Raw genomic sequence first — 144,179 nt, 5'->3', positions numbered from 1 at the left:
TCCTTTATAGCACACACAATTACTCACCAATCCACTCCTGTGCAGAGCAGCTGTGCTTGAAAAAGCACTTTACTCCACTGGAGCTGGTTTTGAAAATTGCCCACATTGTTGTTGGTGAAACCGAATTTGTTTGTTTGTGTAGAACACATCGCCGTAGGTGCGTGTGCTCCCACCGCTTCTGCTTGGTGTTGTTTTTCTCAATCCAATGCATTCTGTCCGAGATTGTGTAGGACCTAAAACTAGGTTTGCTGGTAACAGTCATAAAAAAGCAGCACCAAAAGCCATAGGCTGGGTGAACTTAACACTGGTCCAGCCTACACAGAGATCAATCCAGTGGCCAGATGATGGAGAACTAACCCTATCCCTCTGAAACCTACTGGCTAAAGAGGTCCTGTCCTTCATTCAATCTTCAGTAGAACACATGGGATTATGTCTCAACACATGTTCACAGGCTGGAGTATGACCCAGTATGTGCATGATGAGAACCTGTTATTGTAAACACCCTGGAGAGCAAGAACAACACCACAAGCAAAGCTTAAAGAGATGACTGTTATCTTGGGTGGTGAGGGTTATGTTCAGTTATCACCAATCTTGACATTTTTGGTCCAAAGGAATTGTTATAAACTGAGGTATTCAGCATGTAGAAAGTGAAAAAAGAGCAGAAGCAAGAAAAACTTCTGTTATATGTAAGCTATCAAGTTACCCCAGTTTGTGTTAAATTGTGATTGGTTGTTTGGTTTGTGATTCACATTGACCCTTAGCTTTTGAACGTTTTGTGCTTCTTCTTGTGTCAAACCCTGCTGTCCCAACTGAAGCTTCATTGCGTTCTGTGCCTCTCACTGACTTGTAGACATCATCCCAGTCCATATGAGTGTAGATTGACAGATGACTCTGGACATAAGGTCAATATCTGATCAGATAATCACAGCTGTTCATTGATTGGGGTCATCTACTTCCCTCCATTTTCTATTTTCTACATGCTGATGATGTTACCTGTAGGTGTGAAAAAACTTTTGCGCTAAAACTTCCAGGCTTGGCGCTTGGCTGAGAGCCCCCATTAGGACTACAGGAGCTCATGGTGGAGGTCTGACACTTTGACCACCTCCAGGAGTGGGAACATGTGATAGGTAAAAGGAAGAGCATAGAGAGTGAGGGAGGCATGATGAAGGCTTTGCTTTAGTGTGTCTACAGTGAGAGGTACAGGTCTTTTGCTGACTTTAATTCTTTCTGAGGATGCAATTACTTAAGCACACTTACTTAATGAGGCTCTGCTCTTTTAATTAGAGCTCACTTGTTGAGATATCAGTGAGATGGAGAGAGGTCAGCGAAGGAGAGCAGGGCATGGTGGGGAGATGGCTCAGGGACAGGATGGAGTGACTGGAGCAGAGCTGGTTTTCAGCTGTGTCACATCCACGACCACAGCCCAAACATAATCACCTGGCCATAATCAGCAGGGCAGGGTATAAAAGATGCCACTTTACCGCTCCCAGGTTGTGGAATCTCTTAGAGACAACCATCCCACCTCTCCACCAGTTTTTCTAAACCTTTGCCTCGCCTCATTTACCACGACCTCAGATCATCCCTTGGAACAACGTTTACTCCTCGATTCTGTGTCCACTCCTCTCCCTGACCACGAGTATTGCTTTGCAGCATCAAGCTTCAGGATAAAAGATCCTGCACTTGGGTCCTACCTCTGGTGTCTGGCTCCTGTGTGTGCCAAGCTGGAGCACATAGAACCTGAAACACACTTTTCTGCCGTATTGTGTTCACAAACTGTCATCATGACGCAACTTTCCTGTATCATCCTGTCACGTCCACTTGACTGTGGACAACACACAGACAGACTCGTGTACACACACACACACACACACACACACACACACACACACACACATACATACACACACACACACACACACACTGCAGCATGGTGGAGTGTGTGTGGTGGGGGGATGGTTATTCAGTTCCTATTTATAACTTGCTTTTATGCGCTCTCAGAGAATAATACCTCCGAAGAGGTTTCAAACAATGCCGTCAACAGTACTGTGTGCGGACTGGTGCAAAATAACCCAACTGCCAGCTTTTCACGCTTCCCAAAATTGTTTTGATTCATTATTCAAAACAGAGTTTTGCTGTGCAAAAACTCGGCGGAAAAACCTGGGCTGTCACAGAACGCGACGCTCTAAATCACCTCTGCTAAGTACTGTTGTCTCCCTTTATGACCTATTTAAAATGCTAATACCCATCTAGCTGAGTGTGTAATTATTTGATCATTCGCTAACAATGACTTAGCGTGTAAATGGCTCTGTCCATGTCACACTGCATGGCAGCTTCATTGCTATTCGGAACAATGTTGCATCAGACTTGGGACAAAAAGAGGATCGTTGAGCAAAACCAGACTGTTTATGGTCACTGTTGTAGCCATGGTAGCTGGCGTAGTTGTGCAATCATTGAAAGTTAAAATCAGGATCGTGATTGAAGATCAAGTGGTGACTGATGTCACCTTGACTGCTGATGAAACATTTGCAGTCCAAATGCCGAACTCGGCAAACACTTGATCATCTGAATCAACAATCTGAGCTACGAACACCCAATCTTCTCTATCATTGCTACATCAGGTTACGTTATGATATTTCACAGTGAATCAAACTTGTCATGCAGTCCAAGTATATTCACAAAGGTCAAGGCCAGCATTCTGAGAAGTGCTTGTTCTTCAGGCCTGTGACTGGAAGATGGCAGCAGCGACGAGCATAACCATAGTTTCTCATGATGTGACGTTTTCCCAAAGGATGTGAAAAATAATTGCAAGCAATGTATCGTTTCGAGTGTTTGGAGCTTGAATACGGTCTAACACGCATATTGAAAAGGCTGAAGATAGCCTACCTCGGTAGTGTTACAGCTTCTTGCTCCGGGGGTAGTAATATGAAGGGAGAGAGGCAGTGATAACGGGTCTGAATACTGAGGAGGCCAAGCATACTGAATAGGTACGCGGCACTGGTGAAACAGACATACTACGCTGTGCTCAAGTCAGGGGGCACGTGCAACAATTAATAAAACATTTGTGCTATGAGAAATGTTGCCGCACCTTTGGCCTTCATTGATGCAGGTAGAAGGTGTTGCTCTTCCTTTAAAGCTCTTCTACCGAAGCGAGTCTCGATGGTGTGATTCCACCTTCCAGATCATCCTGGAGCTGTGCAATGGGGTTGCTGCTGGGAATCTGCGAAACTTGATGTTGTTCTCTACAAACAGCCATGCCAGCAGCCCTCACGGTGTGACCCATTTTCCAGCAACCACAAGGGTGCCCTGCGATTGTCATCAGGACGGCGGGTACGCTGCCTGTTCAAAGCAGACAGGGAAGAGATGCACTGCCACACTGGCACTGCAGTGATGAAATGGGCAGCGAGATGCTTTTTTGGACGTGGAGCGGTTCGGCATGGTGGTTTTTTGTGTTCCGAGACGTCTTTTGATGGTGCATGTGAACTCCCTCTTGCTCCACTGCAGGACATCTGTCGGCACGGCAACAGCATGGCGTGTGCGGCGAATCGTGCAAACACATGTCCTGGATCTGAGATCGGCAGAGTCCCTGCAGATGAAGCGCTCTTATTGTCTAGTCCTCCTCGATAGTGACTGTTATATGACCTTGGGTGCCTTTTTGGCAGGAGGGGATTGGGCCTCATCAGAATACGGGCTTGGAACTCAAACCCTTCTGCCGAGGATGTTGAGTTGAGCCCATCTGTTACTCTCCCTCCACAAGAGCTGAAACAACATTTATTCTGGATCCAAACCTCCATCATGGCTGGAACCCTGTTTTGCCACACATCCTGCTTTTCATCTATGCCAGAGAAAATTTTCAAACCCTAACACTGACGGTAGAACTATGGTAATGTGTGGATTGGCTCTGTTCTGCACGGTGCAGTAGGAATCGATGGCACACCTAAAGGCAGCTATTTGTGGCTCATTAACTGAGATAGGGAGGAAATGCAGCATCATCTTCATCCCCTTCCATTTGATTCTGGAATAGTGACCATCGTCTGGTTGAGATAACTCATCTGTAATTTGCAAGACTCTACTTTTCAGCAGAAAAAAAAAACACTTCAGAAGTTTGGCTTTTAAAAAGACTGCTTATAAATCCAGGATTCAAAACAGTCGGTATATCAGGTCAGATGGCTTTTCATGGCCAGAGGTTTGTCTGTTTGTCTTTTTAGGAAGCACAACCATGTCCTGCTGTGAGTAATGAAACCCTGGAACTGCATTTGTTGCCATAATGAAAGACGGCTTTATGGAGCTTATCAATGAAGACCTCGGAGGCGTAATGGAGCAACTACAGAAATATAGATGCCTTGGCGTTGGCTTCTAGGAAAGATTTTTATTTAGATATTAAATTCAATCGTATGTATAGCTCCAGAAGGCTGTTTGTCAACTTACAAACACTTGGGGCTAGAAGATTTGCATAAACCCTTACAAATACTGTATATACAAGTAAGGTTCTCTAAAAACACTGGGTAATTTATTGCAGCAATAATCAATGTCTTTATATACAATAATATAATACATTACATTAAAACGAAATTAAAATGACTGAAACCAAAATATGGTGTCCCTGCAGACTCCTATTTAGTGTCAGTTTTTGACAGTTCATCCCTAAAGCCTTCTTATCTTGTTATTGATTACTGACACTCAGGAATACCACATATGATCTGTAAACACTGGGGATGTGAGTTGAATTAAGGTGGTCCCACAATCTTGTTCTGTTTCAGCACTCTTATTGGCTAGTGAGCCTCACACTGCGACAGACGGAACTGTTAGGATGTAGAAAAGTGAAGAAAGTGCAATTAAAAACAAAAAAGACACGCGCACACACACACACACACACACACACACACACACACACACACACACACACACTGAAACTGCTTGTCCCAAGCAGGGTTGCAGCAAGCTGGAGCCTAACCTGGCAACACAGGGCGTAAGGCTGGAGGGGCAGGGAGCACGTCCAGGACGGGACACCAGTCTGTCACAAAGCACCCCCTGTGGGACTCAAACCCCAGACCCACCAGAGAGCAGGCACAGGCCAAACCCACTGCGCCAGCATGCCCCCCAACAAAAAAGACAGAAAATGTTAATTCATATCTTGAAAAATTTGTAATTTTGACTGTTCATCATATGAGCAGCTGGTATGTTTGTATTCCATAAATCAAATCCATGCTAAATGCAGGAATAAAGCAGATACAGTCTTGTAAGTGATACTCTTTAAATTTCCAAGTAGCTTTTGAGCTCGTGTTTGATTTACACCTGAAATACCAGCTGAAATGAACTTATTGTCCAAGTAATGGCTGTAATTACACCGACGTGCAGTGAGATTAAACCAGCGTACCCTGCGGCCCTCAAACTCTGCAATTAGTTATGTACTGCACAAAGCCCCGGGAATCAATAATGGACACAGGCCTGTTTTAAGAGATCATTATCGCAGCCAACACTGACATTAAAGTGTTGGGCAATCATGGCCTTATCCACTTCACTGAGGAAAGTGGAAATCAGAAAAGTGGGAAAACTTGAGCAGAAAGCACAGGAAGTCACGTATGGGAGGCAGATCAAGCGTCAAAATGAGCCCATCTGGATGTTTTACGAGAAAGTGTGGACATGGACCTAGAAAAAGTACATGAGTGCTTGAGCTTGGGAACAGGTGACCTTTGTCACGGAGCTAAACGGGAAACAGCAGGTGGGCCAGTGTGAGTTTTGTTTATTATAACGCTCTAATAGCCTGACTGTGTTATTACTCTGTGGCTACAGGAAGGACTCTGTCAAATTAAGAGCATCAAGGTTAACACCAGTGACTAATTTCCCTCACAAAAGACGACTCTGAGGTGAGCAACCTCGTGTTGAAGAACCCTGTTTTTAAAAGGCCTTTGATTTGGCAGCATGTATTATTATATTGCAGCCTGTTTTTATCAGGCTGTTTTGTAGCAGAGTCTTAGATATTTCCTTTCACTTGATTCAAGTAACCGACACAATTGGCGCAAGGTGGCAATTAGAGGCAGGATCTGTGATGGCTCCCCGAGCCGGCACTCATCAACATCAGACCGTGTGTTTGCAGGCGTCCGTCATCCTTCCAATTTAGTCTACATACCAGGATTCGAGGCAGGAGAAGAAAACCTCTAGAGCATAGACATAATTGGTGTTTTCTTGCAAGACAGGACCCTCCCTCTGCAGTCGAGAAGGTGTTTTAGTTATCTGTGAGGCCTAGGCCATTTAATGCAAACCAGCCTGTGACATGATGCTGCTGAGGAGTCTTGGAGAAGAACTACGCAGAGCTGAGTTGGACTGTGTTGCTTGGCAGCTCATCGGAATAATGGAAATGCGAAGAATTTCTTACAGTTTCCGTTAAATGCCATTAGTGGCAGCAAGACTGATGGTTCTGCTTCCACATCGGACTGGTGCTCTGGGACGTGGAGGACTCCTGCACCAGTTGACGATGATGCTTCGCTTTCACCATGTGGAGCACAGGCATTGGAGATAAGGATGAGCTGAGGTGACACAGTGACACTGCTGTGGTAAATGAAAAAGAGACAGTGGGGTAAGTGAGCAGTGTTACAGCCCTAATCACCTGCCCTGAGTGGACTTTTTACTGGCCGTCACCCAGTGGGGTGGAAACCTTGTGGAATTCATCAGTGTTTCACAAAGATTATTATACAGTTCTCTTGAATGACCATATCTGGGGGTTCTGGGTTCTGGTTGTTGAACTGTCATTTGTATGTATGGTACACATGATTTTTAAAAACATTTTTTAAGTTCAAGTTGTTTTTATTGTCATTCCTCCGTACAGCTTGTGTACGGTGGAACGAAATGTCGTTTCTTCCGAGACCATGGTGCAAGACAGAACATAACACAAGACTATGAATAAATAAATAAATACACAGGATAGGATGCAGGTATGGCTGTGAGCTGTAGGCAGTTGTGGAGTAGTGTAGTGCTGAGTTAATTAGTCAACGAAGCCAGTTGATCGTTGGGAGGTAGCTGGGTGTTGAGAAGCCTAACTGCCTCAGGGAAGAAACTGTTGAGGAGTCTGCTGGTGGTGGCGCAGATGCTCCTGTACCTACTGCCAGATGGCAACAGAGCGAAGAGACCAGGAGAGGGGTCGTCCACAACGCTTTTGGCCTTGCGGATGCAGCTGTTTTTGTATGTGGAGTCGATGGCGGGAAGAGTAACTGACGATTTTTTCAGTTGTTCTTACCACTCGCTGTAGTCTTGCGGTCAGAGACTGTGCAGTTCCCGTACCACATGGTGAGACAGCTGGTCAAGACGCTCTCTATCGTCCCCCCGGTAGGACGTAGTGAGGATGGGAGGGGGGAGTTTGGCTCTCTTCAGCATCCGTAAGAAATGAAGATGCTGCTGGGCCTTCTTGGCTAGGCAGGTGGTGTTAAGGGTCCAGGAGAGGTCCTCTGTCATGTGCACACCAAGAAACTTGGAGCTTTTGACTCTCTCCACAGCTGTTCCATTGATATGCAGAGGTGAGTGGTCTACTTGGGTCCGCCTGAAATCAATAATTATGTCTTTAGTCTTGTCAACATTTAGAGATAGATTGTTGTCTTTACACCATTCTGCGAGCTGGGTCACCTCCTCTCTGTATGCTGACTCATCATTGTTGCTGATGAGGCCCACAACTGTAGTGTCGTCAGCAAATTTGATGCTATGATTTGAACTGAACTTTGCAGTACAGTCATGAGTAAGTAGAGTAAACAACAGTGGACTGAGCACACAGCCCTGGGGAGTGCTGGTGGTGGTGCTGGAGGTGATGTTGTTGATCCTGACAGACTGAGGTCTCCCAGTCAAGAAGTCCAGGATCCAGTTGCAGAGGGAGGTAGTCGGGCCCAGCAGGCTCAGCTTTGTAATCAATTTCTGAGGGATGAATGTGTTGAATGCTGAACTGAAGTCAATGAACAGCATCCTTACACAGTTGTCCTTTTTTGTCCAGATGGGTCAGGGAATGGTGGATGACAGCGGATATGGCATCTTCTGTTGAATGGTTGGGACGGTAGGCATACTGGAATGGGTCCAGTGTGGTTGGAAGACTGCTCTTTATGTGTTTCATGACTAGCTGCTCGAAGCACTTCATGATGATAGGCATGAGTGCAACCAGTCGGTAGTCATTCAGACAGGACACCCATGATTTCTTTGGCACAGGGATGATTGTGGTCATCTTGAAGCACGCAGGGATAACAGCCTGGCTCAGGGAGATGTTGAAGATGTCCATGAAGACATCTGCAAGCTGAACAGCACATTCCCTGAGTACCCAGCCAGGAATGTTATCAGGACCGGCAGCTTGTAATCTTGCTATACTTAAATTGATTTTGATTTATATTTTAATTTAAAATTCATTCAGTTATTTTAACGAAATACAGCATATGACAAAATAAAATAGATATTGCTATAGTAACTCACACACACATTTTCAGAACCGCCTGTCCCTATGATACGGGGTCACAGGGAACCGGAGCCTACCTGGTGACGCAGGGCGTAAGGCCGGAGGGGGAGGGGACACACCCCAGAGGGGATGCCAGTCTGTTGCAAGGCACCCCAAGCGGGACTCGAACCCTAGACCCACCGGAGAGCAGGACTGTGGTCCAACCCACTGTGCCACCGCACCGCCCCTGCTATAGTAACTGAATAACAAAATTAATGAACACCATACTGTAATAATGCAAGGCAAGTAAATCACGCCCAGTTTTGGAAATAAAGTGATTTGTGTTACGTTGAAAAATTTATTTTCCAGTTTTTTCTTTCAACGTAAAGCAATACTGACTATCTGTCTTATTACCACAGAGTACTTGATAAAAGTGGCCACTAAGGAGCCACTGATTAATTACAAAAACATGTTTGTCAACATTCGGTCACTTTCACTTTCCAGTCAAATAATAATAGACATGTGACTGTTTATTTCCTGTGTTGTTTCTGTAAAAGTATTGGATATAGCTATAGCAAATTAAAAAAAAAAAAAAAAAAGGAGCTGTGCCCTCCTCCCTCCTCCCTCCTCCCCCCACCATTTCCCTTCCACCGTCTCCCTTCCACCTCTGAATGCATTTTGCTGCCACTTAATGGCAGAAAGTGAAAATGCAGGTAATTTTTGCTCTGTAGAAGGGATACTTTAGAAAATATAATAGTGAAGAGAGTGGCATGGTGGCATCTTGGGTTTGGCCTGTGCCTGCTGTGTGGTGGGTCTGGGGTTTGAGCCCTGCTTGGGGTGCCTTGCTGCAGACTGGCATCCCATCCAGTGTGTGTCCCCTCTCCCTTCGGCCTCTCGCCTTGGGACGGGTGGTTGTAGGCAATGCAATGGTGAAGAAAAAACTGTTAAATGAATGAATAAGCTAGGATATGTATGTGTTTTCAGGGGGTGCAGTGGCGCAGTGGGTTGGATCACAGTCCTGCTCTCCGGTGAATCTGGGGTTCGAGTCCTGCTTGGGGTGCCTTGCGATGGGCTGGTGTCCTGTCCTCGGTGTGTCCCCTCCCCCTCCGGCCTTACGCCCTGTGTTACCGGGTAGGCTCCGGTTCCCTGCGACCCCGTTTGGGACAAGCGGTTCTGAAAATGGGTGTGTGTGTTTTCAAAAATGCGTTACAAACATCTGAGCTGCACAAGGTCCAACTGTATCACTGAACTTTCTGGTAATTCCAATATCTGGTCACTCAAGGTCTGGTCATGTTCTGATGAGCTGTATTCATTTTTTTAAAAAATGTTTTAATACGGGGGGAGCGTGGTGGTGCAGTGGGTTGGACCGGGTCTTGCTCTCTGGTGGGTCTGGGGTTCGAGTCCCGCTTGGGGTGCCTTGCGACGGACTGGCATCCCGTCCTGGGTGTTTCCCCTCCCCCTCCAGCCTTACGCCCTGTGTTGCCAGGTTAGGCTCTGGCTCCCCGTGACCCCGTTTGGGACAAGCGGTTTGGAAAGTGTGTGTGTGTTTTAATACAGAGAAACATAATACGTGGTACATTCAGTAAGTTCTAAGGATGATCGCCATGTCCCACTGCTGTTCAGTATGTGCTGATTACTTGCAGTCACAGCAGTGCCACACAGTGGCCAGTCTTACAACTTATTGGCTACCCTGAGTATTGCATGCTGGGGCTGCTAAAGGGTGTATCCATCTCTCTTCAAACCCCAAACCCATCATAGTATCTTCTCATCCACCCTTCACTGGCACTGGGCTGAAGAAGTAATGGGCCCCATAATTACTTTGGTTCTTTCTGTTTAGTTTGTGGAGGGTTGCAATGTTAGGTTCATGATTCTGGTGACACCTACCTCTCCTTTATCTAGACATGATGTTTAATTGCTCCTGCACCTGTGTCTGCTACCCTTGAACTTGTAAACTTTTCAACAGTAGGTGGTGCAGTGGTGAAGGAAGCCACATTGCTCGCTCACAGTTATCAAAAAAAAAAAAAAGCCCCAGCTATAAATCATTTGTTTTATATGCAACGCACAGTTGTTCATTAAAACATTTTGCTGCGTCCAAAGTGAAGCTGTCACTTATGTACCAATCCAAATATTTCTCATTAAAGCTCTGATTAAGCAATAAAAATATTATATTAAAATTAAATATATTAAATAAAAATCTATAATAGCCCTCACAAACGTTCTTGATACATGTCCCTATTAATTCAACAGCTCTTCTGGGAGAACTTAATTTTATATTAGTTACCTGGCATTTGCTGTATGGAGAGAGCAATTGGTAAGAATTAATGCTCACTCACTTTAATTGCATGTAATTACCTTTACCTAATTATTATGCTTTAATTAGAAGTGGTTTGCCTTCACCCTTAAGGCATTTGCCATTTAACGATGGAATGAAAACGTTTTCACATGTGCGTATATGTTCATGTGGGCTGGAAAAGTTAAACCTGAGATGAGCAGTTCAGACAGGTGAGCACGATTTGGTGGCCCACTAAACCTTGGGAACACCATGCTGCTGTGCTGTAAAAGGAGCGTTCTACAACCGGCTGTGGTGTAACGGCCTGAGAAATAACACTGTGGTTCCTATAGGACTGGGACAAGGTTCACTTTGCACAGTGGCACATTGCCATAATGCTGTTTCCTTTGGCCAAAGTGTTTCATTAGCGACTCTGATCGGTTCAACGCGGCAATCAATTCCCTCTAATTATTCTCCTTGACGTACTCTCCGTTTGGGTCCAGCGCTGGAGGAGGGGTCACGTAGCTGATCCCCCCCCCGACTTGAACCGTAGGCCTTCTCCAGCAGGCAGACCTTGATGCCTGAAGTCACTAGGCTTTCTTAAACTCACCGTGCTGCCATGACGACGGTTACTGGCGTGACGACTGCCTCCACTCACGACAATGTCTTTACCAAGCCAGGCTCTTTCACCCTCTCCTCCTGAGTTCTGCTGGCTAAAAATACAAAAGCTGAAGAGAAATGGCACGCATGTTACATATAAAAAGAAAAACACACACAGAAATATCAACTGTAAAAGGAGTGATGATACAAACATTGGTAATTGGTATGGAAATGTTATTAGTGCAGCAAAGCAGGGATTACATAGAAACAGGACACTGGGAACATTATAATAACTTTGGCAGACATCGTGCTACGCTCCATCACAGGGGGGCGAAAATATAACAGAACTCACTGTGTGGATGGGGAAACCCTACCCCCACCCCCTACTCAGACAGACCCTGGACAGGCGTGGATGTCATTTAATCCTTTGCAGCCGCTGCCCCACACTAAGCTGCCTAATGCCACAGCGGACTGGAGAATTACAAGTGACTGTAAGCAGTGGGACTGAAAGCGCAGTGAAATGGGGGCCAGGCTCAGATTCCCCTCGGTGGGATTTCTGAGAAATTAGCATTCACACTATCTATTACTGCATTATTATATTTACTTCCGCAAAAATCACAACATGCAGTTCATTTCACCCTTTGAAAATAGTTTAAAATATCAAAAACATATGTATAATTATCTGGTAATATTTTAACACAATCAGAGACAGTAATGCTGCAGTGCTCTATTTTGTCTAATACTGCGTTGTCTAATATTTAACAACTATGATTTCTCTTTGCATAATGAACAGCTAAGTTGTGAATTTTTCAAAGATACATTTAACATTTTTTTTCATATATTTCACTTTTTTTTTCTTATATTTCTATTCACTCTGTTAATTTTCTTCTGTTACAAAATGTTTGTCAATAGATGAGAACACAACCTGCATTTCCATGACAAGTTGACAGATGGCAGTAAAGAGCACCTTAAAGAATGTAATTTTGGGCTACGTCACTTCAACTCACTTCCACAGTGTTTACAGCTGGTGTCTGGTGTTCCCGAGTGCTGATGGTTAGTAACAAGATGAGTAACATTTCATGTTTATGAACATACTATGTACATCCTTATGACCATCGGCAACAATCAGCACTGAATAGATGTTTGACTGCAGATTTTTATTTTCATTGTTTTAAATAATTTTGTTGATATTGTTAACATTAGCTTAATGTTAACAATGTCAAAATAAAAAATGATTTGTACTTTAATGAGTGTATGAGATTTTACAGAGATTTATGTGAGATTTTAACAAAACCAAAACAATGTGTGGATTGAGGGACGCCTATATTAAATCTTACTGGTTGTGACTTAATGGTAAAGTGACTTAGGAGTTATGAACAAAAAGAATTATACACGAATTCCCCCACTTACAGTTGTTTGTAAGATGAGAAGTCAGTGTATAAAGCAACTTGAAACTTGAAATGCACTGAAATAATATTACAGAACGCAGCATGTTCGGGCTGATTACTCCCCCGGTGCCTGATTGAAACACAGAGGTGCCTTTTCCTCGACGTTGTGCAGTGAATTTAAAACAGCCAGATCAGTCACACCTTTTCCTGAGAATAGGCAGAACGCTGGTGCTACAGCCGGTTTAATCAATACGCGCCGTATGGCGGTGAGCATAATGAAAAGCGTGACACAACCTGTGCTGAGCGACGTGGCACAAGCGCAGCAGTGTCGACGCAGTGACAGCCCTGTCACCGCACAGTTTAAGCGCCCGCGTCAGGGTTCTGTGAGCCCCGCGTCCCAGAATCTGTGGCCTAGATTGTGCGATTAGTGCTGCGTCTACTCTCGGACGAGACCGAACTGAGACATCAACATGCTCGTGTTTGAGTTAAGCAGCAGTGTCACATAACAGGTGCTGCACCTGGGTGGGAGAGACAGCGAGTATCGTTGGAGGGACAGATCTGAAAGAACACAGGCACCTTGACGTTCAGACTGTTTAGATGTGGGAAATTAGTAGCCCACTGCTCAGCTGCTCTCAGGCCTCTAGTTAGATTTTCATGTGCCATTTCCGTGATGATGATGATGAAGGTGATGACTAAGATGATCCATCGGAGATGTGGCTGTAGAAATGTGTGCTGTGTGCACTGCAACAGTTCTATAGTGAACCCCTGAGCCAAACCTAAACCAATACCCCTAACTGCTTATCCTAACTTCAGCCACTAATCCTAACTGATAACCCCTAACCACTAATTGTTAACCCTAACCACCAAGCCCTAGCCACTATCCCCAACCACTAACCACTAGCCACTATTCCTTAGCTACTAATCATTAACCTTAACCACTAACCAATAGCACCCAGCTAGTAACCCTAACCCACAACCCTAATCACGAGCCTGAACCTCTAAACCAGGGTTTGAAAGATAGAAAAAATAATGACATAATGTCATAGAGTGAAGTCAGGAGATCCCTTTGACCCCTTACAGATGGAGAGGGATGAAGACCACTGTCTGGTAGGTGACTGTGCATGGTAAGGCATGCTCAAGGATGGCATGGAGGTGGAGCTGTCAGAGCAGCAGCCCCACGGCGGCTATCTCTTCCAGGGTGCAGCAATCCCTGCCCCGTCGCTAGGGCTAATCCGGGAAGGAAGCCACTCTGAGCCGGATTAAAGGGATCTAACGGGATTGCGGGGGCTCTGGGAAGGGGGCATTACATTAATTGCAGAGTCTGAAATAATCAGGACAGCTGCCTTGGGGGGACATTGGCTCATAACTCAGCCATGACAAAGCAGGTTTGTGCTGAAGCTCCACCCCATTCCTCTTTGCTCTTCCCCTGTATGGCTGCTGTGAGGTCTGGCTCCTCCCACTGCAATGGGACCCCTTCTACAGCCTACCCCTGGTTACCTGAGGACAGTTGTGGGAATCCACTCTGCATGGCTTTCCTCAGATGTGCAAGACATTAAAGGGCACCTCCTGACATGCAGGCCCCCACCCCCAGACAATTTCGACCATGACGTGGCTCACAGCGAGCCAGCTGGGTCCGTGGTGATCCGTTCAGAATTAGCGATCGACAGACAGGATGTATAACAGCTGTCCAGCACTCTGTCTTTCAAGGGACTGCCCAGATGTTGCCTCATTCCTCCGAGGGAAAACCCAACCTCTCTGATCCTGAATTGTAAAAAGAAATGTTGGAGAGAGAGGAAATGAGAAGAAAATCTGGAATGTAAATTATTTAAGAAGTTAAAGCTGGTGAGAAGGCAGGGAACTGGGAGGTTAATCTATGGGCCACACTGGATAGAGTGGACAATCTGGTCGCCATGTAGCACCTATGAGTTTACCTGAAGGACACACAGGATTGGCGGGTTACTTTAGCAGCAGCACATGATTGGCAAATTAGTAGTCGTGCAGGATTGTTGAATTAGTGTACAGGCTGCACAGGATTGGAGAATTCATCAAGCGGCCAAACAGGATTGGTGGATTAATGAAGGGGCAAAACAGGATTGGCTGTGTAGTGAGATGTCTGTACAGGACTGGCAGATTAAAAGTAGACATACAAGATTGGTTGAATTAGTGGGTTAATTTGGTGACTATACATGATTTTTGAATTAATCTGGGGATTGCACAGGATTGGTGGGTTAATACAGGTACTTCATTGGACTGGTTGGTTAATTTAGTAACCCCGCAGCTGCATCAGTTTAATCCTGGATCTTCCCAGGGTTGGCACGTTGATCTAGGCGTTTTGCAAGACTGATGGGTTAATCCAGCCATGTTGCAGAATTGGCAGGTTAATCCGGTGATCGTGCAGGTAAAGAGTCAACTGGGATTGCTGAGTAAACAATACGCTTGTAAACAGGCCCAGAGGCGGAAGAGCTCAGAGACCTGGAACCGTGGGCATTTGGAAGGAGAGTGGAGTTAAATGGGGAACGCGTGGGAGAGGAGGTTGCCACGGGCACCGCACTTCACTGCAGCGCACACAACTGAAGCTTGTGTTTCTAGATGGAACTGAGGCTAAAACAATGAGACGTGGCATTACTGTTTGCCTGACAGCAGCATGTTTGTGTGTATGTGGGTGTGTGTGCGCATGTGCAGGAGGGCAACAGTGTGAGATTTAGTTTCATGAAACATACCATATAAACAAATAGCTATGAACGGTAAGGACAAAAACCCGTCAAGGTTGAACCACACCTACTGTATGTTTGCACTATCTCTGCCCCCTCCCTGTGGGTGTGTCCATGTGCTTCAGCCTCCATGAGACAGTGGATAACAGAAGAATATGAAATACTGAATATAGGAGGCAGAGAGGGGTAACACAGGAATTAATCACTGATCACAAGAGGTGGAGTGGGGTAATAACAGAGTATTACTGTAACAGTTGGAGATGGCAACAGAACAAGTGAGGTTTAATTCAGACACTCTGGCTACAAAAGACACCTTTAGAAATGTAGAGAGGAAACTTTCAAGGAATTTCCCGAGGCAGGTGTCTGCAGCATTCATCATGTCTGGCATGTCAGGGTGCAGCGAATCAAAAGCCCGAGAGCAAGTCTGAGGGGCTGTGAGGAAATTTCGGCATCGTCCAGATGGCAGCACTGCGCTGACGTCGAGGAACCCACCAAGGGAGAGGTACTGCGTGTTTCAAAGGGTGAATGCGGATGGCCTGCGCTACTTGTCCGTGCCGCAGAAGGGATTGATGTACACGAGCCCCAGGAGGCAGATAAGACCCAGTTACATTTAGTTGTGTGCCCATCGTCAAGGAGATACGACTCGCATTAGCGGCGGAAAATGATGGATTGCCTTCGCTGTGCTAATGTGATTGATTCACACGACTAGTGCTGCATAAGCAATTTCAGCCACAGCCCCCCTTGCCCGCCGCCTACCCCTTCTCACTCTGGCCTGGTGCAGGGGCTGTGGTGAGGGAGTGTTAATCGCACTTGGGGACCGAACACCTGGTCTCGGTGCACCAGGGGAGCCAGCTCTGACGATGCCTCGTTAACCCGAGCCCATTAGCTTAATAACGGGAGCTAATTAGAGGGAAGGCCTGCCGGTGACCTCACTCGTGGGCAGTCCCAGATCTCAGAGGCTGCACTGCCAGAGGGCCATGGGTCATTCCTGCAGAAAGGCATTTTATACACTGTTGAAATTTATAATAAGTATCGAAGAAAACAGCTGTGCAGCAGTAAAAAGGAAGGAAAATCATTGGGCAGACATGCGTCAAGAGTGGCACCCTTGTCAATTGGCTTTGATCTGGTGGGCGAGTCTGACAAATTGCAGAGACGATCAAATTGGCGGGCACAGCGTGATCCCACTCCTGGCACCAAGTGCTTCATTATTTAATTGCCCAATATGCATATTTCTTTCATCCCAAGTGAGCGGTGCACTAACTACCTTGCAATTATGCACTTTACTCATTTGCACAGCTGGTTACTTACCGAAGCAACCCACGTTAGATAGTTTGCTCAAGGGCGCAGTGCCTCCACAGGAAAGTCTGTTGACTTCTCAGCGCGGTGGATAAAGCGTCCTGCTGAAGCGCTCGCCTCCTGCCTGGCTCGAGAGAGAAAGTTGCATTGGGCCGGATTGTTTTCAAAACTGATCCGTGTGCGTTTCAGCACTCCTGCAGCTTGGCACGGACAAACGGGAGCGCTATTGATTTTGCCGTCGCTTGCAAGGAGTCGCTGAGAGTGGAATTTAAAGCGGGTAGTTCCCATGCAGCAGTGAAGCTTCTGCAGGGCACCCAAAATGGCGGCCCCATAACTTGGATATTTGTCCCCCAGTCAAAAAATCCTTGAAAAAGCAGTTATTTCACAGAAGTGCCTTTTGAGTAGTATGATTTTCGTGAGGAGGTGCAGACAGTTCAACAGTCACTTTTTCACAAGTCCTAACTAACACACAAAATGTGTGTATTTCTCTCTCTCTCACACACATTTAATTTATGTGTGGTTCTTTCTGTAACAAACATTCAAGTTACCAATTTCAGAAGCCATATTCCCTTTTTAATTAATGAATTATTTTATTTCCAGGGGGTGCAGTGGGTTAGACCATGTCCTGCTCTCCAGTGGGTCTGGGGTTTGAGTCCCGCTTGGGGTGCCTTGCGACGGACTGGCGTCCCGTCCTGGGTGTGTCCCCTCCCCCTCCAGCCTTACGCCCTGAGTTGCCGGGTTAGGCTCCGGTTCCCCGCGACCCCGTATGGGACAAGCGGTTCAGAAAGTGTGTGTGTGTGTGTATGTATGTATTTATTTTTTTTCCTTCATTCTACAAGGGTGAGTCAACTCTTTAAAAGTAAATTTTTGTGGAAAAATTTTGACTTACCCTTGTATTTCCTAAAGATTCTGTTGACGAGTGAAATCCTCCTGCATTCAATGCATTTCTCGTCTTTAATTAGCAGTAAAACACACAGAGAGGCAATGGAAACAAAATATGAGTGTAGAAACACTGTAATTCAACTCACTTGCACACTATTTGCAGCAAGTATCTGCTGCTTCCGGGAGTGGGTGATCATTGACAATGTGACTAACATTTATAAGACAAATCGATCAGCACTGAACAGGAGTTTGTGAAGATAATGTATTTTTAGTTGCAGTCATTTAAAAATGTTTTACATTTTAACTTACTTCAAAGATGGAAAAAATATTACACTAAAAACCTTACAATGTATTTTTTATTTATTGCAGTTGTGTCTGAGATTTTAGTAATACTCAACATTTGTGACTTAAAACCGCATGGAGGTACGACAGCCATCATCCTAACCTTACATTATTTTTGAGACCTGACATTTGGGCTTAATGTCTAAAGGCAAGATAACATCAGCTGGCTGTGCTGCTTCCATATTTGTTATTGACTCAGTCAGTGTGTCTATCAGTGAATATTTTATATACATACAAACGTATGCACCGATCAGCCACAACATTAAAACCACTGGCAAGTGAAGTGAATTACATTGATAATCTCATTACAACGGCACCCGTTAAAGGGTAGGATATATTAGGCAGCAAATTTACAGTCAGTTCTTGAATTTGATGTGTTGGAAGTAGGAAAAATGGGCAAGCATAAGGATCTGAGTAACTTTGACAAGGGACAAACTATGATGACTAGAGGACTGGGTCAGAGCATCTCAAAAATGGCAGGTCTTGTGGGGTGTTCCCAGAATGCAGTGGTTAGTATCTACCAAAAGTGGTCCAAGGAAGGACAACTGGTGAACCAGCAATGGGATCATAGGCGCATAAGGCTCACTGATGCGTGTTGGGAGCGAACGCTAGCCCATCTGGTCCAATCCCATGGAATAGTTACTGTAGCACAATTGCTGAAAACCTTAATGCTGACTATGATAGAAAGGTGTCAGAACACAGAGTGCATCACAGTTTACTGCGTATGGGGCAGCGTAGCGGCAGACTGGTTAGAGTGCCCATGCTGACCCTTGTCCACCGCCGAAAGCGCCTACAATGAGCAAGTGAGCATCAGAACTGGAAAAACAAGTCCAATCCATGGAGGCCCCATGGAGGCTCCACATCGCCTTTTAAGGACTTAAAGGATCTGCTACTCATGTCTTAGTGTCAGATAACACAGGCCACCTTCAGAGGTCTTGTGGAATCAATGCCTTGATGAGCCACAGCTGTTTTGGTGGCATGAGGTAGACATACGCAATATTTGGCAGGTGGTTTTAATGTTGTGGCTGATCGATGTATATGTTTTATGTATTTTTTATATACAAAATTTTTTTTTGCAATTTCATTCAAGTTTGTATTTACAGTGGCTAGCAGGCAAAAGTCTGAGTATTCAGGTGGTGGAGAAAAGAAATAGTTAAAAATTAACACATAAAATCAAAGTGAAAATATTGCAGCATGAAAATACACATACTGACTGAAACCACTTGTCCCAAGCAGGGTCACAGCAAACCAGAGCCTAACCTGGCAACACAGGGCACAAGGCTGGAGGGGGAGAGGACACACCCAGGATGGGACACCAATCCATCACAAGCCACCCCAAGCAAGACTTGAACCCCAGGCACACCAGAGAGCAGGACCCAGCCAAACCTGTTGTGCCACCGTGTCCCCCAGAATGAAAATAGTATCAGTAATTAAACTTTATATTATTATTCTGTATTAGTATTATGACATATAGTCAGAAATTTAGTTTTAGATTAACATGAATAATCTGTGAAATTAGTGAAAAAAGGAAGAAAACCCTATTATGCATCACAACATTCACACATCTCGTTTATATTTCCTTATGGTTTATGTAATACAGTAGAAGGGTGTTTGTGATTTATAATGTATTTGCAAGAAGGCTCTTGGACCCTAATCTCAGAGCAAATGGAGCACTGCCTATATCAGCTCTGTGTGAATGTGTACCAGTGTCCCGTATTGTATTGGATCACCCTCAGTGTAGCTGTCTAAATAACATGCTCTAATTGATGTGATCTAAGGCCAAAGAGAGCGCAGTCCTGCTCCTGTACTGGCTGCCACCCTGCCTTCCTGGAGCACTGGAGGGATTATTGGAAATCAATACAACACTTTGAGGTCTTCCTTTGGAATGTTTTTTTTTTTTGTATTCTTAGTGCTGTATCTGGGTGCAATTTTTGTTATTGTTTTTTGTTTTTATAAATGCGTTAAAAACAAAAAATGCCCTAAGGAAGTGATAGCTGAATATTTTCAGACGTGTGCCTGCAAACATGATGGACTGTGCAACAATCAATGCCGCTTTGGTTGCAGAATCTGAACACATGTCATTCGACAGCTACCTTGGAGTTCGGAGGAGAGCGGTCGTGATTTTCAGAGGAAGAGCGGCAATTCACACCCATGTGCTGTTTTGATTTTTTTTTTTATCCTGGTGGAACTTTGTGGTGTCACATTTGGCCTTTACCACTGGAAAGGGATGGAGCACATGGCAAGGCTCAGCCCAGAACAACCGCTACCTCTGAGGATGGGCTTGAACCTACTTGACCAGATACAGCTATTATGTATCATAGATGTTAGTCATATCCTTGCAGTTCACAGATTATGGGTTTGAATGCCACTCCTGCTGTACTGCACTTGATGAATGTGCTTACCCTGAATTTACAGAATACAAATTACACAACTGTAAATCAGTGTAAAGGTGTTTAACAGTGAAATTCACCGTGGACAAAAGATCTAGCTAACAGACATCTAACAATGGGAGATGTGTTTGATCAAAGTACTCTGATACTTTTTCTCCAAACCACCTTACAATAATTTACCTATTTTTACAGCTGGGCAATTTTTATTGAAGCAATTCAGGATATGTACCTTGCTCCAGGGTGTTATATTAGTTGGTGTAATTTGAACCTACAACCAGGGGATCCGAAAGCAGCGGCTTTAAACAGAACGCTCTCCAGCAGACTGAGTGGCTGTTAAACATAAAACTCTGCAAACATCTCAACAGACAGTGACTGTGGCCCTTAGCTGTGCAGTAGCTACTTCTGTTATGTCTTTTAGCGAGGTATGAATGCTTCAATGGTGGCTTTTGGGGTCTGTGTGACCGTGCCACATCATGGCATCTTTGTTTATTGAATTTCACCTATGGCACAGTGTTAAAAATCTACTGTAGTTACTGAACCCATCAGCAGCATCTCTGCAAACTGACTTCCACCTCTGTCTCATTTCATATGTAGCAACATTCTATCATCTGTCTGCAGATAATCACTGCTGCCCTGCATAGTTTTGATGTAGAAGGGTAGTTTATTCATTCATCTGCACATTTTATACAGTCATGGAGATCCCAAGAAAAGTCTTGAAGAACAGGATATGAGAGAGAACTACCAAACCCCTGAAAATGGATAATATTTTGTATAATTAAGGAATTATACAAGTTTATTAATATTGCAGTATATTCCATTAATACCAAAGCATCAGTCTTTTCCCCTTAATTTAATAATTTGCTTCCTGTGAGATATGTTCATCCATATTAAAACTTAATTTTGAAAAATCCCCTTCTAATCATTGCATGGAATTGGAGTTGCCTTTAGAGGAAACCCTTCTCACGAACATCGATAAAAAGATGGAAATGCAGCCAGTGAATCTGCCAGGAATTCATTCCTTGTGCATTGTGGCCTTGGAAGGAAGCAAACAGTTTCTTTTGATCTAGTTCTGTCAGTTTAATATGGGTTCTTTGTCTGGGATAAAAGGTAGCTGTATATCGAAGGGCAGCTGTGGTAGTGTCAAAGTTCCCCAAGGTTCAACGGCAGCTCCCTGCACTCCCTACCCATCTGCAATATTCCAATCCCGCTATGCTATCCGCTGCTCTAGGGCCTTGCTCATATTCCATGAGGACAACCTACGAAGTGTTAGACCCCCCTACTCGTAGACTAGTATTAAAGACACCAAATACACTTCAAACATAAGACAGTGATCAGAAAAACAACTCAAATGTGAAAAAATGCATAAAAAATTCTAACAAACATAAAAGCTCAGATTCTGATTAAAGTAACAGCATCCTTATGCTTTTAAGAGCTTATATGAAATTACATAAAGCATAATAAGCTGTCATTACTATTGTCATTGAAACACTATACACATCTGAAACAAACTATCTTTACGTAAAGCATTAAATTGTATCTAACTCCAAAAGACAACAAAATTCTAACACAGCCAAATTAGAAACACAAAGAAAAACACACAGTGAAAACACAAACACAGCTGGAAAAACTGACAATATCTATGCACATGCTTTTAAGTGGACTCGTTTAAAATCAGCTTACGCAAAGTGAAATAAAACCGCCCTCAGTGTTGTCATTGAAAATAACTCCTTTAACTGTTCCATTGTACCACTACCGCCCCCTTCCACCCTGAAGGCAGAAAATAGGGAAACAGCAACTGTGACAAAGATGGCAACACACTGGAGTCTAGAGCAAGCGAGAGTGAGAGAGCGATGGGGGAAGGGAGAGCACCCCCATATAACTTCAGCCACATGGTCAGAAGCACATGGGAATTTTGCTAATTGACTCTTACAAAGCTAATTAGTCATATTCTGCTCGAGTGCTGATCTGCCATTCTGACAAAAACTGCTGTGGTCCTGTCTTGCGGTCGATCTTGCCACTGTCAGAAAGCTCCACTTGTCCGTGTTCGGCTCACCCTGTTGCAGCAGGTATTTAGGGGAATTTGTGTGAAGCAATGGGGCTTACAGGAGTAAACGGCCCCGCCAGTTGTGGACTGGCTCGGTTTTTTTCTCCCTGCCCTCGACCTACAGTCCAATGGCTAAGTGGCTGGCTGTTGGCGAGGGAACGTGACTGTGCCGCTGCTTTAATGGGCAGCATGCGGCCGTATCGATTTTTGACTCAGAAGTGCTGATTGCCACAGTAACGGCCCTGGGCCAGCGTCAGCCGTTGGCTGACTAATGTTTTAACTAAAGTCTTGAGTGTGGACCCTGGAGGGAGTTTTCTGCATACACTGCCCTGCGCAATTAGCTATGGCAGGATAAAAAGCTGCTTCACATAACAGTGTAAAGGATCTGACAAGACCCTTTTCTCCGCTACTTGTTTACGTCCATCCTGCCAGATGTGATTAGTGGAACCTGGGTCACGGATGCGGTTGCATCATGTAGCTGCATGTCAGAATCTCCAGCAACTGCATCAGCAATGGTGATATTGAAGTTTTTTTCATAGACTCAGCTCCTATTGTGACTGACGACTGCTGATGTGGCTGATTCTCCGCCCTTGTCATAGAGGAGTGGCACAGCTAGCAACCTGCAGGTACTCGAAGTTCAGCGCTCAAAGAAATTCAGCTGTTTCCATCTTGGAAAGGTGCTGATCACCATTTCCATTCCACACCTGCATTAATCCATCATTCCCATTCCCTGCATCCCACTTTAAAGTGGGAGGATCCACTGTGACTGTTTGTGCGGGTCCCAGGTGGTGAATTTGTATGTCCTAGTCGTTGTCGGATGTGACCTCCTGACTATCCTGTGCAGGTGAGCCATGCTCAGCCAGCGGGCTTCATTTGCCCCGATCTGAGACCAATTCCCTGGCAGAAGGTGCTCTGAACACCTCCTCATGTTGCTCCACTCAGCCTCGTCTGGTGTGTAAATGTGGTTATGTGGGCGTCTGCCGCTTGTTTCAGTTCACTGACTGACCGATTCATTATGGAACCAGCTTTTTTTTATTTTTCAAATGGAGAGGGTGAGGTGGGAAAAACTGAATTATGCTGTTACACAAAGGTTCCAGAGCCCAAACTGAGGTGCATTAGCAGCCACACACATGTTTTATGCCAGGTTTTGCATTCCCTTAAACCACAGATCACGCTTTCCCCTCAGTTTTCTGCACCATGGTATTTTGAGATGAAATACACAGTGCAAAAGTGTTTCTTTGTTGATACCTCCTTTTTGAAGACTCAGGTGTTGACTTGACCAAGTTTGATGAATACTTTGTCAGTCTAAAAATGTGACTATTGACACTGTACAATTAACATCCACAACTTAATACTAAATGCTGAATGGTACAGTTCTCAGGTTGGGAATAGTGTGTTTCTGAATCTTAAAGATTTACTAATGACAGTCATCGGTCTTTAATTTTATTTGCATCAGATTTAAATCACAAGAAGAGAGCAGTATAAAGTGGAAGAAACCTACTTTTCTTGGAAATTGATTTTTGCTACATGTGTGCAGTCTCCAATAGCACTTTCTGACAGTTATTTCCTCCCATGTAAAGTGGTGATTTGGACTATCGATGCAATTGAGGCTTCTACCATTTCACGTGCTTTCTCCTCCTGGTGACTGTCTCCTAGCACTTCTCACGTTAGGAAATATAAGAAAAAAAAATCACATACTATTATAACAAAATGAAAAACAAGGAAAAAAAGCAGCGCTCATAAATTCAAATTATGCAGTTACTAGCTATTATTGACATTTTATATCTCCCTAAAAAGTGTACAAGAGTTCTAGTCAAACTGTTGTACTGTGTCCAAAATACAAGTTGGCAAGAGATGATGAAGCACATAATGCTAATGGTTCCCAGCAAGGTGCCCAGCAAGCAAACACTGCATGTTGTGGCATTAGTGTTAGCGCTGGCTATCAATGATGTCACACAACACAAAGTTCATATATACTGAAGCACCTGTCACGGTCATGAGGAAAATTATGCAAGCATTTCTTTGAAAGTACTACAGGTGCAGCTTCATGCCTGCCTCATTAGCTGGAACCCTGGCGAAGGGCTGTTGGTGTTGAGTGAGTGAGAGGGCACCCTAAAACCATTTCACTGGCATCCTCCTACATAGGGAGGCCTAACAGGAAAGAGATATATGGCAGATCTGCTGGAGAAAACAGCCGCCCTTGTCTCAGCTCAATTGCAGAACCTGTCAGCTTGTACACTGACTCAGGAGGACAGCTGGACAGCTATGTAGGTAAGAGGTTCTAAAGGGTGTTCGTACTGAAACCATGAACTAGCAGCACCCTGCAGTAGGGCAGCTGTGTGTTAACAACAGGATGAATTGGAACGATGTGATCTGTGTTAGTGACTCAGTACATTAGCAACCAGGCACATTAGCTTAGCAGGTGGCTACTTTAGCGACTAGCTGCACTGGCACTGACGCATTACCAGCGGGTTTCCCCACATGTTGGGTCCATTTTGGCTCATGGAGGAGGAGCAGAACACCAGTCAGGCTCATGGAGGTGCCAACAGACAAGGTGTTGTGTGGGGCTAAGAGCACAGTGTTTCTCCACCAAGTGCTAAGGGTCTTGGAACTCCCTGCAGCCGAGCACAAAGAGAATGGCGTGTGGAAACAGCAGTACTGGATTCATAATGACAGGAAAGTGAAATGACCGAGAGGCATGTGGACATGGATATAAACAAAAATAATAATGAGTTGGTAAACGAGAAATTCAACCGGGACATGTTTGGAGAGAGAGTTTGTGACACTATACTTAACCAGTGCTGCCAAGTTCTTCAGTTATAAAAACATACGTAACATACATAAAATCCAATAAAGTAAAACAGTGAACTGGCAAAAGACTGGTTATGTAGGTGTCTATACTGTCTCTTTGATGAGGAGATGACATATTATGACCAATTAATGCAGAAAACAAGTAATTCCAAAGGTTTCACATACTTTTTCTTGTCACTGTATTTGGGTGCGGCCTAAAGTAGACTGGGGGTGGCATGTAGCTGTGTGGATGTGGCCTGTAAGAGGCTTGATACACAGAATGCTTGGACAGAGATACGAAATGATGCTCCTAAACAAAATTCATAACACATGTTCACAAGTGACCTGTGTGATTTTAAATGTGGTGGAGTGTTTGAGTTCTGGAAGAAGTGGCCTAACAAAATTTGTTGAACCCGAAGTCAATCCCAGTCGTTTTTCAGAATCAGCCACTATTAAGTTTGCAGGACAGTTGCAATTGCATCAAACCTCTCTGACCATGTGACAGTCTGCGACTGGCAGGCCACTGTGATCGAACGGGGAGCCTACTAATCACATAACGACTGAGCTGCTTTGATTTAAATAAGATCCTTAGCTGATCCCATCCACTGGGATGAGGGGGGGATCTTCTTAAAGCCACAATGTGCGCATTTCCAGGCCCTGTGAGGTATCCATTCGTTGCCAGCAAACGAAGTGGTCCACCAGGGCATGAATATGGGTTTGCTCATGCAGCCACTGATTGCGGCATTTCGCCGTCCAATTATTGCGATACTCAGGAGCTGTTAAAGTCCAATTTCCTTTGTGCAGTCAAATTCGATTTGAAACCGTGTTAAACCATGTTCTGCTTAAATTGAAATAAGTGAATTTTTGTGCCCCAAAACTAGTAGTAAAGCAATTTACTTCTGGACAACTCCGCCTCTTTGAAGATTAGAAAAAAGGTGTTGAAGGAAAAAATGGCTTTATACAGGTGCACATTTATTGGTGTTAGAACTAATGTACTAACAAACCTTTTTTCATCCATGTAATGAAAATCATTTTCAATATCTATGTTATGTACCGGCCACAGCAGGTTTTGCTGGGGCCTGCTCTGTGGTGGGTCTGTGGTTCGAATCCCACTCGGGGTGCCTTGCGGCGGACTGGTGTCCCGTCCAGGGTGTGTCCTCTCCCCCTTCAACCTTGCGGCTTGTGTTGCCTGGTTAGGCTCTGGCTCGCCGCAACCCTGCTCGGGATGAGTGGTTGTAGACGTGTGTGTGTGTGTGTGTGTGTGTGTGTGTGTGTGTGTGTGTGTGTGTGTGTGTGTGTGTGTGTGTGTGTGTGGTATGTAATGTACAGCTGATTACAATTTCTTTGTCATCGCTTCTATGGTGTAAATTATGTCATTTCAGATTGCATGGAATCTAACCTCCGTTTCCATTAAACAAACATGGTACGAGAGCCTAAAATATTAAATTATATACATATCTAATGCAGGAAGGGGAGTGAGCACACGATTCTATGTTAATGTCTCTGCTGTTATAATTTCAAGTGAGATGTAAAGCATGAGAGATCATGGTATTTTCACTTTGGTAGTGCAGGAGGGATGCAGTGATTACAGTTTCTGCTCTGAACAGGAGGAGGTCTAACAGCAGGCTTCCAGTTTGAGAGCGAGAAATGACCAACTGCGCTGGCTCCTTATGTAGTTACCACTTTTCAAGATACAAACATTTTCTAGTTTATTTATTGTAATTGCACTGACTCCACTTACCTTTTCTCTAAACTTTCTGTCTGTAGCAGAGCAAACATGATAGGTGCTGCTCAATCACCAGTGAGGAGCACGCAAACAGAGCAGGAGTGTTTGACTGCATTAAATCAACTCACTTTCACGGTGTTTACAGTCCCTGTTTGGTGTTCCTGGGTGTCGGTGATCAGCAACAAGATGACAAACGTTGCATGTTTCTGGGTTGACTCAGTCGGCAGTCAGCATTGAAGATGAGTTTAATTATTTTTTATTTATTATAGCTGTATACCCTGTTGGGATAAAAAATAAAACCATTGAATAAACCTTGGTTTAAAATAACTAAATTACTAAGGAGTTAACCAACTCATTTTTCTTTCGAACTAAGAAATAAAAAACATATTGAGTTCTGAACAGACTCTATCTATCTATCTATCTATCTAATCTCGGTTTTTTCAAGTTCTAACTGACCTGCAGCTGTTTTCTTGCTTTCTGGACCACTGTTTAATGATTTATTTAATGATTTATAAACTATTATTCAGTTTCTTCCAGGAATGTGTAAGCTGCTTTCCTTGTTTTTGCTTCCCTAAATTTTTACCATCCTCTTTGGGTTCCCCCACCACCTTATGCAGGATAGCCTATGAACAAGGAGAGAAAAATTATGTCATCACATTTTTATGACTTTAAACTAAACTGGCTATGTTGCTGTGGCATTACAGTGGAGATCAGATTGACTTTGGTTTTCTTTGGTTTTCTGTTCTTGAAGTCCTATAAAATGGGTTAATGGATTGCAAAAGGTATAGTATTGGGCATGTTGTGGAGGTGTGGTTGACAACCAAGTGATCGGGTGTAGTGGAGAACAGGTATAGAAGTGTGGTTCAGACCCAGATGACCAGGATTGATATAGAACTGCCATGAAGGTGTGGTTCAAAACCAGGTGGTCAGGTGAGGTCTAGAATTGGTATTTAACTGTAGTTCAAAGCAGGTATAGCATTTTGCCCTGGAACTGCATAACCAGGTCTAGTGTAAAACTGTTATTGATGTGTTTGATCCAGATCCAGGTGATCAGGTGAGGTGTAGAAAAAATATTGAAGTGTGGCCTAAAACAGGTGTATCATTTTGGTGTGAATCAGGTGTGGTCTAGAACTGTTAAGGAGGTGTAGTGATATGGTTTGGGCCCAGGTATGTTTAACAGTGTTACTGTGCACGCACGCATGCACAATTCTTCCCTTTTGCCTATACTTTAGTGCTCAGCTTGAAGGCCGTACAATGTAGCTCGTCCACTTAAGGGAATAAGCGAAAGGCTGTGATTATCCTACTGCAAAGCTGAAAGTCACAGTGCACAGCATCCTGCCAGCCTCCCCGCCGTCCTGTGTGCCGCCCACATCCCGACCTGCTCCCAATTCCCACAAGAACCGGAACCCCAGACGCGACACAGCGCCCACAGAAGGGGCGACATGTACAAATGGAGCGGCTCCTGATGCTTCACCTGCTGTTCCTCAGAAAGGGAGTACAGGTTTGTTGTTGTTTAATATAACTTTGTACAGTAGCGTAGAAATGTTTGAGAAAAGAAGCACCAACATCCCTTAAACCACCACAGGAGAATGAGGGATAGCTGGGAAACATTGTGTCAGCACAAGTATCAAGTCCAAGACTTTATCTATGACCTCTTTACTCCTTCGACCCCAATCATACTGCTGTTGTCCTCTACTTCTGGGCTCTTGGTGGTCCTAATCACAGGGAGTCTCAATGAGTATAGTTTCTAAAGTTTATTGTTGATGTAATGGACTGAACTCCTGTAAATCAGAGCTGTTTAATCCCTCCTACATTCAAGAAGGGTCTCAAACCAATCTCTTTCAGAGCCATGTATCTCCTGATCTCCTTACACCAACATTTCTGTTTTACACACACACACAGTGACTGAAACCACTCATCCCAAGTGGGGTCACAGAAAACCAGAGCCTAACCCAGCAACACAGGGCCCAACACTGGGACACACACACCCAGGATGGACACCAGTCCATCACAAAGTACCACCAACTGGACTTGAACCCCAGACCCACCAAAGAGGAGGCACAGGCCAAACCTGCTGCACCACCACAACCCCTTTATGGTTTACCTTTACATTTATTCATTTAGTAGATGCTTTTCTCCAATGCACTGTACATCTCATAGAAAACATCATACAACATAAATTTGCTGTGATCATCTATGTATTTGCTATTTGAACATCACTTCTACAGACAGCTACTTGAGTAACTGATCTGGAGAAGAACATCTGCTAATGAAAAAAATATAAATTTATTTCCACCATGGTCTTTCTGAGGTAGGGAGAGCTGCAGGCCTGGAGGTCACTGATAAGGCTTCTGTTGTCTTTTTTCTTTTTCCTTTCCAGGTCTGTGGGAAGAACATGTTTTTTTTCATAAATACACCTATTTTACTTTCTGTTTACCTTACTATCTTTTTTAAAAGAACTGCACTTTGCTGTTTATCCAACACTTTTGGTTAGTACACTATGCTACTTACACTCATTTGCCTGTTTATACAGCAGGGAAATTCTTAATGTATCAATTCTGGGTAAGTATGTTACCTTCACCACTACACCACTTGTAGAACATTGTTAGATGCTGTTTAAATCAATGAAATGAGCACTGACTGAAACAAACCAGATTAAATATTAGCTTAAGGCAATTAAAATTCTTAAGTTCTCCTCTTACAGTGGCCACATCACCTGCAGCATCACCGTCCAGCAAGAATGTGTGGCCTCGGGCTGAGCTCCGCCTGTAGGTATGGTCAAAGGAGGGAGAAGAACCGCTGCAAATACCCAGCAATATTTGGTGGAGAGACGTGCCGCGGGCAGGAAAACAAAGACGCAAACAATGCGACATTTTCATTTCATTCCTGCTCTCTGTTCTGTTGTTTTTTTTCCCCTTTCTCATACAATTTCTCTACTTCCCACGCTCCCCGCAGTAGCCTTGGCAACGCCTCTCTCTATTTCCATCCTTGGCTTTCTCTATTTCTCATGTCCCTCTCTCTCTCTGTCTCTCTCCATTTCTCATCTCTCCTGCTACCTCCCTCATCCCCAGCCATGACAAACAAGGTAAGGAGTAAGTGAAAGACTCTAGGGAGAATGTTGGGCTTTGACATGTGGGCAACAGCACCCGTCCGCCATCTCGACTCTTCATAGAGAATTTGATGCACACATTGATCTCTTTCGGCCACTCTTTCCAAGTCCATCAATCTCCAAATGATACCCCACTTTTAGCCTTATGTCTAAAGGCTGAAGGCACATCCTACACAGGAGAGCTGGATATGCAAACTTATTATTTATTCATTTACCTGACAATTTTCTCCAAAGTGACTTACAATGTCAGGTTTGGACACTGAGCTACCTACCCTGATTTACCCATTCATACAGCTAAGCAGTTTTTACCGTTTCAGCTGAGGGTAAGTACCTTGATCAAGGGTACTGGAGCAGGGCTTTGAATTCAAGGTGTTGAGCTGCAGCATTGACTGCACTCAGTACAATCTACTACAAGCCCAACACCTCCCTGATGCGGTACCACATTACCAGTGATCCTCTCTGAGCCCATGAGCCCCAAGCCACATGCTCACAAACAGCATTTAAACAAACGTTTGCATTTACATGCAAGAGGTATAGAGAACAATCAAAATTTGTGAATTCAGTTTTTTTTTTTTGCATATGAATTCCAAATAGGCATTTCAACTGGTTGCTGTCGCCCTAGAAGAGAAGTCCTCTAATCTGTAGCAATCCTCCTCCTCCTCCTCCGTTCTCTTGCAGTTGTGGGAAGTGAGAATCGAACGGCTCTCCGTCATCTCGGAGACAAACACGGTGCGCAGCACTGTAAATGGCAACACGTCGCACACGACATCACTTATTTGAGCAGAGGAAAATCAGACAAGCACATAATTCTTTTGCTGTCATTTGTTTTTTTTTTTTTTTTGCTCCCCCAATCCTCCCTGTGAAGGCTGCTTTAACAAATCGTGTCATGCAAAAATGGCTAATTTAAGGACCAGAAAAGAAAACTGCTGTTCAGTGTTTAGGCTGATCTCTCTCTCTCTCTCTTTTTTGCATACACACACACACACGCACACACGCACAAATGTGCACACATCACACAAGATAGACAGTGCAAAGTCATTGCATGAGAAACTTAAAAGGCTGTTCATGTGAAAAAAGGCCACTGGAACATTTTACTTACTGTCCTTGTTTATGCATGTTAGCAATGGCACTTTGACTCTAATATTTCTGTGGTACCTGTGCCACCAGGTGACACAGGATTAGAACCACTTTTCAATCAAAGGACTCAGGTTTGAATCCTCCCTCCTGCTGTAATACCAAAGACCAAGGTACTTGCCCTGAATTGCTACAGTAGAAATTCCCAAGCTGCATAAATGGGCAAATCAGTGTGAGTAGCTTAGTGTGTGAACCTTACACTGCAAGTCACATTGCAGAAATAAATAATCATGACAATAATTACAGCGCCCTGCATAATTCAGGTAGTCCTCTGTGCTTTTTGTGTCATTAAAGTGCGGTTATGGTGGCGCCGCTCACGCCTGAAGGCACCAGAGAGGCTATTGGAACATTAAAGGTTTGAGCTCAGTCAAACAAAGCAGTGGATCCAGAAGCAACTTCTTTCGTGCTGTTGCTCGCGTAACAACTTTTTTGTTCATTCAGCAATCACTGAGGCTGGATTGTCGTGTAAGCGACTCTCTCCTTAACTCATTAGTCACGGTTTGGGGCAAACGACATTTCGGTTTCCACTGAGTCGAGGCCTGCGTTTCCTTCGCCGTCCCTGTGGATTTCATTTCCCTTTATAGGTGATGAAAAAGGAGGGGAGAACAAGGCTAAATTATTTTTTAAAAGTTTACTTATCAGGGAGATTCAGCAAGGCTCACGCTGTTAACACAGATAATTGTCATAAAAGTTAACTGCACATGATTGAAAGGTGGTGAGTTGCAGGTGGTGCTCTGCTGTTGTACCTTTGAATGATGTATCTGACTAAAATGTCTTTAAATCGGTACATACTGCTCATTTGGTGTGCAATGGAAAGCTCTGTCAGTTCAGAGTTAGCAACGAGAGGCTGGAACATCTCCAACCTTCTCCCAGATGAAAACCCCTGAGGGTATGGGAAGTGCCTCCATCTCCCCCACTGGCACAGACCAATCAACACCTGCCTGGAGGTGATGGTGGTGGACTGCACTTACAGCATATATTCATCATGGGCCATTAGAAATGTCCCTCAGGGCAGCCAACTAGGGGTGGAAAAGCAGGATTACCAGTCAGACGTGATTCCACCACAGCAACACCAAGCAGAAATGATCATAGTTGCACAGCTCTACAATATATACTCTAATGAACAGTCTGGCTAATTAGAGGTGATCCCATTTACATTTCTGATGACTTCATTCAAAACATTGTCAATCAGAGAGACTCTCACCCACAGGACTGCACATAGAGTTGATGCCACTTTCATCATCACCAATCAGAAATGATCCTGTATACTTCCAGATGCAAGATCATATAGGCAAAGCAGCAGGAACCATGTTCCATTCTCTTAGAGTTCACTCTGATGGAACCCATCTTCTTCCAACTATTTATTTATAATGGGCGGTCTATATTGTCATATTAGCCTGGAAACCACAGATACATTTTCTTCAATCCCGTTGTGATAAAGTATTGATCTTCAGAGGCCACACGCTGCCTTTCCTCACGGACCCACCTCACAGTTGGAGTCTTGATGACAGCTACATCTGACTGCCTTATCTCAGTACAGCCCATGTCATAACAGCAGAAGCCCTTTTGCCAGCTATTTATGTGACTATGAAATACATATGTGGTAGCATCACACTCCAAACGAAGATGTCACACACATTGCACAAACCAAGGGTGTAGCATTAAAGATCGGAGTTCGAAGACTTTCCCAAAATGCCACTGCAACATCCCCACACTGGTGCATTCACAGGAGCTCTGAGTCACCCAGGACAAATGAATCTGGTAAACAAACAAACACACACATTTTCTGAACCGCTTGTCCAATACGGGGTCACGGGGAACCGGAGCCTAACCCGGCAACTCAGAGCATAAGGCTGGAGGGGGAGGGGACACACCCAGGACAGGACGCCAATCTGTCACAAGGCACCCCAAGTGGGACTTGAACCCCAGACCCACCAGAGATCAGGACCCGGTCCAACCCACTGCGCCACCGCACCCCCCTGTTACAAACAAACAAGCAAAAATAAAAATTAATTAATAAACAGCAATAAATAACCTGAAAATTTCAGTAAATCCATTTTTGTCTTTATGCGTAAACTGCACGATTTATGCATTTGCAAGTCTGCAAAAAACATGTAGAGATGACTCATGCCAGTCTTTTTTTCAGTTTATATTTCCATTTTCTTCCTTCTAGGGTCCTCCATGGACCTCTCCTGCTGCGTGCCCACAGAGGACATGTGTGCTGCAGAGGAATGCTGGGATATGCTGTCTGCAGGGGGACACAAGGTACCTGAATGGACATTCAGGTTTGTCTTCCGAAGGCCACCCAATCCATTAAAAGTTTCTCTCAGGCCCATTGGCGATTCTTGTTGCAGTTTTTTTTCTTGGCTCTTGTCCCTTGTTTGTTTTTGTCGTGCGGTTCGCCTATTTGCACTTTGTGCGAGTTTGTCTGAGAGGAGAGAAATTAACTTTGTTTGAAACTTGCCTGCAGCGGCGCGGGTGGCGGAGCACAGCCCGATGGCGGCCCGAATGCGGCGGGCGACGTGGAGGGGTTGATTCTACTGCCTGACTGCAGCCAGTGGTTTGACACAGATCCTGCAGTTAAAGGGAATCCACAATGTGGCACATCCTTTTGTGTGTTTGTGTGTATGTGTGTCATCTGAGGTTTTTCTCTTGTGGCCAGTGTAGTTGGTAAAGGGGGCAAGGTGGCATTCTGGGAGATGGTGATCAACTTCTCAGGGAACCTCCCACTGAACTATTAAGATAAATCTATTGTTATGAAATTCAGTTTTTTGTACAATTCTTCTGTCTATGGCAGCTTACAGTGTCAGATACATATCAGCTTCACAACAGGATAATTTTTCCCTGTGTCAGTGCAGGGCACATACCATGAACAATGGCACTAGTGCTGGAGTCGGATTTAAACCCAGTACCCTCAGACTGCACAGCGACAGTTCTTAACAGCACACAATTAACTTAGAATCCATGACAAGCAAAAAAGGCTGAGAATGTCCTTAGAGAGCAGCATTTTTCTGTCAATATGTATCATCACATTCTCATTACATGCCATAAATAACTCTTTCTTTAGCATTTGTTCCTATAGAAACATCTTAAACTGTCACTATGTGTGTGATTCGATACAAAAGAGTAGAACATGCCAGCAGTTTGGCGGTAACCTTGCCAGCGATGCTCTGTTTAGCAAACAGACATTGCATTAACATTTATTCATGTGGCTGACATTCTTACCGAGAACAGCAGGGAGCATGGCGCCTGACATAGCCTTGATTCTTCAACTGCAGCACTGTTCTCGGAGCGCGGGGTTCTCAGCAAGAGAACTGCAGGTAAACTTGCTGGTATGCACAAAACAGTCAGTCTTCTATTGTTAAGCAGAAAACAAGTAAAATGCAATAAATATTCAATTATTGACATGCAGGTGCAGGAGGAGGCAGAGTGGTTAGAGACTCAAAAGGCAGTGGGTTCAATACCCTGTTACTGCTTTATTACCCTTGAGCAAGGCTGGTAGCATGGAATACACACCTAAGGTTGCAAGTTGACTTGGACACAACACACACAGTCTGAAACCGCTTGTCCTGAGCAGGATCACGGCGAACCAGAGCCTAACCCGGCAGCAGGGGGTGCAAGGCCGAGGGGGAGGGGACACACCCAGGATGGGACGCCAGTCCTCTGCAAGGCACCCCAAACAGGACTCAAACCCCAGACCCGCCACACAGCAGGACCTAGCCAAGCCTGCTGCACCACCACGCCCCCTGAATTAAAAGTAGCTGGATCTTTATATTACGGAAGATAAAGTGATGAGTTTGACAATACATCCATTTTCCAGTTTATTTACTTATTTTTAACAGCATTTTCTTTTCTGTAGCCCAGCAAATGCAACCCATGCTTACCATTCGATCTGATAGGTAGCACTGAAGAGCGCTGCACATCATGGGAGTCTGGGGATATAATTCGACTCACTTCCATGGTGTTTGCAGCTTGCGTCTGGTCTTCCTGAGTGTTAGTGATCAATTATCAGATGAGCAATGAGCAATGTTGCACATATTTATGAGATGCATCTGCTGACAATTGGCTTAGAAGGGATTTTGTGGAAAGAACACTTTTTCAATATCATTTTAGATTAGTTTTAGTTTTAAGGTGGCTCAGAGTTTAAATACCATATGGTATACCAAAAATACCATAACTGAAACTGAGCTAGACTGGTGTTCCATCTCTGGTGTTCCCCGACTAACCTAGTCCTGTGTGCTTATGGGATAGTCTCCAGATCACTGTCACCCTGACTTGGACTTCCAGGTACTGATAGGGAGTGACAGCAAGCGACTAAAATTAAACATTTCACAAAGTATTATATATTAACAATATTTACATTGGAGATGTTTACAGAACATAACACTCCCTATTTTGCTTATGACAAGCCAAGTTATGAATTTTGGAAGTACAGGCTGTCACTGAATTTCCCCAGGGCGGGAGCGCCGGACCCAAGCACAGGAAGAGCTTTCAGGGGGCAATCCAAAAAACATGGTCAAAAAACAGGCAAAGGGTCACTGATGTGCAAACGAAGTTCAAAGGGAGAATCCGAGAGACGTAATCCGGGAACAGGCAAGGAGTCATGGTAAGCCAGGAAGGTCGTGGAGATACAGGAGAGGGTTCAGGGAAACAAGGAGGAGGATGAGGGCGAGGGCGAGGACAAGGACATATACGAGGACGAGGCATCAGGGAAGTCAGGAAAGCAAAGGCAAGGTACGCAGATGAGTAATAACGCTGAACAAGGTTCCGCATCTGTGCATGTTCTGCGCCTCCTTTTTATGTGTCCGTGATCTTGATCCGCCGCAGTTGCTCCTCGTTGTGCCAAGGGGGGCGTAACAGTGCCCCCCCCCCCCGCACGAGCGGCTCCCGCCGCTCTGCGGCAACCAAGTGGACTGCCCCGGCGTCTGGGTGCGGGGCGGTCTGGATGGTCCTGATGGAACACGTTGATCAGGTCCGGGTCCAACACGTCCCGTGCGGCCACCCAGCACTGTTCCTCTGGTCCATAACCCTCCCAGTCCACCAGGTATTGGAGGAATCCACCCTGGCGACGGGAATCCAGCAGCGCTCTGACTGCATAGGCGGGCGCTCCTCCATCCTGTAGGGGAAGTAGAGGTGGTGAATCTAGCTGTGGTTGGTGTAGGGAGACAGCATAGGGCTTGAGGAATGATGCGTGGAACATTGAGTGGATCCTTAGGTGTTGGGGAAGCTGGAGGCGGTAGGAGACCGGTGTGATGCGGTGGATGACCTTGAAGGGACCGATGTATCGGGGGCTGAGCTTCTTAGACGTGTACGCCCACCGGAGACCCCTGGTGGACAGCCAGACTCTCTGACCGGGCAAGAAGGAGAGGCGCTTGCCATTTCATTTGGGCCTGGCTCTGAAGGAGGTGTCGTTGTACAGTTTGAAACATCTTTGCACTAGCCCAGTACCAATCGTCCATGGCTGGAACGTCGCTGGAGCCGGCTTCCCAGGGAAACAACGGGGGTTGGTGGCCCAACATACACTGGAACGGAGAACAGCCTGTTGAAACATGAGTCAAGGAGTTATGTGCATATTCTGCCCAAGGTAAGTATCGCACCTGTTGCTCGGTGCAGTAGCTATGCAGGAACTGGCTTATGTCCTGCTGTAGATGTTCCACCTGTCAGTTCGCTTGCGGATGGTACCCCGAAGTTAAACTAACGGACACCCCCAACTTTTGCCAAAAGGCCTTCCACAGCCGGGATGTGAACTGGGGTCCTCGGTCAGACATGATGTCTTCCGGTAGTCCAAAGAGGCTAAAGATGTGCACAAACAGGAGCTCCGCTGTCTCCAGTGTTGTAGGGAGTTTAGGGAGGGGTATCAACCGGCAGGCCTTGGAGAATCTGTCAACCACAGTCATGATGGTGGTCTTACCGTCCGAGTTGGGCAGATCTAAGAAGAAGTCCAGTGCAACGTGGGACCAGGGGACGATTGGGCACCGGTAGGGGTTCCAGGAGCTCAGTGGGTTGTTTATTTGATGGCTTGACCTGGGCACAGACTCGACATGCGCGAACGTAGTCCTGGGTATCTTCAGCTAGTCAGGGCCACCAGAAATGCTTCTGCAGGAGCGTCTGAGTTTTGCTGAACCCGGGATGCCCGGAGGCGAGATGATCGCGGGCCTATTGCAGGATAGTGGCTCTCATCTATGGGGGCACATATTGTTTTCCGGTGGGTTTACCTGGTGGTTCAGGTTCGGTGGTCTGGGCTTGGATGAGCTCTTGAGAGAAATCCCAATGAATGGGGGCGACGAAGCAGGTCTGGGACAGGATAAAGCCTGGGTCACCTTTTGCAGGTTCTCGCTCGTATATAGGGAATAGCGCATCAGTCTTCGTGTTTTTGCTGCCGGGACAGTAGGATACAATAAAATGAAAACGCTTGAAGAAGAGGGTCCACCTGGCTTGTCGGGGGTTGAGTCGTCTGGCCGTCTACAGATATTCCAGATTCTTATGATCAGTGAGGACGACAAATGGGTGTCAGGCCCCCTCAAGCCAGTGCCTCCATTCTTCCAACGCCAGCTTTACAGCCAAGAGCTCCTGGTTGCCAATATTGTAGTTTCTTTCTGCCTGGAACATCTCCTTAAGAAAAGAAGGCACATGGATACAGTTTAGGTGGATCACCCTGATGTTGAGAAAGTACAGCTCCTTCCCCGGTCTCGGAGGTGTCCACCTCCACCACGAACGGCTTGTCTGGATCTGGTTGGCAGAGGATGGGGGCTCAGGTGAATCTACGTTTCAGAGCCTCAAAGGCCAGTTGTGCCTCCTCGGTCCACGTGAACCGTGCTGTCTTGGTGGAGGTTAAGGCGATCAAAGGGGTGGCTGAAAGCCCTAATAAAATGCTGATAAAAATTGGCAAACCCAAGAAAGCGTTAGAGGGCTTTCATGATGGTGGATCTGGGCTACTGAAGAACCACCCTAACCTTGTCTAGGTCCATGGTGATTCCATCCTTACTCAGCACGAACCCTAAAAACGAAATCTGTGGTTGATGAAAAAAGACACTTTTCTGCCTTAACAAAGAGGCGGTGCTGCAGTAACCTGCGCAGCACCTGACGAACCAATTCAAGATGTTGTTTCTGGGATGGGGAGTAAACAAGGATGTCATCCGGGTAGACCAAAACCCCACTGTGGATGAGATCACCAAGGACGTAGTTAACAGAGGCCTGAAAAACACTGCGAACATTATTGAGACCGAAGGGCATCACTCAGTATTCATAATGACCCAGGTCGGTGCTAAAAGCAGTCATCCCCTTCTCGGATGCGGATAAGGTTATAGGCACTTAGTATATCTAGTTTCGTGAACCATTCAGCCTGATGGATCTGTTCAAGGGCAGCGGTGATCAAAGGTAAGGGGTGAGGGTACTTCACCGTAATACTGTCTAAGCCCCAATAATCTACGCAGGGACGGAGGCCGCCGTCCTTCTTTGCTACAGAAAAGAAGCTGGCTGAGGACGGTGAGGTGGAAGGGCATATTATACCTGCCAAAAGGGCCTCCATGATGTAGCGCTGCATGGCCTACTGCTTGGGTATGGACAGGGGGTATACCCAACCTTGGAGAGGTGTCACCCCAGGGGAGGAGATCGATGGTGCAATCCCACGGTCGATGTGGAGGAAGTACTGCCACTTGTTTCTTGCTGAACACCTCAACAAGGTCCTGATATTCGGGAGAAATGTCAACTTGTGGGGAGAGTTTGCACACTTGACTGAATTGGCTCCACAGGGGAGCCACAAGCAAGTCCCTTGGCACTGTGGTTCCCATGACACCAGTTCACCCATGCTCCATTGAAAGACTGGATCGTGCAGGGAGAGCCACGGGAAACTGAGAATGACCGGTGCCTCAGGAGACAGGAGCAGGTAGAATTGCACTTCCTCCTTGTGGCAAACCCCCATGGTCAGATGTACAGGTTCGGTCTGGGTATCAACAAACCCCTTTCACAATGGTTGTCAGTCTAAGGCACTCACCCTCATCCGGACCTTACATGTGCGTCGATGGACCTGGTGTCTCTTAGCGAACGAGGTGTCTATGAAGCAACCTGCAGCACCAGAGTCCACCAGTGCTTGGGCTTCTGTCGTGGTGGTGCCCCAGGACAGAACAATGGGGACCATGAGACGGATGCATCTAAGGGTTCCACTCACCTGGGGCTCTGGCCAGACTGGGCAGTCGATACAGAGATGTCCTGGGTTTCTGCAGTAGAGACACAAATGGCTACCGAGTCTCCTCTGTCGTTCCTCCAGGGTTAGGCGGCCAGCTGCAGGGGTTCAGATGTCTTCTGTGGTGGAGAACAGGTCACCGGAACGGGTTTCGTGTGAGGTTCGCAGTCCCGGGGGAGGTTGTCTACAATGATGGCAGTCACAATAAACCGATCTAGTGTCCACCTTTCGCCAGGAACACCAGCTCCTTTATCAGCTGGGGATTCAGCCAACACCGGAAACAGGCCAGTAGGGCTTTCTAATGCCAACCACTGCGCTGGGCCAGGATCTGGAAGTCCACCACATACTCTGCTGCAGAATGGTCACCTTGTTTCAGGTCCAAGAGACGCTCCTCGGTGCCCTGGTCAGCGGAGGGGACCCCAAACGCTGCCGTGAAGTGGGCTTTGAAGTCTGTATAAGTACACTGGGAGCGGCTCTCCCAGGTGGCGGTGGCCCAATCCAATGCCTGCTTGGTCAAAAGAGAAATCAGGTAAGAAATCCGGTTCTGATCAGAGCAATGTATATGGGGCAAACTTGCAAAAACGAGTTTGAATTGCATCAAAAAAAAACCGCACACCTGGATGGCGTGCCATCGTACCTTACCGGCGTTGCCAGCTAAGGGTCGTTTTCGGGTGCTGGTGACGAAGCAGCGGCTGTGGGGGTGGGCGTGTTCTGGGCAGGTTTTGCATCCGTGCACAAACCTTTGTCTTGCAACACGCTTACCAAATCGTGAAACGCGTCGGTCAGTTTTTTGAGTGTGTGCTCCTGCGCTCCTGGTAATGCCTCCTGGGCGGAGAGCGTATGATGGAAGCGCCTTTGCTCCGCTGGGTCCAGAGGAGAGGCGGAACCTTCTGTCATGGAATTTCCCTGGTGTTGAAGCACCGGACCCAAGCATGGAGCACAGGAAGAGCTTTCAGGGGGCAATCCAAAAAACTTGGTCAAAAAACAGGCAAAGGGTCACCAATGTGCGAACGAAGTTCAAAGGGAGAATCCGAAAGACGTAATTCGGGGAACAGGCATGGAGTCATGGTAAGCCAGGAAGTCGTGGGGATACAGGAGAGGGTTCAGGGAAACAAGGAGGAGGATGAGGGCGAGGGCGAGGACAAGGACATATACGAGGACGAGGCATCAGGGAAGTCAGGAAAGCAAAGGCAAGGTACACAGATGAGTAATAACGCTGAACAAGGTTCCGCGTCTGTGCATGTTCTGCGCTTCCTTTTTATATGTCCGTCTCTTGATCCACCGCAGGTGCTCCTCGTTGTGTTGAGGGGGTCGTGACACAAGCATTTTTCAATTTATGTATGCTTTTAAAAATATTTTTATCACTTATATATTTTACTAAAAATTGTCTGTAGTTTTAATTTTGAGGCAGCTCAAGGGTGATAAAATTGTACAATGAAAAGTTTTACAAAATATTTAGTATTTATTTTAAATAAACCTAAGCAGCAAATAAAATTATGCATGCCTGTATTTGTACCATTTTATTGATTGCAGCTTGGTGGTGAACATTGTTTTGGAGAAACAAACTTTTGGTCCGTAATGTGTTTGCAACAAAGTAATCAGTGCACACATTCACTCACTCAAAGGGCACAGCAGGGATCTGAACCCAGAACTTTGGGGGGGAGTTGGCTCTAAACATTGTATGGCTTGCATTCCTCCATTCCCCAGTAAACTTTATCAATCTTCATACTAATCTTACCCTTACTGGTACTTTGGACCTCTAAAGGTGTTGAGATGAAGAGTCCCATCTTAGTGTCTGGCCGTGGATCCAACAGTTGAAAGTGGATGGAGGTAGATAGCAGCTAACCTCAAATCAGGGACAGGCCAGTCACGCAATGACTCCGATGCCCTCTGCAGTGCAATGGAGCGAGCACCCTACCTTTGATGGAGGTACTGTCACGTCCCACGGGGTCACTGCCCCTCCTGGTCAGAGGCGGCGCCACTTAGTGCCGCTAGGTAACGCTCATGTATCACCTCACAGTCTCATAGGACACGGAGGTATAAAAGGAGCCAGAGGAGCAGAACTACTTGCAGATTCTTAATCAGCGGTTCTATTGTGCTCTCTTGGCGATTTGTAGTCTCTTGTTCCCTCAGTCTGTTTCCTAGGTGTTCATGTTCCAGTCCCGAGTGCCCGTCCTGTCAGTTCCTGCCTCTTGTTCTCCAGTCCTGGTCCAATGTTCCAGTCCGGTATTTCGTCACGTCTTGGGGTTGCAGTCATACTCACAGAGTAGAGTTTCACTGTTCACCTTAGTGCAAACACCGTGTGTGTTTCCTGGTCTCGTGTTTCCTGTTTCACTTCCACCGAGTGTCTTACAGTACGCACAGTACACTTTTAACATCACACTGCACGTGAGGTCATTTTACGTTTCGTCCGTGTTCGGATGTAACAGCAACCCGCGTCCGGATGCTACAGGTACTTGTTGTGCTAAAGGGTGAACAGCAGCTTAAGAATACCCAGTAAGCTCATGATAGACAAGGAGAAAATCTTAGGTTTTTTTTTGTTTTGTATTACTCATTCAGTATATTTGTGCAGTCTCTCGAAGGACACTCAATATTATAGGGATATAAGAATATATTAATTTATCTGTGGGAGGTTGAGGATATTTCTCTGTAAAGGAGGACCCACTGCAGCTCAACATCTGAGTGACAAAGCAATGGGGCTGCAAGGAGGTGAGGCAACAGGGCAGGGCCCCAAGTTTGAAAGCCACAGATTGGCTGGAGAGACACTTCTCCTTGAGAATGGCACCATGGGTGACCCCCACACTCCTTGGCTTCATTGGACTCCTGCATGACCTTCAAATGCATTATCCCACGCTCTTTCTCTAGCTGCCGGTCTCTTTTGTTACATTGTGGTACGCATATACCCTCTTGTGCTCTCCTCGTCCTTGGGGTCAGATGAACATTGATTTTCACTTGAATAAACCTGAGAACAACAGGCCTCATTCAAACTCTGCTGAGATGCAAACAGAACTGAATTGGTGGAGAAGAAAACATTACTAATCAACTTGAGGTTCAGGTAAGGTTTTCAGGGTTTCGACAGACTGTTGACTCAAAGAGATCTGTAATTATCCAAGTAGTTTATTGTCTCAGTGCTTCATCTATAGTTACCATGGACTGCCAGGAAAATGAAGAGATGAATGTTGGATCAAATCAGGTCAGAAATCTAATTAGAAGCACAAATGATGTGAATGAGGTCATAATTCTTTGACCACATCATCAGAAAACTAAATTCTCTCAAAAGTGTGACGATGATTGGAAAAAGAACAGGGCAGTCAGCAGCCAGAAGAATAAACTCAATAGAAGTGACGATGCACAGACCTCTTTAAACACCAAGGACACAAGTGGAAGACAGAATGTTGCAGAAACTATCTATGGCGTCAACAACTGTCAACATCATCTCAACAGCATTTTAAAATAACAGAGAACATTTCAGATTATCAAAAACCACAACAACCGATATGCACATTGCTTTCGTCCTTTTAATCCTAATGATACCATGTCCCCTGTTGGAACAAGTGCAAGACGGTTGAAAATATAGAATAAAGCCAACTAGCAACTTGTTTTGCCAGACCTTTGATGGTGCTCCAGGATGGAGTTTTATGGAGTATAAAAGAAATTGATCTATTACCCTGCCGAGTGATGTCTTCAGCTTTTCATCTCCATACCCCAATCTGGTAAAATGTTGTGCGGTCCCCATCTAGACAATAGCACACACCCATCACCACATACCTGTTTGTCCTTGACCTGCCAAGAGGGAGTCACCTGGACCAACTCAGGAAAGATGGGACAAATGAAAATAGAGCAACATGGTCTGGAGGAGAGGAAGATCCCATTAAAACCTCTGTAACAGTCATGAAAACATAGAGCAAAGTATGATGAGCAGAGGTCAGAGAGGTGTCATGCTGATGTAATTCCTAATTCCAAATTCCCTCTGGGCTGCCACCTGCAGCAGAAAGTAATTATGTAAACCGCAGCATCATGTTTAGTGTCCATCTCAGAAAGATGGTAAGTTGACCCTAAGAGGAACTGGAGAGCACTGTTTGTACACAGCATTTCAGATATCAAAACAGAATAAAATCATACAATGAGATAGGTGCATTTGGGTTAGGAGAATTCAGCTTTCAAAAGAATTTCATTTAATAACCCCACTGTAGCATGCAAGGCATGTCTTTGCATTTACAAGGACCAGACTTAGGATTTATGTGCCTCTTGGAAGCTGAGTGTCATGAGTCCAGAACCACCACAGGGTCTTCTTCTTCCCTATTATTGACATGGGGACGAAGGCGCGAGACCAATGAGTTGGTATGGACCCAATTGCAGGTTTATTTATCGTGGCACAGACGAGGAGCAAACTGGGATCATAGTCAGGTACAGGCGTGGGTCAGTCGAGGTGCAGACATTGTTCTTGGGACGAGCCAGGAATCTCAGTTTATCAGGGGAGGCAGGAGATCTGAAACTGGGAGGGCAGCAAACAGGGAAAGAAGGACAAAGGGCAAAGAGGGACTGGAAGGTCAAGGCAGTAAGTGGGGTTCTTTACTATCACTGGAGAAGCAATTGGACTCAATGAGCTTCCACAACCAGCTGAGCTGGGATGGCGTCTTTTTCACTCAGTGGCTCTGATTCAGAGCAGGTGCAGTCGTTTGGCTCGAGGGCATGGGCGTGACAGTTATAGTTTGTCTTGTGGTGCGTTAAGTCCTCAACTCCCATTAGACCTTTTTCCCCTCAACCTCCATCAACCACTCTTTTATAGTCTCATGTGTTATAACCTCAGTGATCATGACTGTCCAAACCATGTAATCCAGTTCCAAACTTACTTTGATTTCTTCTGTCTTTACTCTTCAGTTTTTTTCCATTAATGGTTGAACTAATACACAAAGACTGAGTATCATACAACTGTATGTACTGTTTATGAGTATAAGTGTACAGTATGCAATAACTATTAAAGGGCTGAATGAGTGCAGGTAGAGAGTAATATAAGTAATTAAGGAAGAAGTTATGTTGTTTATGATAACTAATGTTAAGTATTGAAAGAACTATGTTCACTTTGATAATATTTGCTGATATTTTAACAAAAATGGTTACCAGTTTTTGGGCAGAACACATAAAAATGTTTCCCATTGAAACTAATGATTATAACATTTTCAGTTTATGAGAATTCACCCAGGAGGGCGCAGTGGGTTGGACCGGGTCCTGCTCTCCAGTGGGTCTGGGGTTCAAGTCCCGCTTAGGGTGCCTTGTGACGGACTGTCCTGGGTGTGTCCCTTACGCCCTGCGTTACTGGGTAGGCTCTGGTTCCCTGTGACCCTGTCTGGGACAAGCAGTTCTGAAAGTGTGTGAGTGTGTGTGTGAGAATTCACCTTATGAAGTGTTTTCAGGAAGGAATTACCATCCTAAGGTGGGGGAACACTGTAAATGCTTTTTACATATCATTGTTTTTGATTAGATGCAGAAGATGGCAGGGCAGCTTTGGCACCATCACTTTGCAAATAAAGGTGCTAGGTTTGAAACCCGTTACTAATGCAATACCTATGAGCAGGATACTTACCCCTCTGTATAAATGGGTAAACCAGTGTAACAAACTCAAGAGTATGAACATTGTCACCTTGGAGGAAAGAGAGAAATAAATGAAGATTATTTAATGTATTCCTTTAATGGGATGAATGTTGGACAGATACATCTCAAGCGGTTGTTATTAGGCTTTTATTCCCTGAATGGCTGGGTGGCCTTGGGGTGATGCAGGTCAGTGGTCCAACAACAAGATTTTTAAAAATGTTTCTCTACACTCCTGGGGACACACTTCCTGTTGCAGCTCCTCTGTGGTGCTTTGTGTGCCTAAAGAAATTTTACTTCTCTAATAGTGCTTAACACCTCAGTCTAGAGTGACACACAAGGGCCTCTATTGTCCATTTCTGTCTACTGAATGGGAAGCTCAGCAACAACAGATCTTAGATCTTTCCAGAAGCAAAGTTTCTATTTCTTTGCCTCCACATGAGTGGTTCCCGGCATGCCACTTCACCCGACTAACCTCCCCTCACTCGTAATCTCACCAAAAACAAGATGTCGCACACAAAGGAGACACGTCACATGACCTTTCCAACTCTTTATTCTTTTATTTCATCATGAAAATTTTACAAAACATTTCTGACAATAACATAGTGAAAAGAAGAGCAACGTTGCGCGCTGGACCAGGGAGACACGATACTGACCTCTTCTGATTACAAAAAAAAAACAAAACAACAAACAAACAAAAAACTGTTCTGAGTATGTACATCCCATCAAAATGAACCTTGTACTGTCTGAAATGCAAGGAAATAAAAGATTAAATGGCGAAAAGAAGCGTCAAACTGCATATTTGAACCAGAATGATGTGTGAAAACGGCACCAGTGAGCATGGAGGGAAAGGAAAGGAAGGCCAGTGAAGATGGGCACAGGCGGACGGATGGACGGATGCTCTGGTTCAGACGACGGTTCGCCCTGTTTTGTCTGGGGTTTGAGTAATGAGGGCGGGCTACAGGCAGACACTCCACACTGGGCCAAGAACTGGGCGTCTGTTCCTCTCTGAGCCAAATGAGATTGGCCAGCTGAGTGGTGTCGCCAAGCGCCAGTGTGGGCCGAGGAGCTTCTGAAGGAGCTTCTGTTGGCCAACAGACGTGTGAGACAGACAAACACTTTCATCTGGTGACTTAATGCTCAGTCACTGTGCTTCTCTGGAGTCATGTGACTGAGGACCCCAGCGTGGACCACCTGACTAATGCTGCTCTGGATCCAATATGACTCCTTCCGCCAACCAGATTTCAGGTGTTTTTAAGATGCTAGCAGCATTTAAACTGACCTGCTAAAAACACATGGTGCCCAAATGGAGGGTTCCAGATGCAACACAGCATGCCATAATCGAAATCTTTTACTTTTTCAGTGTGACATCAGAAAAATGAGGCAAGTAATTGTAACAGCCCACATTTGAAGATACTTGTACACTCACAATGACTGAGGGATGGCTAGCCCAGTGCAGGGGTCAGAGGTCAGAGGTCATCTTTGTTGTGGGACATCGTTTGCAGATGTGGAACTGTCTGTTGAAGACCTCAGAAGTGCTACCTCACATGCAAGCATGAGCCGACCAGCTATTCTGATACATTAACATTCAAAAGAGAGACACGGACTCCACGACAGCCAAAGGTGATGGCTACTCAAAAACCCGACCTGTGGGCAGGAAGATCCATTTCATCCGAGGACAAGCCTCCTGGCATTTCGAGGAACCGGGGCAGCTTTGATGCACCAGCAGGGACTGGAGTGGAGGATTTACCGTGGGACTGTTGGGATTGGAATGACAGGTGGAGGCGATGTTTAGATACAGAGGCCTCAAAGAGAGGATCCTGATGGCAGGAGCTTGAGGTGGGGTTGGATGTGGGGGGGGTGTCACATCCTCCTGCCCTTCTCCTTGTTCACAATTCTGTTTCAAGCTCCTGTGTCTGGAACCGTGGCCCGAAACATACAGAACCATCTAGAAAGCTGTGGCCTTGTGATCATTTGCCCTACAGCTCTTAATCTCTCTTTCCCTTTTCATTTGTTAAAATGAACGAATAAAAACAAGTAGAATGTAGTTGGAAAAAACCCTAAATCAATATTGCATTATAAAACATCTTTAATATGAGTGCTGCTTAAATGTACTAATTAAAAAAGGCTGATAAATTAAAAATGTAATTTTATTCAAGTGGACTGCTCACTCTCTGTCTGCAGTATATAATTTTATTCTGCAACCAAAACGTGACAGTGCATAAAGTGACAATTATTTCAAAGTGCTTGCATTTTTAATGTATGATGATAGATACTATATTTCACTTTGCAATTTGCAGGGTTTTTTTTTTGGGTCTCATCTGAGCACCACTGTAGGGGAGCCGGTCCTTCTCCTCTATCCTGTCTCCTCTCCCTTCCATGGTCAGTGCTGCTGTTGCTTCCTCCTCTGGGAAGAAGAGGCTTCCAGCAAGGAAATACATAAAGGTTGGAAAGAAAACAACCAAATTAAAACAAGTGGAAAAAATATAAAATTAAACAAATAATATTTGACAAAACCCCCCAAAGCAGAAAGATGCTCTGTCTCTGATTAGTGGGATGAACGTTCTGTTTTAAAGAAGCTGGGTTTACTGCTGCCTGCCTCGAACCCGAAGCCTCGTTGCCTCTCTGAGTCATTAAATCCTGGACCTCAAAGCATCTCAGGGCAACCTGAACACCTGGAGGTAATGTACAGTGCATTGAGGAATGAAAATGTGTGGAAAGCATTATCAGTTTCACACACACACACACAAACACACACACACACAGAGGGAACAAAAAGATAAGAGTAAAAAGCAGTGGGACAGTTCAGACAAGGCTTTTCAGTACAGCTTAGCATTAGAAAGTTTCTCCCCCAACCACACAGGGCAGTGAATGTCTGTGTGTGTGTGTGTGTGTGTGTGTGTGTGTGTGTGTGTGTGTGTGTGTGTGTGTGTGTGTGTGTGTGCGTACGGTGGGTCAGTACTGTTTGCTCAGGGGACTAATCTTCGTGTACAGAATGGAAAGCAGATGCCTATGGTCCCACTGTGCTGTGAAACATGGGGCCGAGAAACGGCTGCTTTTTCCACCGCACCACCCCGTGGCTGTTGGGTTGGATAAGGAGCGCCAGGCAAAAACGGCCCGAAAAAAGCTGACACTTGACTCGGCAAAGGGTGACAAGTGGGTGCAAATGAAGACAAAGTATGCAGAATGAGAGAGAGAGACAGAGAGAGCAAGAGAGTGAGAGACCAAGCGATTGCTGGCCGTCACACTCTGAAGCTGAACCTTGTTGGGACGAATATGGAAGCAGCTCATTCCAGTTGCACAGGAACACACTCTCTCCAAGAGCATCCTTAGGCCATGACTCATTCACCCCTTCCTGACACCCTTCACATTTCTACCATGAACCAAAACCTGTGGAGTTGTTCTGGGCATTCTTCAGCCCGGCTGGTGGTAATTAGAGATTGCCCCTACAATGTCTTGTACAAAGTAAAGCTCTTCAAGGCGTCACCGCAATACACCCATCCCTCACATAAATTAGATTAAATCTTTCTGAGAAATCACCCCGGTATCTGAATGCCCACTGTGAGGGGTTCAAACAATTAAATCTTGGAGGGAAAAAAACTGGTTCCCAGAAGATAAAACGTGTCATTTATTAAAAATTCATAAACAAACTATTTTTATGCATGAAAATAACAACACTGACATATTTCATATTTGTAAAAAAAAAATTTCTAGTTTTTCTTGTAATGTTTAGTATATTCTTTCATTCATTCATTATCAATAATTGGTAATTAATAATTACTTATTAATAACTGGAGTCTATCCACAAGCACAGGGTACTCCCTCTAACAGTGTACAGGGACAGGGTACTCCCAGCGGAGACATGTTGATTATTTTCCTCATGGGTGTTTTTGATATAAAGAACAAAAATGCGTTATGGATGTAACATGGCCGTGTATCTGAATAATAAGCCTTTTGTAGGGAGAAAAGGGCACATACTATTTTCATAAGATGTACAAATTCTGCAAGTTATTTGTTTTATGGGATCCCAAAGTATGAGGGCTGAGTGTATGCGATGAGACACAACGATTGATTTAAAAAAAATACATTGAGTGGACACTTCATCATACAGCCATAATCGTATGACCCTTTATCACAAAACACTAAATAAATATTGACACCCTAACATTGATCTCACATCAGATAACACTCATAACTCCATCTTGTTGCCCAGTCAATTTTTTTCAGTGTCATTGTACAGGAATTCAAAAATAATAATATTGATATAAAAAAAACAAAAAAACAAATTTCAAGAAACTCAAATAAACATTGGACAGCTGGACCTTCTCCCCATGTTTTTCATACCATTGCACATTTAGGAGCTCTTGAAATTAAAAAACAAGACAGTTGCAGTTTTCAGAAGTAGGACTCAAACCCATATCAATGCGATGGCAGATGGTTCTGAGTCCGAGAAGCTCCGTTCATCACACATAAGGCTCATATCAGACATCTGTTTGTCTCGTCTTTGACAAAACAAGAACGTTAACTTATTTTCTGCACAAATAAGTGCAAAAAAAAAATATGATCGCCCCCATTTCCCTGACCTGGTTTTCCAGAAAATACACATGTTGTGCAAACAGAACATTAATATAATAATAACAATAGTAATATAGACAAGATAATCAAAAAAAGAATGTGTTTCCAAACCACACTGGAGCCACAATGCAAATGAGACAAATGGCTGACTTGATGGTGTAAATCAGGTGGCAATGCTTGACTTCCCCCAGAGTTATGTAGAAAAAAGGTGATTGCACTTCGACAGGGGCCCACGGTTCGTTTACAGACAAAAATGGCTGTTACAGGCCACAAGAGGCCTGTCGAGTTGCTCCACAGCAAAGAAACAAAATCATCTCCATCAGCTCTCATTAGGTTTAGGGTTGACCTTGATCTTTACTACACCCATGCAGTGGCCACACCCCTTCACAATGCTCCCTGTCGTTGAGAAGGACTCAAAAGTTTGCCAAAAAACAGATATATGACTGAAGAAGACTGACACCCGAGCATGAAAGGAGAAACGCTGGGAATGGTGGCCAGCTCAAAGGCTGAACCTCGAGGGGGCTATGTTCATATAGTTAGAATCTTTGGTTCCCCAGCTGTGTTCCGGTGTATTCTGAGAAGCCTTAGCATGTGGCGGAGGGGGTGTTATTTATCCAAAGCGATGGTCAGACAATAAACGGAGCGAAAGGAACACAAAAGCGTTTACTGCACAGCCAATGCTGCGGACCACGTCCTGTATGACATTGCCCATCCATTTGGGCTCTCCTGGCTTTAAGGCTCTTCTTGGTGCTCACATAGACTGAGCTTCAGAAGATGCTAAGAGCTAAAATGTGATTCTCTACTTACAGGATGAACAAGTCCCAGAATCATACGAGTACCCCCAGCTGAAGCGGTCTCCTTCCATTCAACAAAAAAGAGAACCGCTTCGTGCTTCGTGATGTCACACAAGACCGTGCCCATGAGTCCTGGATGGCTGCTTAGGCCTTGGATCCATTGAGTGCGTGGAGCCAGGGGCCGAGTGTGGGGCGTAGTCTTCAGGGAGAGAGGTTGAACAGAGAGTTCCCACAGCTGTGGGCGGGATTTCACGGCTTTACTGGAACCACGTCACGAACCAGGTCATGGCACTGCCTGTCTGCCAGTTGGTCTGCAGTCCAAATGTCACCAGAACAAGAAGTAAAACAATGTTTGAAAACAACACTCCACAACTGTCGAGCACTGGTGCCGGGGGTGGGGCTTGAATCAGTGGGCAGGGTCTCAGTAGCTAATTGATGGATTATCAGTAGTGATATGTCTCATCCTACAGACCCCTTTGCAAGGTACAGTCCACAGCGGATGGACCGTCAGGTCCTGCTGCATGTTTCATGGTGAGGAATTCATCATTTCTGAGGCTCCCTGGGCATTTTGAGACCTCAGAGCAGCAGCAGCAGCTAACGAAAGCAGCAGACGTGCTGTCGATATTCCTCCGTGTTCGCAGTAGGAATCAAGGGTTTAATTTGCAGGGCTGTGAATTCAGCAAACAGCAAATGTGATCCTCATCTCACAAAAGGGACGCTAACAGCCTTGCCTGTCTTTTGCAGATTTACAGCATATTTCATAAACATGTTCGATTCTTCATCTTCCTGCAGCCACCACAGCACGATATTCCTCAGAACAAGGATTTGTTGAGATCTCTCGAAACCGGCCCTCAGTTGGAATAAGATAGAAAGATAAGGAACCTACGGCGATAAATGACGGCCATAAAAAAATTTCTAAATATTGATCTGTGTGGTGTTTTTATGCGTATGTCCATTGTATGGTGGCTCCAATGGATTAGTCAGGATTGTTGGCACTCCCACGTGTGTTCATCTCACTAATAACCTGTTTCCATTATACAAATTTTCTATTTTAAAAAAGTATATAATCAGATGATTGTGTCTGAATCGACAAAGAGAAAATGAGCTGGATTAATAGTGCTATTGTTAGTATTAATCAAAAGAAAATAATGCACAGTTCTGGGCTGTCATCTTCCTAGGAGATGTTAATGACAGCTTGTGTTATTAGAGTTTTGTTTATTCTTCCAATTCTCCTTTAATCGCTCTGATTTAATATTTTTGTTTTTATCATCTGTAGGTGAAATATATTTAAGCCATTTAATGGGAAATTTGAAACTGTACACAGCATATTAAATATACACTACTAGAGCATAAACATAGAGAGCTTAACCATAGAGTGGTTAAAATCCTAGCAACAATATCCAGGAAACAAATAAAATAAAATAATATAAATAAATAAATAAATCCATAAAACTATTGTGGGAAGTATGAAGAAAGGTGAGAATCTACTGCAAGATTGAGCCAAATTTGGTCTACGTCTGTCTTCAAAAATAATAGAAAATAAGTGGAGTGGTGGTGGGCGAAAAAGGCCACCGTGAAGTTCTTACACTTCCAACGTGAAAATAGAAATATTACACGTCTGAAATTAAAAAGCACTCTTTGGGGATATGGAAATAGCAAGCGGCTGAGGGATCTCTTACATAAACTAATTTGCAGGAAGAGAGAATTAAAACTTTGTGGTGTATAGAACTACTCGGATGGGGTAACTCGAGGTGCGCTGCACTCCTTTGACAGAGGCCCCAAGATGCGCATGCGCACCGTCGGACATTAATTAGCGAGCCCCTCGATCCCCACACGCCAGCATCCCATCTTGTCTCCAGCTCCACTGTCATTGCGAGTCGAGAGTTTCCACGCTTTGGACGCTCTTTGAAGATGCTCTAAAAATACTTGAGGAGGAGAAGCGGAAACATCTGCGTGAGGGAGGCGCCTCATTGTGCAGCCGTGAAAATCGGGGGTCAAGCAACCCATGATGCTGAGCAGTTGTATTTTACAACCAGACTATCATTATCCTGGGTTCGGATGCACTCCGCTTTCTGCGGCCGCCTACGTTATGTTCATCTCATTTGCACCTCACAGGTGAGATATATATGCATATTTGTATGTCTATAGATCACGTGTCCGTTTGCCTCTGTTAGAAGTAACAGCGGCGTGGAGTCAGTAAAGCACTGTAATAAGTGGAGTCAGGGAAGCAGAGTCAATGCAGCACTGTCAGGAGGGAAAGTCAGGAGGTGGAATCAGGAGGCAAAGTCAGCGCAACAGTGTCAGTAGGTGGCGTTATACAGGCGGAGTCAACGCTGAACTCTCAGAAGGCGGAGTCAGCAAGGCCGAATCAGGAGGTGAGGGTGTTATCCCAATGGAATATTTGTGACTGACCAACAGACAGTGCGTCAGGAAACACACACTGCAGTGCCGCCATGCAGGAGTAACTGCTGTCCTTCAGCACACCCACAGTGCTCCTGTTTGGGGTCCTGTGGAGTCCCAGTGGCCCCTTCCTCATAAGCTAACGTCCCAAGCCGAGCGTCGAACGCTCCACGGAGGGAAAGGTGACGCAGGGCCCCTCCCTGGGCAGCCGCAGCGAGGGCGGGGTCCGCGGCACAGGGGTTGTCGAGGTAGGGGCTGCTGCTGGTGTGGTGCTCAGTTCCTCAAGGCCCCCAAGGCCTTGCCGCGAGCCATCGAAGCCCATGTTGACCCGCAGCGTGGGCGGCTGGTGGGCCTGGCAGTAGTCGACGATGGGTTGCTCGTGTCGGTAGAACGTCAGTACGCTTACCTGCTGAGGAATCTGGGGTGAATAGGTTGTGGGGCGACAAGAAACAAAGAACAGAAAGAGCAGAATCAGTTGGATGGTCCTGGGAACACCCTCGTTACCACATTGACTGGTAAAGAATGGGGTTTAAATTAAAGGATGAAAAAACAGATATTCATTTATTTGCACGGCATTAATTACTAATTGAATTTCTTCCTCCAGCAAACTCCACCTCAAGCCCCTGTAATACCGCTCTCCCATACCCACCAACTGAATTAACACCCTTAGTGAGGACAGAGCACCCCTGGGCTTCCAAATGTCCAAACGTCCTTTTTCAGGATGACTGACACCCCTCAAAGTACAGTGGATGTTAATAAAGCTCCAAAGAGACCCCTCCCCTGACATCCTTTTTTGTTTAATGGGAAACATGCAGACAATCATGCACATGTTGTTTACTGAGGCGTCGAGAACCGTCGCTTTAATTGGAGCCAATTAACTTGGGTTTGATGGCAGACGCTTCTAAAATGCAATAATGATGAACTGAGGCCTTTGGTGACAAAATGGTGCACAAAAGCATGATAATTAGGAAAAAGTGGGGGAAAATCAGATTTAATAATTTAGTAAAATCACAGCTTGCAACAGAAACAAATCTGAAGAGCCAAGGGTATGACTGGCAGATGCTGCTACACTTATAGGGTCCATGATATGGCTCTCATTGATCTATCACATTTTTGACCACTGGTCAACAGACAAGGTTTCCACTGAACTCATGGAGCAGATGGGAAAACACACTTATCAGAAATGCCCCTCGTGGCTCTCAGTTCAACTTCTTAACCATTGTTAAAAACAGAGCACGCACACACACACACACACACACACACACACACACACACACACAGTCAATCCACACATACCTATCAGTCCCACTCATACTACCTCTGCAGGTTCTCAGCTCCTGAAGGACAGCGGAAAAAAGGCAGAGGAGGGGACCCGTCGTGATGACCATGCATCGACCGTATAAACGGGGCTGTTGGCTGCTCCAGCAGCTTCTGCTGCTGATCTCATCGATTCCCTCCTCTGTGCAGATTTGCAGGTCGAGCAGGTTGTGAAGCCATCACGGTCAGGGGGTATGGGGGGCTCACGCTCTACTTGCTCAGGTCTCTCACATTCCTGTTCATTTGGCCTTCTGAGTACTTCAGAGTAATTTACTCAAGTAAACTGACTGCAATACGATGTTTTTACACCTTTGATGTGGAAAATTGTGATGACTCTCAGACATCACAGACCCACAGCCAGGAATATAACCACGTGTAAGACAGCAGCAGAGGGATGTGGGAGGACCAGCTCCTTGCACACGTGTGTTACGTGAATGACGCTGAGTTCCCACACACTCGTGCATAAAATCCCTCCCTGTTCATTTGTTAATTGGTGAAAATCCCATTGTGGGCACTTGACTGGATTAAATCCGAGCTCCGCGCCAGTCCCCGCTTTGAGGACTGCATTGCAGTGTCACGGCGTCCCCTACTCTGCTGTGTGTTCCTATGTATAGAATGCACTGGACTTTCGGACACCTGTTATTATGCTGCAACTGGTGAACTGCAGTTATTGCCCTGTGGCTGTCCTCATCAAACACATTTCCTCCACTACCAATGTGTGAAACGACAGTTTTTGTTGGTTAAACTCAGCGATTTTCCATTTATTTCAGATGTGTACACAGAGCGGCGTGGATGGACTTCCTCATGGGGTAGGCTCGTCTGCACAGTCGTTGGGTATGATAACAAACAAGCAAACAAACAGCCGCCCCCCTGGTGTGCTGACCTGAGGGAGGGCACCAAATGTACACAGTGTGACATGCAGCTGCTTGGGTGTGTGGGGGTTCAGGTGGGTCCAAGATCAGAACCAAACAGCTGGGAACATCAACCTTCTGTACTGAAAGCAACATGTCTGGATACTTGTAATCAAAAGATGTTTATGCTTTTATCTTTAATGATTTTTACTTGTTGATACCCTGGCTCCTCACCTCATGAACACGTCTGTTTACATTTTTTTCATCACTCCACAGTCACTACTACCACTAAGTTGCAGCTAATAGTGTCAGGGCACCTGGTAGCATAGTGGTTAGTGCTACTGCCTTTAACTCCAAAGATCAGTTTGAATCTCACTTCTTGCTGTAGTTCCCTTGAGCAAAGTATTTACCCTAAATTGATCCAGTAAAAAATTACTCAAGTGTATAAACGGGTAAGTAGTTGCAGATAGATTAACATTTCAAGTCACTTAAGAGAAACACATCAGGTAAATATAATTGGTTAAAGTCAGATGTCTCTCGATTTTTTCACTTGTTAGTTGCTGTCTTGGATATAGCTACAGTAAAGAATGCTGTAAGACATTAATATTTTTCATAATTGGTAACAATTTTAAAATGTATGCTAATTTAAACTGAAAATGACTGAAAAGAAAGACACACTGTCTCCCCAAACTACCATTCTATGCTGATTCATCCCATAAATGCATGTATCTCTAGTCATAATTTACTCATCACCGACACTCAGGAACATCAGAAATGAGCTGTAAACACTGTGTTTATTGCCATTTGTTGGCTTAAAGGGTAAACACAGATTGTGTTTGCTTCACCTCAAAGGCAACTTTTAGGAAATAGACAAGTGAAGAAAATGTAATTAGTTATAAATAAGTTGGAAAATTGTTTATACCTTTGAAAATTCATAACTTGACCGCTTGTAACATGAGAAGTCAGGTTACAACATAGTGAGCAGCAGTAGTTTACATGATTGTACGAGCATTCTCTACGGTATTCCTCCAGGACTACACTGAACCACAGTGCTGTTTCTAACCAGCGGAAGAATATGTGAATCTCTGTCAGCAGTGCCACAACAAATCGTGGGCTGTTAATAACTCACAGGAGGATAGACTAACGCATCACTAAGGAATCTAATCATCCTTTCATTTTCACATTCATTTACAACACCTACACTAACGCATTGTTTACTTCGACACTGTTTAAGGCTATAATTGCTTCCACAGCATCTCTTACATATGCGCACACACACTGTCACACAAACAAATTGACACACAGAGAAGACTAGTGCTAATTTGCTGTATTGTCAGTAGATATCACATTGCTTTCCGAGCAAGGTGTACCACAGTTGTTATGGAGTGAACTGTGTATTGTTACCCACAATGCAGCCAGATTCTGCTCTTTGACTGTAGTGATTTCAACAGACCTCACTGCAGGTCTCTGCCTTCAGCCACATCTCTGTCCTGCTCTGCCAGCCTGGAACATTTGCAGCCAAAGTAGCTTATAAAGAACACCTTGGAAGTTGGATATCTGACAGAAACAGAGACCCCTGTCAGTGGAACCCAGTCTAGTTAAACCTTTGGAGGACTCAAGCCTGGAAACAGAAGACCTGAACCAAAAGAGCTAATTTTTTTGCAGTCACATGGAATAGGACTGAATGAGGGACAGAATTGTGTGGGAGACAGGGGTGGAATACGGACATGAGAAGGTTGGAAGAGGGATTGATGAATGAGAGAAAAGGGGCAAAAGAAGAATGGAAGATGGACAGAAGCATGGGAAAAATATGGAAGACAGAAATGTGATGGAAGACTGACAGAATAAGGGAAGAAGAGGCATGGAATATTGGTGGAAAAGGGGTAGAAAAGTAATGGAAGACTCACTGAATAAGGGTAGAAGGGTGATGGAAGAAGGATAGCAGAAGAAAGGAAGAAACACAAAAAAGGGGTGGAATAGAGGTGGAAAAGGAATGGAAGTGGGCAGGTCAAGGGTCAGAAGAAGGATGGAAGAGAGATGAAAGAGGAAGAACAGGCCACCTTGTTTTTGTTGTGCCTCTAAGGGTATTTTTAATAAATTATCTTGCTGGGACGCGCTGCTCAAGCACCATCCTGTCAGAAAACAGGATTAGAGACCCGTCCTGGTGGCAAATGCTCGAGAAATAAAAGGGTTTTTGGCCCAGAGGCCACTGGCAGCATTTTAATCAGGGATACTGGGAGTGATTGGGGCTTTCAAGACCGGGACTAATGGGGTGGGGCGGAGCTGCACACCTCCACCCTTCTGCGCCTGCTCTCTGGGAAAAGCCATCTCCAACCAGGTTTTTGTTGTGTTGTGAATGTAAAATACCCCCGCATTTTCAGGGGCTATAGGAGTATTCCCCTTCCCTTACTGCTCATCATTTAATGGCCAACACATAAAGAGAGAGTCAAGACTAGCTGGAGGGACAGGAAGCTCACATAACCTCAGAGCTCATTGTGAAATGACCCTAAGCTGATGTTTCTCCCAAAGTTTGTTTACAGATCAGTCTAACGAGAGTGCTGAGTCATCCTTTCTGAGCCCAGTGCCAACTTTAAATTCATTCACCCACCGCCGGTAAACAGCATTTCACACAGACGTATAGATTTTCTCTTCACGGCTCCTAAACACCACAATGTGTGCATCCATACTTGAGTCAAAAATGATTCTGCCCTGAGACTAAAAATAAGGGAAAAAAAGAACAACATTGTATCACAGATTTTTTTTACTGTTCTGAGGTTTTATTGCTTTACTGCTGTTGAAATCATGGAAATAGACCTGAATTTTTCATAATGGTCCATCTTCATGATTGATGTTTGAACCAGCAGATGGGCACTTCCTGCAGCATGAGATGAAAACTATGGCTGGATGTACAGCACATAACTTTTGAAATCTTAAAATCACAAGATGTCTCACATGGAGTACGTTTCCTGAAATGTTTGGTCCTTTCAGCAGAGACCCTAGTAGATGTGTCCCTGTTGAGAATAATGTATTGTCACTCTTAAAGTCCGACCATCTTAAAGCATTGCAATATTAAAGTTTGACTATCATCCAAACAGACATTCTGTATGAAGTACATATGAACAGCTGAAGCAGTCAGAAATTCAAGTTGTTGTGGATGAACTTATTGTGTGGCAACAGTTCTGTCCAGAAAAGCCAAAGATGAGCCAGAAGTGAATATGAAAGGTAACAGCAATTTCGTACCAGCCCTTTACCTTGTGCTTCATATTGTTTTCCTCTTTTGAGCAAGCAGTCACAATCCTTCTGTGTTAGTACAAGCATTTCATCTATCCCTTAGGTACAAATGACAATCACCTGTTATTCCACTTTGAGCTAAACGTTGAGCTGTTAGAGACTGTAACATCTCTTTGTGATAGACTTTGGGGTGTAGGAAGACTGGAAGACCTGTCTGAGACAGAGTTCAGATGGTAACAAGAATGCAGCTCCTCTTTGAGATAGAATTTGAGCTGTTAGAGACTTTAATTCCTTTTCGAGATAGGCTTTGGGTTGCAACAAGACTGTTAACTCTTCTTTGAGATAGACTTTGAGCTGTTGAGACTGTAAGACCTCTTTCATATGGACTAAGTATTTCTATAAGACTCAAACCACTTAAGCAGTTTCATTCCAAGAGCACATGGATACAGGTCTGGTCGGGTTTAAACAAAGGTTGAATGTCACTCGTGAACAGGGTTTGTAGGCAGGTAGGAGTGTAAATGGTTGACATGCGCTCACCCACTGCTATGTACACACGAGTGGCCTCTCCAGAGGGTGCCTCAGCCACTAATCTCAATTAAAGTGATAACAACAACTTATTTGGCAGTAATTATGATAAATTGTGAAGTGTGAAATTAATGAGGGGGAGCATGCGTTCAGCCACTGAAATAATTAACGAAAGGCTACAGTTTTAAGAAAATAATTACAACCCTCCAGCTGCTGAAGTAGGCCCTTGAAAACCACGTGAGGAGCTCCGAATGCAGGAATCAATCTGAAGGGCAATGGTAATGAGACGGTGTGTCAGGGGAATAAATGCCCATATTAGGACAGGGACACAGTGTTGAGGTCACCTGGAGAGTCACCCTGCATCAGTTTCTCTCTCTTGGGGGTGAAGGGTGCACAAATACAGAGACACGAAAAGTAAGGTGCTGCTATCGCTGGCAGGTCGACAGCAGACTTGATGATGTGTTGTGACTGGCAGCAGAAAACACATGATTATCGTGATTAATACTATTTAGACATGACACTATTCTGTTACTTAGCAGATGCTTTTAACCAAAGCTTACATGGCTCACCTTTTAACACCTGCTCTCCATTTCTACAGCTGCAAATTTTACTTAGGTAATTCAGGTTATGTAACTTGCTCAAGTGGACAGCAGGAACAGCAGAGCTCCGTCTGCACTTGCTGCAGGTTATGACCCATCCACGTAGCTCTAAATGCTTTGCACATATTATCAGAAAATGTGCATCTTTTTCTGAGCCTCTCCACATAACTGCCAGTCCTATAAACAGACTCAACAGAGGCTCCAAGTTCTCTTCTGGGCATTGAACTTTTTGGAACTTTTATGGTCATAGTTCCAGTTATCCCAGTGCCGTGACATCTACTGGTGGTCTGTTATAAGCTGGTGTTAGCATACTGCTTCAATTCAGACTGGTGTTCTCATACTTCAGTACCCCTTTTATGAATGCCAGATAGGAGTGAGACAGAAACAATTGTCCAGCCAGAATAAACCTTATCAGTGATTTGCAAATGAGGGTCCTGTTAGAATGAATCACGTGAGGACAAAATAATCAAACTTAACTGTATGAATGCAATACAGGTCCTCATCCAATTAGAATGAATTGTGTGAGGGTACACACACCCACCCACCCACACACTTTCTGAACCGCTTGTCCCATACAGGGTCACGGGGAACCGGAGCCTACCCAGCAACACAGGGCATAAGGCCAGAGAGGGAGGGGACACACCCAGGACGGGACGTCAGTCCGTCGCAAGGCACCCCAAGCAGAACTCGAACCCCAGACCCGCTAGAGAGCAGGACCCGGTCCAACCCACTGCGCCACCGCACCTCCTTGTGTGAGGGTATTACCTATTAAACCAGGCAAGAGAGATGCAGACGATCATCCAATGAAAATTAACTTAGTGAGTGAGTTATAGGAGATGGTCCAATCAGAATGTGCTGTCTGTTTGAGATACACATTGTCATCCCATCAGAATGATCCCTATGAGTGAGTCGGGGATGATCATTCAGTTAAAACCAGCCATATTAGAGAGACTTGGATAATCATCCAATCAGAATGAACCATGCTAGCGATTCACCAGTAATGGCTCTATCAAAAATAAATGTGTCAGTGAGCGTTGGATCATAGCCCAGTCAGAAAGAACCATGTGAGGGAGATTCAGCTGATGGTCCAGTGAAAGCGAATCCTGCCAGTGAGTCCACCGTAATGGTCCTATCACAAGGAACAGGGGCAGATAAACCTGGTGATTATCCAGTCAGATTAAATCATGATAGGAAGCCATGGATAACAGTCCAATCAGAATGACCTATATGAGGGAGACTCAGAAATGGTCCAATCAGAATGAACCATGAGAGCATGCTGCAGCTGATAGGCTGCTCTTGACTTTCTCTTTTTCTTCCCTGGATGCACGCACAGCTGCACACTTTACTCATCTTTCCAGGAGATGCCACAAAGCAGATGCAACTGTGAATGCAGATCTGATTTGTTGGTGCTGTGATATGCCCAAACATCCACTTGTGGTGCTTTTTAAGTGCTAAAGATCAGCAGGATCGCTGCACTCCTTCAGCTCCACGTGTCGGTAAAATTCAAGGACATTCAGTGCATCAGAATCAAGCCTGAAGAGGCTCACACACATTTTCTTGTTGTGAAATAAGCAGGAACCGCTCATGGGGTGGAAATTGAAGAATGGGGACCGAGAGAATGTCACTGTCACTTGCCAAGCTGGGCCCAGATTCCTCGAAAGAGTGTTATCCACTTCACTGCCTTCTTCAACTAAATTGCAAAATGCTTACGATCAGATCAGGAAGATGATGGCAAATAGCATTGTTCTCTAATTTGGTAGGTATTAGGCAACTCTTCTCCTCAGATAATAATAAGGTTATCTCCCTGTTCCTTCGGCATCCTGCATCTGCCAGAGCGAAGGGTTTACCTTAGATTTGTTTAAGGAGAGGAACAAATTGTCATTAATACCAACTGGGAAGTGCAGCCAGATGTTCAAATGTCAGCCGCTGTGAATTAGCACTGGTACCCAGTGGGCTACACTCGTTTTGACCGCTGGATTGAGCTCAGCCAGGTAATTGTTACTGGACAAGGTGGAGGTGTCAAGGGGTCACCTGCTAATGTCAGGTTTGTGTTAGAGAAACACAGAGATCAGGAAATTATGTGGGAGGAAATTGCTGCTCTCATCTGAGCTTCAAGCATGCATCGAGAAGCAACAGTTACAAGGAGGGAAACAGCCTTTAGCGAAGAAATGGGTCCCAGTTAAACATGCGCACACTGGAAAACCCAGTATTGCCACTCAGTTGGTCAATGGATGCAAGATCATCAAAGCATATAGATTAAAGAGAAAACTGGTATCTTGTGTGATTGAGAATGATGTTCAGTTGATTGTCTCAAGTGTAAATGTTTTATTAGCAGTCAAGATGACATCATTAGTGGGGGAGTAGTTGGAAGAGGACAGCATATAATCTATGAAGTGGCTCTGTTCAACAGACTGCCATGACTGGTTGATCAGTTCATGACCTTCATCCATATTATTCTGGGGTCCTGGTTGTGTTAAACCCACCTACATGCGTCTGATCATAGTCCAGTGATGGCACCCTGGATGGACCCATTGTTCCCATATTGTTATGGTGACATTCTTGCTGAGATTATGATGTGGGTGTTTACACAAGTGCAAGACTAATGAACACATACAGCCTTATGATATAATATAACACACACACACACACTGTCTGAACCACTTGTCCCATACAGGATCACAGGGAGCCGGAGCCTAACCCAGAAACACAGTGCATAAGGCTGGGATACACCCGGGATGGGATGCCAGTCCATTGCAAGGCACTCCAAGCGGGACTCAAACCCTAGACCCACCAGAGAGCAGGACCTGGTCCAACTCACTGCGCCCCCCGCTAATATAATATACACACACACACACACATTTTCAGAACCGCTTGTCCCATATGGGGTCACAGGGAACCGGAGCCTACCCAGCAACACAGGGCATAAGGCCGGAGGGGGAGGGGACACACCCAGGACGGGACGCCAGTCCGTCGCAAGGCACCCCAAGCAGGACTCGAACCCCAGACCTACTGGAGAGCAGGACTGTGGTCCAACCCACTGCGCCACCGCACCCCCTAATATAATATAATATAATATAATATCAGGAACGCAATTAAATATTAAGTAATACTTTGCAGCATGAACTACTGCAGGTATAGTTGATTTCTTTAAAGTGTGAGATGTGGAGGACAGCAGCGGATGACCATGGAAGATCACAACCAGGGCTCTATATGTTGAACCACAGAGCAGAGTCCTCAAGTCAGGAATAAGCTGAGACAGGGCTTGAGTTTACAATTCTCATGCAAATCACAGAGTTAAGGGAAAAGTTCTCTGAACGACCCACCCTGGGAACCTAGTGCACCCATCCATCTACATCCCTGTCTGTCTTGAGAGAAAGTCCACCCCCTCCAGCAAGAGGTGCTCACAGCTTGATCGTCTCCAGAGATGCCTGGAGATGGATAGAAACACATTTAAACCTCAGTCATGGGAGCTTTTGCTCTATGATCCCCCATTGCGTCTCTGACAAGATGGAGGTTTTTATATAGAAGGAAGCAAGGTGACAAACAATTCTGGGCGTGTGTGTGTGTGTTTCGGAGAAAGAATGGTATTACCCTCTACCAGTAATATGCTGGAATACAGCTTTGGGAGACATGTCAAGCCAACAATATGTCAAATGGATGGACGGCAAGAGAAAGAGGTGATGACAATAGTATGGACCTCAGGATCACAGAACAATCAACCCAGGTCCATTTGGCAAAGATTTTGAGGACCTTGAGACTGTAGAGGAACCACGGTTTTTTGGATGCCAACACATATTGGGAGACAGAAGAGTGATGCACCTGCTTAGACTGGATGACAACACAGAGATCAGTGATGCACTATGACATGAATGGTTTGTTTGGACATCAGCATGGACCTCTGGTTTTCAGAATGATGTGACCAGTATTTTTGAATGACAGCTACATGTGAACCTCTGGACTGCAGAAAAACAACACAGCCATGTTACAGATAAATGTAACAGGTTCATTTTGATTTTCTGATGCCTTTCTCCAATGCAGCTTACAATGTAGGATTGTGCACTAGCCTACGTACATTTACTCATTTATACAGCAGGGTAATTTCTGATGTCAATTAGACACAGTGGCAGGTGTATCTTAGTACCTTACCTGATAAACACAGACCAATTTCTTGTTATGTGTCCCAAATAGTTTCCTGAAAGTCTGAAGTCAACAGCTCAGTGAGCTTTTACCCGAAACTTCAGAAAATAGGTTGTTTTTGCTCTTATCGCACGCACACCTCGTATCGATCGGCTGTGTCTTCTTGAGGTAATAGCAGGTCCTTCTCCCGATGGCCCCATCTGATAAATGAGCAGCGACACATCAAATTTCAGCTCAACGGGAGACAAAGAGCCACACGGACAAAAAACAGACAAACAAACAAAGGAAAAAAAGATACAAAACGAGAGGGCCTGTGAAGTGCAGTGGCACAGATCAACTTCCAACATTCTCTTTCATGTCTGATTTCAATATTTCTAACTAGAGAGACTTTAATATCAGATTGTCACTCATCAGAAGAGCTCAAAACCAGAAAGTGAATGCAGCATGACCAAGTCCATTTGGGCTGTATCCTCATTGTGATCCGACTTCACACACTCACACTCTCTTTACCGACGAAACTGGTACCTGTATAGCCCTGAAAGTGCTTATTATATATTGCATCATCTCACACACATACACACACACACACACACACACACACACACACACACACACTCTTTGTTTATTGCCATTTATAAATATGCATATTTGGTACTGCTGAAACTAAGGTAAAATTTTCTCCTCAGGGATAGAAGACCATGCAAGGTCAGGTTCAGGTTGAAAAAGATTTAAGTAAGGTTCTAAGGTAACAACAGTAACCAACACTAGCTTCTGTCTTCTCTGTCATCATCTTTGAAAGGGGTGCCAAGTAAGGAGCAGAAGGAGGTGGTGTAACAGCCCCCTTTTGCTGCTGTCATACCCTTCAACATACTTACTCTGAATTGATGCAATAAGAATACCCTTCTACAGTATGTAAATGGGTAAATCATTGTCAACTACACTCTCTGTGGCTAAGCCCACCACGCTCTGTGTGGGACACTTTAGTTACCATGCTTTTATAGAGTCCAACATGGAGGGAGAAGACCACAAGCTTCTCACTGTGGCCTGGAAACCATTTTCATTAGTAACCCCCCTTTGTCCTCTGTGAGAATATCAAATTCACATCACATCGCTTCCCATTCCAGAGTACCCCATGGCTCCTGAGAAACAGAAAATTGAATAAAAAGCCTGTTTCAGCTCCATCATGCGACATTGGCTCTCTCTCTGACCATTTTTCCTTCATCTGAAACTACAGCAAGGGGCGTATAACTATAAGAAAAATGACCAGAAGCATACTGGGTCCAGTTCTAGTAAGAGGTCTGGTCTAAACCATTGAGAATGAACCATTATGAGACTAGATCATTGAGAGACTGGACCATAGTGAGTCTATGCTATCAGAACACATGATCATTGTAAGACTGGACCATGGTGAGTCTGGATCATCAAAAGATCCATTATGAGACTCAACAAGTGAGACCAGATAATTAGAACTAACCAACTGTGTCTAGACCATTGAGAGACTGGACCACAATGAGATAAGCTCATTGTATTATTGGATCATTGTAAGACCGGATGATTGCGTGTTTGGGCTGTTGAAAGACTGGACCATCAAGTGAATGGACCATCATGAGACTTGATGATGGAAATCGTGGACCAGCACACGACTGGAACTCTTTCTTCATCCTCAAACAAAGACTTTCACTAAAGTTCAGTTCAAGTCCTCAATAGCAGATGAGCTCCTGTATAACTCAATATCGTTGTTGTGAAAGGAATGCAGAGTATACAGGCTTTTCAATTATTCACAATCCATCTATAAATACTCCTGTTTTCCATGCTCCTGACAGAGAGGAAGTGCTCTGCTCAGAACTCTCCTTTTCACATTGAACTTAATCAATCACTTTAATGTATCGTAGTGATGTTGGCATGGCGACCTGCTCTCAGACCCCGCAATGTGTCATCCGAATTTTCCCTCTGGGACTGCCATAGGCACCTGTCTGACAGCACAGAGAGATCGACAGAAGAGCTCTAAGGGACCGTCACTGCTTGCCAAGACGGAGCAATCTGGAGAGGAGATGGCTTTGAGGCATCTACTGGTGGAGTTCGTGAGAATTTTAAATGATGGTGACTATTATCTTCTTCACGGTGATGCAGCGGGTTTGGCTAAGGCCTGTTCTCTGGTGGGTCTGGGGTTTGAATCCTGCTTACGGTGCCTTGCGATAGACTGGCGTCCCATCCTGGGCGTGTCCCCTCCAGCCCTGCGCCCTTTGTTTCTGGGTTAGGCTCCAGCATGTCACGAGCGGTTTCAGACAGCGTGTAGTGTGTGTATTGCCTTCTTTCTTAGTAGTCATGATGTGGCCATGAGAGGGGAATGGGGGCTATCAGGTCATCATTAGTGATGGTGGTGATGGGGGTCGATGTACCACAGCATCAAGGTGCATCATAGCACGTAGGGAGCAGATTCAAGGCACTCTGTTAGACATGGAAGCTTCAGACAGAGAGTGATGGTTCTGAAGTATCTACAAAATTCTGGGGGAAAATGTGGGGCAGTTACAGAATGAGCAATCGGGTCACTTGGAAGGCTTCAGTAGGAGCAGGAAGTGACAATGTTGACCTCAAACCTGCACGGTGTGCGTCCGCCCTCCGGAGAAGGATGCTAAAACACGCACTCCTCCAACAGCTGCCTCATCTGCCTGGTCTCCACCGACAGCACAAGCACAAAAACAAAAGATGTATGACACAGGTTATAAAATTTTGCAAAAATTATTAGTCAGATGCATACTGATTGGGAACTGAAGGAATGAGTGACAGGATTGGCTAAAGAGGACATTAACAGTCCCAGCACAACACATAACCCTGTGTGAAGCACAGCCAGCAACACCTCGAAAGGAAGCCACAACTACAGGTGCTGTGCCTCAGCGAAGTGTGTAATGTGCACCATAGTGGAAGTTCTAACATGGGTGGCCCAGATGAAATGGGAAGAGGGGGTCTTCAATGGGACGTGCTCCACACTTCGGGCCTTCTTTTTTTTGATGCTGTCATTTTTTTTCCCGAGATATGAGCCAGCCTAAATTTAAAAGGTTTAATCCCATGGGTCCGTACGGTTGCTGACAGTGGAGGTCTGAAACACTTTGCACACTGGTCCAAGCGGTACCATAGCTACTCATACACACTCACACAAGGGCAGCAAGTAGCGTACTTAAGAGCCATTGCCTTTGGACTCAAAGGATCCAGGTTCAAATTTCATATCCTGCTGCCATTTCGTTGAACAAGGTCCTTACCCTGAAGTAAAACAGTAAAAATTGCAGTATAAATGAGTGAAAAGCCATAATTTACTTTGGAGAAATGCACCACCTAAATACATAAATATACAAGTACTTCTCAGGTTACGACATTGACCTTATTATATTCACATCCTGACGTTTGGTTGTAACATCTTATGACAACTACTCCACCTGTGTAAAACACTTGTGATTTCCTTAAAGCTACTTTTCATTTAAAACAGCTGGCAAGAGAAAAAGTGAGTATTCTGGTGGAGCTGGAGGAAAAAAGGTCAACTAACTTTGAAATGAAAGCGAAAATAATAGAGCAACATGGAAATGTAATTACAGTACTGTGTTGTATTTCTATTATTATTCTATGTTAGGATTAACATGAATAATGTATGAAATTAAAGAGAAAACATAACAAAGCGCTAGTATACAATGTAGTATTCATGCATGTTGTTTATATGTCCTTATGGTTCACATAACATAAAGTGACAAATTTGATTTTTGAAGGGGTTAGTTGAAATGGAACCTATTCCAAAATTACTTGAGTAAACCAGTTTTATGGGGGGTGGGGTGGACCGGGTCCTGCTCTTCGGTAGGTCTGGGGTTCGAGTCCTGCTTTGGGTGCCTTGTGATGGACTGGCGTCCCGTCCTGGATGTGTCCCCTCCCCCTCCGGCCTTACGCCCTGTGTTGCCGGGTAGGCTCCGGTTCCCCGCGACCCCATGTGGGACAAGCGGTTCCGAAAATGTGTGTGTGTAAACCAGTTTTGTACATTTTGGTCAAATGTGTTTATCAGTAAAAATACAGTAAAAAAACAGAATGACTACACTAATTGAGAGATAATGGAGGGCAATGGACAGGGTTGACTAAAATGAGTAGGCAGATACTGTCCTGAAGAAAAACAGCAGCATCAAAACCTCACTGCAAAAACAGAGCTGCTGTGGGACCCTCTTGATGTTGTCACTGACCCCCTGTGGAGCCTGCCTGCTGCCCCCCCCCCCCCCAGAGGAAATCGGCAAGAGATGAGAAGGAGCCTCGTTGGGGTGGTGGTGTACGGTGGATCAACAACAAGACGGATGGAGGAAGTAGCGCCCTGTTGAAGCCAATGTGTATTACCTTCAGCTGCACTTGCCTGGAGGCAATCAGCAGGCAAAATCATAAATAATAAAAGAGGGTTTTCAAAAAGCAAGACAGAGGACAGACTGTGAACATGGTTCTCTTTAGATGCCTCAACCACAAAGTAGCCCAAAGAGTCAGTCCCAAAACCAGGGATGAAAGGTCACAGCCTTTAAGCTCCCAGCTTGTGGCCAAAGGACCATATTTCAGCCATAAGATGGATCGACTTCAGGACCGAGACCCTTGTGAAGACACCATGCAGCTTGCAGCTCTTACAGCCACTCGGGGTATTTGTCAGATGCAGGAAGCGCCGCAGGTCCCTGTAGATAAAGACGACAGCTCGGCTAATTCGTTATAACAATCCCGGCGCACATCAAAGCGGCTCTGCTCGGGAAAAACGTTCTGAACGTATCGTTTCATTGATTGATTTCACGGGGTGCTATCTGAGCCCTCTTCAGCGCTAGGTGAAAATCCTCGTTTTGAGCAGAGGCCTCCGACTGAACACCACTTCACAACCTCAGCGGGAACTTTACAGGATTAAACTTCTATTTACGATATTTCTCATTTGCAGACTACACCTAAGGCTATATAATTTCTGGCCGATGCCGGCGTCCGTTTCACCGACACATGCTGAAGTTTGATAACGCAAAGTTTCCTTGGCCGAGCGCAACCCTCACGCCACCCCTGCTCGTTCGCATTGTATAACACTGTATTGTTGATGATCCTTGCACCATGTGCCGTTTCCATAGCGATGACAGCCCGCATCAGCAAGGACAGCACAGATGAATCCACAACGACGGCTTCCTCAGAATAATTGCACGAGCAACTACGCCTCTGACTTTTAGTTATGCCTACCCAGATTCCCACTTTATTTTGTATTTTTTCAGTGTTTAGTGCTCATGGATGCCTACAGAAGCTTCCAAAAGCAAGCCCTGTCTCAATTTATATATCTACCTCAAGGGTGCAAAGCAGACACCTAGGCCTACTGGTTCACAAGACAAGTTTCTTAACTACTAAATCATATAACGTAAATGAAGCAGGAGTAAGAATATGTCAAAGCCATTTTTTGATATGCTTCATGATACCCAGTTCATGGCTTATATGAGTTTTGCTATTCTGGTCCATAATCAACCTCGCACAGATGGGAAATTACAATGCATAAATAAATAGAGTTTATTGTGCCTGCGGCGCATTCACGGTCGCGCTCTCTTTGGTACTTTTGCACAGGGTTGGCGTTATTTTCCTGTTGAAATGCAACTGTCGCATTTTGACAATATTTTTCAATCTGTTGTTTTGAGCCACATTAAGTGGATTCAGATGGCAGTGTATCATGATCTCTGCTAGAAGCAGAAACGACTGTTTCAACGTTAGCTGTTTGGAAGGGCCACCATGGCTAACAGAAATTCTGCCATCCACAGAAGTGCTGCATCCCCAGAGAAGCCTGGAGGAGAGAGTGGAATTCGACAACTTAGAGAGCAGAACAGTACCAAATGCTGACGTTATCAGTGTTCTGAGACCATTCCTATGGTCAGTCTCTTTTCATGTACATGTACAAACTGCCAATCCAGAATAGTCCCATGTCCCATGCCTCTCTGGGGTTTTATGCAGTTACTCGTGTGATGAACATTGGTTTATATGGTGGAAAGAAACATACTAAATGCACTTAAGAATCACGCATCTGCATCTAAGTCTCTCTTTCTGCTAATGTAACGCACACATTGTAGTTTCTGAGATGTATGTTGCTTTGGAAAAAAGTGTCTGCTAAATGAATAAGTGTAATGTAAATGTTCCTTATCTGAACACAGGGTCTTTCTGTTGCTGATTCTCTGCATGCTCCCTGTTCACCTTTTTTATACACCAGGACCTTGATATGATCACTGTGTGAGAGACAAAGATGTCTTTACTCTCAAAGATCTCTTCTTTAGAAGCACAATAGGGAGTTCAATGGGTGAAGCTATCAGTTTGCTATTAAAAGATCTGGGTCCAAATCTCTGCTGTAGTACCCTTGTGTCATGGTGTCCTCCCGGCGCAGATGAGTTGGACCCAAGTGCGGAGCACAGGAAGCGAAATCAAGGGGTGATCCAGCAGACACGGTCAGGGAAACAGCCAAAACGGTCACCGATCTGTGAACAGAATCTGAATGGCAAATACGAGAGTCGTTGTCCAGGAAACAGGCGAGAAGTCATGGCAAACCAGGAAGTCGTAAACGAGGAGCAGGTACTGGGAAACTGGGAGGTCAGGAGAACAGAGGCAAGCAGGAGTAGCGCAAGAGAGCAGCAAGTCTGAAAAAGGTTCCACAACCTCCTGTGGTCCGGGCTGTCCTCTTATGTGCCTGGACCCTGCTCAGCTGCAGGTGTTGTTTGTTACCGAGGTGGAGGGAGTGACACTTTGATCAAGGTACTTTCTCTGGATTGATACAGTAAAAATTACCCTGCTGAATAAAAGGGTAAATCACCATAAGCAGATTAGTGCAAAAACCTCATATCACAAGTCACTTTAGACAGAGGTGTCTGATAAATAATTTATAATAACACATGGCCCAGTTGTCTTGATATTACATCTGTGTTATTGAATCATTATATTCAATACCTCAAGATCTTGTATAATAAAAGAGGTGGGAAATTAATACAGCAGAGAATAAAAATTTTATTTCTCATAAACTTGGAGTAATGCACTCACTCAAACTGATTTTTGAAATTGCATTTCAGCTTATCATGTAAGATTTGTTTGCATTTGGCTAAGGATAGTGGTCCATTGCCTCTAAAATACTTGACAGTATCAAAGAGCCAATTGCTCATTTTTCTCAAAGTGTTGGATGACTGTGTTGCCAAAAGGATCCCCATCCGCGCTATCCATGTTGTTTCAGGTCATGTGTGTTGAACCCTGAAAGACCTGTCTCACAATACTATGTTAGTATAGTATATTATAGTAGTATATTATTTTAGTTCTACTCCTACTCTAAACTCAGTTTTTACTGATCTAATCAAATAAATAATGCTGCAGAGCAAATCTTACCAAATATAAGTGTCACGCCCACAACCGCACGACCCGCCTCCACACCTGCAGACCATCAGGGCACACGAGTATAAAGGGGTGCGACCAGACCAGAGCAGATTGTGGAACCTCCATTGAGCAAACCCAACAAGTGCCTCATGCCCTGTGCTATTATTGTCTGCATTTTCCCTTACGTCCTCCTCCTGTTCACCTTGATGACTCCTTTGGCTCCCTGACCTGTGCTCCTGTTCTCGAGTCTGACTCTAGCCTGCCCCTTTTCGGAGGACGATTGCAAGTTGCTTGAACCTAGACCATTCCCGACCATTCATTTGGATTTCCCCTGCACCTGCATCTGAGTCCGCCACGTCCGTCTCCTGATTCTGGAATGATAATAAGAGCTGCAGACCAGTTGGTGAGTTTACAATTGTGTTAAAAATAACTGATGGTGAGGTGAAAAAAATTTAAAACTATGTTATGTTTGATGTGCAAAGGCAGGTTCCATTTATTTGATCATTTGTGTAAGTTAAAATAGAACAAATTAGTACTTGACTTAAAGGGTTGATTCATGTAAATGAAGAAAGTGATCAAAAGCATGGAGCAATGCCAAGCATTTTAATTTCAATCACAGATTCATTTAAACCACACAGTGAAAACCCCAAAAAAGTGGCCCGCTCCCCTTGTCCCACGCGTGTCAGGTGCATCAGAGTCAAAGAGCTGAGTCTTTCTAATAAAGAAAATAAAAGGTTTCACCATTGCTGAGGAATGATCTCGCCGACAACAGCAATTGAGCAAGGCGAACAAGGCGGGAGTTATCGTTACAACTAATTACCGTGTGGTGACACTGGAGAAAGATGACACTGTAAACATTGACATGTGACTCATTCTACTGACTTAACAGCATTTGTTTGCAGGAAAGTGACTAATCCTGCCCACGGCTCCTTCACCACTTTACACGGCAGCAGCGGGACTCCTGGGAGTTTGACCTGTAGCTTGGCAGGTCAAAGGACCCCTTCATTAGTCTTCTATGTGATAGAAATCAGGTGCAGGTACGAGGGGCATGCATGCAAGTGTTGAGCTGAGGCTGAAGAATAGCCCACCTGACCAACGGGTCCACATCTGAACCAGGCTGTGGCATTTTCCACAGGTTCACGGTATTTGCGTTTATCTCTGAGCACATTTAACTCTGTGAAAGTGCAAGTGCTCATCACATAAGCAATAAATGGCCTATAAATACCTTTTGACTGAATATGCAAATATGCTATCCTTTGGCAGCTCAGTTAGGTGTAAAGTTAAATGCCAGATATTGCAAACTCTGATATTAAGAGGAATTTAAACCCCCAGCATAATGCAGGAAGGGTTTGTGTTATAGGAAAGTGGCTATTCGCAGTCCAGCTGGCAGAGGCTGACATCAATATAGATAAGAGCAGACACAGGCATTCTGATGTGTACATACACACATATGGGCCGGCTAAAAAAAAAAAAACCCATAATTCAATGCATTATATGAATTTCTAGTAAGGAAAACAAAGCATGTCATGTACACTACTTGTTGTGGTCTCCTAAGAGTTTTTCAGCAGTGGACCTTCTATCTATCCAAACAGATGGATGTTGGGTTAAATTAGGCCAGAACTTGCACTGGAAGCCCAAATGAGGAGACTGAGGTTATCATACTTTGAACACATCATGAGAAACTGGATCTCAGAACAACAGTGATGCTAGATGAGGTTGGAGGAAGAAGAAAACAAGCAGCAACCAGACGGATTGACTCAATCATAGTGACCATAGACACAGGATATTTCGGAAAATTTAGAACTAGAACTGTGTGAAAGGTGGTCAACAAGCCAACAAGTGCGTTTTGATGTTCCGTATGACTATGGTGAATGCCCACCACGACGATGTCACTCCGTCTTGTTGTTTGATCAACAACAGTTGACATTGACCTGGCAGTAGTTGACAACAATAGTAACAGTATGGCCATTCTTTGAAACAGAAGAATGTTTAGGTGGATACTATTCATGTCTGAGGGATGAAGAAGATGGAAATCTACTTTGCATTCTGAGGTCCAGAACTTGACTTAAACAGAAGTTAAACCATCATTATTCAATGTTTACATGTTCAGATCCGGTGACTGAGGAGACCACAAAAGATTGCTTCATCGTGGTGTTCATGGACACACAGATAAATCCATTTATCTGATTACAGGGAACCACATGATCACCTAAATTGCTTCATTTTTAGTCTTTCAGACAAATAATGGATAAGAACAACGTAGTGTAATCATACGACCCACTAAGTCCCACAAAATGGCTGACCACATCATGTTGTACTGTAAGAAGCTGCATTTAGGTTGACTTTCTTCAAACAGAAACCCATGTGAATGTAAGAAAAGGAATAAAAGTCAACCTATGAGACCCTGCTACTTTTTTATGTTGCTTGCAGGTCCAGCATTTGAGCTCATTGCTCTGCTCTGGAAATGTTTGTGCCCTAGCCTTGGAAAGAAGCTGTTTTGGAACAGCAGCTCCAAGACAAACAGCAGCTTTCTGGAGCTCGTCACATGCGGTTGGTTACGGTTCTGTGGTCCTTTTTGGGGTTGTGGTGTCCTGTTACCTGTCCATCTGTCCCTGTTAATCCCAGTCCATGAGCTTCACTTACATCCTCTTTTCTAGACCAGCTGTGCTTTGTTTGCCTCAAGCAGTCATTATGCCACCATTCACAATATTCGCTTTGTCATCTCATCACATTAAAATCCCATTTTTTGTCTTTATGACTGATGGACTTGCAATTGAACAAGTTGTAGTCCTTACTGATTGGGTGCTTCCAGTATTTTGTTCACCTACAGTATGTGTTTGCACTGTAGTGTGTATGCTGGACTGGATTTATGTAAGAGTATGCTTTTGCAGGCCTGAACTAACACAGACAGACAGACACACACACACGCACATTTTCTCACTGCACTGAAACTCAGCTACATTCCTCTGTAGAATCCTGAAGGATTCCTGTTTCCTGAACCCAGTGCCAGCAGGGCATGCTGGGTAACAGGCCTCACAAGGGGCAGCTGGCTAACTGGCATGAAGGAGCACTGGGCTCATGACCAGAGTCTCCGGGACGCGCTCCCGGGCCGGCTGCTGTTGCACCCCTCCGCAAAGTACTTAAGATCCACTAAGTAAATCTGCACAGTGGTAAGCATCCAGCTGTTTCAATGTGTAGTATAAATTATGTAAATTGCTCTGATTAAGAGCTTCTGCTAAGCAAATAATCAACACAGTTTTATTTTATTTTCTTTGCCAGGTTGCTGCTGCTTGCATTAATCACAGGTGTCGCGCGCCGACACGGGCCACTGGGACTTTGAACTCAGCTATGAAAAGGAAGGGAATGAGTTCCATGTAACATGCTAATGGGCTGGGCACCTATCCCTGTGGCACAGCCGGTGACAGCCCCTGAGAGGAGAGAATGTCACATCAAGAAATGGTGTGCCGGCTGCTCGCAATTTTGAGTCCCGTTGCTGGTGCGATCTGCTGGAATTGGACCGGGTGGCAATTTGGGCCTCTTGGTCTCCTGGGGCGAAACAGCGAGGAAATGGAGGTGTGGTCGATGAGTCCCCCCTCCTTTGCTCTGCCGCTATCCGCAATGCGCATTACCACACATATGGCAGCAGCAAGACCGAGGTTACGCATTCTTAACCCACAATGATACTCTACATTTTTCATTGAATGCTAGGTGCTTTTCTTGAAACTGACCCATAACTTCGACATCTGGAAACAAAACTGTCAGACAGCAAGCCAGTGCAAGGTAAAGCAGGGTTCTTTCTTTTTTCTCCTTCTACCATGCTGTCTCTATATACTGGCTCTTCATTTTTAAAGATACAAGCATTCTCCAGTTTATTTGTTTTCAACTGAATTTCTTCTGCTTATCTGCTTATAGGGATGCATATGCAGCCTGTGTTTACCCTCCGAGCCAACAGATGGCAGTAAAGAGCACCCAAACAGCAGTGGGTTGTGGTTTCACCCTAATTCAGCTCATTTAAAAGATACAGATGAAAAAAATGACGAACTTCCAGTCCCAGCTATATTCATTAGTTAAGGGGTCAGAATATGTATTCTGTTTTTATCATTTAAGTATTCAATCGATGCTTAAAAGGACCCTAATTACACAGGAGTGTCACTGGTGCATAGTTTATTGATTACAGGAGTGTGCTTTTTGAGTTATGCTGTACTCTTCTCGTCTCTGCAGAGAAAAGCAGGGCCATGAATTAAGTCTTTACAAAAGCTTAAGCTTTATTACAGTGCTCTCCCCTGTTTGTACACTCTGTACCTGTTCAGCCTGCGTCTTGGTCAAAGACTTGGCTCATTGGCTCAGGTGTTCCTCTTCCAGGCCTCTCTAGACTCACCCCACCGGATAGTAAGCTGACTCGTGCCAAAGCGTGGAAAAATGTGGCCGAAGTTGAGATGTTAGCGCCGAGATTAGAGGGCGAGAAATGTCACTCTCTAATCCTTTAATCGCCCAAGTGCCCCCCTTCGTCTTGTTGTTAATTAGGGACTGTCAACAAAAGCTCTGTGTGGCATCGCTAGTTTAGAGAGCGTCACAAGAACTGGGAACCCGCACTGTTCCAGCACGTTGGCCTGTGACACCTCCCAGATACTGACTCATCACTAGTTCCGGTTGGGTTACGATTGAGCAAAGACACTTCTCCCGGGACTTTGGAGAGCGCATCTCAAAATACACTTATTAATAATAGATAGGATCAGATGTGTTTAAAAAAAAATCACACAGTGATTTCCAAACAGTCCCACTTACACAGAGAATGTCAACAGACGAACCCATTAAAGTTATTCATAGGAGAACAAACAAACAAACAAACAACCAAACCATTAATTAATGGTAAGCGTATTAAAAAGTGCAGAGAATGAAATACATTTAATTAAAGGGGACTTTCATGTGAATGATGCAGCAGTTTGTTTTGCGCTGCCTGCAGCTCGCATCGCTGCGGAATGTCAAGCGGCCCGGGAGAGCGGCCTATTGATCCGCGGCGTCACCATGGTGACAAGCGAGGCCAAAGCGATGCCCAACATGGCTCTGGAGCGCACGAGACAACAGCACGGCAGCGAAGGTATGATGGTAGGGCACGTGCCAGCAGAAGAAGTAGTGTTTCAACCCTGTGTCCAGTTTTTTAGTGGCTTTGCCACATGCTTTATGAAGTGAAATGGTCCTGCAATTGCGATGTGTGCAACGGCAGGACAGGGACACCTGTGCAAACAGCCCACCATATGTTCGTATGAGAACACAAATCTTCTGAGTGAGCCCATTGCCGTCATCTTTCTGTGGCGAAGCAGGTGGCTCCCGATGTCATGCTGCGTGCAGTGATAAAGCCCCTTTGGAAGTGTTAGTGGTGTTACCAGGACAGCCTGCTCAGGAGGAGCATCCAGCGGACAGGTGTGCTCTTCTCCGAGTGTCAGGTACTGCCAAGGATTCTGGGATGTCTGCTGCGAAGCAGTTAGCCATTGCCATGGCAACATGGGCAGCAGAGCCTCGACAACACTGACCTCAGTAATTCTTCAACATCACGATGTTAATGTCACTCATCACCCTATCTTTGAGGCACATCCCAGGGGGCTCTGTGTGGCCAAAGTCCACAATCGTCCAGCAGCCCCTGTGTACCTGTTGTGCGTCTTGGTGGAACATGTGAAAAACTCTTTTAATACGCTATTCAATGGCATCCTGAGCTCTGAAAGCAGCTCCTAAAGAGGTATTTACTGGTGAGAGGCACTGGATTCTGGGATGCTTGTTGCAGAGCAGCCATCGCCACGGCAACCTTATGTAAGAAGTCCTCTGTTATTATCGCACTACACGGTAGGTGCTGTTACACAACACAATGTTTCCGGCTTATAGTTGCACACGGTGGGATACTGTTACTGGAGTGATTGATGTTACATGCGACACTCAAATGTTCAACAGCAGGACCCCAGCTGAAACTTGAACTGATGGTGGAAGTTTGCAAAACCTGGGGGCGAGCACACGTACTGGAATCCATCAGGCTGGCGTGCCACACAGAGCAAGCTCCCAATTAGGAGGACAAATGATCATTTCCTCATTTCTAATGGAGTCGCGCAGGCAGGTCGCATCTGTCTCCCTACTGCGCTCATCGAGGCACGTCGCCTTCCGTGATGGGCAACATGTCTGTTCTGCAACACTGTAAACAACCCAAATACAACGTGCGATGTAAGTGTGGTCCTAACAGACAGGGACTGGTACTGTAGAGCCCTTGCCATGGGGAACCCAAGTCATGGAAATATGAGACAGTCCACTAGAGAATGCTAACAAAGTGCTTGAAGATAGTGAAAATTACTCTGATATATAAAAAGGTGAAGAGCCCAGCTGCTCAGTTGACACATATAACTGAGACCAGAAGTCTGTTTGAAACACACTCTGCTCATAACTCCAAAGTTGCTAAGTTACAGCTAGTAAAAGCTCAATAATATAGTCATATTTTGATTTATTCATGGGTTAAATTCTGTAAAAAATAAAAAAAACTTGGATATAATCGGATGGGGGGCGCGGTGGCGCAGTGGGTTGGACCATGGTCCTGCTCTCTGGTGGGTCTGGGGTTCGAGTCCCGCTTGGGGTGCCTTGCGATGGACTGGCGTCCCATCCTGGGTGTGTCCCCTCCTCCTCTGGCCTTATACCCTGTGTTGCCGGGTAGGCTCTGGTTCCCCATGACCCTGTATGGGACAAGTGGTTCTGAAAGTGTGTGTGTGTGTGTGTGTGTGTGTGTGTGTGTGTGTGTGTGTGTGTGTGTGTGTGTGTGTGTGTGGATATAATTGTAATTGAACTCTGAGCTACATTAAATGAAATTGCAGTAAAGGTAACTCAAAACAAACAGGGGGTGCGGTGGTGCAGTGGGTTAGAGTGGGTCCTGCTCTCTGCTGGGTCTGGGGTTCGAGTCCTGCTTGGGGTGTCTTGTGACAGACTGGTATCCCGTCCTAGGTGTGTCCCCTCCTGCATTGTGCCCCTGAGTTGCTGGGTTAGGCTCTGGTTCCATCACTACCATCTGTTGGGTGGTAATGTAAGTACAGGTTGCTTCTACTTTTCAGCAAGCATAAATTGTGAAAGGCAGATAAGTGAAGAAGATGCATTCAAAAAAAACAGGGGAATGTTTGTATCTTTGAAAATGTTATAAATTGACCATATGCAACAAGAGCAGACAGTGTAAGTGAAAATAACTTAGTGTATGATCCCAACTGGTGCCACATAAATGAATAATGTAAGTGGTCCATGTTGAGCTCTTGCATCCAGCACTCAGCCATCTCCTTGCCTTGTCTAACTTCACTGAACCTCCTGGCAACATTCATGCAACCGTAAAAGTTGAAAGCAGACTTGATTAATTTTATTTAAGTGCCACCTAAGCAAACAAGGAATAATAAAGGCATAATGAGTGGAAGGCGGCCAGATAAGGGTTCAATTCTGTAGCCAGGTAACCGGTAACAATGGGGCCCATGTTCCCTTTACCCCAAACTTCGCGGAGAACTTCTGCTTTGAAAGCCTGCTGAAGCGTATCTGTGTGCTAAATTGCGTCCAGAAATGAAAGCGCGGGTCTCGGTGAAACGCCGCTGCTTTTGTGGCACTGTGCCTGGGCTGCTCCCTGGGAGGCGCGTCGGACTGGATTTCCGTAGATAGGGCTGTAGATAGGGCCGTAATGCCCTTATCGAAGGCGCTCAGCAGAAATGGCTGACAGTGCTACACGCGTCGCTGCGCTCCACTGTGTTTAAAGCCCATTCATAACTTAAACAACCTGAGCCGCACAACGGAGGCGCGAGATGGAAGCGTGAGATAGGAAATGAGCAATAACACATTAAGAGAGGCAGATAATGCTGCTAAGCTGCCTGTTTATGCTTACACACAGAGGGATTCCCAAGGAAACAGGACTGAAGATAATGAAAAAATAAAATAATTTCACGTGCTAACTGCAACTCAGTCTTTTAAGAAAATCCCATTTGACAGTTTACTTGGTGCAAACAGTTGCAGTAACTGACGGCCCTTTCACATCTTTACTAGAGTCTTAGGAATACTGTTTTGCTACTGTGATCAGTGATGTGTCATTATTTTGTTAGAAATGTATTATAATTATACACACACACATTTTCTGAAACAGCTTGTCCTATGTAGGGTCGCGGAGAGCCGGAGCCTAACGCGGCAACACAGGGCAGAAGGCTGGAGGGGGAGGGGACACACCCAGAACGGGACACCAGTCCGTCACAAGGCACCCCAAGCGGGACTTGAACCCCAGACCCAGTGGAGAGCAGGACCCGGGCAAACCCACTGTGCCACCATGTCCCCCTGTATTATAATTATTTTATTAAAATTTTTGCTATAATTCTTATGATGCTATTTTATTATTTTACATTATGTTTATAGATAGTTTTCGATTAGGCTGAATTAAGTCAACTTTCTAGTAAGTTAAACACCCCCCTTAATATAAACCATAAAGATATATAAACAGTTAACATGCATAAATGCTACGTTGTACACTGATCAGCCACAACATTAAAACCAATGACAGGTGAAGTGAATAACATTGATTATCTCGTTACAATGGCACCTGTCAAGGGGTAGGATATATTAGGCAGCAAGTGAACAGTCAGTTCTTGAATTTGATGTGTTGGAAGCAGGAAAAATGGACAAGCGTAAGGATCTGAGTGACTTTGACAAGGGTCAAATTATGATGGCCAGACAACTGGGTCGGAGCATCTCCAAAACGACGGGTCTCGTGGGGTGTTCCCAGTATGCAGTGGTTAGTACCTACCAAAAGTGGTTCAAGGAAGGACAACCAGTGAACCGGCAACAGGGTCATGGGCACCCAAGGCTCATTGATGCGCATGGGGAGTGAATGCTAGCCCATCTGGGCCGATCTCATGGAAGACCTACTGTAGCACAAATTGCTGAAATCCTTAATGCTGGCCATGATCGAAAGGTGTCAGAACACACAGTTAATCACAGCTTGCTGTGTATGGGGCTGTGTAGCTGCAGACCGGTCAGAGTGCCTGTGCTGACCCCTGTCCATCGCCGAAAGTGCCTACAATGAGCATGTGAGCGTCAGAACTAGAAAAACAACTCTGATCCATGCAGGCCCCGCCTTACAACTTACAGGACTTCAGGATCTGCTGCTAATTTCTTAGTGCCAGATATCACAGGGCACCTTCAGTCCATGCCTTGAAGGATCAGAGCTGTTTTGGCAACACGAGGGAGACCTATGCAGTATTAGGCACGCGGTTTTAATATTGAGGCTGATCAGTGTATTGTGCAGCTTTCTAATTTTTTTTCGCTCATTATTCATGCTAAAATAATACAAATATAGAATTAAAGAAGTATAGCATAGTATAATCATTATATATTCATGCAACACTTTTGTTTTCACTCTCCTTTTTCAACACAACACTCACTTTTTTGCTTGCTAGCTATTGCAAATAAAACATAAGTTGAAAGAATCACAAAAAAGTTTTTGAAGCAAAATGCAATTGTTGTTTGACACACAAACACTAGCTGAGTCCCAGACAGTAACAGTTGACATTATTGTACAACAGATGGAGTAAACATTGTTAGACCTTTCAACAAAATGCTGAGACTCGAACGTAATATAAGGTTGATGGTTCCAGGTGGCTGAATGAATTTATTGATTTACATATATTCATTTAGATTACTCTTTCCTCCAAAGCAACTTACAATGTAAAGCTTCTTACAGTGATGTACTCATTTATACAGCAGGGTAATTTTTTACTGTATCCCACCTCATGCTGTGGTATCCTTGATCAAGGTGCTTGCCCTGAATGGATACAGTAAAAATTATCCAGCTGTATAAATGAGTACAGTAAAGTTGTAAAGCTGACAATCTAACATTGTAAGTTACCTTGGATAAAGGAGTGTCACGCATTGTTGAACTTTTGTCTCTGACTAGAACCTTCTTGAGTGCCTGGGTACAGGTGAAAAATGGCTATGACCTTTTCCTACGGATGTAGGTTCTGTCCCACCCACTCCAGGCTGCAGCAGCTGCTGTTTACCTCTCTGTTGAAACAGCCCCTTGAGTCACTCTCATTGGGCACATCAGTACGTTCCCATTCCTCATTATCCTGCATCTCACACACGTTGTTTCTTTAAAGGGCCAACAGCAGAGCACATCTTCGATTATCAGTCCCTTAACCGCTGTTCAGTTTGCAGTTAGTAAGTTGTATATACATGTATGCACCAGGAAAGTGGGTCTAATAAAAACTGACTGATAAAAGCCAGTATGCACTGCCTGGATTTGTATTCTATAGATATGCAGGATGATTTAAGAAAAAAGCTTTGAATATTCTTTTGGAATATATCTTCAATATTAACCACTCAGAAATTATTCTTCATGTACAAGGCTTTAACAGAACAAGCAGAAATGACTATTTTAGCTTAGCTTTCAATGTTTAAAGTTACACAAATTTTCTGTCTCAATTCTGTCTGTATTTTTCACATCATTAAAAAGGGTATTTTTTATTTTATAGTATTTTCCATTATTTTTCAGCTAGATTTCTTAAAATTGCATTTACTAGAATTCATGCAATTTTATCACATAAGTACTGGTGTCCTATAAATAGGTTGTTGGATCATGAATTATGTTTTTTCCTATTTTTTCATACTTTAGAAAAAGAATTTTAGTTGACAAATACTCAAAACCGGTTGTAGAGTTTAATGAAAAATATTATTCAGGTGGCCAGCATTCTGTATATAGGATAGTTATTTTTCCGAAAAGTTGAGTCTCAACTGAAACATTTTCCCTATACTGTATATCTTATAAAAATACACATCTTGTATATGAATACACTAAGATGAAACAATGGGAAAAATATCACTGGAGGATTAATGGGTTAAACTCATTTCTCAAGGGCTCAATCAATGGCCACTGGGACTCTCTGAATGCAATCCAATGTGTACCGATAAAGTGGCACAAGAGCCAAACCTCCTTGTGAACGTTCAGGTGTTCATCCAGGATGCTCTTCCTTGTCAGTTCCTCTCCCTCCAGCCTCTCCTTAGACATCCTTCCTTTTCAGCCTTATACCTCTTAGCTCTTTTTTTTTTTTAAATAATTTCGCTGTTAGGTCCTCCCCTTTTAGCCCCTTCCTTTTGAGTTCTTCCCTTGTTAATTCCTTCACTTTCATCTTTCAGCCCTTCTTTTGGCATCTCACTTTAACCATCCTCTCTTCTACTTTTAGCCCCTCCCTTCTCAGTCCTAGATTTATTAGCTACACCACTTTCAGTCCTCCCCTTTCTCTTATGTCATTACCTCTTAGCCCCTTCCTTACCAGTCCTTCCCCTGTTAGCTCATCCATTTTCCTCTTTTAGAACCTCCCGTCTTGAGGAATAATTTTGCAAGTTCTCCCTATTTAGTCTCACTTCCCAGTCATTGTCCTGTTAACCACGCCCATTTCAGCTTTTCCCATTCCAGTATGTCATCTCTCAGCTCCAATCCTTTCAGTCCATCTGTGTAGCACCTCCCTCTAGCACTTCAGCCCCACCCCCATCAACTCTGATCATATTGTCTAGAGTCAACCCCTAACTAGATAGATGTATTGTCACTGTATGCAATAGAATGAAATTTTATGTGGCAGCCCTCAGAACAACAGCAGCAGAAACAAATTCTAATTATATAAATAAATAAATAAATAGATAGGTAAATAAATAAATAAGAATTAGATTAAAACTTTGAAGTCCTCAGTCCTTAGCAGCCTTGCGGGGGGTGAATGTGGGGGAGTAATGGAGGCGGCAGCTGGCTTTTGTGATCAGTTCTCTGGTTGGAAAACGGAGGGGGTGATGGAGGCCATAGCTTTAGGAAAGAAGCTGTTCCTCTGTCTATTGGTGTGGGATCTTATTGTCCTGAACTGTTTACCAAATGGCAGCAGTTCAAACAGGGAGTGACTGGGGTGTGAGGTGCCCTCCATGACACCGCCAGCCTTCTTCCTCAGTCGGCTGGCATAGGTAGTGTCCAAGTTGGGGAGCTCCATTCCGACAATCCGCCTTCACTACGCGATGCAGATCCTTTCGCTCGGCAGCTGTACAACTGGCATACCACACAATGGCACAGTTAGTCTGTCGGAGCTGGGCCTGTTTCAGTTTCCTGTTTTCAGTTTTGCTATCTGTCCAGGTGAGATAATTGAATCGATCTGGGACAGAACCTTTGTGTGTGGGCATGGCCTAATCCAAAACAGACAATACACAATACAGCAGTGCAGTCTGTTTTGGCCCCTGCCTCACCTTTTGAACCCGCCAGCAAACACGTGTGAGTGAAACCATAGCCACCGAGCATGTTTTGAATGATCGCTGGGTACTATCACCAGGGCACTCTTTGCATAGAACCAGTGCTGAGCATAAAGTGGGTTTTTCTCCGGGATTACAGACAGCCTCGCCGCCACGGCAGCCCCGCTTCCAGAGAATGAGTATTGATCCCTGGGCCGACAGGTCGCAGGCAAATGTGTCATCACATCTTCGAGGACACAGGGGAGGGGGGTGGGTGTGTATGTGTGTGGGGGGGGGCAGCTGATCAAATGAAAGCAAACAGATTTGTTTGGGGATTAAAAGATTGCCTGACCCGAGTGCAAATCGATCAAATCAAAGTTTCTCTTAATGGAGTGGGATTTTGTGAGAGTTGCCTCCGGATGTCACACGGGGTGCACAAACCTGTGTAGGTGTTCTAGAGAGGCTCCAGCTATTTGCATTGTAAGCCCCTGTTTTGCCAGCCATTTTGGGCCACAACTACCAGGTCTGGTCTATAGGTTGTGTGTTTTAATCCCAGGAAATGTTGTGCCTTTTTTCGCTTAACCAGGACTGGACCTTGAAGAGCTTGTGCAGTGTAAGTATGGAGGGAACCAACTGTAATGAAAAAATAAAAATGTAAATGCAAATGTAAAATGTAATGCACCCCTCTATGGGTATGGATTCCACTGTAATGTAGAAGGGTGGTAGGCTACACACCAACACGAGGAAAGATACTGCTTCGAAACGTTACTGTCATGCCTCCCTGACAACTGTCTTCATAGCTGCGTCTTCTTCTGAAATGCACTGAAAACAATTCGGTGCACTGCCATTAGCACCTGTCTGACACAGCAATACTGCTCAGGTCTGGTAAAAGGCGCTTTGGTTAAGATGTAAATAAGCACATATAACGGCAGTAGCGTTACCGCTTGTGTTTCCCACGTTGATCACGCAGACGACATGGAGCAAACAACTCCTGGCACACACACACCACACTCTCCACCGGGCTCTGACATCTTAAAAGCCATTAGTTCAGCGGCGCTCACGGGCACTCGGCGCAAACGGCTCAGGAAAGAGCCATAATGGCCCTGGAAGGACACACCTGTCAATCAAAATGGGCCCTTGCGCAGAGGCGCACCGCTGAGGGAGCTTGATCGACGGCAATGGAGCAGGCGAGCGAGTAAGAGAGTGAGGACCATGGTCCTGAGTGGATAGCAATTTATGCAAATCAACAATTCACAAAGTGTGATTGGAATAATTATATGCAAATCACACACAGGCTCTCTGGAATCGGTGCTGGCCCACATGGCTGGAGTGGACGACCTTGTTATGCAATAAACAAAGATAACCGAGGAGGAAGGAGAGCGGTCCCTGCTGGCCAGGGAGGGTGGTGTAATTGAAGGGGATGGACGCACAGAGGGTATGTCAACTGAGGAAGGGGATCGCTGTCACTTGGGGCGAGACATTGGGAGCCCTGTGGAATTCATACAGCACAGGATGCAAATGATGAAAAGAGGCAGAGAGAGGGGGGAAAAAAAACCTTTGTTTAATTATTAATACTCCTAGTGCTAATAAAAACAGTAATAGTAATGCTGCTAATAAAATTGGCAATAATAATACTTGGCTCATAAGCCACTGTTTTAATCCAAAGTACACTCCTCCCCGGGTATGGGTCCCACATAGATAGATAGATAGATAGATAGATAGATAGATAGATAGATAGATAGATAGATAGATAGATTTGTGGACTATAGCTCAGCATTTAACACTGTCATCCCAACCAAACTGATCCACAAACTACTAGGACTGGGACTGAGTGCCACATTGTGCAACTGGATCCTGGATTTCCTCACCAACAGACCCCAGCGTGTGCAGATTGGCAGTAATACCTCCTCCCCACTGACCCTCAACACTGGCACTCCACAGGGAAGCGTCCTGAGCCTGGTGCTATATTTCTTGCTCACACATGACTGTGTGGCCAAGCACAGCTGCGACACCATCATAAAGTTTGCTGACGATACCACCATTGTGGGTCTGATCACCAACAACAATGAGACGGCTTACAGAGGAGGTGAGGCTCCTGGGAGAGTGGTGCAAGGACAACAACCTGTCCTTCAGTGTCAGTAAAACTAAGGAATTGGTGATTGACTTCAGGAAACAGGATACAGCTCATGCACCCATATACATAGGAGGGGACATGGTAGAGAGGGTCAGCAACTTCAGATTCCTAGGGGTCACCCTCACTGCCAAACTCACATGGTCTGAGCACACAGCATCAACCATCAAAAAGGCCCATCAGCGTCTCCACTTCCTCAGGCATCTGAAGAAAGCCAGGATGTCCACTACAGTCCTCATCACTTTCTACAGGTGTGCTGTGGAGTCCATCCTTACAGGGTGTATTACATTCTGGTGTGGCAGCCCTACAGAGGGTGATTAGAACAGCTCAGGAAATCATCAGCACACAGCTACCAACAGTCCAGGACACCTACACCACATACTGCCTCAGAAAGATGATGTGCATCATGAAAGATCATAGTCACCCTGCATGGGCACTTTTCTCTTCTCTGCCGTCTGCAAAGCGGCTCAGGTCTATTCGAACCCGCACTGCTAGGTACAGGAACAGCTTTTACCCCAGTGCTGTAAGAGTATACAACAATCACCAATGTGCCACCTTCAGTAACTAGAGTTGGACTGCTCCTTCCAAGCAAACTGGTAGATTACACTGTCACTTTAAGCATCACCATTCTCAGTCTCACATTCGGAGTTCTCTGGCTGTCTACTGGTATTATTGTTATTATTGTTACTGTTATTTATTGTCATTGCTATTAGCTTTACTCACTGTCATTGTCATTGTTTTGTTTGTACAGTATTTGTATTGTCTCTGTCTTGTCCATAGTCTGTGGAGAAGTATTCAAGAAGAATTTCATGATACTTGTACACAGTACTTGTACCTAAGACAATAAACTTGAAACTTGGAAACTTAGATAGATAGATAGATAGATAGATAGATAGATAGATAGATAGATATTCTTTCACACAAAAGGCCTCTAGCTCCGTATAGGAGGAAATTTGTTCTTCAGAGCATTTTTAAAGCAGTACTGATTTGAAATTCAAATAAGCAGGTACTGTGTGATAATTATTGTCACAAATATGATAAAATATTCTGATGTGATGATTTTATTGCTTGCTTTGACTTAATTTAGCTGTTTTAGTGATTTTTAGCTGCAACTCCAAGGGTCCAGGAACAATTTATTTTTTTCACAAACAAATAATGATAATTTGACCCCTGTGAAAGGATCACTCCAGAGACTGTAAAATGAATGAAGCACATTTGAAAGTGTATCCTGTATTGTAACAGGACCCAACCTCTGACTACACCCAACACTCCTTTTTCCCAGCGCATCAACTATGCCATGTTCTTTTCCAACGGTGTTTATCCCACAGTGTCAGAGGTTTCTCTTCACAGCTGGATGCCGGAACACCATTCTGTACCCTACAGGTGTGGGACTAGCTGGAAAATCTGCTGCAGTGCAGCTTTGAATGACTGAAATCTGAACCGGCCCAAATAATAGCGGTGTCACCCAAACAAATCTTCGCCTATGCAATTGTGGTGCTAGTGATATGTTTCAAATGTCTTGAGCCCTTTCAGCGTTCCCACTTTGAGCACGAAGGAGCTCGCAGGGGAGCAGGCATCGTGCTTCCACATTTCTGTACTGGATGCTTGGAGACACGAAGAACCACTTATGCTTCCCGAGCTGCTGGAGCCGAGATGATGGGCTGGATGTCTGGCCTGTGCAAATCAGTAGAATCAATCTCGTTGGACCCGGTCTGCTGGGGCCTAAAAAGGCCACAGTCACTAAGCTACAGAGGCAGCCATATCTCAGCGATACCAAAGCATTCTAAGGTTGACCGCAAGCTTCCGGATAGTTCTGGGTGACTGGAATCTGAACCTCCTTGGTCCAGACCCTCTGTAAATGTTTGCAAATTATAGCATGGTACATACAGAGCAGCAGGTGGCATACTGGTTAGATCCATTGCCTACAGCAGGAAGGGGATTCAAACCCAGTTCTGGGTTTTAATCTCCCACTGGTGCAGTAGCCTTGGTCATGGTTCTTAGATTGGACTGATAGAATGAAAAAAAATCACAGTTGGGTAAATAATTGGAAATGGATGAGTAAACAAACCTACTAGCCTTGGAGAAAGGTGTTGAATAAATAATGTTTAATAATAGTAATGATGGTTAATAATATATGCGCTTGTGTTTCACACACAGTTGTTTAGTTGTGATCAATACACGTAGGATGCGAGACAGCAGAGGCTGATGTGTGACTCATAGTGTGCACAACAAAAGCAGTTTTATTGCACAGTTATCAGCAAGACCACTTTAGATCATATGAATATCATAATGTTCATCTTTATCCAGACTGCCCTCCTTAAAGGTGCAGCCACAATGTTCATTGGGACAAATCACAGCAGGATCTTCAGCAGTGAGACGCGAGACATCTGGAGAGCCACGTCTGTGACTAATATCCATGAGGAAGCCTAGGACCTACAGGAGTTACATGTAAAGGGGTGAAAGTCGTAAACATGGGTGTGAACACTTCTGAGAGGTGTCACACAGCCCTAGCACTATGTTCCACGCCACCGCTGTGTACTTTCGGTTCTTTTACACCTTAGTGGTAGTGCTATGGTTATATTAAACTAGAGCGTCATGCGTAGGGAGGGCGGTGGTTGTGCTCCTTCCTTAGGGAGAACATGCATGAGTCTTCAGAAGACTTTCGAATTAAAGACTTCTCTTTTCCACCTTTTGTTTGCGTTGGCTGACTCTTGAGAAAAAGCACTTCCTCTGCAATAATTGTATTCTTCAGAGGACTTCTGTGGACTGCTTTGAATGTGCCAGTTCAGTCAGTCAAAGCGTCAAAGGAGGGAAACGAACGTTACCAGGATAAGCGCAAGAGCGTTAGGAGAGATAGTGGAAGTGAGCTTTCCCCATGTGCCAGCAAGGTTGACACAATCCTGCCTTTCTCACTCTGCTTACCCAAAGTGTACTTCATAAGCCCCATAAACCTATCTTAACCCTAACCACAAACCCTAATCCTAACCTCAAATTCGTAGTCGCTAATCACTAACTGTTCACTCTCTCCCATAATTCTAACTGTAACCCAAACTCTACAGTCATGAGCTCTTGAAGCTCATGAATGAGTGCAAGAAGTGGGATCACTTGCCTGCCTGTGCAGGAAAGTTGGAGGGAAGGCGTTTACGAGTCTGGCAAGAGCGCCGTGACTTTGAGTTGGTTCATATCATTCATATTTTATGACTCCATTATAAAAGGTATCAATCTAGCCAGCTCTGCTTGCCAGGCTCAGAAGCGTGCTGCATTGCACACTGCTTCCGTCCGGGTCACGCCACCAGCAATGCATTCGCTTTGTCTCTCTTGTACTCTGAATGAAAGCGATTGACCCAGAGAGGGTGGATCAGGAAGGAGCCACTGTCACGTTCACTGGCATTTGGTACGGAAGCCTATTATTTAGAGTGCATTAAACGGTTCGATCCAAAGCGACTTACGCACCTTAGAATGGGACTATTCAACCGCTGTCCTGGAGGGCTAAGTCCAAGAGGTTTTTGTTCCAGTCTCGATCGAAGCCATTAAAGTCCCATTCTGGGCTCAGCTGTGTAAGAAGAGCCGGAAAACCGAGTGGAACGGGCCCTGTGGGACCGCAGTTAAGCAAGCTTACATTCCTGGTTGCACGGCTGCGTATTTTCACAGAAGCTGTTCACGCTAAGTGCCGCTCTCAGGGGCACGTCTGTTGTGGTGCCTGAGTGATTGTGACCCTCACGTCACAATTCCAGTCCCTTAATTACCACGCCTCTTGTTGGCTCTAGTACTGTAACACTCAACAGTGTATGTCCTGAGGTCCCAGCAGCTTGGGTGCAATCTGTCCTGCACGAGCCTCCTCCCTTCGGCCTGTAGCACCACAGAGCCATTAATTACATTGCAAAAACACAAAGCAAATAAACCTCCCACATGAAAATTTCAACCGCTCATTAACCATTTTGAGCATCGCTGTTTGATTAGCAGTTAATGGCACTTAGCAAAACCACTGTGAGGTCCCGCTCAGCCTGTTAAGGCTACAGCAGATGCTTTGAGGGGGTTGTTTTGCACCTCTCATTAGCTACCGGCTATCTGGAAGCACGTGGGACAGCATGTGCCGCAGGCTCACATGTAGTCCTCGGGACAGAGGTTGGAACTGCACCACCGCACCACCCGCTGGCCTCGTCACCTCCATCACGTGTGATGACAGCCGAACAAACAGCCGGAGGTGAGAGTTAACGAGCTGTCCCCCAGTAAACAGGAACATACCACCGGTTTTTTACTGGACATTTTACTGGGAGTTTTACTGTTTACCTCTATTCCTCTTTGAATTGGCTCCTTAACCACAATCCCAGCTGGCTACTCTGGGCTGCAAGGACATGATGTGTGCTTGATCCCCACAGCCCAAATATTTTGTTATGACCAAAACATATGAGCACTTTGTGATTATCAAAGCCCCACCCATCCAGTCCTTCTCTTACAAGTCCTGATTCACTAAGTGGAACCCCTGGTGGGGGTGGGGTGAGGAGGGTGTGGCTAATCTATTAATGATCTTAATTAAACAATTTAAGGTCTCTGCGATGCTGTTGTGATCCTTTGATTGGTCCCTGCACAGATTTCTGTACAGTACCACATGAACAACATTTTGAAAACCGCCAAGAAAGATCAATTCCCTTGCATTGTATATAACATACCTGTACAAACATATAATGTCTAGTGCCTATTTTGTATATTGTGTACTTTATACTCTATATATATATTTTTTTATCTTTTATTAGCCCACTCTACTTTTATTATCTGTGTCTTGTCACTGTCATTCTGTCTGTGCTGTGGAAGCTCCTGTCACCAAGACAAAATCCTTGTATGTGTAAACATACTTGGCAATAAAGCTCATTCATTCATTCATTCATTCAATTCCAGGTTCTTTGGAGGTTCAATAATGAGGAACAAATATGATTAAAAATATTTTTTTAGTTTTGCAGCATCACCCCTGATGTTACCCCATCACAGACAGTCGCCTTCCTGTAGTCTCTCCACTCTGCTTATATACTCCACTTGCCCTTATCTGCTTGTGTCCATAAAACAGACCATCCAAGGCGTTGTGAACAGAGGAGACGGATATTCCAGAAATTTCCATGACAAAGGAAAGGGAAGGCAGCAAAGATAAGAAAAGGCATTCAAGTAGGATATAATGAAGGAAAAACACACACACACACACACACACATATTGGCTGAAGCCGTTTGTCCCAAGCGGGGTCATGGCGAGCCGGAGCCTAACCTGGCAACACAGGGCACCAGTCCATCACAAAGCACCCCAAGTTGGACTCCAACCACAGACCCGCCAGAGAGCTGACCCGGCCAAGACTGAATCCATCTGTCCCCCACAGAACGGGGTCCCACATGACAACTGAGTGCAGTGGTGTATGAAAATGAGTAATAACAGGCCTCTGGGTCCATGTAGCAGATTTTGCCCATTATATTGTTAATTTTTACCAAGACATTAACTAGCAGTCTGAACTCAACCTCCTTTTATAAACTCGAGTCGCACATGTGTGCCTTGGACATCGGCTGTTGAAAATGCAAATAAGTCGTGCTGTGGAATAGTTGCTGTCACAAAAGTGATAAAATATGCTGGTGTGATCGTTTTATTGCGTGCAATGTCTACATTCTGGCATTCTGCTCTTTTTTATAGGCATCACTTTGTGGATCCATGAACACATTATTTTTTTCCATAAGAAATAATCGTAATTTGACCCCTGGGTCCACACTGAATGGAGTCATTTCATGGGCCCGAAAAATTAGACCTGTGTGGGGGAGAAACTTGTCGCACATATAACAAATAAAAGCCCTTTACATCATAGCAGAGACGACAAAACGCTTTGAGCTGGGGATTAAGGCAGGTGTCCGTGTGATGGGTCTTGGTGGTAGGATTAACTGGATTTAACCCCAGCAGTGGGGAAGTGTCTAAACACACAAAGGGGGTGTGACCTGTCCTGGACTCCTGAAAACCATAAAGGCAGAAGCTCGAAACAAAAAAAGAACCTTTTTGATATGTCCTGAAAGTCTACCGCAGACGGTAACCCAACACTGCCTATGCAGCAAATAGAGACAGGTGCTGGTTTCTGAACTGGTGGTTAATGACGCTGTACCCTGGCAGTGGCCTTATTCAAACACGCATGGAATGGGGGTACTTTACTGCAGTAATTCATTTCCTCGGCACACAAACGCCCTGCACTCCACTCTCTGTTTGCCTGTCTGTTACTGTGGCACTGAGGGATTTCCACACCACGAAATGTACCACTCAACCCCCTCGCAGAGAAGAGCCCCAGCAGGCGTGCCTGTCCGTGCCGTCCCGCATCCCACACACTCCCCGTCGCTTACATAACTGTTTGTTTGTTTGTTTCCTTATTTACCGTCTCTGTTTATTCGTGGCAGATCGATTTGAGTCAGAAGCCGAGATCAAAGGTACAACCGATTTCTTCTTGCTGCTGTTCTTATGATTAGGAATATTTATGGTAATTTTCCATGATTATCGCATGCGTTTGGGTACCACACAAAGCTCACTCTGGTTTTATGTGAAAGTTATTGCTGAAGCAGCGCAGACTAAGTGCTTTGCTTCAGGGTCAAACAGTAGCGCCCCCTGTTGGCGTTCACTTGGGGCGGACAGCTGCGCTGCAGGGCGCGGAGGCGGTCTGCAGAATGGGATGTGAAAGCCAAGGAATGAGGTCCAGGAGAAGCCTGATTGTGTGCTGGCCCCCACAGGACCCTGGGAAATGGGGCTGCGCCCGTTCCCCTTGACCGCCCACCTCAGCTCCATATCAAAGGCCTTCATTCTGAGAAAAAGCAGTTTTTTAAGTGTATCAAAATTGGACTTTTTATTAAATAATTCTAAGGACTTTGTTGCTCCAGCAGATGCTTTCATTCAAAGCAATGTGCATGTTATTGGTACATTAATGCTGTATACAGCAAGTGTTTTGCTCTTGTTTTTCAGGGGCCAGTGAGTTTACATGGATGTAAACAGAATTAGAGGGTCAACAGTTTGTGAGAACAACACACACACACACACAGACACACACACACACACACACGAAGGAGAGCCTGACATGAAGAATCATGGTCTTTCATGAAGCCGTTCTGTTCCCAAAGCCATGCTGAGATATATAGCTTTACTATCATAGTGCACATTTTCCATATTACTATTAATTACAAGTGGATTTTTAATTTGTTTTTAATGATTAATTTTTACATATTTGACACCTATTTTGGGGACAGCTTACAATTAGGTTATACATTAAGCTATTTAGTCTGATTTACTCATTTTTACAGCAGGGTAGTTTTTCCCATATTCAGTTCAGGGTAAGTGCCTGGTGAAGAGTACTACAGCACAAGGTGGGATTCGAACCAGGAACAACATCAAGCAAAATTTCCATTAATCTGAGAAATGGCAGCAAGAACAAAAGCAGCAATAATAAAAATAACCTTTGAAACTAACAGCAGCCTGTTCAGCTTCCTGTGGCCTCCTCTGGTGTACATCTGGTACAGTGGGAGGAGGATTCAAACCCAAGACCTTCAAGTCCAGCGGTGGGGTCTCTCACCATTGCGCCACCTGCTGCCCCCATACATGCACGACATGACTCCATTCAGCCAGGACTGCAGCAGTAACTGTGCTATAAGTCATGGGTATCCGGTGGTCCTCGACGCCTTCCCTTGCCTCACTGACACTGCTCCCCAGGTGTGCAGTCACCTGTCTAAGGGCTGCGGCTGTGAGTCAAGCACTAATTGACAGGCAGCCCTGCACCCTGGTGCACAGGGGCATCCTGAGACACCTGTCAATGCTTCACTAATGAGTGATCCTGTCATGAATGTGTCCACCCGCTCCAGGGCCTAGTGGCTTGAAGAGGACTGTGAGACGGTCATACAAACTGGAGAAGGTGGAGTGATGCTCTGAAGGGAGTGGGCAAACAGCTAACACCCACCTTGTGTGGGTGCCCCCCTCTGCCCCCTGATCCTTTGCTGGCGCGATCCAGGAGCCAAGTATCGATCGTGTGAGGCAGCCTTGTCCGCCTCCATCCCTCAATTCATTACCTGAGCTCCATCACTGCCTGCAGGGCAATTCCACCGAAAGGGAGGGAGTCCATGAGGAGACATCTTTCACTCATATATGTATAATATTGTCTGCACCCGTCTTCTCAGCTTACTAACACAAATGGGACTCCAGGTCTGTGACTCGTTTTGTTTGTAACTCCAAACTCTCCTTTGCCCTCTAAATCACAATAAATAAAAAGGTTAACAATATTATGGGTAATCTTCTGGAGAAGTCTTGGATACAACTAAGAACCACCACAACGTCATTGTCAACAATCACTTGTCCCGAGTGGGGTTGTGCAAGCCGGAACCTAACACGGCAACACAGGGCGCAAGGCTGAAGGGGGGAGAGGACACAACCAGGAAAGGATGCCAGCTCATCGCAAGGCACCCCAAGGAGAGCTCAAACCCCAGACCTGCTACACAGCAGGCACCAGCCAAACCCGCTGCGCCACCACACCCACCAGAGAGAGCTCTAATAAATAAAAAATATACCTTGTTGGATTTTAAAAAATGTTATGTTATGATTAATTTTGACCTTTATTAAAATTAAAACTAATTTAAAAAGACAATATAAAGGTAGAAAATCTCCAGGTCTTCTAGATGCCTACTAACTTGTCACATTAGCCTGTCCAGTGTCAGCTTCTGCCCTCTTTCAACTGTATTATCAACACCATCAATAAAAGCTTAATAATAAAAACATTCTTCATTTTATTTGGTGGATATGTTTTGATTAAAAAAGTATAGCTGTAGTTAATTCAAGTAGTTTGTTATACCTTTCATTTTAACATTTTTATTGACTTTGAGCTACATTAAAATCAGAACTAATTTAACGAGACTGGAAATAAAAATGTTTCAAGAAACTTCTATTCAGTGTTGATTGGTGACTGATTTCTTCCATGAAAATGTCCACCGTTCCTCATTTTGTTATCAATAACCAGCACTTGAGAACACAAGGGATGAGCTGTAAACACTGTGGAAATTAAATGAAATTTCATGAACTACAAATGAAATGAAGGCGGCTCCACCTTCCCTTTTTTTTGGTTGCTCCTTACTGCCATCTATCAAGCGAGTATGTAAATACAGGTCATAGTCCTTTTGCTACAGAAAGAAATTTTAACAGATAAACAACAGATTTGTAACATAAGGAGGTAGTGTGTACATTTGTTTGAACATCAATATTATATATCTGACACCATCATTCATGGCAAATTACAATATTAGATTTTGTTTTCTTATAATAATTTACACATTTAAACAGCTGAGTAATTTTTGCTGCACCAATTCTGTGTAAGTACCTTGATCAAGGTTGTTACAGCAGGAAACTGGAACTCATGACCATTGCAGGGGGACCAGTGCTATCGGATATGTGACCCAGATACCTGTGATCCCTCTGTTCCCGGAAGAGATGCAGCTCTTGTTCCTTTTACAAAAGGTGCTTGAGCTCAACAGCTTCAATAAAAATCTACGGCTGATTAAAATGGGTTTTAAAAAAAGTGTAAAACCACGAGCTGTCGGAGCTTCTCCGAAAAACCCTGTGCTAAGCAGATACATCTCAAGCACTAAATCCTCAGGCACCACAGCGTAGCACAAGCACTCCGCTGTATGCCTGCCTTCCATTTTCTACTTCAAAAACACACCTTACCTAAAACGGCAGCTCACCTGGATAGATAATCACTTTTAACCATAGCTTAGCGTACGCCTTTGGGGTGACATTAAATTTTTAGTTGCTAGTAAAGCTCAAAAAATATTGGACAAAAATACTATTTCTTAAAGAGGAATAATCCAGTTGTAGTTCCTTGAGCACTATGCCACCTACTGGCCTAAAATAGTATTCAAAAATGTGCAACAGAACACATGACCCTTTACCCCATTCTTTCTGGGCAGGAAGTTGTTTTGAACTTGAGTGTTTTGTATAGAAATAAGACAAGAACCAACTGGGGAATAAAATGAATAAATACAAAAAATTCATGCATTTTTCTACAATATATTTATTTATCTGATGCCTTTTCTCCAAGGCAGCTTATAGTGTGAGGTTTGTGGACTAAGCGACTCACTCTGAATTAGCCATTTATACAGTCGGATAATTTTACTGTACCAGTTAAGGATAAGTATGTCGATCAAGGTATTATGCGGTGGGATTCGAACCCTGATCCTCAAACTGTAACAGGTATTGCTGCTGCACCCCCTGCTGGCTGGTTTGGTGTTTGATTGGTTGTTGTGTGTTTTATTGCAGATGGAATGATGAGTGAGGCTCCTGATGCTCTTCCTGAATGAACACAGCGGTAATGTTGTGACAAAGAGCACAGCAGTGTGATGTGTTTATTATATCATCTGTCATCTTTCTGCCAGTGTGTTCCTTTTCAGCGGCGGTGCTGTCAAGGAGGAGGAGATCATGAGGACACACAGGACGGAACCAGAGCTTCTCCCTCCCCAGGTAAACATGCACTCAGAAGGCAGTTTCCAGCATCTGGAGACAGTTGAGACTCAGCTAATTTCTGTAGTTTGAAACCCAATAAATATTTCAGACATCAGCTGCCATCATGCCCGCTTCACAGTTTAAGGGCAATTTCCACAAATTGAGTGAAGAGCTGATCGGTAGCTCAGCTGTGTGGCTTCCTGTCTGAGCAGAAGGATGTGTGAGGAATGGAGATGAGGAGATGAAGAGTTTTATCAATCACACGAGCTCTTCTTTCCACACTGACCATCTCACCTCCTATCCTTCTCAAATTGAATGTCACAGCACCTGTTTTTCTCACATTGTCCATCAATCCTCTTGTCCTTCTCACACTGATCATCAAACCCCCCTTTCTTTTCACACTCACCATCACACCTCCTGTTCTTCTCAAGATGACTGTTCCACTTACTGTTCTTCTGACAGTGATCATAAAACCTTCTCTTCTTTTGACAATAACCATCAGACCTTTTCTTCTCATGATGACCATTACATCTATGTAATGAAGTTCACGCACAGACATTAAGAACATTGTCTTTTCACTGAAAGGTTGTTGGTTTAAGTCTTTACAGAAGGTAACGGGAGCTATACTGAGAGCTAAGATAGCCTGCACTCTCAAAGTACAAGTCATGCTCAAAGTGTTCATCCCTCATATCTCAGGAAAGCAAACAAATTATTCATTAAGTTGAAATGAAAACAGACAATGAAAATTGCATTAAATTACTCCTGAGAATATGGGGAGACCATGAAAAAGTACCCAGTGCAGATTAGCAACATCGGCATTTAACCACAGTCCCTCCTGGGGTACAGCGGCAAACCCCAGCACTTTGTGGAGAGTAAATATTTTTAAATTGAAAATCAATATACGGCGACGTGGATTTATGGCTCCGAGTTGGGGCGGCGAGTCAACGGGGGGCCTTCGACCTTGACGAACAGAAGGGGTTCACACCTGGAAAGGCTGGTCGATGAACCAGCCTGGGGAGTCGCTGGGGGAACAACGTTGCCCTGACAGCCAATCGATGGGTGGGTTCCAGGCAGACCCTCCATGGGGCTGGTGACACAAGATCTGTTGACATCAGTGTTTGTACTGACATGCATTTGCATGTTGATTAGTCTTCAAAGGACCACGTTATTACTCCAAAGTTATATCAGAAATAAAAACATGCTGAACCCGTGGAGACAGCAGTCAAGGACTTGGACTTGAGTCCCAGGAGCAGCCTGCTGTTGCACCCTTAAGAAAATAAGCTGACTGCAGTTTCCTTTTCCAATCAAGGTCCGTAAATAAGACAATTGGGTCAATAAGTGAAATGAGTAAATATATAAAAAATGTGTTGCTAAGCAACTTACTGCGTTTGATCCTTTATACAGCTGAGTATTTTTACTGGTGTAATTTAAGGTAAGTACTTTGATCAAGCGTGCTACAGTGGGAGAAGAGTGAGGCTTCAGTCAGCTGCCTTCCGATGAGAAGTTCATGAGCTTGAACCAAAATGCTACCTCCCACAAAACATGAAAAAGTAAGCAAGTGCAAGGCATTTGAAAAATAATAAAACAATGAATGAGTGAATAAATAAAGGAATTAATGCATTAATTAATAACTGAATAACTAAATGAACAAACAGAATAAACGACGCAGCCATTCAGAAATGCTGCATTGCACTCAGAGGACTCAGGTTTGAATGGAACCTCTTGCTGCAGTACTATCAATCAAGTTTCTTACCCTGAATTATAATAAAGAAACAATAAAAAGTACCCTGCTGTGTAAATAGATAAATTATTCTTTTTAACAACAGTATAAGTTGCTCTGGAAAAAAATTGCAGTTTAAAAAAATTAAAGTAAAAATATAAATAAATAATAGGAAGTAGCTGGATTAGCAATTACTGAAAATTGGACAATTATAATAATAAAAATAATGACAGTACAGCACAGAGAGACCCGGGCCATTGCTGAGTGTAATTACCCCAGCGAGTACTCTAACTCTTCACAACCTATACTTGTCCTGGTCAAGTCACTAAATGTGATGCCATGCCTTCATAAACCAGCCATCAGTCCCCAGTCCATATGACATAAACACACACATACACACGCGCACACACACAAAGCTGGAACACTTTGTAGTGCAAGCTTGTCCTTTTCCTATGAACTAGTTGTGCGCATTGCAAAAAAAGGTCCACATTATCGGGATTATTTATTCACTTAGCAAATGCTTTTATCCGGAGTGAACTGCCTGCACTGTTGGACGTTTTTAGTGAAGTGAAGTATGGTCAAGTACATAAATCAAGGGTTTTAAAACAGTGACACTTCTTAGGCTCAGATCTTCTCATCATCAATGCATTTCCTCAACCACTGCCCCACTTGCTGGTCTCACGTGCCGAATCAAACTCAGCGAAACAAAAAAAGAAAAACCTAATGATCGTATCTCTTACCTCTTGTGTCATTACACAGCTGTGCGTTACAAGCTGTGCGTGCGTGTGTGCATTTCCGCGCAGACAATCGCATTACACACTTGTCAGCCTTAAAAGGTCAACACTTTAGTTCATTCTCAGCAAATTCAGGTCTGCCATTTCCTGAACACTGTTCATTTCACGGCTGCTTTTCAGACACTGCTGCACATGCACGGCTCTGGACCTGGCAGGGGAACTACCCTGGGTGGTGGCATTAAAATTTGTGGTACGTGTGGCGTTAACGCAGTATATCTGTGAGCAGGCTGCACGATAGTGGCTAAGGATTTCATGCCCAGATCTCTGGAGGGACTCTACTGATGCTTTCCTTGGATAGAGGATTCATGTGAATATCTGTTGGGCATCACTCCTAGCTGTGTGTGTCTACACACGTGATGGTGCCAAAGAGCACACAGCCGCTGAATGCTAAGCACTGAGGGCTTTTGCCCTGACTGTCCTACTGACAGCCACTGGACAGCACCGGGGTGAGTGGGTACGAGTCTTTCCCATATCCAGGAAGTGACATCGAACCCTGACACTGAACGTCCACACAAATATTCAGAGGTGTGACAGGAAAGCACTCCCGATGAAAGCAGGCGGAACGAGTCGCATTCGTATTAGCCAGTGCCCGGGTGCGGCGTGTGCTGCGTAATGAAGGCTGACAGGTAGCGCGTACCTGCCCAAGGGAGTCCGACCCTCACACGGGATGAGCGCCGTGCTGAATACCTGAACAACGACTGACCTGTAGCGCAAGCGACCAGCCATTATCATGTCTGAGGCCACGCACCAGCAACCCAGGCCGGTCCGCTACAAAGAGTAGCTAATATTAATTATGAACCAATTACACAATAGTGGAGGTTAATTAGAAATGAACTGTTCCACAATTACTATGAGGATAATAGGCCCGGCCTTGTCCCTGTGGCCGTATGGTTGTTAAATGGATGAAAATATGGACCCCCAGAGCCAAATCATACTGTGTATAGTATATCATGCATATTCTTACTATACATGTGCGATAAAATACAACAAATAGATCAAAACAGGATTCATGCACGTGCGTGATGGTACAAGTCTCCAATACAACATAGCTTGGTTTTTGTGCATTGTGTGTGTAGGTGTGTTTGTGCTGTGGCTGAAAACCCTTACACACCCCAAGAGTTGCATTCAATTTCTGTATTCTTCCAGAAACATAAAAAACGTATGGCTGTCCTCACGACTTTTGAACGACCTGTGGCGAGTGCCCCACCTCAATGTCCCCTCATGGTGCTCATCACTGATAGTCAATTCTGACTGGTCAGAATTGAGAGTATTCGTCCAGAGTGTTCCTTCCTGTGTAATCCATCAGCAGTACATTTTGATAGGTCATAATCACACTGAGGGGGCGCAGTGGGTTTGGCTGGTGCCTTGTTGTGTGGCAGGTCTGCGGTTTGAGTCCTGCTTGGGGTGTGGTGGCTCTGTCTTTCTCCCTTTGTTTGCCTCCCCTGCCCTGCAGAGGAAGGACCTGGCAACCCACCTCTGTTTCCTCCCTTGACTTGCCTTGAAACCCACGCGAGTGGTCGCTATGGGTCGGCTTTGACTCGACACTTACCATACCATACCAATCACACTGAGGGGTACTGCTTCCTCTATGATGCATAAACAGTCAATTCCAATTGGTCAGAATTAACTCAGGTGGTACCCCTTAAAGTGCAAACAATTCTGACTGGTCTGAATGACAAAGACAAGAACCACTTCTTTCGTGATCCATCAGCGACCAATTCTGATTGGTCAGAATCTTACCAATGTGTATGCTTTCCTGTCTGAATCAACCACAATTAGTCAGAATGGTATTGATGAGTAACCATTCCTGTGTGACTTCACAGCCATACATTTTGATTGGTCCTCATAACACAGACAGAAAACCCTTACCTGTGTTACTCACACACACACACACACACACACACACACACACACACAGACTGACTGAAAATGCTTATCCCGAGCTGCAGCCTAACCCGGCAACCCAGGGCTCAGGGCTAGAGGGGGAGAGAACACACCTAGGATGGGATGCCATTCGGTCACAAGGCACCCCAAGCGGGAGTCAAACCCCAGACCGACCAGGGAGCAGGCACAGGCCAAACCCGCTGCGCCACCTCACCCTCCCCGTATTATTCAACAGCAGTCAATTATCTTTGGTCGAAATCATGTTGCTGAGAATGCCTTCCTGTCTGATTCATCCACAGTCAATTCTCACCGGTCAGAACCATTACACAGTCATTTTGGATTGGTTAAAATTGCACCAGCGAGTATTCCTTCCTATGAGGGATTATTGGAAGACTCTGATGATGTGTAGGAACTAACTGCATCACTTTATACCCCTACTTCATTGAACCATTGCAGAGGGATGACCAGAGGATTGTAATGATTCACATCTCCAAACTCTTCTTGTGGGCAGCAGCTGTGGGAGCCATTCTGGCAGAGTTTACTGGCATCTTCAGTTGATACAAAGATGTGTGGGATGAGCTGTTGGAACAGGTGATGACAGTTTCATGTTTGTATCCGCCCTGACCCTGTGGGGATTGAGGAATTCTGCCACCCTCCTGTATACTTTAACATTTTCAATAGCTCGGGCTGCTTGCTTTATTAGGGTTAGCCTCCTTCCTGTCATCCGTGTTGAAGCCAGGGGCATACAAAGAAGAACTGTAAGGATGTTATGTGCTGCTGGTGTTTGGAGACCGGCCACCTGGCCAGGGGCTGTGTAGGTGCTGTGTGGAGAGGGTCACCTTTGCTGCAGCTTCCTCCAAGCTAGGCCACCTTGCACTGGTGAGGTGCCAGAAGTGCTATGTCGGTGGATGGTCTGAAGATATCTCCATCATCGCAGGGTGCGGGGAATTAGATGGAAGCAGTGGCGGGTCTGAGGTAAAGGATGGTTTTGCAGTGGTCAGTGTTTGCGGGTCCCATTTGGACAGCATTACTGTTGTGCCTCTGTTCTAAGAGGATTCTTGCTCTCCTAGTAAGGAGGTCATGAACTTGAACTTTCCAAGGATGACTAGAAGGAAGAAGAGGTGCAGGAGGGAGACTGGGCCAACCACAAGCACTACACTGAGCGTTCCTTTTTTCATGGGCACCTGTGAGAAAGGCAGTGAAGATTACCCCCATCCCCAGTTGCACCTGATCATTCAGTTGTGTTAGTGTTTGGTCTTTGTCTTGTGGAGTCCCTTACTAGGTTTGGCTTTTCTGGGTCTAGTGAGGGTTCTCATCTCAGAGCTTGGGAGGTAGGGGATTATTGTTTAAAAAAGTTGTTTAATGTTTGATTGTAATTAGATTTTATTCTGATTTTCACATTTGTTGATATTTAATGCTGTTTAAAAGTGTTGTTATTGTTGTTAAACTAAGTATTTTATGGTTTTTATAGTTTAGTTTCAATGTAACTTATTTTAACATATAATACTGTTGGCAGATACGGAAAGCTATAGTGTGTTTTGTGAATTTGTTTGATTTTGGTTTTAAACTGGAGATGATCTATCATGTAATAAGGAGATTACAACTGGTATCTGTCTTTTTAATGAGTGTATGACAATGTGTTTTTGTTTTTTTATTGTTTTAAAGTTTGTCATTATTGTTTTTGTGGTGTTTAATATTTTTGGAGAGTAATTTGAGTATATTAAGTATTAAATACTTTATTAATTCTTAATAAATCTTTGAAAAAATCCCTTTCTGTGTGACTCATTCACAGTCCATTCTGGTTGGTCCCAATCCAAGAGTCAAGTACCTCTTACCGTGTGACTCATTCACAATCAATTCTAACTGGTAAGAATCATACCAAGAACCCCTTCCTGTGCCACTCTGTGATTGTATACCAGTTAGACCATGTGTGCGCTCAGTCTGGTTTCAGCCGGAACAAGATGATGAGGATGAAATGTAATTTTACCCGAAGAGCGCAGGATTACAGTGACAGCAGCTTTTGTGTAACGTGTTGTTTGATTAAACCAAATAAAAACCCAAATGTGTAGGCGTACTGTAACATTTCCATTCCCTACACGGCTGATGCGACTGTCAGAACAAACCTGCCCCCCCCCCCCCCAACACCCCCAAAAGCCTGCAGGCCGTACTGTTCATAAGCAGTTTACAGCTGACACAGGTCACGATTAAGCTCTGTGTGTTACAAGATTGTATAAATAAATGGAATACATGCTTTGTTGGATGTGTTTGGTAGCTGTGCTTATTCAAAGTATTGAAGTTATCTTTATGGGTGACTTATGTCAGTATTAATGCCACAAAACTAACACAAAGCAATTCATTATCCTCTTTTAAACTTTAACTGAAATGACTGAAAAGCAGTTTTTCTGTTCTCTGTTCCTGCAGTCGAGTAAGATGAATTCTACACAACAGTGATGCACAAAAAAAATTTTTCAAAATAATTATAAAGCCTAATTTTGCTGTGCCATCAGTTTAGAAATCCAATATGACACCAATCAGCGGAAAGATTTGTTGGCTTTGGGTTAAGGAAGAGGTTTTACTGAAGCAAACACAAAATAGGGGTCAAAGTTCAAAGTAAATGGCCTTCTCCCCATCCCCCCAAGGTGCATTTCGATCCAGCACTACTACGTGCCTCGCATGACTGATCAGGTGGAAACGGCTAGTAAGGAGGGAGAACATAAACCAGCAGGTCCATCACCCATCTCTCCAGCCAGGCCTTGGCCTCCGATCCGTTACACACTGCGATTCTGCAAAGATATGCCAAAAATGGAAACGCAAAGCTGAAGCGTTATAAATTAAACCAAAGCAAACAAATGGAAGAGACTTTCTTCAGAGCCCATACAAAACTGATGTGAAAAGAAGAAGGAAATAAAGAATCTGGGAAGAGTGCTTAGCTTTTCATTTCGTACGAGATGTGCAATGAAGCCCAAAAAACTCAGAGAGGCCTCATCTAATTACAAGCTTTGAAAGATTTAATAGATATTAAGAATCCGCTCCAAGAATTTGCTTGCACATTTATTTATTTATTTACTTTCTTACTTGCGCGTTTATTTCCCGTTTATTTTTAGCCAAATTAAGCGATTAAAAACTTAATGGGGGTTTTATCATTCCCAGCATGTGACATCTGTGCTACACTTGCTTAGAATGAGAAATGAAATCGACTGTCTCCCTGAATATATATATATAAAAAAATCACGTATAAAATGTTCATCCTTGACACTGAAAAAGACGTTAGAAGATTAATTTTAAATTTCAGAGGAAACAACATGTCCAACCCAACCTCATATAGATGAAACATGCTTCATGGCTTTACTTGTTCCACATGGTGAGTACATTTACATCACATGTATTTATGTCCCAGGTGGAGAATACATTTAAATTGCCCATATTTGTTTTGCTGACACTTTTCTCTAAAGCAACTTATGTTAACATTAAGCTCCTTACAATCATTTACCAATTTATACAGTTGGATAATTTTTACTGTAGCAGTTCAGGGTAAGTAGATTGCTCAAGGGTACTATGGGGCTGCAGGAGGTGGGATTAGAACGTGGTGCTTCAAGTACACAGCAGCAGCCCTAACCACTACGCCATCTGCTGCCCTGCTGCTACCACAGTGAGATATAAACAAATTCTGAATGACTGTCTGTTGTTCTCCACAGTTTTCAATCTCACAAACTTCATGAACTCAGCTAGAATGACCATAATTATTCCCAACAATGCCCATTTCCTTATTGATTTGTTCAAGTTATTACTGGGGTCTATCAAGTTCATTCTGCTGACTAGAGAAGGACATTATGAGGTAAGAGATTCTGAGAGGGTCTTTAGTTTTGTTATTGCTTGCATTCTCATATTTACTCATATTTTATATAATCCTAATTCTTTAAGCCATATGGAATGTATCTGGTTATACAGCATAGTATTTGGGCATTACAGGTAAGGTATTCATGTGAGACTACAACAAGGACAATGTTAGTTGCAATGTGGTCAACTCATGTGAACTGGGTCTACAAATTCACATTTGTTCATTATCACTGTCTGGCTACACCAAAATCATGGACAAGGTAACATCATTCATCAAATTGGCGAATTAAACAACTCCCTGCACACAATTGCCCATACAGAGAAACCAGGCCCCAGTCAGAATGCACTGTTACAAAACTAGTGAATCAGATCCTTGCTCTACACAACAGGGCCCAATCAAAATAAAGTGTTACAAAACCGGCCATTCACATCTTCTCTGTGTCCAACAGACTCCAGTCAAAACGCAGCTTTATAAAATGGGCAAATGAAATTTTTTCTATGTCCAGTCAGGATTAGCTAGGAGGTGCATTTCAAAACTGGCCATTTAGCCTCTGCCTGTTTAGCTTTGGCTAATCAGAAAGCAGCTGAACAAATCTGACGAATTAGAACACAGCTGTATGGATCTGGCCAATCAGATGCTTCCTGCCCCAGGGAGCTAGTCAAATGGCCATCAGGTGGCTCTTGCAAGGTGAAAAGCTCAACTGACAGCTCGTCTGTGTTGAACTAGTGAATTTGAGTCCATTATCATAATTTGGTTGCCCTGCAGATGCTTTCATCCAAATGCAAATCAGAACTCACAGTTTCCCTCTGCACCAATTTACAGTTTGTACTTTTACACTTTAACATGTTTTTTTTTTTCCCACTTTTACCAAGCTGTAGCCTGAACCATTTCACAGTGCACCAGTTTCGCTTCCAAATGTACAGAGAAGCAGTTCAGAGAGCGGTCGATTTACTGCAGTAACTAGGGTCAAGTACAACAAAAGGCTCCTCCTCGGACCTTTCGTTAACCCCTGCACCACCTACTGCTAAGCCAGCACCCCCTGCGGTACACACACCGCTGTCTGCCTGGTATCCGAGGCCAGGGCCGCTGATTCTCCAGGAAACAAAGGCATGGTCTTCATTACGAGATGTTTCCCAAGAGGTTAACAAACAGATTGGTCTCCTTTGTTCAGGTTTGACATTCTTGTCTTTTCATGGTCAAGGAAAACGATTGATTTTTTATCAGCTCAATATCTGCATGGACGCAAAGAGACAGGAAGAGAAAAGCAGTGTCCCTCCGACAAGTGAGTACTTGAGTTGTGAGTTTTACTCCATTTCATCTTTCTTGACCACATGATGGCATGGTCAAAAAAGAAGAGCACCAAAGCAATGAAAGTTCCTAGTTAAAGTCCCCTGAGTGGTGACTGGTGACAGTGAGCAAGCAAACAAGTGTGCGACTACTGCCCATGGGGGACATGCTATAAATCAGTCGCTCTTTGGAGTAAAGTCTGTAAATTACTCTCTGCAGTTGACAGCTTGTCAATGGTAGGGCTGGGGTCCTTCTAATTAGGACAGTACGCTGAACCCCCCCTCACCCCAGTGTTTATGTTCCCACAACCCACCACCCCTGCCCATACAGATTTACTCCACCCTCACCCAGCACACACGCAGTCCTTCATTGAGTTCTGCTCTCACTACACAATTGAAAGTATTTATAGAATTGCTATAAATAAACTGTCGCTGAACGCGCAGTTGCATTGGGTGCATGCTCACTGTGTGAGTGTGGTACCGAGCAGAAGGGGACACCGCTGAGTGCGGAGACTACGCACCCACACTGACACCAGGGATGAAATTCCGCTGCATTGCGCCCAAAATCGGCCGTTATGATAACTTTACCATTGACCATAAATGGTAAAATAAAGATTGCTTGATTGGTAATTACCTTTTATCTTTATACCCTTAAGACTAAATTGACCCAAAAGAGTAAGGAAACCGCTGAGAGAAAGCAGTCACTCGTACGCCGGTGGATTTTTATTTATTCAGCCACACAGGGATCAAGGACAACGAAACGCTTTCGTGGTAGAGCTCATTATGTGAACAGGTGTGTCCAATTACAGGAGGAGGGAAACAAGACGAGTAGGAAACGTTCTTCTTCGTTAATCAGTTATCAGATCGGAACCGACAGGCCCGACTGACACATCCATTTCAAATAGGGGGTGAAAGAGATTCAACGTCATGATTCTAGTTTGAATTCTACTGGCACATTCACTTATCCACAGACAACGACCACATTTTCTTCTCTTACTGGAAGGTTATGGGCTGAGATTCTGAACTGGAAATATATTTACGCGTAGTCATTTAGCTGATGCTTTTCTTCAAAGTGACTTGTTGCATTGTTATACATCGTCACAGTGCTACTTAGAGTGACTTACCAACTGCAAGCCTGGATGTTATCCACAAGGTTTTGGGATCAAATCCTGAATGGGGATTAATTCAGGTGAATTAACAATTACTGGAAAATATTCATCTCACTGCTGCTACAGAGTAGCTGCTGAATAGGTTGGGAGGATAAAGCGCTCAGTGGAATAGAAGTCAGGGGTTGGCTTGGATCACCCTGACTGCTTGAATGGGGATGCTTTCTTAAAGGGTCACAGCAAGAAACCCACCCAGAGTGATTGACATACAAGCCTCAGAATGAGAGACACACTCACAGGGTCTGGGTCCCAAAGAAGTGTTTTTCTCCTAATACCATTTAATCAGTTGTGTTCAGCTATAGTGGGGGGTGCGGTGGCGCAGTGGGTTGGACCGGGTCCTGCTTTCCGGTGGGTCTGGGGTTCGAGTCCCGCTTGGGGTGCCTTGCGGCGGACTGGCGTCCCGTCCTGGGTGTGTTCCCTCCCCCTCTGGCCTTATGCCCTGTGTTGCCGGGTAGGCTCCGGCTCCCCGCGACCCCGTATGGGACAAGCGGTTCCGAAAATGTGTGTGTGTGTGTTCGTGTTCAGCTATTAACAAACAGCTTGTTTGCCCCCAACTTCAAACACAACTGTGATCAGTGTGGATGGGCAACACGGTGGGGTTGGGGTGCGTTGGGGGCAGCCCTGTTTCAGTGACCGAAGGAATTTTAATTACATTACAATGCATCTGCACATGACTGCACCTTGGGTGGCCAGACAGTCCAGTTTGTCACAATATTATTTCCCTAATATATTTTCCAGATTTTTTCAGATTTTTCCTGTGCCCTGTGCTGCTGGGCTAGGCTCTGGCTCGCCGAAACCCCACTTGGGACAAGTGGCTTCAGCCAGTATGTGTGTTGAATCATTTTATTTGTGTTTATGAGCATTGCTATAATGTCAAAATGATTTTAAAAATCACGTATATGATACATTGGAATGAACGGTGGATTAGATAACTTCAACCCCCTCCCCCCATTGGTGCGGTTATGTTGTGTTTTATTACTCAGTGGACACTTCTAGGGAAATGCAACAGTCAGCGCACAGCAATGTCAAATGCCCCAAAATCTTGGCATAGAGAAATGAGGGAAAAACACAGTGAGTGTCCCTACTTCTATAGTGTCCAGGAGGTGGGGCTTCACAGTGACTGGCAGCACAAGTCCCCAGGTGTTCTGTCTTTCTCTGGTCGGAGGTGAGAATGCACAATCCTGGTCGATCCAAACTGCTGTCCCATCAGTCATCACTGAGCAGAGTGATGGCTTGTCCCGCCTCCAACCCCAAGACAATGAGCGGCCTTGTAGGCTTTCTGACCCCCCAGCCAAAAAAGCACACCTTATCGGCCCCCTGCCACAGCAGTCAGTCAAGTCCGCATAAATTCAGTCATCGACCAGCCGGGGAGGACAACCATCCAGCCTTGTGGATTTGGGGCTCTCGGGAGACCCTTTATTTTACCTGGTAGGAACCATGTCAGTCTGTGGTTACAATCCCTCCACCCAACCCCTCGGCACTGAGACCACATTCAGAGCAAGTTGGAGTCCGGAGACAAGTCCCAAAATCAACATCTCACGATGACTGTAAATGGACCTATCAGCTTACAAAAACCACTGTGGCTGGAAGACTGTAACTCATTCTGTTCGTAATGCTGACACACGTTTACCATAAAATCCTAATAAATCAATAGTAAAGATGTCCTTCAATTTTTTTGCAGGTTAAGTTCTGTAAAAATTTCAGACTTATTGATAAAAGGAACTTCAATTAAAATTTGAAAAAAAATTTTGCTTTTCAAGCAACATGAAGGTTAAAACAATGTTAAATTGAAGAAATTTGATTTCACAAACAGAATCCACCGTCAACAGCCGGTTGCCCTGAACGGGGTTGTGACGAGCCGAAGCCTACCTGACGGCACAGGGCTCAGGGCCGGGAAGGGACCTACCCAGGGCGGGACACTAGTCCATCGCAAGGCACCCCACACAGTGGGCACCGGCTGAACCTGCCCCCCCCCACACACAAACAAAATGCTAATTTCTAATCTAAGTTCTTGTCACTACAAATTGTTGACTGATTAAAAAAATGTTCCTCATCTTGTTACTGATCACCAACACTCAGGAATTCCAGACATGAGCTGTAAACACTGTAGAAGTAAATTAAAGCTGTCCCATGCTCCTGTTCTACTGGACTACTCTTTACTGTCATATATTGGTTGGAGGGTAAACACAGGCAGTAAATTGTAGAATTTGATCAAGTGAGGAAAATGCCATAAAAATAAACAAATGAGGTGGAAAATATTCATTTCCTCAAAAAATGTGTAATTCAGGGGTTTTTCCAGCAGGGCTCAGCAAACAAGGAGACTGCAAAGCCCTGACACGAAACGTGAAGCATTTTTCATCAAAACAATACACACAGTGATCCAGCAGTATTTTTTATTGCTCTGTTTCCAATATCCATAAAAAAGCTTTCTAGAAGCTAATTTAAATATCACAACAGAAAGGGAGGGAACTTGCTAAGCAGAGTGCATTATGGGGTTGAGTTTGATGCTGTTATATCTCTAATGGATTTATTCAAGGCGAAGCACCTTCAGGTTCATGGCCTCCTTGTTCTTGCCCTGATCTGACCACAAAGAGACCACAAGGTAGATGTGGCGACTCTGCACCTATTCTTTCCTGTATGTCTCCATGAAAGTGTGTGTGTGTGTGTGTGTGTGTGCAGCGTGACCCCATCCATAGCACAGGTCAGAACCTTGAAGCCAGACCCACTGTGTTGAGGTCATGGCCTGCTTCATGTTCACTGGGCTAATAGAAGCAGTGAGGCACACAGGCCTCCTGCTTCTCTTAAGTCTGCCACACACGTGCGCACGTGTGTGTGTTCCCAGACTCTCAGATACGCTTGGAATTAAAAACTTTTATAGCAGTGATCCCTGAAACAGGCACAGAAGGTCCTGGGTGGAGCTTCATAGCTGGACAAATCGAACCTGTGAATTTTCCATCCATTATGCATGGTGACACAGCAAAGGCTGCTTGTTTATTACCAATGATGCACCCCGTAAGCACAAAGCATGATGATGCCTGTTCCTCACCATGAGCTTCACCCTCCATTCAGCGGGGCTTGTCCTTGTCGGCTTAGAGTAGAGCGCGATGCCGCACAAAGTAATGAAGTGATTACTGTGATTTGGTGGAGATGAAAGCAGAACATGGAGAGGGCCAGGCTCATTGAGAGCTGATGCAAGGTGGGACAGCGTGCCGGCTAGGGGTTCGACCTACATCTCCAAAGGAGGGATGAGCTGCAAAGAAAAGTGTGATGCTGATGACCATTTTCTCCGCTCCTCCTGCACTTCATAAGCAGGGCAGTAGTTGGAGCAGTGATTGGTGGCTCATTGCAATCTGAGGGTTGCTGATTTAAAGCCCAGTCCACCTTTGGGTCCCTCTCCTGGCTCTTCAAGCAGGTTCTCCTGCATTCATGACTTCCTCACACCCAACATCCAACAGATAGATAGATAGATAGATAGATAAACACTTTATTGATCCTTTATTGGACATGAAGATGTGACAAAGAAGTAAACCTGCAACCCAAATCTATGCTCCTGAATTCTTCCACTGGTTGGAGCTTATGAACTGTTGTACATGTAACTGTTGCTTCATTTCATTCTTTCCATTTGTGCCACAGTCACAACAAAACACCCCGCTGGGTGTAAGATAGCAAAACACCAGTGGTCAGGGGTGGAGGGGCATCAGCATGAGCAATGAGCAACAAGAGAAGGGGATGGAAAGCGATACACGAGAGGACGTGAAGGAAAGGAGTGGGGGGAGATTAATTGTGTCTCTGTACGGGGGTGACAGTAGCTGTAAAACACAGAGGAGTGAATGTCATGGACTGGGGGCTATGGGCAGATGGGACACTGGGATGTGGGGCGGTGGCTCGGGGGAGAGCATAATACGTCAGCGTGGCTGAACGACACACCCGTACAGAGACTCACACAACACATGGGTTGGACACTGATACTGGATGTTATGACTTGAACCTGCGACCTCCCCAAATGTTCCTTGCTGTCCCAAATTCTTTCTCCTGCACTCCTCTGGGGAACACAGCTGCCAATTGGTGGGTCACAAGTTTGAATCCCAAGGGGTGGGAATGCGGCTGTGCCTGACAAAGAAGCGTAGCTAATATCAGTCCACATCTGCCGGGCAGGATGGTGGGTGGAGGATGCAGCGCCCTCTGGAGGTCTCCCCAAAACGGCTGTCTTTCCCTTCACTAGTTTAAGTGCATCAGAAAACGGTGAGCAGCGGTGAGTGCTATTGATGATGGGCCACAAGAAGCACAGTGGGATCGCAAGTGTTGATGTGTTCGATGTGGGTAACTCTTGTGATTTGGGGTTGTTTCTCAGTGCTCCTTGGCTTCTTGCCATGGCAACAGTCACGCGTTTTTGTGAATTTGGTGGATGCCAATCCTGCCCTGACTGCGGTGGCAGCTCTCGTGTTTGACTAGGATTAATCTTCAAACATTAATAACGACAGTATTAAGGGATCATAGAGATACAGCGCACCGCTGATGGACGATTTCCACAACTAGAGGAGCCGAGCCAGCTGCCGGACCAGTGTCCCCGGCTACCGCAGCTCCTTCATTTTCAGAGCCAAATGGGTTCAATTCCACACCGAGAGGTTCAATGCCACAATAATATCCCTCACACACGCACACACATTCACACACACCAGCACTAAACAAAACCTTTTCCCTGTGGGCACTGCGTAACCCCCGGCAACGCTGGCGACTGCCGCAGCAGCCGGTCCGTTTCTCCGGGCAACGGGGGGCGATGACAAGCGGCCGAGGGCTCCTTTCTTTTCTCGAAATCTTTCTGAGAACAGTACTTTTACTTAGCACACCATTTTCATCACCAAAGCCCCCCTTTTGATGGTCCGGTGCCTGACTGAGTCTGTACTGTGCTCATGCAGAGTGGTCAGTTAGCGATCATTCACCGGTGTGGCTAGCTCTTCTCTCAGGACTGTTACTGACTGATAAGGGTGCATCGACCCCTGATCCCTCAGTCGGACTTCTGGGCTGTGTTGCTAATGGAGTCGCTAAGAACTACATTCTTAGTGCGTTTGAACAAAAACGACACGGAGAAGAAATTCCAGATAGAGAGAGAGCGAAAAGTCCAAGCGAGAGAGAGCGGCCAAGTGGAGTGAAGAGGGAAACAGAGGCTAATTAATAAGGGCCGGGTTAATTGGCCTTTCAGCCTGCCTTCCTCTCGCACCCTCTAACCCAGTAGCATTCAAACCCCTCCTCCAAACATCGAGCTCCACTCACTGGACGCATTTCAAACAGGCACAGAGCCAATATCTACCGCCCCCGGAGACCCTGTGTGGGCGCAGGCGTGAGTGTTTAATGGGCTCCCACAGCACCAAACACACACATTGCACTAACACCCACTAGTTTTCGCTCCAACCTGCTGAATGAACTTGCTGTGTCCCTCAGAGCTGCTGAGCCTCTCCAGCATTCAGGAAGGGTCTCAAACTCATCTCTTTCAGAGTCACTTCTCTCTTGATCTTTTGACAGCTACATAAATAAGTCCAACACCATCTGCTGTGATTATCTATGTATTTGCCATTTGAATGTTACTTCTACAGGCAGCTATTGAAAGGATGTGAACCAGCAACATGGTGCTATCAGACAAACAAGATGTGTGTCCATAATCCAGTGTCTTTGTCTATACCTCTTTGTCTGCTGTTGTAGATTACTTGAAAAAAGTGTCTGATAAATACGTAAATTTTCAGTCATGGCACTGTAATGGTCAATGCAAAGCATGACAACAATCAACTTGGAACAAAATTCTGTCCTTTGGAACACAAACAAAAAAAGAAACAAACAGCCTGTTGTGCTCCTTACAGTAAAGGAGTCTGGTGTGGAACTGTGTGTGATCAGGTACTGAGATCAGCAGCCCTAGGAGGAAATACACCACTTAGAGCCTCCTGGGAGATATGTGACACTGAGATTAGAGCTCAGCAACAGGGAAAGGAGGGACACCAGTAAGGTATGAGTTCATGACATATTGTGGACCACACTGCTGTTGTTTAAGCTTGCTAAAGCTGCTTCTGGGAAGATTGTTAACTGTTCTCATTTTCAAAAGCCACCACTTTCAATGAATCTTCATTTTTAACCATTAATTATATGACACAATTGTCCAAAGCAACTTAGAGTGTGAGATAATCCACTTTACTTATTTATGCAGCTGGATATTTTTTAATACTACTACTACATCTACTGCTACTACAAATGATAATAGTAATTTTATTTACATGGCACTTTTCATCCAAATTTTTAAGCTCAAAGAGCGAAGGCTTTTCAAAATTTAGAAAAAATGAATAAGCATATCTAAGTTGGGGGGTGCGGTGGCGCAGTGGGTTGGACCGGGTCCTGCTCTCCAGTAGGTCTGAGGTTTGAGTACTGCTTGGGGTGCCTTGCGATAGACTGGCGCCCTGTTCTTGGTGTGTTCCCTCCCCCCTCCAGTCTTATGCCCTGTGTTGTCGGGTTAGGCTCTGGCTCCCCACGACCCTGCATGGGACAAGTGGTTTTAGATGATGTGTGTGTGTGTGTGTCTGTGTGTGTGTGTGTGTATCTAAGTCATCACAACCTCAGGGGAAAATGCCACAGGAGATGGTCAGATCTTATCCCAAATACATGCCATACACTTGCACCTTATTAACACCCTTTAAAAGAGAGAGAGACCTACCCACAATAATCATGGAATCTCATTGAGAAACCTCAGGTTTCCTCCTTGCTCTTTTCCTTTTGGATCTTGACCATGACTCTTTTGATTATGACCTTCGCATTAAAGCTACGACCCACCCTTCGGATTATCGACCCTTGCTCTTTGAACCATGACCACAGCATTTCGAATCATGCCTTAAACTCAACCCGGCCCCTAGGACCTTGAACCCACGCTTACCTCCCGAGTGTCTTTCTTGGATCAGTCCTCCCAAATCCTGTCTCCATTCGATCTCTGTTTTCCTTTCCCAACAGTTTCAGTTTCCCAGTGCCCACCGATCCCTATTTGCAAAAGATCTCTGTGCTTGTGTTTCAAATATTAACTCACAGGAGACAGAAGATAAGTGGTTTAAAGGAACTAACATTGAGATATTTAAAAATAGCATTTAAGCATTTCTTTATCATTTCAGGGTGAGTACCTTGATTAAAGGTACTACAGCAGTTTAAAACCCACCACCACACCCCTGCCAGACTCCTTTGCTCGTGTGCTTCTGCTCGCTTGGTGGTCCCACGCAGAAAAGGTAAAGCTCGGAGGTTCTTGATTCTGGCGACCTTCCCCTCTCACTCAGAACTGCGGAAACTCTGTCTACATTCAAGAAGGGTCTGAAAACTCACTTCTTCCGGACCCACTTCGTCCAAGATCTCTCCAGCTCATGTACGGTGTAAATGTTCATGCACTGTAACTTCATGAGCATAACCAGATAAAGCCTTTATTCAGCCACTACTCTGGCATTGTATTTGCTTGTTTGTGTATCTTATAATATTATATAAAAAAAAATGGTAGGAGGGTATCAGGATTTATCTATCCTGTGTTTTATGCACCTACTTGCATGATGAACCTCAGTGCAGCAAGTGGTAGGTAACAAACTAGGTTTACTTGAGACTTAGATGTCTGCAGCTATGTGTCTTTCTCTTAATGTAATGCATAAATTGTACTTTTACTGAGATGTATGTTGCTTTGGACAAAAGCATCTGCTAAATGAATAAATGTAAATGTAAATGTGGGCCCTAACCACTAAGCTACCAGCTGCCCTGTGAATTCACCAGTTCTGAATTCACCAGTTGTATACGTGCCACTGAAACCAACAGAAGCTGCAGTTTAATTAATAATTAATAATGATTTTTTGACAACCTATAGTAATAGAAGCACCAAGGCCCAGTGGGTTGCCCTTTCCAGGTCGACCCCTGGACCCCTACAAATGCATTGATGTTATTGGGCTCATTAACCATTCATCCCATGACATGACGAACAAAGTTTCCATGGCTCTCAACCAGATCTGCCGAAACACGGTGGACAAAAGGAAGGGGCTGAGGATGGGTTGAGGGGAACCCCGCAGCCGCATCAAGAACAAGGCAGCTACCGGAGCCCCAGGCTATGCTGTGCCACGTGCAACAAAAACAGAATGGAGAATTTAAAAATGTATGAATTGGGGAAGTGGTCTGCTAGTGATTGATGGGGGGTTGTAACTCATCAGGAGCGCAGGTGAGAGAGACCTCGTGCTGCCACGGCACACAGCTTTATGGCACCTGCAGTAAATTGGGACGCTCCATGCGGACCGTCAAACTGCTATTAGCATGAAATCAAAAAGGCTGCACTGTGTGAGGGTTGGGGGAGGGAACGGTCTGACCAGTCTTCACAGCTCTGTCTCTCTGTGGTCACGTAGCTGCTGACCACTGTTCACACAAACAGAATGCTTCGGAGAGAACACGGTCAGCCCACGGCTCACAAGCCTAATACACAATGAACGTACACAGCTCGGTGGAGCTGGAGTCATAAACAGTGCTGTGTCCGCAACTGTTAGTATTCGACTGGACTGAGATTTTGTGACCACAGCTTTGTGTGAAGTGGTGGACAGACAGACAGACAGAAAGAATCTAGATCGATAACTAGATAGACAGACAACTCTCTGAGTTCTGCCTTGTGTTTTCGACTCTTTAATTCACGCCCGGATTGATTCCTGTTCCACACGTGTGGGACCCAGCAGATTGTGGCCCCGCTGTTAATCCCAGGCCGCACGGCTCTGCCACTGGATTAATCCATTTTCATCAGGCTCCAGGTTAAGGCTCTAACCCTGCTGGAGCTGCCAAATCTGCTCGCTTTCATTTTGATTACTTTCACGGTGAAATATGGTGGAAAACAAACAACACGTGGGCACTCTGGTGTGAGGGGACACCCTTGCCTTGGGAGAACAGCACCCACAGGTGCTGAGACAGATGAGGTGTATATGAAGTGGAAATGAGATTCAGAAGAGGAGCTCGAATTGGCCGCATGTCTTCATATCACCATCTTATACCTTACAATATAAACCAGAACAAAGGTGCACATAGGAAACACATCTACAGTACATCTACTGCTAGTAACGATTACATTTACATTTACATTTATTCATTTAGTAGACACTGTGCTTCAAAGTGACGTATATCTCATAGAAAATACAATTTGTGCATTACATTAGGAGAAAGAGACATAACTGGAGACGTGCGACTCTTAAGTACAGTTAGTTTGTTTCCCTCACCATATGCACCGACGTTCATCACACAAGTAGCTGCACAAATTGTTCAAAACTGATTACAATATCAGTCTAGGAAATACAGAATGTTGTAGAAATCCTAGCGACAGGAGTATCTCCACTAAGGGTTGGGACCACGTCACATTTGGACCATGTGGTTGCATCCCAGGGTGGTGGGAGATGGGGCCTCATTCTTTCCATGTAACTGTATACCAAGCTGCATCTGCCTCGATTTCATACTTAGCTTGCAGAATATGAATAAATAAAACAAAATTCAACTGTAAACGGCCTTTACCACCGCTGTTATGAATTGTTATAACTGCTATAAAAATGAATATTTTGTATAATTACATGACTGAGTTGGCTGCCTACATCGCCCACTTAGAGATAACATTTCTGCATATTTTAAAAAATATAAATTTCTTTTTTCTACATTAGTAGAAGTATTTTACTGTCGTGCCCATGTCATCGCACCAAGCAGACACACCTGGGACAGATCAGGGAAACAGAGGATAAATGGGCTGCCCCAAAACACCCCGAATCGTGGAACCTCGTCTGAGTAGACAACAGCCTCTACGATCACAAACGGCATCCCGAGTTCTCCCTGTTTCCCTGGTTTCCTGATATGTGGCTTTCATTTCTGGACCCTGACTTCTGCTTCTCCCCAGTACGACGTTTGATCATTGGTGACCTCCTGCCTGTTTTTTCGACTACTCTAAGCATGCCCCTTGTCTGCCTACACGCTAAAATAACCGGTGCACCTGCAATTGGGTTCGGTTCTCGGTTCTGGCTCCGTCGTGGTGGACCTACCTCCACCTCTCACTCAGAACTGCTGAAACTCTGTCCACATTTAAGAAGGATCTGAAAACTAACCTCTTCCGTACATACTTCCTTGCCCCTGATCTCTCAAGCTCATGTATGGTGTAAATGTTCATGCACAGTAACCTTATGATGATGCCCAGATAACCCTTTACACAGCCGCTACTCCTGTATTGTATGTAAATGTTTGTGTACACACATACACACTTTCAGAACCGCTTGTCTCATACGGGGTTGCGGGGAACCAGAGCCTAACCCGGCAACTCAGGGCGTAAGGCTGGAGGGGCAGGGGACACACCCAGGATAGGACATCAGTCTGTTGCAAGGCACCCCAAGGAGGACTCGAACCCCAGATCCCCCGGAAAGCAGGAGCCGGTCCAACCCACTGCACCACCGCACGCCCCTAATGTTTGTGTACATTTTTAAAACTTGTAAAAAAGTCATCAGGAATTGTCTATTCTGAGTTTTATGCACCTACTCGTGCGATTAACATCAGTGTGAATAATGGACATACATAAACTAGCTTTACTTAAGAATCACACGTCTGCAACTATGTCTCTTTCTCCTAATATAATTCACAGATTGTATTTCTGAGCAGTACGTCGCTTTGGAGAAAAGGCATCTGCTAAATGAATAAATATAAATGTAAAACCACTCTAAATTTGGTTAGGCTAATTTTCAGTTATTATTCATAAATTTTTTAGTTTGTTTTATGCCCCTGGCACATCAAATATAATAAAATTTGTGTGATTTGTAGCATATGATGTTCTCGGCCAAGAACATATTGGCCCTTGTATAACCATGAAACAAAAATGTCAACAAAAGATGCATATTTTATATTTCTTGTTTCTTCCTTGGCATTTATTAAATATTTAAAGGTATTTTTTTCATTGCCGGTACGTTTTTGTGCTCACCTACAGAGCGAGGAACCTGGGCTCAAGGTCATAGTGAGATGAAGAGCAGGTTGGTTCCGAGAGAGCAGATAATTGCCGAGAGATTACCTGCGAATAAACGGAGCTCAGTGGTATCTGCTCCCAACAACGACTTCCAAGAACTTAATACCTTTTTCTAATTTTCTAACTGTCTGAGATTAAATAATGCCTGCAGAAGCAGGACAAAAAAAATAAATAAATAAAAAATCAAAACACTGTTGTCAAATGAAACAAATATGGGCTTATTTTTTTAATCTAACACAATGTGACCTCTTGTTTAAACCACACTTCCCTGTAAACACGTTCCTTCGTGCAGATTGCCCTCTGGACCAAAAGTTTAATTGGATTTGCAATTTTAATCATAACGTTTCAGAGTCAGGTTAGCCTTTAATTACGGAATTTATTTCAATGAATAAGTAAAAAAAAAGGAAAAATGGAGTGCACATAAGTATTAACCAAAAAGGTCATCCAAAAGGAAACTGACCCTTAATAGGTTCACTGGACCCCCTTTAGAACTATTATTATTATTGTTGTTGTCATTGACCTCCTTTATTTACATTTTCCTGTTCTTCGCACTCAGAATCATCAGGAGACAGGCTCGGTGTCAGGGTATCATCAGTCTCCTGATGTCCTACCCCTATGGAATGGGCATCTATCCCAGTGATGCCACCATGCTTCCCTACAAGCCTTTCTCACACACTCACAAATACTGTATGAAGTGGGTTTGGTCATGTAGCTCACAGCCATTGCGGTCATGACTGAGTGAAGCAGCTAATCATAAATTAGATATCAAGGCCAGAATTAATGTAACCCACCATGAGATACATAACGGATGCAACGTGTTTTCATGATGTGGAGAGGGATGGCGGTGGTGCAAGGGAGGGTGACTTGGAAAGAAATGCTTTTAGAAAATGCCGCTCAAAGTGCAGTGAAGGCATCAGGGCCCTATAGCGCTAGAGAGAGGACGCGCCTCCCAAATGTGACTATCAGGGTGTCACGCTGCCACTAAAAGCACTAAAAGCCAAAGGAGCGTTTTAGGCCATTAAAATCGAACCCTTTCTCAAATGAAACTGATAAGAATGCGGTTAATGCACTGTGTCAGCTGAGCTGTATGGCAGTGAAGTATGGGATTTCCTTAACCATCAGGGCTCCATGAAAAGGATGGAAAATGAAAAAGAAGAAAAAACATAATGACACCGTTCTATATAGTGCAAATTATAGACAGTGTATTTCACCTTTCCATGAAATATCGTCTGAAGGCTTCAGAGATTCACTGCAAAGAACAGGCAACTAGGCAATTAAAGTATACATACTGCATATAATGAACAATTTAAGATTTCTGCTGTATGTATTTCATATATTTTTGAGGAACAAAGAGCTCTTGCTATGAGGGACATGTGGAAGTCTACAGATTATAGGAATGGACTTGTGGATGGTTTAAATTTCAGATAGGCAGGTAGCTGACCTAGGTTCATTTAGTAACATGGCTAAACAACAAAACCTCCCTCTCCCCCAGCAATGCCGAATCCCTCCCTGCATTCAAGCAGGATGACATGTTAGGGTTATCTGACACTCGGGCAAGAAGTGATACCATTTTTGTTATGACGTTCAGCCACTCAGTTTTTATGGCCAAAATGCTTTGTTTCCACAGCAACTTAATGACAATTATTTACATATCTCCTTTATACAAAGCTGCTTACAGTGACTTACCCATTTAAGAATTAATGAAATTAAAAAATGCACTGCTAAGAAGAAATTCCCTATGTAAAAGAGGACAAAAATGAAAGATCTGTATTACATCAGTGGAACTTAAAAACAATAGTGGATGGGAACATGTCTAAAGGCAAACATCAGAGGGGAGATGCTCTCCTTTCTATAGCCCAAGATAGCAATGGAATATCTCATCACATGGTAGAACTTCACTAATGCAGTTATAACTTAGAAGGAGTATCTTCTTCTTTTGTAGGTATAAATGACCTGGTGCCTCTGATGAGTGATCGTTAGTACAGTAAATTATTCACTGTTGTAAAACCAAGGTGATGTGAACTACCCAAATCGTGACATCACAAGGCCTGCGGTGCATGATAGATGCCGTCCTGCACCCTGTGTACGATTCCATTGTTCAACATTTTGTGGAACGTAGGACTCCTTCTTAGCAGACTGTAACAATACCCCACTGGAAGCAGGGGAAAAAAAAAAAGTGAATGTAAAAAAAAACTGAGAAACACAAGTGGGGAAGAAAAACAACATTGCCTTGGCATCTGTGGTGATTCACATCTGAAAATGGATCTCTTTAGGCAACCATAAAGGGGAAAACATAAGGTTTTATAATCAAAAATGAAATATTCATTCACACCTTCATTCACAGATATGCAAATGAATTAAAAAAAGACATGGGATTTTTTTTCCACATTTGAAACGCTGTCGTTTACAGACAAAGCTGTAGACCAACCAGTGGAGTGTCAAATCTGTGGTGCACATGACAGCAGGATCTGCTCCGGTCTTCTCTGCTTTACACCATCCACACGAATCTTCCTGACTAACCACAACTGAACGTACCAGCCAGATTCTCCTACATGTCAAAAAGCCAGTACAGGAAGCAAGGGTCAAACAGCGGTTCCCGTTCACCACAGAGCAAGTAAAGAAGAGTACTATGCCATACCTCGCATTCCCTGGAGCCCGAGATGGTATACGTGCATGGTCCCGATCCGTTGACGAGGACATCCATGGTTTCCGAGTTTGAGGGTTTGTAGTCCACATAGTATTCCTGCAGGGGGGAGCTGAGTGTGCGCTCTGTCTCCCGCGCCTTTTTCCGCCGCTTGCGGGCCACCGAGTGCTCTTGCAGCTGCTTCACACTGCCTGGATAGCGCTTCCATGACACGTAGATCACCAGAAGGATCATGGCCACTGACAGGAAGAGGGCCACTCCACCTGCAATAATCTTGTGGAAGGATACATGCTCAAACTCGGGCTCTTGTGGGGGTGGGGAGGCCCGTGAGGGTGTGGGGGTGGGTGGGGCACCCTGCGGCAGCTCTTCCACCACTCCGGACAGCGAGGGAGCTGGCACGTGCTCAGGCTGCAAAGGGGTGCCAGAGGGGCTGGTCGTCACGGCAACTGGGGGCATCGGTGTGGCCCTGCAGATGCCGTGCATCTCGATGGCATCCATCACTTTCTCCCCCTGAGCTTCCTTGGGAGAAGCACAGATCATAGTTGTCTCCTTGTTGCCCTTGAAGTTCCTCAGCCAGGCCACCAGAGGGCAGACCCCAGGTCCGCAGTCCCACACGTTGCCTGCCAGGCTGATGGTGGTCAATGAAATCCACGCGGCTACAGTCTCCCGCGAGACGTTGCTCAGCTTGTTGGAGTCCAGGTTGAGGGTCTGCAAGTTGGGCAGACGCTGGTAAATGTCAGCTTCCAGCACCTGCAGATCATTCCCAGACAGGTCCAGCTTCTGCAGCGAGGTCCAAGTCCATGTCAGGCCCTGGCTCATGGACCGGATGCGGTTCCACTGCAGGTAGAGAGCCCGCAGGTTATAGAGGCGCGGGAAGTGCGAGAAGTTGATCTTGGAGAACTGGTTGTGCTCCAGGTGCAGCTCGGCCAGTTTCAGCAGACCTGAGAAGGCATTGCGACTGATGCTGCGCAGCCGGTTGTAGCCCAGGTCCAGGAACTCCAGGTTGCGGCAATCCTGGAAGAGTCGCATGGGGATGGTCTTGAGTGAGTTGGAGCGCATGTGCAGACTCAGCAGCTTCCGCAGGCCCTGAAATTGCCCTGGTTGCAGCTCCTGCAGTTTGTTGTAGGACAAGTCCAGGTTGCGCAGGTTGGGTACTGGGTGGAACGTGTCGTTGTGGAGCTGTGTGATTTTGTTGGAGCTCAGGATGAGCTCCTTGAGGCGCCGCACACCCTGGAAGGCACGGCTATCCACGGTGCTGATGTAGTTGTGGTCCAGGTAGAGCCAGATGAGCTGGTTCAGGCCGGCGAACTGGGTGGCTCGAAGACTCGCCAGGCTGTTGTAGCGCAGTGACAGGCCCTGGCAGCCACCTGACAGCCCACGGGGGATGTCACGGAATGCGCTGGACTCGCAGTACACGATCTTGCCGTCGCAGCGGCAGCTCCGTGGACATGGGCGCTCCGCCCTGCTTGGGATCGCCGCCAACCAGGCCTGGACCAGAAGGGAGACGAGCAGCCAGCAGCCTTGCCTCAGAGAGCCTGCGGGGACACAGAGCCGAGACGGTGGCAAGGGTGATCAGTTGTAGAGAAAACCTGGACAAAATGGGTGTGGCTTGATGCCAATCTGGAGGTAAATTCTGTCTGAGACAGAACTAACTAGTCCATTTCCAGTTCCCTTTCTCAGTGTTTCTGTTTTAGTCATCTTATCTCTTTCTTTTTCTCATGCCGGTTCTTATTCTTCAACTTCCACACTTCATCTTTCACGCTTCATGTCTCTCTGTTTTACTGTTCCTATCCATCTCCAAAACACATCCATCATGCCTCACTTTTCCTACCTGGCTCATTTTGTCTCAGCCGTCTTGCTTCCTCCTCCTGTCTCACTTTCTGTTTATCTGCCTGTCTCATTCTGCCAGTCCCTCTTATTTCATTACGTCCTTCCTCACTGATCCCATCTCAGTCCCCAGGTATCAGTTGTCTTTCCTTCCTAATAATGTCTCAGCCTGTTTCACTCTCCCTGTCTTAGTCACCGTGTTATACTCACTGTGTCCTACTCTTCCTTCTTCATTCTTTTTGTTTTATTCCCTTTCTTCACTCTTCATATCTCACTCATTGGCCCAAATTGCATCCATCTTCTTGTCTTACACATCCTGTCTATATTTCTCTGTCATATTCTTCCTTTTTCACTTTCTGTTAGTCTACCTGCCTCACTCTTCCTATCTAAAGAGTCCTGCCTCACTTTTAATCTCTCACTCTTTTTGTCTCACTTTATGCTTATCTGTCTGTCTCATTATTTCTATCTCACTCTGTGTCCATCCACCAGTCTCTCAACTCTTCTCAGTCTTCTCATCTCCCTTTGTTTCCTTCTGGCTGTTTCACTCTTCCTGCCTCATGAAGCCTGTCTCACTCTCATGTTCATCTCTCACTCTCCTTGTCTCACTCTGTGTGAATCTGATTGTCTCACTTAGAATCCATCAGCCTGTCTCACTGTCTCACACCCATTTTGTCAAACACAGGATTCCTCCCTCACCCGGCATGCTAAACACCTTGCGTCCGTGCATTTTTTTAATTAAAATTCAACGGAAGGGGCCTGTGTACACAAATCCGAAGGCATTCCAATTTACAGCTCGCACTTCACATTGAATCAAGCATTTAAGGATTTTGAGTGACTCACTGCCAGAGTTTAACTGAGTTGAAAGAAAGAATCAGCCAGTAAAACCCCAAGGAAATAAACTAATCATCTGTATGAAAAACCTCAATCAAAAATTCAATACATTTCAATTATACGGCTAAAATAAACAGGGGCAAAATAAACGTCTTTCTTCATTAGTGTTCTGCACTGGACCCTTTTTTTTGCCAGACTAATATTTACTAAATAATTATAGGTATTTTGCAGACAACTTCTGGGGCAAAAGACATAAAAATACACACAGCTTTAATTGGCATCGACCTTGATTGAGGTTCATAAAAGAGCGATGGAAAAAAGGCGCCAGTCACCGCAAAGGATGTGAATGATCACATGTGATGCATATTAACGTTTAATACAGAGGCGTGAAGAGGAGAGAGAGCATCTCGTGTCCTGGCGTGACATGGCTGGTGTCCTGGCCTCTCGCGGCTCCCTCCGGCGACAGGAGATATTTCCCTTCAAAGTGTACCGCCTCACTACACGAGTCATGATATGCGCCCCTCGCTGTGAGATGGCTCTCTTTAAAGTTGTCCAGGATTATCCGGAACAATCCCAAGGAGCGCTGCTGTGGCAGCACGTGTCTGCCGGTGTTCCTTCCTCTTCCCCGTTATCGCATGGCGGAAGGCCTGCTCGCCTCTGATCGGCTCTGCACAGAACGGATAAAAGATGCAGTGCCTCCGTCACGGGAGACGGCGGCTATTAGGGAGACTGTAGCGAGCTGGTTGCTGAGCAGCGCACACGGCGAGGAGTGAACATTTGAGGACCAATGGAAGGAGACAGCAAAAAGAACAGACTGCCTCTGATGAGATTTGCTGCTCTAATTTCTCACTAATCATGGCGGCACGTGGCACTGATTTCACACTGAGTATGGCAACGCAGGAGTCTGATTTTTCCCTGTACCTGGTCACATATGGCTGTTTTTTCCCTAAACATGGTCATACATTGTTTTATTTTTTTGTCTAGACATGGCCGCACATAGCTCTAATTTTCCTCTTAAACATAGTTGCATATCATGCTGACTTTTCCCTAAACATGGCATCAGATGGCTTTGATTTTTCCCTAAATATGGTCACACATGGTTCTGATTTTTCCCTTAACATGACATCACATGGCTCTGACTTCACACAGCACTGTAACACATGGGTCTGATTACTTATAAATGTGGCAGCACATGACCACAATTTGTCATTTAACATAGTAATACAGGGCTCTGATTTCTCACTAAACATAGAAAGGCATGACTCTGATTCCGTACCACTACAGCAACATGTGAGTCTGATTATGCACCAAGTAGGTGATGCACAGCTCTCAGTTCACATTGAACATAAGTCATGTGTGGCTCTGATTTTTTTCTTAGCAAAATAATTCTTGGATTTCATTTTTTATTTCATATGAAAAATAGTAAAACAAGCTGTGATTTCACATGGAGTACGGTAATACTTGACACTGTATCCACTATAAGCAAAAAGATCCAGGACTTCTGATTGTAGGGCGAAACAGTATTGTGAGTTCACACCAACTACGGTGAAGTGTGGCTTTAATTCTGCACCGAGCGCATAAACGTGTAACTGTGATTTCACATCAAGCTTGGCAGCACTGGAGTCTGATTTCACACTGAGCACCATGACAAGCAACTCTGATTTTCACCCTAAGTATGACAATGTGTGGCTTGGATTTCACGCAGAGCATGGTGACATGTGGCTTTGATTTCACACTGAGCATGGTGATGTGAGGCTCTGATTTCACACAAAACAACTCAATGTGGGGCTCTGATTTCACACTGAGCATGGTAACGTGAAGCTCCGATTTCACATAAAACAACTACATGTGGGGCTCTGATTTCACACTGAGCCTGGGGACATGAGGCTATGATTTCACATAAAACAATTTTATGTGTGGCTATGAGTTCATCTTCAGAACGGGGATGTGGGGCTCTGATTTCATCATGAGCATGGCGATGCTGTGTGCTGATTTCAAACTGAGCACAAGAACGTGGGGATCTAATTTCACACTGAGAACAATGACATGGGGCTATGATCTTACATGAAAACAGCACCATATGTGCTTCTGATTTCATCCTGAGCACAGGGATGTGAGGCTCTGACTTCACGTTGAGCACAGGGACATGAGGCTCTGATGTCACGCTGAGCATGGGGACGTGGGCTCTAGTTTCACACTGAGCAAGAGCGCATGGGCTATGATTTTACATAAAGAACACCATTTGCAGTTCTGATTTCATCCTAAGCACAGGGTTGTGGGGCTCTGCCTTCACATTGAGCACAGGGATGTGAGGCTATGACGTCATACTGAGCACAGGGAGGTGGGGCTCTGATTTCACACTGAGCATGGGGTATGAGTTTCTGATTTCACACTAAGCACAGTGATTCACCATTTCCTCATGTTGACCTTACACATACATTCATGTGTAATTGCAGGGTTTGTTCCTTTGCTTTTTACAGAGGTCTGGAGGTTTGAAATCCACCCCCTGCTGTAGGACTCTTGATCAAGGTACCTAAACTGAACTGATACAGTAAAAATGACCACGCTGTATAAACTGGTGCATCACTACAGGTCACATAGTGGTTAGATAAACAATGGTTTATAAAGTCTACAACAGAGTACATTACATTACTAATTTCATTATTTATTTTCTTCTTTTCTCCTTGGGATTATCTCCATGGTGTCAGAGATCATTCTGTGACCTTTGATACCCAACACCTTTGACCCCTCTCAACCCCCGCCAAGGGCCTTTTCCTTTGGACCGAGCCTCTTGGAAGGACACTATGTCACCTCTACATCCATTCATGCCAAACGGTGTAAGGAACACCTGGTGCGGGCTCGATTAATTATCGCCCGGTAATTGTTTTTGACGGGGTGTTTTTACAGTTGCAAATGGGCTGGAATTCCCAGGCCTCGTTCCGAAGTGCCAGACATGGTACTCCTGAATCACAGCATGTCGGAGTGGAGGAGCTCACCATGTTTCTGCCATTCTGACAGCAGGGAAGGGGAAGTGAAGCCAGACCATGTGGTTGGGTATTTGGGTAGAAGGTACTGGAGGAGAGGAGTTTTGCTCATCTAAGACAATTTTGTGTAAGAGGTGTTTCGTTGACATTTGTCTTAAAAATGCAAAATTAGGAGTTTTTTAATATCTGGAAACAGCATAGAAATGAAAACCATTTTTGGAACCAGAAAAGCTGGACATAAAGGGCATTTACAGTCGGCTCAATCTGTAGAAGCCATCGGTCATTGCGGGACAGTGAAGTATGATAATCCACTGGGCGCTCACTGCATTGGCTGATGGGCCGCCCCTTTAATCTCCAAGCACAGGAAGAAACACTTGTCTGCATCCACAACAGGAAAAAGTACACATCTCTGACCATGATAGCAGTAACTAGTAATTACTAAATTAATATTAATACTAATTAATAATTATAATAATAACAGAAATAATCAGGTAAAGTAGTGGGCGCTTACGAAATAAGTACCAGTACCCACTGGACATGACGTGTGCATTTGAGAGCTACATTCTCCAGTTTGGCCAAACAGTTCATCATCTTCTGGATCATTACCCTTTCTAATTTACATAAATTACAATCATCTTAGTATAATGAATGAGTGGGTTAAATCTGAAAATGACACAGGAATAAGTAGAGCAGCAGCGACAGAGGAGATGGGAAGGATTTGGAAGACGACCTAGATTGAGCGGCATAGTGGGCGTATGGTGAATCACCGCTGGGGATCTCCGGTACACACATATGCACACGTACACAGGGTGAGGAGTGCAGAGAGTTCAGCAAAGAGTTGTACAAATGGTGTTTGGTCCTACAGGTTGTCAGCTAAGGACAACCGTCTATGGTCCTGACAAAATTGACGGAGTTGAGATATGGTTGTGGTGGAGTGCCTGGGGGGCACTTCCTCTCCCAAAATATCCATTTATCCCACACTCAAGCCGACATAACATCTCAAACCCTGAGTTAATATGTGAATCAGAACTACAATTCTTATTTTCTCATGTCTCACTTGGAAAAAAAAAAAAAACAATTTTCAGTTGTTACAAAAAAAAACAAAATAAAAAAAAAAAATTATACACAACCGGAATTAATTTCTATCTCAATTCACCGCTAGAATAACGACTTTCTTTCAATTGCGTCAGGAATAAGAGCACACCTCTAATTACAGCTGGAATAATTAGCTCCCCTTAAATCCGAAATAAGTACTTACCTCCAGTAACGGAACAAATAAATATCGAACAATACCCTCAATCACACCAGGAGGAAGTACTTATCTCCAATTAGGGGGGATGAATGGTAATCTCCCACCGGGACACGGCGCAATCCCATCGTGTCGCCGAAGGCCTGCGTGCACGTTGTCACCCGAGGGGCCCCACCGTTCATGTGCTTGGTGAGGTAGGGGTTGTGGAGGCTGTGTTTAACCGCACCAGGCTGCTAAGTAGCCCTTAATAGTTTGGAGATAACTGGAAACCTGATGTCCATAGCAAGAAATTGATTTCTCAGTAATGAAATGCAACTGTCATCGTATTGGTTTCAGGGATTTCATTATGGAGGAAGAAGAAAGCAGCGGCAGGAAAGCAAACACGATTATACTCGTCCTCGTGCTTCTTGTAGTGTCGGTTGGCTCCGTTCTAATTTCCCCTGACAGTGATGGTTACGTAGGTGCCGATCGCTACAATAAAGAGGGATCAATGGGGCCGTGCGGTAATGAACCCTCGGAGCTGGTCAACGGAGACTGAACTCTACCTGTGTGGCTTTTTTCTTGTTGGGCTCCTCTAATATTTTGGCAAATATCTCCATCCTCAGGGTGTAAGAAACAGGTTTCAGGTTCAAGTCCCATGAGAGACCATGCAGCTGTGGCCAAGGTACAGAACTAGAGTTACTTTAAATGTTATTTACCTGTGTCCTTTGTCCAGTGTTAAATAATCAACTTTTACATTGATTTAAAAGCAGGGTATGAGAGGCAGATGGGTCTGACCTCAAGACCACCTGCTGCCCCAGTGCCCTGTAAACAGGACTGTAAATAGGTACATTGCTTTGGGTAACAGCACTCTGTCAGAGGACTTCGTGCACCTCTGGACTTGTGCATCCCCCCTTCAAGGAGTTCATAAGGCCCTTGCTCCATGGGCAAATCCATCCTGCCTGGATTCCCTGTTAAACAAATAGGGGATGCGGATCACATTGTGCCACCTTGTCCCTTCCTTTTGGCGAATACCCGTAAAATCCACCACTGATTTCAAGTATTTCTCTTAAAATATTTGGTGTTTAAGAGGCTTAGAACCCATAATCCTTTAGGGCCCTACTTGACTCCTCTGTTTTCCAGGAGCTGGCAGACACGTCCTTCTGGAAAAAACTAATGGCATCACAATGAGCGGAGGAACCCTCGGACACTGCGCCCCTAGTGGACTGAAGGAGAACTGTTGTGCTACTCATGGCAGCATTGAAGGAAACACATGGCAGGCATAGCTGCCAGGGCTGCCAGGGCTGAAAATCATATTTTTCCTGCTGTGGACATCGGATAATAAGGCTCCTGGTGGGGCCACTTGACCCACTCCTGCCGGTAGAGGGGGCAGTGGGATGCTGAGCTGTCCAGCAGTGGTAAAATTGTGGTCCACTGTGATCCCAGCAGTTAAAAATTTACTCAAAGGGCCGTATAAATAGTCACGGCCTACATGAACGCCCTGTTCTGCAGTGTGCAACTTGCAGCCTTCCCATGATGTGACTCAGCAGATGGGTAATGCCGTGTCCACCTCCCATGATGCAACGTTTCTGCAGCTGCCGAGAATTAACCTGAAAGGGGGGGGGTAAATTCTTGAGTTTTATTTTTTTTTTAAGTAAACAATCATTTTAAAAGTGCTCCATTTTAATATTGAAATCAACATGGACCTCGTTACTGAATAATTAACGATGGGGCTGGCACGGAGGTCCCTTCGGAAAAAAACAACAAACAGTAAAGGCAAACAATTAATTACAGAGCAGTTTGCCCAAGTGCAGCCTGTGCCAGCCAATCACCCAAGTATCAATCATCCTGTCGTGGGGACGTGGGATATGAGTGCAGTGGTGTCGCGGGGCCTGCGGAGGGATGCCGAAAAATGGGGTCTAAGAGTTTCAATAACCTTTCAGAAGAGAAAACAAACAAGATTTCCTCCTGCATGAGGCGCTCTCTCCTCTCGAGTCAAATAGCGTAAATGCATGCAAATGAAATCAGTTTAATCTCAGTTTTAATTATCCTTCACTGTGCGTCATTCGACGGCTCTAAAGCCGTTGTGGATGGTTATTGTCCTTGATCAGTTTGGGAATTTGGGGGAAGAGGAGGGTTGGGTCAGTCAAGGACATTCTTGATGAAAACCAAGCCCCTCATGTACCCACAATGCAGTTCACCAGCATCACTTGGCCCCCTGGTGCACCATGGAACAGGCTGTCATTCTGGTGCTGACACAGTGTCCCATGGGAGCCTTTGGTGGAACATCCTCCAGGACTGGACTCGGAGGACTAACCAATGTCTACCAGAACCTCACAGACAAGAATGTCCCAGGGATTGTGTTACATGGCACCCACATTTCAGCTCATTCACACACCTTCTTATCACACCGCTTCTCCCTGTCATAAATCCACGGCACTAAAGTGAGACGGCACCTTTTCATCCCTTATTGTGCGGCCGTAAGCAAGTGATTTCCCTCGCCAAAAAGCTCATTAGTCTTCACCTATCGAGGAAAGCTCTTCAGAGCTTCATTGGGAATGTTTCATTTTTCCGCACACAAAGACAGAGATTACCAAATATAATTTAAAAATGAAAAAAGTGGTCCTGAACTAAAAATATTTGCAGAATGCGGAGGTAGAGGTTGAGTGGAGATTGAATAGAGGAGGTTGGACGTAGGAGAAAGATGGGTGGAGTGGGACTGGATGGAGAGGAGATGGGATTAGGAATGGATGGAGATAAGGTGTGGATGAGATGGAGATGTTGTGCAATGGGATGGGGCTAGGATGGAGAGAAGGAGCTGAGGCATGGTTTGGGTGACATAAATATTGGACAGGGGCAGGAAGAAGATGGAGTAGCAGTGAAATGGATATGTAAGTGAAGGATGGGGTGGCCTTGAGGTGAGATGGAGTGGAGATGAGCTGGAAATGGGTTAGAGTGAGATGTAGGTGAGCTAGAGATGAACATGGGACAGATATGTTGTGGGGTGGGGAGTAGGATAAAGATGGGACTGAGACCAGGTAAGGGTGTCATCACAGGAGAAGAGATGAAGTGTTACTGAGGATTGTTGGGGGGAGGATGAAGGTGGCTTTGAGGTGGGTATAGAGATGGGGTAAGGATGAGAAAGAGATGGAACAGGGCTAGGATGGAAACTGATTGGTTGGAATGAGATGGAGATAAGGTGGAATGGAATGGTGGTGGGAGTGGAATGGAGTGGGGCAAAAATCAGTAGATGATGGAATTTAACTGAAGTATAATTATTTTGGTACAGAGGTTGGATTATATCGCTGCTACTTTAACGGTACAACCAGGTTTTATGGCCTGATTGGCCATGTAGGGATAGTCTTCCAAACGAACTTTATTTTTTAAATAATAGAACACTTGACCTTTAACGTCAAGGGTATGTTTTATAAAGACAGAGAGACAATTTAAGTAATTTATTCTAAATCAGGATGAGACTGTTCATGTGTCACATCCTAATGGCACCTAAATTACAGCATAGCGGGCAGCAGCTCCTATTTTCAGGACCATCTGAGAGGATAAAGGAACTTCAGAACAGTCAGGGTCTGGACTTAACATCTTTAAACATGTTGTTCAACAACTAATATGTCATCAATTAAAATATTATGTCATCTTTCATGGTGGGGGGTGTGGTGGCGCAGTGGGTTGGACCCCGGTCCTGCTCTCCGGTGGGTCTGGGGCTCGAGTCCCGCTTGGGGTGCCTCGCGACGGACTGGCGTCCCGTCCTGGGTGCGTTCCCTCCCCCTCCGGCCTTACCTCCTGTGTTACTGGGTAGGCTCTGGTTCCCCGTGACCCCGTATGGGACAAGCGGTTCTGAAAATGTGTGTGTGTGTGTGTGTGTGTGTGTGTGTGTGTGTGTGTGTGTGTGTGTGATCTTTCATTTTAAAAAGACTTTTGGCATGGTTTACTACAGTAAAGGCAGAATTAGCAGAGCTGACAGGGTGAATAGTGACGTATTGCACTGGCATCATTGGTAAAGGATGACAGGAACACCGAGTAAACCACTGTATCAATAACTAGTATGGCTGTGATCAATAAATAACCATATGCCAAAGTCTAACTGATATCCTTCATCTAAGGATTACACGCACACACACGCACGCAGAGCCTACAACCGTTTGTCCTGAGCAGGGTCGCGGGGAGCCAGAGCCTGAACCCGGCAACCCAGGGCTTGAGGCTGGAGGGGGAAGGAGACGCACCCAGGACGGGACACCAGGATTAATGGAATTATTTTACATTTATTAATTTAGCTGACGCTTTTCTCCAAAGCAACTGAAAGTGTTAATCTACCTACAGTTATTTACCCATTTATACAGCAGGGTAATTTTTTTATTGGAACAATTTAAGGTAAGTAGCTCAAGGGTACTACAGCCAGAGGCGAGATTCAAACCTGTGACCTTTGGGTCTAAAGGCAGCAGCTCTAACCACTATGCTAAAATCTCCCCCATTTTCAGCCTCATTTTAACAGAATCATAACAACAACAACAATAATTATTATTAAACTCATGAAAATTGTTTTTATTAATTTTTAAGAGCTGACTCCTTTTTCCAAGGATAATTTAAAATGGTAGATAATTAAACCATTTAGCACACTTTTCTCCAAAGTGACTTCCAATGAACTCTGCGTAGTGTTATCAGCCCACACACCTTATTCACCAAGGTGACTTACACTGCTAGATACACTACTTACAATGGATCACTCATCCATACATCAGTAGAACACACTATCCCTGTCACTTACACCCTATGAGTGAACCTAAACAGCATGGCTTTCGACTGTGGGAGGAAACCCACACAGACAATGCACAAACTCCACAAAGACTGAACAAGGATTGAACCCATGTCTTCTCACACCACCCAGGCACTGTGAGACAGCAGCACTACTTGCTATACCACCATGCCACCTCACCTGTGTACAGTAAGTACTGTTGGAGAAACACCTACAAAGACACAACAGCAGAAACACTGTAACAATAAAATACTGAAAACTACTCTCTTACTCTTAATCAGTGAAACACTGTAGCACTGAATCATTGTATCACTGCTGTAGTGTAATACTGCACCACTGTAGCATTTAATTTGTTAAACACTGTACCACTGAAACACTGTATTTACATTAATTAATTAACTGACGGTGTTCTCCAAAATGGCTTAGAATGTTAAGCTACTTACAATTATTTCCTGATTTAGACAGCTGGCAAGTCTTACTGGAGCAATTTAGGGGAAGTACCTTGTTCAGGAATAGTACAGCAGCAGGTGTGATTTGAACCAGCAACCTTTAGATCTGAACACAGCAGCTGTAAGTGCTATGCTATTGACTGTATCTGGTTCAACAGTGCTTCAGTGAAACACTGTAACACTGCTCCACAGAAACATTGTAGCACTGCGGTACAATGGTACAACCCTGAATAGGCTAAACACTGTGCCACTAAACCACCACAGCACTGTAATACTGTAACACTGCAGCACTGTGCCAGTGAAACACTATCAGTGTAGAACTGGTTCAGTGAAACAGTTCACCATCAGATCACCGAAACACAGAAATACCATGACGATGTAATAGTGCAGAAATGAATCAATGTAACACAGTAACAGGCCTGCACTGAAACTATGAAACACTGTAACACCATATCAGTGATATACTGCAATACAATGTCACTGTACAAATGCAGTACTGAATCAGTCTAACATTATGACACTAACACATCAGTAGCACTGAATCAGTGAAACACTGTATGAGTGAAATAGTGCAGTACTAAAATACTGTAACAGTGTAAACCTGAACTACCATGACCCTGATGCACTGTAACACTTGATCTCCCCTGAAGATAACCATGTGCGGGTGGGTGTCCTCTCCTGGTCATCACATGACCAGTGGGCGTGGGATTCAGGGGAATGTGGATGCTGTCCGTGGTCCTGGGGTGATGCAGCAGGGCCAAATGGCAGTGCTTGGTACAGTGAGGAGACGCTGGACAGAGACAGGGGACCTGCATGCTGATGAGAGTCAGAACTGGAACCCTGGACCCTCCATGACACGCACCCGCACATGGTCCCACCCACGGTCATCCTGCAGACTCCTGCACAAACACCTGCTCCCCCCACGAGACAGGCTTCCACTGGACGAACACAGCAGCTCATTGTAACAAGTGGTGCCTGTTACATAAAGCGAGCATTGAGAAGACAGGCGTGTGTGTGCCGTGCAAAGACAGAGTGCATAGGAAAGTGGCGGTGTTATATATGCACTGCACAGTGTAACATATACCATGTGGCATTGTCAGTGTCACATGGAAAGTGTAAGCTGCACAGTGTGGCATGCACAGTGTAACAGTTAATATGACAGTCAATGTAATGTAACAAGTGCAACATACACGGTGTATCTCTGCATGGTGTAACACACCTACAGTTATACACTCAGTGCATCAAAAAGAGAGTACCCAGAGTATCAAACCTAAAGTAACACACATACAGTTCAGTGTATCAAACCCAAAGTACCCAGAATATCACACCTGGAGTAATACACTCGCAGTAACACGTTCAGTATAGCATATTCAAAGTATTAAACCCAGAGTTACACGGCCTCGGTAACACTGCGTAACAAACACAGTGCATAAAACCCTGGCGAACACACTCAGCGTAACACACAGTGTTTCAAACACATCGTGACACACCTACATGAACACACTCAATGTAACATGCAAAGCATGTCAAATCACCAGTAACACTCCTACAGTAACACATTCTGTGTAACACAGCCAGTGTGTCAAACCCAGAGTAACACACACAGCAACGTACACCGTACCCATGGTAACTCGGGAACGGTAACACACTCAGTGTAACACACGTAGTAAATCAAACACATATTAACACACATACAGTAGCACAGTCAGTGTAACACACACCGTATTAAACCTGCAGTAACACACATTCACACTAGGTAACACAGAGTATCAAAAATGAGGTAAGACACAGTAGCACTCAGTACGACATACCCATGTCTGGTTATCTGTCAGATCCCGTCGGCGGGTTCAGAACCTTTCAGCGCGCGCCTCCGGAACCCGCATGGCACGCGCTGCTCTCTCTCCTCGCAGGGGTCCGCTGGAGTCCACGAGCAGGATTCCGCGCGCAGCCCCGCGCTCCTCACGCTCCTCGCGCACCTGTGCGCGGCCGCGCTCAGGAGGTGAGTCGGGTGCGCGTGCGACTCTATGTGAATGAGTGTGTGCAAATGCGTGTGTGTCAGCGCTGGACAGCAGCTGTGCAACATGCCTCGATCGTCCAGGACAAGCAGGGATCCGGGTGCACGCGCATCATTCAGTGTAATGGTTATTACAGTTATTGATATAGAGACGAGGGGCGCGAGCCGTGAGGACGGTGCTGATGATAATCCCCGAGATGATCATAATGAAGTCCGGTCAGATCCGAGCGGAGGACAGTGGACGAAGTGGACAGATTCCGACCATCATCCGTCATCCATCATCCATCCATACCATAGCAGCGCGCGAGCTGCGGTGCTTTGCGGCGCGTGTCAGCAGCCCGGAGAACCGCAGGGTGCGGGTCTCCACAGCCCACGAAGCGACCCCCCCCCCTCCGTGTAACCTCCTCGGACCCGCGTGTGCGATCTGTGCCTGGCTGAGGGTGCGAGCCGCGTATGCTCCAGGTGTCAGTGCGTTGAGCTCCAAACCCTCCTTCCGTCTGCAAGAGCCGCCAGCGAGTGTGTGAGAGTGAGAGTGTGTTTGTGTGTGTGTGTGTGTCACTGAGAGTGTGTGTGGGAGAGGGAAGGAGCTCGGCAGAATGTGAATGCCCTCTTCTGGTGAGAGAAGAAGCCCCGCAGTCCAGGAGGAGCGTCGGAGCGTGGGGGTGCGGCACGGCAGGTGCGCGGGACGGTCCGGGGTTCGAGTAACCAACACTGCGAGAGACGGATCTCTGAGAGGGAATGTAGATGTAGAGCACCGCGAGTGCACGTGTACTATCGACTGACCAGTAACACGTCGGATCCTCAAAATCTCATCATTGCTGTTGGTGTGATAGAAGCAACACTGTAAACCCGAAAAGATTTGTGTATGCATGTTTCAGAAAGAAAAAAAAAAAAACGTTTATCTACGTCTCATTGAAAACCTTGGCACCTGCCGTGCATCAGAGCACGTGATCATTCAGGTCCTTCCAGTATCAGCAGTGTTTTGTCTGTGGTTCTGTGTCAACCCCAAGTCGAGGAAATATCTGGGACAGCACCACATATCCCAGTACTGCACAACTCTGCACAGCACCTAGTGTTACTGAACACTGTAACACATCCACTTTCAGACCAGAATGTGCTCCTTGAATACCTGAGCACCTTCTCCAGGCTGATACCTCCACCCTTACCGTGAGCAAATGTTAACTTGTAGAATGCTATCTAATGCCAGCTAAATTTTTACCTGTGGTCAGCAGGTAGGGCTTATGAAAGGCACCTTGCTATCTAAAGGTCCTGGGTTTGAAAATTACCCCCTGTTGTAGCACTCTTGATCCCGATACTCATCTTGAAATAGTGTCGTAAGAATCCCCTGCTGTGTAAATGTGAAAATCAGTGTAAAGCTCAATGGTAAATACCATGAAATGCCTTGAAAAGGGAGGCAGGTAAATAAGAATTAATAAGAGCCTTTTTCATCACTGAAAATTCCTGTTGACACCTTTATCATTGTTATTAGTTATAGTACCACTGGTAGTAGCACAGTATTACCACGGTAAAGTAGACTGTACCTCATTGTGTGAAGCATTTCCTGCTCTGAGGGGATAACCAGCTGTGTCCTAATGGGCTCCCCTTGCAGGGTCACGACCCCCCTCAGCCACCTCCCTCAGCCCTTAACTGCCACCCCCAGTGAAGATAATGGGTACTTGGGCCTGCAGCTCTAATATGGCACAGTTGGCTTCCGTTGATAAGGAAGGGGACAGTGGTCACCTGCACTGAGATCAGCAGGCTGGTGAGTGTGTCAGCTGTATTATATGGGGGAGGAGGGCTTACATTTACATTTATTCACTTAGCAGACACTTTTCTCCAAAATAACTTACAGTGGATATTATGCAGTCTTACCAGCCCACACACCTTATTCACCAAGACAACTTACACTGCTAGCTATGCTACTTTCAACGGGTCAGTCATCCATACATCAGTGAAACACACTCTGTCTGTGACACTCACACACTACAGGGGAACCTGAACAGCACATCTTTGGACTGTGGGCAGAAATCCACACAGACACAGGGAAAACATGCAAACTCCACACAGACTGAGCAGGGATCAAACCCATGTCCTCTCACACCACTCAGGCACTGTGAGACAGCAGTGCTACTCATTGTGCCACCAAGCTTGTTGCAGAGAGTAAATCCTGTCTCTGCACTGCATGGTTTCAGTGTCACATGTATCAAACCTGAGTCCTTGTCAGGTGACAGTTAGTTCCTCAGGCATTTCTCATTGCAATGGTCTACCCCCTCACACAACCTGGGCTTGAATCCCTCCCTGTAGCATCACCTCTCTTACTGTGACATCATATTTTCTGCTTATTTTCTTTGACTTTTATTTTGTTGATATTATTATTAATTAATACGTTTCTCTGCACCATTTGGTGACTCAGTGACTGTTCCACAAACCCGTTGTTTTCTGCTGGATGCAGCAAAACCACAAGCAGCCTTCATCCCACAGCCGGAACTGCTGTGCTACTGAGAGGAGAAGGAGGGAGGTGTTCTATTATTTAAGGCCCGCTCTCCCACGTGTGTGACGGACAAGCGTGATCAAACCCATCGCAGAGATCCTCCTCCTTGCCACATTCAGGAGAAACCCATTCTCCTTTTGTTTGTCCATTTCCGTTTCAGTCTTGGCATCATGAGACTCTGTCACGCGTCCATCTTCCCAGAGAGTTACTTCTTGAGAAGTTAGAGTCAGAGTAAAATCAAGCGAGAAGGAGAAGGCGTCAGCACACTGGAGTGCAGCGCATCCTCACAGGGAAGCCCTTTTATTGCTTGCTCTCGACTCAGGAGCCATGCATTGTCGACTGGCCGACCAAGTGGATGGAGGATTGACCGCGAGTCTGGATATCGGCCTGGCGAGGTAAAAAAAGAAACAACTTACCGACCCACAGGTATGATGGACTGGCATCAAAACCCGGTGTAATTTAATTTCTTATTTTTATCTCCAAAAGACACCTTGGCTCCCCCGAAATCTCATCCGCACTCAATAAAACACCCAATTGTCCTCCTTCTAGCGCAGGGTCTGGTTAAATCCCCGTCCTTCCCGCTCACAACAAAACACGTTTCCTCCTTTATTCCTCACTAAATCTCTAAAGCACAACGGGCCCGTCGGCTGGACGCCGCCAGTAGGGCCCAGGGACGTCGGCACAAGGAAACTCCCAGAGTCACAGTTCAACTTCCAACTTCCGTCAAAGTGCCAAAAGCTGTATTCCCAGAAGGCTCTGCAGCACAAATCCCTTGAGGAGGGAGCCCGCCTTGTTCGACCGCAAGCCACCATGCACACAGAGCACACTGAGCTGCCAAGGCCCCTGCTTTTAAACATGAATATATATTTCCAACTTTTTATGCATCAGCCAATTTGGCTGATGGATGCTGTTTTGGATGGTGTTCAACAAGCGGAGACAGTTTTTGCTGACATGAATAAAACAATTAATATCCTGCGAGGGTAGCCAGACCCTCGGCTCGTGCAGAAAGGGAAGCGGCAGTGCGCTACTCGTCTCAGTTCAGATCATTATTTTCTTACTTTTACTTCATCACTCATCTCTTATTGGCACTTTTTGTTTAATGCCTCGAAAACAGCAGGTGGAGTGACACGTTTTGCATTTATCTACTACTTTGGTCTGAAATCAAAGCGTTAATCTGGTGCTTCAGTCTGAACGTAAAATCTGTAACTTAGGTTTGCTTAAAAAATCAATAAAGACACAAAAGCATGAAACCTTTAAAAAAATCAATATCATATTTATGGCAGCATAACTCGAACTGTTTTATTTTCCCTTCAAAGATGTTTCAGAACATGCTGAAAATCATGGTAAAAATTAAGAGTTTGCAGACAACCCCATGGGGATGGAGCACAAAGGACCGTGGGGAATTGGATTCATTAGGGGCTGCATCAGTTCTCAATGATTCAAAAACAAGTGTTGCATGCAAAAAAATTAGTTTTTAGCCTTTGATATTTGACCCTGAGCCTCAAAGGAACTGACCACAAGAACATAGGGACACTGAGAATGTCCTCTGTGGCAACAGATTGGACGGAGAGAGGTCAATAGCCTATCGGCCTAAACGCACAGACACAGATTGGAGGGAGATTCTCCAAACTTGTTAGGTTTCAGTGGCACTAGATTACTTTATTAAATTTTACATGTATAGATTTTAAAGTTATTTTTATTCAATAACAATGTAAAAATCAACCTGAATCAAGGCTGCAATTGTAACCGAATTAAATTGTCCATATGTAAATTTGGAAGACACTATTCTCCAAAGTAACATACAACAGATGGGTTATTAACTAAGGGTTTTTCATTTTTATTTATCCAACTCCTTTGTTCATGGTGAGGTGACCTAGCAAGTTAAATAATCATTTTTACGTTTATCTACCAGGTAATTTTTACTGTGCCACTTTAGGGACAGAACATTGATCAAGGGTACTACAGCAGTAGGGATATTCAAACCAACAATCATCAGAAGGAAATCATTATGACACCTGCTGCTATTCCTTCAGAGGAAAATGTCTGACTTATTCTTGTAAGCCGCTTTGGACAAAGGCACCAGCTAAAAACATAAACAAAATCATAATAATAATAATAATTGCTAAGAATAAAGTTCCACATTCTATAACTCTCTGACAACTTACTGGCAACCAAAAGATGAAATTTCAAGTTAGCAGAAGCCCTACTGTTAATAAGCATATTCCTTTGTAACAAAAGGAAGGGAGTGATTAAGGAACTGGGAGTAGTCCTTGACTTTTTTGATGTTATTTATTACCACCTAGACTTACAGTGACTGTCTGAACCTTATTGTATTATTTTTTGAGTACCGATGTTTGATCATAACCGAATTTCAACTAAACGAAATTGACTACTAACAGGATCATCAGAATGTAAGTCGAGGGCCACCTGCACAGTAAAATTACAGTGGGGCTCTCGATGTTTTATCTTGAAGTGAAGGCGCTTAGCCTCAGCTTAAACAGCTACTTGTATAAGCCGGTAGCAGGGTGTCATGGTGCACGGTGCAGCCCGAATTGCACTCCATGACAGGATTTACTTAGCAAGTGAGTGATGTGATGCAAAATAACAAGTGTGGGTTGAGCTGAGTGAGGATGCTATGTGTTTCTCATCACTCCCTCCCCACCCTAGCCCCTCAAAAGGGAACGCAACCATGCCCTGCTCTCCTCACACTCAAGAAATGTGACATACTGATGCTGGATTTATGAAATGTATATCGTGGAGGGAAAAGCGCAGGGGAGGCAGTTCACATAAATAAGAGGCAAAAGCAATCTGGGAAGTATTGATACCGGGCCGCCTGCTCCTTAACGAACCACTGCCACGGGTCGCCCTGAATAAATGGAAAGTCATTTAAACCCAGAAGCATGTCTAACTCACTTTCTTCACTACGTTATTAAAAGTGCTTTTCCATATTAATATCCACATCAGGTTAGCATTATTGCTTGTCTGTTATTTGTTGTGTGTCTAGAGTTGAACACACGGTTTTGCTTGTGTCAGTTTAAGGCTGTGAGTGCTAGTTTTTTTTACAATTAAGCATGTTATGCATATGTATCTATATTTCTATGTGTTGTACCTGTATTTGTGAATGAGAGTGTTAACAGTAACTGTGTGTGTAAGGTAGAGACTGTGGTATTGCTGTGTACCTATAGTATAGTGTGTGAGTGACTGAGAGAGTGTGTTCTGCTGATGTATGGATGGGTGACCCACTGTAAGTAGTGTTTCTAGCAGTGTAAGTCACCTTGGTGAATAAGGTGTGTGGGCTGGTAACACTACATAAAGTTCATTAGAAATCATTCTGAAAAAAAACTTCTGCTAAATAAATAAATGCAAATGTAAATTTAAATGTATCAAAATGTTTTTGCGTAAGTGAAGCAAGGGTAATTAAAGGCACATACTTCTGCAGTGAAGATGTATATTTGTGTGATTTCTGCATCTCTGTGTGGGACCTGTGTATACAGTATACATCTGCAGATATGAGTGTGTGCATGTTGTCTGTAATTTCAGAAAAAAATCTAATGAAACTTCTTAAATTTGCATAGAGAAAAGTTGCAGAATAATGCTTAAATAATTGATAATTTGCATAGACACACACATGCACACACACTAAACTTAATTTTCTGTACCACTCAAACCACACATCACCAACTTCTGCAAGGACCTCTTTTCATACCTGTATTCCTGCCAAGTGGCCCCCAGCTCAGGGGCCATGTAGATGTTCTGCAGATGTTTTGCATGAGTGCAATGAGCAGAACTTGCCAGGAGGCTCAGGGTAAAAGGAAACCCAGACAGACAAATGCAGCATCATACAACATCTCTGTGATGCAATATCACAGTAATTTAACAGCACCATTTTAGCTTCATATATTTATGTTTGCATTTTTAATTTTTTCACTGTAACCCGTTCAGCTGCTGGTAACTGTCACAAGCTTAGCTATCCAGGATCACACACAGAGAAACCTACTGCCCTCTGCAGCTTAGTGCCCTGTGAGGCAGAATGGTATACACTAAAGTGCTGAATCAGGAGCCATGCTACTTGGACCTAACATTTGGTGTCCTAGAGACAGACACAGCGAGACACAGGAAGACATTGTGAAAAACAGGTAGACACAACTAGATTTCCTGTGAGTCAGTCCCCTTGATCAAAGTACTTATCTTTAATGCAGTAAAAATGGTTATAAGTGCCATCAAGTCAAGTCTGACTCAGCAAGCACAGGCAGTTTTCAAGGTGAGGGAAGGATGGAAGTGATCAGCCAGTGCCTTCTTTCATGCATGATTGGGGGCTGCAAACCCAGAAAGAAACATACAAACTCCATACCCACTGAGCTGGGCTAGAACCTCATGCTCACCAAGTAGCTCAGGAGCTGTGAAGCAGTGAAATGACCAACTATGCCATCATGTCCTAACAGTAAGAGTATCTTCTCATCAATCATTGTAAGTAGGTGTGGCATTTCTACATGGCATCTTACCATGCCTGCATATAGTTACCATGCTTCCCCATTGCCTGTTTACTTTCTTTATTCGCACTGAGCAGAGGTTGACTAATGGAGAGGGAATTCAACCTGAAGTCATCACATTTGGAGCCTCTATCTCCTACATGGCTGTCCCTGATGATGATCATCCAGTCTTGTATTTACATTTATTTACTTAGCAGACACCTTTCTCCAAGGCAACTTCCAATGAACTCTATGTAGTGTTACTCCACTTACAAAGGGTCACTCATCCATACATCAGTGAAACACACTCTTTCTGTCACTCACACACTATGAGTGAACCTGAACAGCATATCTTTGGACTATGGGAGTAAACCAGAGCACCCAGAGGAAACCCACATAGAGACAGAGAGAACATGCAAACTCCACACAGACTGAGTGGGGATTGAACCCATGTCCTCCTACACCACCCAGGTGCTGTGAGACAGCAGTGCTACTCACTGTACCACCATGCTGCCCATTTTGTTTGCCCAAATAATCTCTGCACCCGAGTACAGCAAGCCTGAGTAAAACCCTCATTCTGTGGAAAGAACTGGGCAGTAGTTACAGTTGCTTGCTATTCAAACAGTGCATTAAGCTGCTTTGGACAAGGATGTCAATGAAATTAAGGTTTGGTCCTTATCTGTGGAATTTGTTTTAAATTAGCAGTAGAGAATGAATAAATAAATGAATGAATTGTAGAATCTGGTACACACTCTCAGTCCAACCCCTCTACACTGACTTGGTAACCATGTGGCATTCTGTATTTTGCCAAAAAAATCACATTTCCTCCATTCACATCAGAAAGCAATTTCCTTCCCAGTCTCTAATTCCAGCCCAGACATTGATTTTCATTAATAAAATCACGTCTAAACTTCAAACAACAACAACACTACAAACTGAGGTCAGCACCTGCACCTTGGCTTTAGAAGGGCTTCTAGTGGGCTCTGAGGTTCTGGGCCATTAGAGAAAAATGAGATGTACTGAACCTCTGCATGGTGGTTAAGAGTCTAAGCAGAAGTATTTATCATGGATTTGGAGAGGACAACTGATTGTGCTTCTACACTTTTACTGGCTGAAACTGAAAATCAGGCACCACCGATGTCTCACTTGGGTGCCTTTGACATGCATCTACAGAGAAACTCTGTCTTCTTCAGCTAGCAGTAACCGAGATTTTTTCCTTTCGCACAGTGCTGAGGGAATTTTATTGCTGTGTGTTCTGATTATAGAACTATGACCACTGCTTTAAAAGTTCCCTCAGAGACCTTCCTCGTGTTAAGGTTACACACAAATATGAAGACTGTTATGTAGTCATGGTGGTTTTGGTAAACAACAAGGTCACCCTCCCCTCACAGGTGGAATTTGAGTGCACTGTATTCTGCAAAAGAACACACAATACTGTTCTATATTCTTGGACAATAGTAAGGGTAGCTGGATCATCTGATGTGTTAGGTGTCTCTCGATGCAAAATCGAGAGGCACTGCTCCCATCAGAGCCAATACGAACAGATACTCATCGCAAAATTATCTACGTTGAGGACCCCATTTAAAGGTACAACAACAGGTCCTGCACTGGTTTCATCCTGTACGCTGTGTCAGCTATAAAGGTGTGGGTTGTCTCTCAGCCCCACAGTGCATGTCAGCAGGAGTAACTCCTCGGTGAAAATATTGTGTTTGTGCAGCATTACTCGTATAATTTTTAAGGTGTAACAAACAACACATCACGTGTCTGGTTAAGGCACATGGTTTTATGAGTCGTTCTTTATTCTCATCTATGTTGTTCTTTTTTCAGAGATGAGTGAATGCATCATGCTGAGTCAGAACAATCAAGTGGTGCCCTACAAACAATCACAATTTTGCCCTAAAATGTATGATTGCTTGCCAGTGATCTACGAGAGCTCCATCCCTACACTGCCCAGGGTCTACCAGGGATGTTGGCCATTTTTTCTTCTTTTTGATGTTTCTTATCCCCCAAACGGAACCCATTGTGTTAGGTCAATTCCCTTCAACATGTCTGCCTGAGTTCACAGGCACAAAGAGTTTAGTTCTACCCACACACTGACCAGAGTTGATCAAAACCACACATCCAAGTCATGAGAAATTCTATCTATCTATCTATCTATCTATCTATCTATCTATCTATCTATCTATCTATCTATCTATCTATCTATCTCTTTTGATAATCTGTTTACCTTTAGGTTTAAGTTGAACTCTGGATTTCCTCAGAAACCAGTGCAATGACCAATATCTGCACTATTAATTATTTGCAGCCCATCAAACAGCCGATCATGGAGCTTGCGAAACTTTCAAAGCCCACCTCTGTATGTCACATGTGAACACTAAAAAAATATGCACATGAACGCTGCATGAAAAGACCCAGAGATGGATGCTTGGGGCACACCACTTGCGACCGGTGACAGGGACACGAGCTGCATGCTGGGGTGATGGTTCATCTCAGACAGTGCGTGTCAGTCTACGTGCCGGGTGCCACACCTCTTGCTTCGTACTGAATGTCTGTAACGCACTGAAGCTTTTCTCGCCCATCAAAATGTCAAATCCGCCAGCTTTGAATGCTATTCTGGGCCTTTTCCAGGGGGACTTGTTGAAAGCACCCAGCCTCCTTTTCCGGCAGAAAAAAAACCTTTCCTGACATTTCTGGGTCTTGATTAGTAAACATTTTCTATTTTTTAAACTTTTCTAGAGCTAAATTTTAATTTAATTTTGGCTTAATACAGACATTAATTTTTTTATTAGATTTTTTAAAAATTGCATTCCGTTTTTACATGGTTTTTTCCCTGCCTCATTTGCCCTCTTGCAGTCCTTGCGATGCCTTCCAATCTGTAGGATGATTAAATTAAGGACGGAAGCCGGTGCAGAAAGAGGTCTGTTTGTCTGGCAGTGGAGAACCGCAATCCCAGAATTCCAAATTTTAGATGTCCCCTCCCCCACCTACGCCATGTCCCCATTGCTCCACTCCCCTATATCTGTCTCACGGATCCCGAACTACGGAGAATCCTCCGTGTAATTTGACCCTTTTGCTGCCATTCACCACTAATCCCTTTTTGTGGGATCATCCTGGCCGTGTCAATAACAAATTAGGGCCCTTGGTCGGGAGCGGAGGAGTCTGTCAATCATGGCCGCCATGCCTGCTTTTAAAGATAGCGCCTATCTCAGAGGCTATCAAGAGCAGAAGAACACTGGAAGGGCGATAAAATGCAGTACAGTGGGAAGAAAAA

The 144,179-nt window shown here is 44.7% G+C and overlaps 1 protein-coding gene across 1 annotated transcript; it reads right to left on the bottom strand.

Moving 5' to 3' along the window:
• Positions 1-52,761: 52,761 nt before the first annotated feature.
• On the bottom strand, positions 52,762-121,748 carry LOC108923587 (leucine-rich repeat transmembrane neuronal protein 4-like). The gene is made up of 3 exons (XM_018734436.2): positions 121,679-121,748; positions 119,842-121,382; positions 52,762-53,040 (listed from the first exon to the last, which is right to left on the bottom strand). The coding sequence occupies exons 1-3, from the start codon at positions 121,746-121,748 to the stop codon at positions 52,762-52,764; spliced, it is 1,890 nt and encodes a 629-aa protein (XP_018589952.1).
• Between the last annotated feature and the right edge of the window lie 22,431 nt (positions 121,749-144,179).

This window comes from Scleropages formosus, chromosome 6 (genome assembly GCF_900964775.1).
Source record: "Scleropages formosus chromosome 6, fSclFor1.1, whole genome shotgun sequence".
NCBI classification, from domain to species: domain Eukaryota; kingdom Metazoa; phylum Chordata; class Actinopteri; order Osteoglossiformes; family Osteoglossidae; genus Scleropages; species Scleropages formosus.
This window is presented reverse-complemented; position numbering and strand designations above follow the sequence as displayed.

What these genes read in the sequence shown, in the direction of transcription:
- LOC108923587 (XM_018734436.2), bottom strand. Translation starts at nt 121,748, where the DNA reads ATGAGACAGGCAGATAAACAGAAAGTGAGACAGGAGGAGGAAGCAAGA. An exon ending in GCTGAGACAAAATGAGCCAG is followed by an intron (nt 121,383 to 121,678) that starts GTAGGAAAAGTG and finishes GTGTCCCCGCAG; the next exon opens with GCTCTCTGAGGCAAGGCTGC. An exon ending in CGGGCTCCAGGGAATGCGAG is followed by an intron (nt 53,041 to 119,841) that starts GTATGGCATAGT and finishes TATTCACCCCAG; the next exon opens with ATTCCTCAGCAGGTAAGCGT.